At 42.3% G+C, this 144,179-nt stretch overlaps 4 protein-coding genes and 1 pseudogene across 8 annotated transcripts in view; 2 read left to right on the forward strand and 3 right to left on the reverse strand.

Annotated features, from left to right (window-relative positions):
* The window catches only part of LOC139545427 (ubiquitin-like protein 4A-B), a 3,377-nt gene extending 2,790 nt beyond the window's left edge, over positions 1-587 (reverse strand). The window contains exon 1 of one of the 2 annotated variants that reach the window (XR_011669072.1): positions 341-566. Coding sequence is in view for 1 of the 2 variants with exons in the window: in XM_071353177.1 (XP_071209278.1) it covers positions 341-388 (48 nt within the window). In the remaining variant the exon portion in view is untranslated. Of the gene's footprint in view, positions 1-340 lie in introns of both variants that reach the window. The other variant, XM_071353177.1, reaches the window with a different exon arrangement.
* Positions 588-6,056: 5,469 nt separating this feature from the next.
* LOC139545852 (cGMP-dependent protein kinase 1-like) lies at positions 6,057-35,259 on the forward strand (annotated as a pseudogene).
* A 208-nt stretch (positions 35,260-35,467) lies between these two features.
* Positions 35,468-63,784, forward strand: acsl2 (acyl-CoA synthetase long chain family member 2). 4 transcript variants are annotated; one of them, XM_071353179.1, is made up of 22 exons: positions 35,469-35,592; positions 49,060-49,161; positions 53,973-54,226; positions 54,894-55,020; positions 55,125-55,189; positions 55,306-55,407; positions 55,605-55,704; positions 55,825-56,003; positions 56,191-56,223; positions 56,324-56,375; positions 56,600-56,673; positions 56,954-57,031; positions 57,131-57,265; positions 57,365-57,499; positions 57,601-57,696; positions 57,810-57,882; positions 57,997-58,085; positions 61,545-61,661; positions 61,767-61,910; positions 62,007-62,108; positions 62,222-62,293; positions 62,829-63,784. In XM_071353179.1, the coding sequence occupies exons 3-22, from the start codon at positions 53,975-53,977 to the stop codon at positions 62,967-62,969; spliced, it is 2,166 nt and encodes a 721-aa protein (XP_071209280.1). In that variant the 5' UTR covers positions 35,469-35,592; positions 49,060-49,161; positions 53,973-53,974; the 3' UTR covers positions 62,970-63,784. The 4 variants fall into 4 exon arrangements, with proteins under 4 accessions (XP_071209279.1, XP_071209282.1, XP_071209280.1 ...); XM_071353178.1 differs by lacking the exon at positions 49,060-49,161 and having other exon boundaries at positions 35,468-35,592; XM_071353181.1 differs by lacking the exon at positions 49,060-49,161 and having other exon boundaries at positions 35,468-35,592; positions 54,906-55,020.
* On the reverse strand, positions 63,779-100,226 carry bin3 (bridging integrator 3). The gene is made up of 9 exons (XM_071353182.1): positions 100,070-100,226; positions 94,626-94,674; positions 92,074-92,114; positions 86,663-86,724; positions 83,981-84,117; positions 80,171-80,211; positions 74,126-74,267; positions 70,028-70,162; positions 63,779-66,893 (listed from the first exon to the last, which is right to left on the reverse strand). Exons 1-9 carry the CDS (start codon positions 100,075-100,077, stop codon positions 66,747-66,749), a joined length of 762 nt encoding a protein of 253 aa, XP_071209283.1. The 5' UTR covers positions 100,078-100,226; the 3' UTR covers positions 63,779-66,746.
* A 522-nt stretch (positions 100,227-100,748) lies between these two features.
* egr3 (early growth response 3) lies at positions 100,749-110,559 on the reverse strand. Its single transcript, XM_071353184.1, has 2 exons — positions 110,087-110,559; positions 100,749-106,830 (listed from the first exon to the last, which is right to left on the reverse strand). Exons 1-2 carry the CDS (start codon positions 110,238-110,240, stop codon positions 105,722-105,724), a joined length of 1,263 nt encoding a protein of 420 aa, XP_071209285.1. The 5' UTR covers positions 110,241-110,559; the 3' UTR covers positions 100,749-105,721.
* Between the last annotated feature and the right edge of the window lie 33,620 nt (positions 110,560-144,179).

The following is a 144,179-nucleotide window of genomic DNA, read 5'->3' on the forward strand; positions in this document are numbered from 1 at the left end:
TTATCTTCCCTGGCCTAGGTCTGGTCTACTGAGAGGACTAACGCCCTGAACCGCAGAGCTTTATCTTCAAGCTACGAACATGAAAACTAGAAGAAGAAAAAAAGCAGAACTACAACTCTGCTTGTTGCCAGCTTCATTTCCTGTAGCTAAATCATCAAGTTACAGACCTGCTGTGAACACCCTCTGCATCAAGATACTCAATAGCTAGCTACAACAAATAGACATTTCCTTTCAAATGCTAGGCCGTGATGCTGGAAATCAGCAATAGCAGCTAGCTGACCTAGCTAACTACGTTGGCTAGCTACCGGCTCCAGTCTGCCGTTTGCTCATAAATGCTTACCTGTACATTGCACTCCTTCCCTTGAAGTGGTTTTATAGTTAAAATCATTGTATTGACTGTGTAATTGAAAACAATTCAACGTTATGATAACAGGTTTGTTGTTTCTCCAAACAGCCCAAACCTTATCAGCAATCATGTTCTAGTTACTTCCCCACTGCTTTAAATACTCAATATGCGCGTGCTGCCCCCTGCTGTGTGGAATATGGATTGGCCAGTCAGGTCAGTCGATGCAGTAATCTGCATCCCCGCTATTTATGGCCTGGATAAATGTAGCTAAACGATCTCAAATTCGTGGAATTGTGCATGATTATATTACAATTGTTTTAAACGTTTTTATCATGCTGTTTTGATATGGAGAGCATATTACACAAATTAACATATTATTTGTTTATAACATTAGGTAACAACATTAGAAATGTTTGAACTTGCTCATCAAATTCTTCAGAAAAATTCCTTAGAGAGGAAGTTCCACAATAGCTTATTGTAATATGATGACATGACATCCACGATTTTACCTACAAGTTCTAATTTCTGTGGTCACCTGTCTGTTTTAGAAACTTTTGGAGAACAACCCTTAATATTAAGCTGTCATGATAGAGTATATCTAATTACACTGGACGTTTTAGAGCAGTTTAACCACGGACACATAGTAATCCGCCCAAACAAGTTAATGGGAAAAGATCTCTAATGACATAGTTCTGCTACTTTAAGAGAATCATAGCTACTCCCAGCTTGTACTTGTTTATTTTGGGGAGCGTTTACATGCGTTTCGGAGAGAGGGGCCGATGCCCAGAGAGGGGGACCGACCCGCGGCCGGGGACACCATGTGATGCCACTAAATCCAGAGAGCGCCGAAAGGGCATAGCCGTAGGAAGTAGGGGTGCTGAGGGTGCTGCAGAACCACCCCCTGAAAATATATATTTTAAAAAATGAAAAAGAAGACCCCCGTTAAAGACAATAATCGCAGTACTCTCACCCCCAAACTACTTCCTGCGGCTATGCGTAAGGGGCTGGTGCCGACCCAGAGAGGGGTCCAACCCTCGCCCACAGCCTAAGGGGGCGCAAATACATCCAGGGGGAGAGGTGGGGGGAGAGGGCTGGAACGACCCAGTGTGTGTCGTTCCGACACCTATGCTGCGCTCGGTCAGCGCTCATCTATGTATTTATATGTACATATTCTTATTCAATCCCTTTAGATTTGTGTGTATTAGGTAGTTGTTGTGTAATTGTTAGATATTACTGCACTGTCGGAACTAGAAGCACAAGCATTTCGCTACACTCACAAAAACATCTGCTAATCATGTGTATGTGACCAATAAAATTTTATTTGGTTTGTCACGGCCGGTTGTGATACAGTCTGGATTAGATATTAGATAAAGGGAACCAGAGTGAACAAATAAAACAAAAATGTGATACCTATCTAATTGACTTAATAAATAAAGTTATGCAACATCCAATGTCCCTGTGTGAAAAAGTAATTGCCCCCTTACACTTGATAACTGGTTGTGCCACCTTTAGCTGCAATGACTGCAACCAAATGCTTTCTGTAGTTGGTGATCAGTCTCTCACATCACTGTGGAGGAATTTTGTCCTACTCTTCCATGCATAACAGCTTTAACTCAGAAACATTTGTGGGTTTTAGAGCATAAACTGGTCATTCTGAGGTAGACTGGCTTGTGTGTTCTGGATCATGGCCTTGCTGCATGACCCAGCTGTGCTTCAACTTAAGCTCATGGACGGATGGCCTGACATTCTCCTTTAGAATTCTCTGATACAGAGCAGAATTCATGGTTCCTTCGATGACGGCAAGTCGTCTAGGTCCTGAGGCAGCAATGCATCCATAAACCATGACACTACCACCACAATGCTTGACCGTTGGTATGAGGTTCCTACTGTGGAATGCAGTGTTTCGTTTTTGCAGACATTACGGGACCCATGTGTTTTTGGGAATACGCTCACATTCATTTATAACACTTCTTTAACACAGTGTATTACAGCTGGTGGCACATGGGCACAACGACCAGGAGATGGCACCATGTGAGTAGTAGGTTCCCACCCCTCCCCCCAAAAGTACATTTGTCGAAAGGGGCCGTAAGATTGTCAACAGGGCTTCCCCCAAGCAACAACATCTGATCATCAACACGGATGCCCCTCAGGGCTGTGTGCTTAGTCCCCTCCTGTACTTCCTGTTCACTCACGACTGTGTAGCCGCACACGACTCCAACACCATTATCAAGTTTGCTGACATGACAGTGGTAGGACTGATCACCGACGACAGTGAGGCAGCCTATAGGGAGGAGGTCAGAGACCTGGCAGTGTGGTGCCAGGACAACAACCTCTCCTTCAACGTCAGCAAGACATAGGAGCTGATCATGAACTAAACGGAGGTTGCGAGCATGCTCCCATCCACATCGATGGGGCTGTATTGGAGCGGGTCGAGTCCTTCAAGTTCCTCGGTGTCGACATCACAAAGGAATTAAATGGTCCACACACCCACACAGTTGTGAAGAGGACACAACAGCGCCTCTACCCCCTCAGGAGGCTGGGCCCTCAGAGCCTCAAACAGTTCTACAGCTGCACCATTGAGAGCCTTTTGATTGGCTGCATCACCGCTTGGTACGGCAACTGCTTGGCACTACAGGGTGGTGAGTATGGCCCAGTACATCACTGGGGCCGAGCACCCTGCCATCCAGGACCTCTATATCAGGCAGTGTCAGAGGAAGTCCCCCATAATTGTCAAAGACTCCAGCCACCCAAGCCATAGACTATTCTCTCTGCTACCACATGGCAAACGGTACCAGTGCACCAAGTCTGGAACCAACAGGATCCTGAACAGCTTCTACCCCCAAGCCATAAGACTGCTAAACAAGACTGTTAAATAGCTAATCAAATGGCTACCTGGACTACCTGCATTGACACTTTTTTGCACTAACTCTATGCACACACACTGGACTCCACACAATCACACATACTTACACTGACACACCAAAACAAAGCCTAACATAAGGACAACTCAGAGAATGGTATTATTTTCTTCTGAAATTTTATTCATATTATGTTTCTTTAGACCTGTCGAAAATAAATTATAGATTTATTGTGAAGGTGTAGGCTACATTACATGGATTTATTAGACTTTTTAAAATGGCTAGTAGGCTATGTGTGGAAGTCAGGAGATGCTAAATGTGTTTATGTTAATTAACAGTGAATTATCATGAGACCGACAGTTAATTGCTTGACAATCACCGGCTGATGAAATTTCGTGACCGCCACAGCCCTAGGTACTGTATATATATATTTTTTTACCTTTAACTCTGCATTGTTGTTTACAACAATTACAGTGTGCTTTGTTGTTTACAAAGCACACTGTAAATTGCACCCTATAGGTCGTTAAACATCACAATAAGGAGCAGAGCATTTGATTTGCTTTCTGGTGGGCAAGGAGACCCCGAGCTCTGTTAAAGCCATTGACAACTGCTTGTCGTTTTCAAGGGATTGTTAAATACGTGTGAACTATCTGGTTGTGATATACTGTTGTCCACCTCTTGAAGAGCATAGTCAGAACTAAACATTTCCGATTATTCCATGTGAAACAATTGCGTATATTTAGCTCTATCATCAGAGTTATTCCGCAAGTAATTAACTGCATGCTAATGATTAGAAAACATAATTTAATCATATAATTTCAGATACGTGAGGGTAGCCTCATGATATCTCTCAATATTGGCCTCCATTAATTGGATATTTAAGTGATATAAAATAAAAGTGAACTATAACTGACAAGAATGAGTGGTTTAGGTTAATTTCCCATCCTTTGTGGGCTCTACCTATCCAGCCTGGTCTGATAGACTAGACTTAACATAGCAAAAGTAAATCTGGGATCCCCAAATTAGTATATGTTACGATTGGTATGGTTACATAAGACAGATGGTTACTTAGGCAAAAATGAAAGTAGAGTGTTTGGTCGGGCGAGCGAGTAACGTGAATGTCTAGGAACATCTTGCGAGTCCAAATCTCATCACGGACAACTTTAGTATTTTAGCCAATTAGCAACTTTTCAACTACTTACTACTTTTTAGCTACTTTGCAACTACTTAGCATGTTAGCTTCCCCTTCCCCTAACCCTAACCCTAACCTTAACCCTTTTAGCTAACCCGTCCTCTAACCCTAACCTTAACCCTTTAACCTAACTCCTAAACTTAACCATAACTCCTAAACACTAACCCCTAGCATAGCAAGAATTCATAACATATCATATGTTTTGCAAATTCATAATATATAGTCTGTTTAACAAATTCGTAACATATAGTACATTTTGCAAATTCGTAACATATTTTACGAAATGGGTGATGGACATTCACAAATGAATATATACCATACAATACATTACATGTCATACTAAATGGAGTGTCTCAGATTTATCTACAGAATAATACAACATGTTCTCAGACCAGGCAGCAGGGTAAAGCAGCAGAACCATGCATTTGGTGATGTAGGCTACTGTTAGCTAATGTTTACTTTGCAAGCTACCAGTAGAAACTTTGTACAGTTGGCTAAACATAGTGGTAAGTAAACGTAATGTACTTTTTCTCCAGTGTAGGCCAACCTAGTGAAGTTAGCGAACATTATCCCCTTTTCAAAATTTTTAACAGTGTTTAATCCCGATTGCTCTGTGATTTATAATTTTGTGCAATGTGCAATTAAAGTTGCATAGCTGAATGCATGCATAATCTATAAATTTTACATATTTTGTTGCATGCTATGCAATTATTTAATCAACTGCATCCTCAGTGGGAATGGAGTTTCTGAGCTGTCTTTTCAATCAAAGATAATTTAATTAGAATGTTCTAAGACATTTTCAACGCGTGTATAGTGAGATATCAGGCGACCACACCGTTTGTACACCAATACACTTGCTTAGGACGGCATTATAGTAAAACGAGTCGTCAGGGTGAGACTATTTGAACCTTTTGGCTTTCCATAGATCTGAGAGCAAAGCTTATTGGTAAGAGGCTTCATGAATCATCCACCTGAGTCTTTCTGTAGCGACAAACCATTCACTCTTTACTGACAGTATTGCGAGGCGTACCTGTGCTGCACCTGTCCATGCTTTTACACCGAGCAAAAACAGAGAAGTCGTCTCACACAAATTCAAATATCAGTCAGAGACAGATGTGATACAACTGTTTAAAAATAAAAGCATTTCAGTTCTAAACAGTCAGGCATTTAAATTCTCTGAACTTTCTTGCTGATGTTCTTCTGCTTAGACAGGTAGGCTACTGTAAGTGATTTTACTTTGTGATTTATAATTTTGTGCAATGTGTAATTAAAGTTGTATAACTGAATGCATGCATAATCTAACAAATTGCCATATTTTGTTGCATGCTATGCCTATTATTTAATCAACTGCAGCCTCGGTGGGAATGGAGTTTCTAAGCTGTCTTTTCAATCAAAGATAATTTAATTAGAATGTTCAGAATGCAATACGTAACAATGTAATTAACACACACACACACACACACACACACACACACACACACACACACACACACACACACACACACACACACACACACACACACACACACACACACACACACACACACACACACACACACACACACACACACACACACACACAACACACACACAGTCTCTCATTCTCATTCTCCCTCGCTCTCATAATTCCCTGGCTTATCACTTCTGCTCCCCAAGGGCAATGGGTACACTTCGAGACCTGCAGTTTGCCCTACAGCTGAAGATTGAGGAGCGTCGCCAGAGGGAAACACTCATTGATGAGCTAGAGCTGGAGTTGGATGCCAAGGATGACTTGATTCATGAACTGGACCCCTACATGGCCATCATCACATTCCCAGGGTCTTCTGGGGACAGCAGGAGCGGTAGAGATACTCTCAATGATTGGCTATGAAAAGCCAACTGACATTTACTCCTGTGGTGCTGACCTGTTGCACCCTCGACAACCACTGTGATTATTATTATTTGACCATGCTGGTCAGTTATGAACATTTGAACATCTTGGCCATGTTCTGTTATAATCTCCACCCGGCACAGCCAGAAGAGGACTGGCCACCCCTCATAGCCTGGTTCCTCTCTAGGTTTCTTCCTAGGTTTTGGCCTTTCTAGGGAGTTTTTCCTAGCCACCGTGCTTCTACACCTGCATTGCTTGCTGTTTGGGGTTTTAGGCTGGGTTTCTGTACAGCACTTTGAGATATTAGCTGATGTAAGAAGGGCTATATAAATCAATTTGATTTGATTTCTGGAGCAAGTGCAGGTAAGATTTTCTGCAGAAAGTACAACCAAATTTCAAGCAATGTTTTTCTTTTATGCTATTATACATATTATTTATAACATGTAGGCTACATTGTATCATGCGGTTCAAAGAAAGAGCATATTGTCAGAGCCCGTGACCCTGAATCCAAGGCAACTTGCTCTGGTCAGCCTGAAAAGCTACAACATAAACCAACAGTGACAGAACACACCAAGGACATGTTCCCTTTGACCTGTTTTGCTTGAGAAATGTCAGCCTGGTCTCATAGAATAGACGTAACTTACTAAACGTAAGTCCGGGACACTCAAATTAGTATGATATGTTACCTTTGGTATGGTTACATACTGTAAGACAGAAGGTTATTGAGGCAAAAACTAAAGTAGGGTGGTTGGTTGTGGTGAATGGGTAGGCGTATAATGCAAACGTTTAGCAACCCAAAAGTTGCGTGTTCGAAACACATTATGGACAACTTTAGACAAATTAGCAACTACTTACTTCTTTTGAGCTACTTTGCAACTACTTAGTATGTTAGTTAATTGCAAATCACCTAGCAACCACACCAGGCACCATGTTGGAAGACCAGAGTCAGTCTGGTGGTAGTCCTCCAATCGTCCAAATGGCTGGCTGTGTTTTGCTACCACCGGAAACTTTGGGGAGATTGCCCATTATTTCATTTTTCGAAGGAACCAAAAAATAGAGGCAGTGAGAGAACCTATTCAAGTAAGTAAATATATTTAGAAAATGATAAAAACAATAGCTATTATTAGCTAGCTAGCTAGTTTCTCCAGGAACTTTGTGTGCAGGCTAACTGAAATGAACAGCTAACTAATGTTAGCTAGTTAGCTAACTTTACATACTGTATAGCTAGCCAAGTGAATTAAATATCACCAGCTAGGTATCTTCATATTAGCTAGTTAGCTAGCTATCTTGATGTATTCATCATTGCAACACTAAATACATTTGTATCTAGGTAGCTAGATAGCTAAATAGCTAATAGCCATGGAAGAGGGTGAAAGGATTAGCTAGCAGTTCCAGCTCTTAGAGAAGGGATAGGGCAGTTACCTTTGTGGGAGGATATTATTTAAAGATTCTCCAATTCCTGTCCCTAGCGAGAAAAACTATGACGACAGAGAGATATAGCAACATAATATTCAGTGCTGTCTAATTTGAGTATAATACAGCCTATTTCTTTGTGATGTTTTCTGTTGTCAGATACAGAGAGCCGTGAAACCCTGTCTGCAGATGAAGAGAAACCCTGTCTGCAGCTGAAGAGGTCCCAATGAATGTCCCAAGAGAATAAGGGTGCATCCTTGTATACCATGAATTATATGTGTACCTAAAGTATGTTAGCACATTTTGTGAACAAAAATACAGTTTAAAAGTCACACATAACCTTTAAATACCTATTACAACTGGAGCAGGCCAACCCTTTTGGATGTGCAGGCATCTGTATTCCCTTTAAAGTTTAACTAAGTCATTGGCCCGCCCCCGTGAGCACAGACATGATCTAGCGTCATGGAACAGCCCTTTTCTACTGTTACGAATAAAAAACCCTCCTGAAGAAATCCTCTTCAGACCACACGTATGTAACAGTTGAGCTTCCGTCCCTCTCCTCGCCCCTACCTGGGCTCAAACCAGGGACCCTCTGCACACATCAACAACTGCCTCCCACAAAGCATCTTTACCCATCGCTCCACAAAAGCCACGGCCCTTGCAGAGCAAGGGAACAACAACTTCAAGGTCTCAGAGCGAGGGACTTCACCGATTGAAACGCTATTAGCGCACACCCCGCTAACTAGTTAGCCATTTCACATCGGTTACACGTACCTCGACGGACACCGAGGGGACAGAGGTTGAGTTCAGACCACAAAAACCTCAGTATAAGCTAAAGTTGTAATGGTTGTTGAATTCCTAACCATACCACAGGAAATGGTTCAACTCTGAGACTGTCGATCCCGACAGAATAAGAGCCAATCTTAGATACTAATTACTAGTCTGCAGCTAGAAATTATGTCAACCTGGGATGTGAAGACCGACAACCGCCGAAACATCTATTTCCTTAAGAACATTTCTTAATGGTACTCTGAAGTATCCATTCTAACCACGAAAGACTTCAGGGAAGCAGAGAGAGAGACGCTCGGATGAACTTTCCAACAGAAGGACTGACGATTCCAACCAAGATCACGACGACACACTGGGCGTAAATATATATTGATTGCAATTACTCCTGAATGAGTGAGCGTTCATGTGCAAAGGATTAGCATTTCAATTAATATAATTATCAACTGTGTAGTGACTATTTTTGTCTTTCCCTCCCTTCTCAGTCCACACCCACTTCCCTTTGTCCGCCAAGCCGTCATATCGGTTTAGCTCATTAGGGAACCTCCCCTATCATTTCCTTGTAACCATATCTACTGTTTGTGTGTTTATGCATTTCTGTGATTATTTAGTTAGTTAGTAAATAAATGATTTAGACAATTGATGTATGGATGATTCATAGTAAAGGCTGGGTTCGTGCGGATAACCAACAATTTACGACGTTTGGAATGAGACTAACGTGAGGTAAAGAATAATTCATTCATTAGAAGACTAATTGATCAGATATTAAAATATCTGAAGAGTTATATCAGGAAAATTATAACTTTGTAATCTGAAAATTTTCCTTGGTGCCCCGACTTCCTAGTTAATGACATTTACATGATTAGTTTAATCACGTAATAATAATTACAGAGAATTGATTTGATAAAATAACAGTCTTCACTTTAATGATGCCAGAGACACGACATTATAAAGGTTCATGTTTATGGTGAACAAAATTACTTACCCATAACTTGAAACTCACGCAACACATGCTAATAGCTAGACTACAAACTATCTAGCTAGCTAATGTTGGCTAACTTAGTCTTGTTGTTAACACCTGGTTAGCATAACAGCTAAACTAAACTTGAAACCGATCAGACTTACCAGTGATGAACTGATTGGAGTAGACTGTCTGGGTTCAGGTCTTGACGTTCAAAAAGTTTATTTTTATTTTTCTGACAGCTCTTGTCTTATCTCTTTGGTGTTTCATGATTGCGGGTAATCTGTTTTTTTTATCCAGTTGTCTTTCCTGCCTTGTTAGAGCAGCCAAATACTGCACAGAAATTGACCATGGTAAGGAATCAACTAGTGTTATGCACTGTTATCATACAGCTTGGGGTAGCCACTCAGCTGTTGTTGTCGAAAGAATTGATGCGGTGGTCTTCCAACATGGCCGCTAAAAGCCATCATACAGTGCCTTGCAAAAGTATTCACACCCCTTGTCATTTTCCCTATTTTGTTAACTTACAACCTGGAATTAAAATAGATTATTGGGGAGTTTGTATCATTTGATTTACACCACATGCCTACCACTTTGAAGATGTAAAATATTTTTTATTGTGAAACAAACAAAAAATTACACAAAAAACTGAAAACTTGAGCATGCATAACTATTGACCCCCCCCCCCCCCCCCAAAGTCAATACTTTGTAGAGCTACCTTTTGCAGAAATTACAGCTGCAAGTCTCTTGGGATCTGTCTCTATAAGCTTGGCACATCTAGCCACTGGGATTTTTGTCCATTCTTCAAGGCAAAGCTGCTCCAGCTCTTTCAAGTTGGATGGGTTCCTGCTGGTGTACAGCAATCTTTATGTCATACCACAGATTCTCAGTTGGATTGAGGTCTGGGCTTTGACTAGGCCATTCCAAGACATTTAAAAGTTTCCCCTTAAAACCTCTACGGACCCCCCATCCCGGAACCGGGATCATCCTCATCAAAAAAGCTGACTAGCATAGCCTAGCCTAGCGCCACAGGGATATCATATAATATAATTTCATGAAATCACAAGTCCAATACAGCAAATGAAAGATAAACATCTTGTGAATCCAGCCAACATTTACGATTTTTAAAATGTTTTACAGCGAAAACACAATATATATTTATGTTAGCTCACCACAATAGCCAAACACACAACGCCATGTTTCCACCGCAAAGGTAGCTTTCACAAAACCCACAAATAGAGATAAAATTCATCACTAACCTTTGAACAACTTCATCAGATGACAGTCTTATAACATCATGTTATACAATACATTTATGTTTTGTTCGAAAATTTGCATATTTATAGGTATAAATCGTAGTTTTACATTGCAGCCACCGTCACAAATAGCACCAAAACAGCCAGAATAATTACAGAGAGCAACGTGAAATACATAAATACTCATCATAAAACATTTATGAAAAATACATGTTGTACAGCAAATGATAGATAAACATCTTGTGAATCCAGCCAATATTTCCGATTTTTTAAGTGTTTTACAGCGAAAACACAACATATATTTATGTTAGCTCACCACAATATCCAAAAACACAACGCCATTTTTCCACCGCAAAGGTAGCTTTCACAAAACCCACAAATAGAGATAAACTTAATCACTAACCTTTGAACAACTTCATCAGATGACAGTCTTATAACATCATGTTATACAATACATTTATGTTTTGTTCGAAAATGTGCATATTTATAGGTACAAATCCTGGTTTTACATTGTGAATACGGCGCCATAATGCACCAAATTGTCCGGAGAAATTTTGGACAGTCACGTAATCTAACCAAAGAACTCATCATAAACTTTACTAAAAAATACATGTTGTACAGCAAATGAAAGATACACTGGTTCTTAATGCAACCGCTGTGTTAGATTTAAAAAAATAACTTTAGTACAAAGTACAGCATGCAATATTGTGATACAGCGCCCAGCAATTCTCCGCCTTGTTGGAGCCAACATATACCACAAAAATACGAAATAACATCATAAATATTCTCTTACCTTTGATGATCTACCATCAGAATGTAGTGCAAGGAGTCCTATTTCCACAATAAATCGTTGTTTTGTTTTAGAATGTCAATTTCTTCTGTCGAATTAGCAACTTTGGCTAGCATTGTGGCGCACACGTGTCCATCATCTCCTGGCGCATGGAACGAAAAATTCCAAAAGTCACAATAAACGTCGAATAAACTGGTCAAACTCGGTTGAAAATCCATCTTTATGATGTTTTTCTCATATGTATCCAATAAAGTCCGAGACGGAGCATTTCGTCGTGTATACCTAACGCATTTCAGAAGACAATGTCGTGTTCCCTGGTGCGCAGTTGAATACTGCCAATAGGGCGGACCTTTCATTCGGTCTCAAATCAAGCTAGACACCCCATTCAACATTCTACTGCCTGTTGACATCTAGTGGAAGGCGTATGAAGTGCATACAGATCCATAAATATAAGGCAATTGAATAGGCAAGCCCTGACACAGAGCCCCATTTTCAGAATTTTCACTTCCTGTTTGGAAGTTTGCTGCCAAATGAGTTCTGTTTTACTCACAGATATAATTTAAACAGTTTTAGAAACTTCAGAGTGTTTTCTACCCAATAGTAATAATAATATGCATATTGTATGATCTAGAACAGAGTACGAGGCCGTTTAATTTGGGCACGATTTTTTCCCAAAGTGAAAACAGCGCCCCCTATTTCCAAGAGGTTTTAAACCACTCAAGTGTTGCTTTAGCAGTATGCTTAGGGTCATTGTCCTGCTGGAGGGTGAACCTCCGTCCCAGTCTCAAATCTCTGGAAGACTGAAACAGGTTTCCCTCAAGAATTTCCCTGTATTTAGCGCCATCCATCCTTCCTTCAATTCTGACCAGTTTCCCAGTCCCTGCCGATGAAAAAACATTCCCACAGCATGATGCTGCCACCACCATGCTTCACTGTGGAGATTGTGTTCTCGGGGTGATGAGAGGTGTTGAGTTTGTGCCAGACATAGCGTTTTCCTTGATGGCCAAAAAGCTGAAGTTTAGGCTCACCTTACCAGAGTACCTTGGGGAGTCTCCCACATGCCTTTTGGCAAACACCAAACGCGTTTGCTTATTTTTTTCTTTAAGCAATGGCTTTTTTCTGGCCACTCTTCAGTAAAGCCCAGCTCTGTTGAGTGTACGGCTTAAAGTGGTCCTATAGACAGATACAATCAATCTCCGCTGTGGAGCTTTGCAGCTCCTTCAGGGTTATCTTTGGTCTCTTTGTTGCCTCTCTGATTAATGCCCTCCTTGCCTGGTCTGTGAGTTTTGGTGGGCAGCCCTCTCTTGGCAGGTTTGTTGTGGTGCCATATTCTTTCCATTTTTTAATAATGGATTTAATGGTGCTCCGTGGGATGTTCAAAGTTTCTGATATTTTTTATAACCCAACCCTGATCTGTACTTCTCCACAACTTTGTCCCTGACCTGTTTGGAGAACTTCTTGGTCTTCATGGTGCCGCTTGCTTGGTGGTGCCCCTTGCTTAGTGGTGTTGCAGATTCTGGGGCCTTTCAGAACAGGTGAATATATACTGAGATAATGGGACAGATCATGTGACACTTCGATTGCACACCGGTAGACTTTTTAAAATTCATTATGTGACTTCTGAAGGTAATTTGTTGCACCAGATCTTATTTAGGGACTTCATACCAAAGGTGGTGAATACATACGCAAGCACCCCTTTTCCGTTTTTTCTTTTTTTACATTTGTATTTGTATTTTTTTCATTTTTTCATTTCATTTCACCAATTTGGACTATTTTGTGTATGTCCACATGAAATCCAAATAAAAATCTATTTAAAAATTTGAAAAACGTCGATGGGGGTGAATACTTTTGCAAGGCACTGGCAACCCTCTATAATCAAGTGCTGCTAAGGACCTTGTTAAACTACAGCTGGCCAAGAACAGAGCGGCATGTTTTGCTCTTCATTGTAATCAAAGGGCTAATATCAATACTATGCATGCCAGTTTCTCTTGGCTAAGAGTTGAGGAAAGACTGAAAGCATCACTTTTTGTTTTTATAAGAAACATTAATGAGTTGAAAATTCCAAATTGTTTGCATCATCAACTTACACACAGGACTGACACACACACTTACCAGACATGCCACCAGGGGTCTTTTCAAAGTCCGCAGGTCCAGAAAAATTAAAGGAAACGTACAGTATTATACAGAACCATGATTGCATGCAACTCCCTTCCATCTCATATAGCGCAAGTGAACATCAAACCTGGTTTCAAAAACCAAATAAAGCAACACCTCACAGTACAATGGCTCTCCCCTATGTAACCTAATTTTATGTGTACAGTATGTACTGACATGTATAGTATGTGTAACTGATAAATGCACACACATAACATGTTAACGTTTTTAAATGTATGTAAATTGTAAAGTATTATGTCTGTAATGTCTTTTTCGTTACGTGTCGGACCCCAGTAAGACTAGCTGTTGCCATTTTCGTCGGCTAATGGGGATTCTAATAAAATAAAATAAACCTTAACCCCTAGCCTAGCTAATGTTAGCCACCGAGTGGCATAGCGGTCTAAGGCACTGCATCTCGGTGCAAGAGGCATTACTACAGTCCCTGGTTCGAATCCAGGATGAATCACATCCGGCTGTGATTTGGAGTTCCATAGGGCGGCGCACAATTGGCCCAGCATTGTCTGGGGTAGGCTGTAATGGTAAATAAAAAATGGTTCATAACTGGCTTGCCTAGTTAAAACCTTTTCTCAATAGGGGGGCGCCATTTCGACTTTGTAAAAAAAAAATCCCAAATTAAACTGCCTCGTACTCAATTCTTGCTCGTACAATATGCATATTATTATTACTATTGGATAGAAAACACTCTCTAGTTTCTAAAACCGTTTGAATTATATCTGTGAGTAAAACAGAACTCATTTTGCAGCAAACTTCCTGTCAGGAACTGAAAAATCTCAAATCGGGGGCTCTGTTCCAGGGTCAGTTTATAACTTTCCATGTAATCTATGGGTCGACATGCACTGCATACGCCTTCCCCTAGATGTCAGTAAGCAGTGAGAATTGGAATGGTGTGTCTAGGTAGATCTGAGGCCGTATAAAAGCTCTTGGAACCGGGTGTGCACTCTTTTCAACGTTCATCATGACGCAAGACAGACCTCAGGATTGCATTCTGAAAAGCTCTCGTTATAGGCTTTAGATATATCCGGCTCTGATTTTATTCGATATAGGTGTTAAAAACATCATAATGTAGTTATTTTAAACCGAGTTATATCAGTTTATATCATTATATTGCGATTTTCGGTATTTCATTTGTGCTGCGTTATAGTGAGTTGGGCACGTCTTCGCCACATGGCTAATGTTTACTGCTAATTCCAAAGTTGAAGACGACAATCTACAACCGAGCAACGATTCTTCTGGACAAAGGACAACTTGCACAAGATTCTGATGGAAGCTCATCAAATAGTAAGAACTATTTATGATGTTAATTCGTTGTTCTGTTGAAAAATGTTAAACTACTATTCCGGCATTAATTTCGGTGCGGTCTCACTTTAACGCACGCTGTATGTCGTAGTAACGTTAATTTTAAAAATGTAACACAGCGGTTGCATTAAGAACTAATGTATCTTTCATTTGCTGTCCAACCTGTATTTTTTAGTCAAGTTTATGATTAGTTAATGATTAGATTAGGTGCCTCTCCCAAGATTTCTCCCGACATTTTGTTTGCAGCTTGGCTGCTATTCTCATTGTATAACCACGATTTGTGCCGCTAAATATGCACATTTTTGAACAAACAATATATGTATTGTGTAATATGATGTTATAGGACTGTCATCTGATGAAGTTTTGAGAAGGTTAGTGAAATTTTTTATATCTTTTGCTGGTTTATTCGCTATCGCTAACGTGCATGAATCAATGCTGCTGTGTGGTTGGCTATTGTAGTAAGCTAATATAATGCTAAATTGTGTTTTCGCTGTAAAACACTTAAGAAATCTGAAATATTGGCTGGATTCACAAGATCTTTGTCTTTCATTTGCTGTACGCTGTGTATTTTTCATAAATGTTTTATGATGAGTATTTAGGTAATTCACGTTGCTCTCTGTAGTTATTCTAGTTGCTTTGGTGAGAGTGGTGATGGTGGCTGCAATGTAAAACTATGATTTATACCTGAAATATGCACATTTTTCGAACAAAACATATGCTATACAATAAATATGTTATCAGACTGTCATCTGATGAAGTTGTTTCTTGGTTAGTGACTATTTATATCTTTATTTGGTCGAATTTGTGATAGCTACCTATGCAGTGAAAAAATGGTGGAGAAAAAAAAGTTGGGTCTTTTGCTATCGTGGTTAGCTAATAGAAATACATATTGTGTCTTCCCTGTAAAACATTTTAAAAATCAGAAATGATGGCTGGATTCACAAGATGTGTATCTTTCATCTGGTGTCTTGGACTTGTGATTTCATGATATTTAGATGCTAGTATTTACTTGTGGCGCTATGCTAGGCTATGCTAGTCAGCTTTTTTACTGATGAGGGTGCTCCCGGATCCGGGATTGGGACCAATTAGAAGTTAAATATAGGTTCAATAAGATTATTATTTTTTTTTTTAAACCTAGCTAACATTAGTGTTAGCCACCTAGCTGATGTTAGCACAACAAATTGGAGTTCATAACATATCATACGTATTGCAGATTCGTGACCTATCGAACGAATTGCAATTCTTAACATATTGTACGAATTGCAATTTGTAACATACCATGTGAATTGTAAAATCGTTACATATCATACGATTTAACTTTACTATGTTACGTCTACCCCTGAGTCCGGGTTGGAAATGTTCTCTTAAGGCTGATAAAGTGTTTCCTGCACAGACAATAATCAATAATGATTGATTTATACACACTGTATGACAATTGGCTCAAGGCTGTAGTGCCTTTGTTGTCAAACTCTAACCACAATGACATTACTATTAGATATCCCTCTAGTGGTGTGGGGGCTGTGCTTTGGCAAAGTGGGTGGGGTTATATTCTTCCTGTTTGGCCCTGTCCGAGGGTATCATCGGATGGGGCCACAGTGTCTCCTGACCCCTCCTGTCTCAGCCTCCAGTATTTATGCTGCAGTAGTTTGTGTCGGGGGGCTAGGGTCAGTTGGTTATATCTGGAGTACTTCTCCTGTCTTATCCGGTGTCCTGTGTGAATTTAAGTATGCTCTCTCTAATTCTCTCCTTCTCTCTTTCTTTCTCTCTCTCGGAGGACCTGAGCCCTAGGACCATGCGTCAGGACTACCGGGCATGATGACTCCTTGCTGTCCCCAGTCCACCTGGCCTTGCTGCTGTTCCAGTTTCAACTGTTCTGCCTGCGGCTATGGAACCCTGACCTGTCCACCGGACGTGCTACCTGTCCCAGACCTGATGTTTTCAACTCTCTAGAGACCGCAGGAGCGGTAGAGATACTCTTGATGATCGGCTATGAAAAGCCAACTGACATTTACTCCTGAGGTACACCCTCGATAACTACTGTGATTATTATTATTTGACCATGCTGGTCATTTATGAACATTTGAACATCTTGGCCATGTTCTGTTATAATCTCCACCCGGCACAGCCAGAAGAGGACTGGCCACCCCTCGTAGCCTGGTTCCTCTCTAGGTTTCTTCCTAGGTTTTGGCCTTTCTAGGGAGTTTTTCCTAGCCACCGTGCTTCTACACCTGCATTGCTTGCTGTTTGGGGTTTTAGGCTGGGTTTCTGTACAGCACTTCGAGATATTAGCTGATGTACGAAGGGCTATATAAAATAAACTTGATTTGAATCTTGATTTGATTTGATTACTTATTGATTGCCTCCCACACGGTTTACTACTTCAGGTCACATGAGCTGATTAAGACCTCCTTTTTAGAGAATTACTTTCTAAAGAACCTGGAAAGTGGGCAAATCCTGGCTATAATGGACTGTGTGTACCCCACCACGGTCAACCAAGGCTGCTGCGTCATTCAAGAGGGAGACAGTGGAACTCTTGCCTATATTCTAAAAGGTAAGAAGTTAAATCAACAGTTGTTTATAGGTGGGGATTGGGAATACAGCCACTTCAAGGTCCTTCAAGGTCCCAACCACTGTTTTCTTGAATTTTCATGCATAGCCCTACTCTCAAAAACCAAAGTCCCCAATGTAGAGTAATTGCTTGAGACATTTTGGTGAATTATTCATCAAGCACTTGGTCTCCACAATCGAAGCGCAGTCAGCTCATGGTCTTTAATGAATGCTGCTTATTTGTCTTTTATGTTTGCTCAGAGATGGCCCGGTGAATGTTACTCAACAGTTGCCCCTCCTCATTTCCTCCTCCCTCTGGCTCATGTACGAATTGCAATTTGTACGAATTGCAATTCGGGGCGTCAGGTGGCCTAGTGGTTAGAGCATTGGACTAGTAACTGAAATGGTTGCAAGCTCAAATCCCCAAGCTGACAAGGTAAAAATCTGCCCCTGAACAAGGCACTTAACCTACTGTTCCTAGGCCATCATTGAAAATAAGAATTTGTTTTTAACTGACCTGCCTAGTTAAATAAAGGTTTAAAAAAAAGTTGAGTTGGTATTCTCCTCTGTTAGTGCCAGCACTGCTTTATAGCGCAATGAGGGGAAATGTTAGAATGATCTGTTTCTGGAAGGAGAGAGTGAGAGATGGTGGTGGTATGCATGACAATAAGCGGCATACATAATGTTTTGTGATTAAATGTCAGGCAGGGACAGGGCAAGAGGTCCAACTCAGCCCTGGTATGCAATGCTCATTGATAATGGCGCTCAGGCATTTCTCAGACTACCCTCATATCTGATATGACAGGTAATGGGCCACGGCTGTCCAATTTGCTTTTCTTGTTACCTGAGGCCTAGACTTTGTCTGTTTCTGCTGTGGTGTTGTAGATTAGAGTGTCTCTACCTGTCACATGGCATATCTCAGACAGCTGCGTTTATCTGATGGTGTGTCAGACACACTCCCTGTCAATCACCTGCAGCTGGGAGCTGAGTAAGGAGGGCTGAGCTAATGTGTGGTCACACCTCTTCAGCTGCCACCCTGCTGTCGTGGGGGACGCCACAGACTGCCATCATCATCCTTTATCATCCTCCTCTGAAGGAGCTCAAACAGAAGCTGCACTGTCACACACACACACACACACACACACACACACACACACACACACACACACACACACACACACACACACACACACACACACACACACACACACACACACACACACACACACACACACACACACACACACACACACACACACAGTCTACGCCCATGCCAACATCATACAGTTTTTTTTCAATCACTTTCGCAAATGTTTCATATGTAAGTGGTATAAACTCTAAGCTGATAACAATGCCCCCTATCTTGTGTTCAGAACCTTTGATTGTGCATTAATTGGGATTTCACATTTTTCACCCCTGAGTCATTCATGATCAATCAAAGTTTTCCGTGAAATACCATGATAACATTTTGTTTAGTCACCAATACATCAGATAATGATAGGCTCACCATTTAATCCAATAGCAAAAAACACAAGATACACCTTTCAAAACAGCTGTTTTTGAAGTGCTAAATAAAAATAATAGTAGATGGTACATTTTCCATCCAGTATTTGACTATAACTTGACATGCACCATTTAAAAATAATAATTAGCATCCAATGGCAGGTTGTGAACATGTTGAGAAACATGTCAGTCTTACAGTTTCATTATCGTTATACAGTACATGCGTAGGATAAATCATCAGAAATTGAGGTATTGTAAAGTAGTTGGACAATGTAAAAATGTAGCACAGTATGCCAATTCTGCCCAATGCAACCCTGTACAAGATCACCTTCTTTTTTTATGTGACAGTATCGCCTATCTCTCTGCTTCAAATCCATCAGTTTACAGTGTATCAATGAAATTCAGATAATGAGTGGAATATATTGTTAAATACAACTCAGGTATTTCAGTAGTGCATTGTACAATACTCTATAATTCCAAATGGTAGCACATAGTGACTCTTTCCACTTTTTCCTATTGAAGCACACTGGCTGATGTAGAATGATGATGTACAGTGCCTTTAGAAAGTATTCATTTTTCCACATTTTGTTGTGTTACAAAGTGGGATTGAAATTGATTTAATTGTCATTTTGTGTCAACGATCCACATAAAATACTCTAATGTCAAAGTGGAAGAAAAATTAGAACATTTGGAAAACATTTATTGCCGAAAAAACACTAATATATCTTTATTAGATAAGTATTCAACCCCCTAAGTCAATACATTTAGAATCACCTTTGGCAGCGATTACATCTGTGAGTCTTTCTGGAAGGAACGTGAGGAAGGCTCCACACCCCTCTCTCATTTGAGTATCTTACCTAGTTATTTTCAGATGAAGAACGGCGAGTTCAGCTAAGCCCATACTGCCCTTCAGTCCCTTGACTTTTTGGCCCTGACGGAGACATAAATCACCCCAGAGAACAATGCTTCTCCAGCTGCTCTCTCTTCATCTGATTAAGTTTTTTCTCATTGTCCGAGAGCATCTGGTCGTCGCGGTGGTGGCACAGGGATACTCATTTCTCCTCAGTACAGATTTTCTCTTTTCTCTTTCTTTCTCTCTCTCTCTCTCTCTCTCTCTCTCTCTCTCTCTCTCTCTCTCTCTCTCTCTCTCTCTCTCTCTCTCTCTCTCTCTCTCTCTCTCTCTCTCTCTCTCTCTCTCTCTCTCTCTCTCTCTCTCTCTCACCTGTCCATCTCCTCATTTGAATTCCATACTGTCACTGTCACTTGTCCACTCAAGCTTAACATTGTTGTCATCTTTCACCCACCAGGTGCCCTTAGAGCGTTCCTCAATGGGCTTGACACCTTGATAAGCTAATTTCCTGACGATGGCTCACCGCTCTTCGTACTTAGCTACTTCAACCCCCGACATCTGCCTTCGATTCATTTATTTCCAATGCGCTCTTTCTCCTCCTTGCCTCTTTTGACCTCACCCTTTTCCAGTCCCCTTACACTCACAAGGCAGGCATCTTTACTAGAGGATGTTCGCATACTAATCTCTCACTGCAAACCCCCTCCAGGTCTCTGATCACTACTTTGTTTCCTTTTCTGTCTCCCTTTCCTCCAACCCTAGTCACTCAGCCCGTACCCAGATGGTCATGCGCCATTGCAATCTTCGCCCCCCCCCCCCCCCCCCACTACTCTCTCATCTTCTATCCTATCATCTCTCCCTTCTGCTAAATCCTTCTCCATCCTGTCTTCTAATTCTGCCTCTTCGACCCTACTCTCCACACTTTCCACATCCTATGACTCGATTTGTCCCCTTTCCTCCGGGGCCGTCTCAGCCCTCCCCTCCTGCTCCATGTCTGAGTGACATTGCGACCTTACAGAACAGGGCTGCGGGCAGCTGATCGAAAATGGAGGAAAACTAAACTTCTGGAGGACCTATCATCCTTTCACTACCTCCTCTCTACCTTCTCTTCCTCTGTATCCACTGCTAAAGCCACTTTCTATCACTCAAAATGTCAAGTTTCTGCTTCTAACCTTAGGAAACTCTTTTCCACCTTCTCCTCCCCCTAACTCTCCACCCCCTCTCCCTCCGTCTCTGCGGATGACTTTGTGAATCACTTTGAAAAGACGGTTGCCTATTTATTCCACTGTTTCCACACACACAGAACTACCCTACACCTTGACCTCTTTCTCCCCTCTCTCTCCAGATGAAATCCTGCTACTAGTGAGGTCCAGCTGCCGAACAACCTGCCCACTCGACCCCATCCCCTCCTCCCCTCTCCAGACCATCTCTGGAGACCTTCCCCCATTCCTCACTTCCCTCATCAACTCATCCCTGACCACTGGCTGCATCCCAAAAATGTCCAGAGACCCTCCCCTCCTCAAGAAACCAACACTCAACTCCTCCCTTGTCAAAAACCTCCTTAACTTCTTGACGCTAGGAGGCAGAATTTTTATGTTTGGAAAAATAACGTTCCCAATGTAAACGGCCTATTTCTCAGGCCCAGATGCTAGAATATGCATATAATTGACATATTAGGATAGAAAACACTCTAAAGTTTCCAAAACTGTCAAAATATTGTCTGTGAGTATAACAGAACTGATTTTGCAGGCGAAAACCTGAGGAAAACCTGAGTGTCTCTTATTTTGAAAAATCCCTGTTCCATTGCCTGCCTATCCTCCATTTAAAGGGATATCAACCAGATTCCTTTTCCAATGGCTTCCACAGGTTGTGAACAGGCTTTAGACATAGTTTCAAGCTTTTATTCTGAAAAATGAGCGAGATTTATCAAATCGTGTCAGTGGATAGCCAGATGTCCTTTGATTAGTTCTTGCGCGCAAAAGTGGTAGTTCAACATTTTCTTTCTCTATTATATTGAATAGTTTACCGTCCGGTTGAAATATTATCGATTATTTATGTTAAAAACAACCTGAGGATTGATTATAAAAACGTTTGACATGTTTCTACGAACTTTACGGATACTATTTGGAATTTTCGTCTGCCCTTCATGACCTGCCTGGGCCTGTGGATTTCTGAACATAATGCGCCAAACAAATTGAGTTTTTTTTATATAAAAATAATCTTTATCGAACAAAAGGAAAATGTATTGTGTAACTGGGAGTCTCGTGAGTGCAAACATCCGAAGATCATCAAAGGTAAGCGATTAATTGTATTTATTTTCTGACTTTCGTGACCAATCTACATTGCTGCTAGGTGTTTGTAATGTTTTGTCTAGTGATCGATAAACTCACACAAACGCTTGGATTGCTTTCGCTGTAAAGCATATTTTCAAAATCTGACACGACAGGTGGATTAACAACAAGCTAAGCTGTGTTTTGCTATATTGCACTTGTGATTTCATGAAATTAAATATTTTAGTAATTTTTTAAAAATTTGGCGCTCTGCAATTCAGCGGTTGTTGATGAAAATGATCCCGCTAAAGGGATCCGTGCGCCAAGAGGTTTTAAGCGTGCTGTCTCTGACCAACTCGCTCAGATTGATATTCTTGACCCTAACCAATCAGGCTTCAAGATGGGTGTCACTGCGACTCTCCACACTGCCAAAGCTGACGCTTTCTCCTCTGTTCTCATCCTCCTAGATCTATCTGCTGCCTTCAACACTGAGAACCATCAGATCCTCCTCTCCACCCTCTCAGGGCTGGGCGTCTCAGGCTCTGCACACTCTTGGATTGCATCTTACCTGGCAGGCCGCTCCTACCAGGTGAAGTGGAGAGGATCTCTGTCTGCACCACGTACTCTCACTACTGGTGTCCCCCAGGGCTCGTTTCTAGGCTCTCTCCTCTTCTCTCTATACACCAAGTCACTCGGCTCCATCATATCCTCACATCATATCCTCTCTCCTATCATTGCTATGCAGATGACACTCAATTACTTTTCTCCTTCCTTCTTCTGACACCCAGGTGGCGACACGAATCTCTGCGTGCCTGGCAGATATCTCAGCTTGGATGTCGGCCCACTACCTCAAGCTCAACCTCGAAAAGATGGAGCTGCTCTTTCTCCTGTGGAAGGGAGAAATAAAGAAGTAGTCCTATTCATTGTAAGTGTCACTCCAGGTGGACTCTACTGTTTTGGTGCGCGTGAACTGGAGCGCGCTTCACGTTGTTTTTATCCGGTATTAGAAACAGTTTATTCCGTCTTAAATTTGATAGATTATTTACATTTTAGGGTACCTGAGTTTGGATTAGGAACGTTGTTTGAAATGTTTGGACCAAGTTTACAGGTAACTTATTAGATACTTTGTAGGCATGTTGGGCGAGTTGAAACCGGTGTATTTCTGAATCAAACGCGCCAAATAAATTGACATTTTTGGGACATAAAGAAGGACATTATCGAACAAAAGGACCATTTGTGATGTTTCTGGGACATTTCGGAGTGCCAACAGAAGAAGATCTTCAAAGGTAAGGCATTAATTATATAGCTATTTCTGACTTTTGTGGCGCACCTGACTGGTTGAAATATGATTTTCATGTGTTTGTATGCGGGGCGCTGTCCTCAGATAATCGCATGGTTTGCTTTTGCCGTAAAGCCCTTTTGAAATCTGACACAGTGGCTGGATTAACAAGAAGTTAAGCTTTATTTTGATGTATAACACATACTGTATATCTTCAATAATGTTAAATATTTGAATTTGGTATTTTTGAATTTCGCGCTCTGCAATTTCACCGGATATTAAGAAGTTTTAACTAGGCAAGTCAGTTAAGAACAAAATGTTATTTACAATGACGGCCTACCCTGGCCAAACCCGGACGACGCTGGGCCAATTGTGCGCCGCCCTATGGGACACCCAATCACGGCCGGATGTGATGTAGCCTGGTGTCCCCCTCCCAGAGTGCAAAGAACCTTGCCGTGACCCTGGACAATACCCTGTCATTCTCTGAAAACATCAAAGCAGTAACTCGCTCCTGCAGGTTCATGCTCTACTACGTCCATAGAGTACGATCCTACCTCACACAGGAAGCGGCACAGGTCTTAATCCAGGCACTTGTCATCTCCCGTCTGGACAACTGCAAGTTTCTGTTGGCTGGGCTCCCTATTTGTGCCATCAAACCCATGCAGTGCAACCGCCTGGTGTTCAACCTTCCCAAGGTCTCCCATGTCACCCCGCTCCTCTGCACACTCCACTGGCTTCCAGTCGAAGCTCCCATCCATTACAAGACCATCGTATTTGTCTAAGGAGCAGCAAAAGGAAATGCCCCTCCCTACCATCACGCTGTGCTCAAACCCTCTGTTCTCTGTTCTGCACTCTGTTCTTCCACCTCTGGTCTCTTTGCCCTCACTCTTCTCTGTTCTGGCACAAATAATCCCACAGCACTCCCCCCCCACACACTTTTTTCTACATTGTAGAATAATAGTGAAGACATCGCAACTATGAAATAACACACATGGAATCATGTAGCAACCAAAAAAGTGTTAAACAAATCAAATTATATTTTATATTTGATATTCTTCAAAGTAGCCACCCTTTGCCTTGATGACAGGTTTGCGCACTCTTGGTATTCTCTCAACCATCTGCATTAGGTAGTCACCTGGAATGCATTTCAATTAACAGGTGTGCCTGGTTACAAGTTAATTTGTGTAATTTCTTTCCTTCTTAATGTATTTGAGCCAATCAGTTGTGTTGTGACAAGGTACCTATTTGGTAAAAGACCAAGTCCATATTATGGCAAGAACAGCTAAAATAAGCAAAGAGAAACAACAGTCCATCATTACTTTAAGACATGAAGGTCAGTCAATCCAGAACTTTTCAAGAACTTTGAAAGTTTCAGTGCAGTCCCAAAAACCATCAAGCGTTATGATGAAACTAGCTGTCATGAGGACCACCACAGGAAAGGAAGACCCAGAGTTACCTCTGCTGCAGAGGATAAGTTCATTACAGTTACCAGCCTCAGAAAGTGCAGCCCAAATAAATGCTTCACAGAGTTCAAGTAACAGACACATCTCAACATCAACTGTTCAGAGGAGACTGCATTAGTCAGGCCTTCGTGGTCGAATTGCTGCAAAGAAACCACTACTAAAGGACACGAATAAGAACAAGAGACTTGCTTGGGCCAAGAAACACGAGCAATGGACATTAGACCAGTGGAAATCTGTCCTTTGGTCTGATGAGTCCAAATGTGATATTTTTGGTTCCAACTGCTGTGTCTTTGTGAGATGTAGAGTAGGTGAACGGATGATCTCTGCATGTGTGGTTCCCATAGTGAAGCATGGAGGAGGAGGTGATGGTGTGGGGGTGCTTTGCCTGTGACACTTTCTGTGATTTATTTATAATTGAAGGCCCACTTAACCAGCACGGCTACCACTGCATTCTGCAGTGATACGTCATCCCATCTGGTTTGCGCTTAGTGGGACTATCATTTGTTTTCAACAGGACAATGACCCAAAACATACCTCCAGGCTGTGTAAGGCTACTTGATCAAGGAGAGTGATGGAGTGCTGCATCAGATGACTTGGCCTTCACAATCACCTGACCTCAACCCAATTGAGATGGTTTGGGATGAGTTGGATCGCAGAATGAAGGAGAAGCAGCCAACAAGTGCTCAGCATATGTGGGAACTCCTTCAAGACTGTTGGAAAAGCATACCTCATGAAACTGGTTGAGAGAATGCCAAGAGTGTTCAAAGCTGTCATCAAGGTAAAGGGTGGCTACTTTGAAGAGTCTAACATATGAAACATATTTTGATTTGTTTAACACTTTTTTGGTTACTACATGATTCCTTATGTGTTATTTCATAGTTTTGATGTCTTCACTATTATTATACAATGTAGAACATAGTAAAAATTAAGAAAAACCCTTGAATGAGTAGGTGTGTCCAAACATTTGACTGGTACTGTACTTGTGAAAATTGCACCAGAGTGATTGAAAAAAAGAACTGTAAACACGCACATTCAAAATGTAAACATGCACAAAGGTAAAGACACACATGTGTACACACACGCCACATAATGCTGCAACATCCCTACCTTCTGCCACACTATGATTATTATTCAGTTGACAATGATATATTCAGTATTTGCTGCATTGTGTATGTATGTTTAAATGTGTGTTTAACAGAAGGGAAGATGGAGGTGACGAAGGATGCCAAGAAGCTACTCACAATTGAACCAGGAAAAGTGTTTGGGGAATTGGCACTCCTGTTCAACTGCACACACACCTACAAGTACTGGAGCGTTGTGCATGGAGTGCTGTGTAGCGTGGTTGTTCTATTCTATTGTAATAACAGCTGAAGTGAATATAAAATGTCATCCAGAAATCCTTTCTTTTGCTGTGTTTGGATGGATTTTTCATAATAATTATTATTCAAGAGAGCAGAACAATCACAGACCAGCCTATTCACAGCTGAGTAGATCTGGTGCAGAGGGAAGTACTCTAGAATTTCTCATCAAAATATATTTTTCAAATAACATCACAGCTTTACATGCTCCTCTCTGAGATGTGGGGAATACAAAACACGTCTTGCTTTGGCTCATAAAAACTCATCTCCTGTCTCAGGGCTCCCACTATTTATACCCGGTCCTTGGAAATGGAAATTACTGTATGCTAATATGTAAAATGGTATATCAACACATTTTATTTGATTATACATTATTTGATCAATTTCACAAAATTTTTCCTCATGACCAACCAAATATCCCCTCAATGAGAGCTATTATTTCTCAGTGGCTTTAACTTGATTTTCTCAATGGAAAATGAAATGTGTGCTATAGCTACACTGTCTGTGCTCAGCCTCTGCTGCTCACATCTGACTTGCTTTCACAAAGAAATAGGTTGACGAAATGGAAAGAATCAGTGCAAATTTTAAAATATTTTTTTCCCTTCACAGTGTTTCCTATACACTTTTCCTCTGTGCATTTTCTCTTTCAGTGCAATGATGCTTTCCTGATTAATTGTATAGCACCTTTATCTTTCAGTCAATCCCTCTCCAATTCCCTCTCTCTGTATATCCGTTCTCACAGCAACAGTTCAGCAGTTCTTTCTTCCATATCCACTCCACCCATTCCTTTCCCTGGCTTGGCACTGACCTTGTTCTCCTGGCTGACTTGAAATGACTTTCCCTTTGTTGCCATCAGAGAACATCAATAAAGCTTCCTCTCCTGTGGTCTGACTCACTGTGACTGCAAGAGGTTCTAGTGAAAAAAGGAGTTCATGGTTGCACAGGATGTTCTTCCCAGAAAATGGCAGAGAGTATGACATAAAAGGGTTAGACAAATATCTTAGAATGCTCTATTAGGTGTCAGTTGACATTCAGGTTTTAAACTCAAATATACTGTAGCGATCCTCACTATATGAGCCACGTTACAACACCCACCAAGAGGGTTAATCCTATTTGCGTGATACATAGGGTGTTTGCCTTTCAAGCCAGCAACCCTGGTTCACTTCTCTGCCCTGCTGTTCGCTACAATTACGTACCATATAAAGATAACAATGTCATTGATTTCACACAGCAAGTTAATTTAGGGACTTAAATAATGACATGATTGGTAAGAATTCAGAGGAGCATTTCTCAAGGTTAATTAACCCCATTTTGGAATGGAATCTTCATAGTTGACACAGTATGCACCTATTTACACCTCTTTCCTGTATGTGACCTATTCCTTACTGTTATTTCATTGTCACTATTAAATTCATTAGTGTGATGTTTGCAATGTAATCTAAGCGTGTAGTGTCTATTGTACAGTAGAGAGGAAGTACTAGAAGGATTGGAGTTGTACGGTTAGTACAAGACAGAGGCTCCTGTTTGACGAAGCCCTGCTGAATCAATTCTTCTGTTTCATTATAATTTAGAACATCTCTGTCAGAGTTCCATTCCTGTCTGGCCAAATAACCAACAATGAAAGAGAGGAAGGCTGCATGGAGTAATATGATCTAGAATCTGTCCTCCTTATTCCCTTATCCACAACACCTTCAGAGAAAGGAACACAAACACTCAGATATTCCTTAAGAGTAGAGGGAACATTTCTAGTACTGTTATCTGACTGTGTTTCTAAGAGGGAAATGGTTGGAGAGCATCATTTGCAAACACAGCCTTGACAGGTGCTGCATCTATTTACAGAGTTAAACATGTGAAACAGAAGACATTTGCTAAGTCCCCTGGATCCTTTCACAGCATTATAAGACTGCGTTTAAAAATATATATTTGTATTTTACCTTTATTTAACTAGGCAAGTCAGTTAAAAACACATTTTTATTTTCAATGATGACTTAGGAACAGTGGGTTAACTGCCTTGATCTTGCAACCTTTCGGTTACTAGTCCAACACTCTTACCACTAGGCTACCTGCCACCTTTGAGACAATGACTTATCATTGACCCAAGCCCAGCTCAGTTAATCCTTACCATTGTGTCGCTGAGTTGTCATGATGCTTCAGAAAATGTACATTATCCCAGGGGCATTGGAAGACACAATGTAAGTAACCTAATTAATGTCCTTCTAACTGCCCTGAATGCCTCCGCTGATCCTACAGCTATTGTATGTTGTAATCATGTGCCTATGAACCAGAGTTATATTGTTAGCATTGAGGCTGTGTGCCTTAGTAGGAAGTCTACTTTGTGCAGCTCACCCTGCTCTAAGATAAATAACATGAGCATGTCTACTTCTGCTAAGCTTCCCAGCAAAGCAATGAAAACAATCAAGTATCCCAGAAAAGTGCTAAAAATAGCCCATGTTAACATATGTAGCTTAAATAAAGGTTCATTTAAAAAAAATATTGGTTCACACACTTCACCACAGTGTTTTCCAGTCTATATAATATATGATTATAGATGTGTTGTTGTTTATTTTATGTATTGCCAAAATAAAGGTTCAATAAAATAAGTAATACACTTGAGTTCTTACTGGTGGCAAAGACTGACTACAAAGACACCACATTCAAGTCCTCCATCCCCCACTTAGTCTGACTGCTGCTCTCTCTGGCTCCACAACAAACCCCCGCCCGGCCATCTAGAGGTGTGAATACCCAGCCAGCCTACAAGTAGAGGATGTGCTTTAAGTGCTAAGTGCTTTACAGCAGAAAGAGACTTGGGATTTGGGACCAGCAGCACAATGATGTGTAGAGGGTGTTCTAAATTCTGTAATTGTAAATACTGTTTTTTTTTATTTTTACTTTGGGTGGTTTGTGATGTGTTTTCTTATGACATTAGATCAGTGTTGGCTGCTAACTTGGCCCTTTTCTTAAATATTTCAATTCTGTGTTTGGAGACATTGGATCAGCATTCTTGTTGCATCTCTTGTTAGTACATTTTATGGAGGCAAGCTAATGATCCATAATATATGACATTCCTGGGAGTGTGTAAACTAGTTTTTTTATTAGCATAGCATTTTGTATGTTTTCTATAGTTATATTCTTGAAATGGATCAATTAACCAATTCGCCCACTTGGAGGCCACTTGGGTACATTTGGGCAAATCGTGAAGGACACCTAGGTGACTTCATACTAAATGTCATGTAGCTTGCTCATTCTTGAATTTATCAGTCTGAAACTTTGCACATACACTGTTGCCCTCTTGTGGACACCATCTAAATTACCTGTGTGACCTTTCTCTTGCATTTCAAAGATGATGGTACAAAAAAAATACAAAAAACCTGTTGTTTCTTTCTTAGTATTTTCTTTTACCAGATCTAATGTGTTATATTCTCCTACATTCATTTCACATTTCCACAAACTTCAAAGTGTTCCCTTTCAAATGCTATCAAAAATATGCATATCCTCGCATCAATGCCTGAGCTACAGGCAGTTAGATTTGGGTATGTCCCTCTAGGCAAAGATTGAAAAAAAGGGGCTGTGCCTTAAGAGGTTTTAAGGAACCTTTTGGTCCTAGACTTGGCGCTCTGGTACCGCTTGCCGTGCGGTAGCAGAGAGAACAGTCTGACTTGGACGACTGGAGTCTTTGACAATTTTTTGGACTTTCCTTTGACACCGCCCAGTATATACAGTAGGTGATGGATGGCAGGAAGCTTGGCCCCAGTGATGTATTGGGCCGTACGCACTACCCTCTGTAGCGCCTTACGGTCAGATGCCGAGCAGTTGCCATACCAGGCGGTGATGTAACCGGTCAGGATGCTCTTGATGGTGCATCTGTATAACTTTTTGAGGATCTGAGGGCCCAAGTCAAATATTTTCAGCCTCTCGAGGGGAAAAAGGAGTTGTCGTGCCCTCTTCACGACTGTCTTGGTGTATTTGGACCATGATAGTTCGTTAGCGATGTGGACACCAAGGAACTTGAAACTCTCGACCCACTCCACTACAGCCCCGTCATGTTAATGGGGGCCTGTTCGGCCCGCCTATTCCTGTAGTCCACGATCAGCACCTTTGTCTTGCTCACATTGAGGGAGAGGTTGTTGTCCTGGCACCACACTGCCAGTTCTCTGACCTCCTCCATACAGGCTGTCTCATCGTTGTCAGTGATCAGGCCTACCACTGTTGTGTCGTCAGCAAACTTAATGATGGTGTTGGAGTCGTGTTTGGACACGCACTCATGGGTGACCAGGGAGTACAGGAGGGGACTAAGCATGCACCCCTGAGGGGCCCCAGTGTTGAGGATCAGCATGGCAGACGTGTTGTTGCCTACACTTACCACCTGGGGGCGGCCCGTCAGGAAGTCCTGGATCCAGTTGCAGAGGATGGTGTTTAGTCCCAGGGTCCTTAGCTTAGTGATGAGCTTTGTGGGCACTATGGTGTTGAACGCTGAGCTGTAGTCAATGAACAGCATTCTCACATAGGTGTTCCTTTTGTCCAGGTGGGAAAGTGCAGTATGGAGTGCGATTGAGATTACGTAATCTGTGGATCTGTTGGGGCGGTATGCAAATTGGAGTGGGTCTAGGGTTTCTGGCATGATGGTGTTGATATGAGCGATGACCAGCCTTTCAAAGCATATCATGGCTACTGACGTGAGTGCTACGGGGCGTTTACTCAGTACTTTGTTGAAGCACCTTTGGCAGTGATTACAGTCTTAAGTCTTCTTGGGTATGACACTCCCATTCTTCTCTGCAGATCCTCTCAAGCTTTGTCAGGTTGGATGGGGAGGGTCACTGCATAGCTATTTTCAGGTCTCTCCAGAGATGTTAGATTGGGTTCAAGTCCGTGCTCTGGCTGGGTCACTCAAGGACATTCAGAGACGTGTCCTGAAGCCACTCCTGCGTTGTCTTGGCTGTGTGCTTAGGGTCATTGTAGTGTTGGAAGGTGAACCTTCGCCCCAGTCTGAGGAGGTTGTCATCAAGGATCTCTCTGTATCTTTCTTTCGATCCTGACTAGTCTCCCTGTCCCTGACGCTGAAAAACATCCCCAAAGCATGATGCTGCCACCACCATGCTTCACTGTAGGGGTGGTGCCAGGTTTCCTCCAGGCGTGATGCTTGGCTTATAGGTAAGCCAAAGAGTTCAATCTTGGTTTCATCAGACCAGAGAATCTTGTTTATCATGGTCTGAGAATCTTTAGGTGTCCTTTGGCAAACTCCAGGTGGGATGTGATGTGCCTTTTACTAAGGAGTGGCTTCTGTCTGTCTCCCTTCTCCACAGAGGAACTATGAAGCTTTGTCAGAGTCACCATCGGGTTCTTGGTCACCTCCCTGACCAATGCCTTTCTCCCCCGATTGCTCAGTTTGGCCAGGCGGGCCAGCTCTAGGAAGAGTCTTGGTGGTTCCAAACTTCTTCCATTTAAGATTGATGGAGATCGCTGTGTTCTTGGGGACCTTCATTGCTGCAGAAATGTTTACCTTTCCCCAAATGGTACCCTTCCCCAGATCTGTGCCTAGACACAATCCTGTCTCGGTGCTCTGCGGACAATTCCTTTGATCTCATGGCTTAGTTTTTGCTCTGACATGCACTGTCAACTGTGGGACCTTATATAGACAGGTGTATGTCTTTTCCAAATCATGTCCAATCAATTTAACCACAGGTGGACTCCAAGTTGTAGGACATCTCAAGGATGATCAATGGAAACAGGATGCACCTGAGCTCAATTTCGAGTCGAGTTTCATAGCAAAGGGTCTGTATACTTATGTAAATAAGGTATTTCATTTCATTTTATTTTTAAGGTGCAAAATTCGCTAAATAACCTGTTTTCATTTTGTCATTATGGGGTATTGTGTGTAGATTGATGAGGAAAACAATTAGTTTAATCATTTTTAGAATAAGGCTGTAACATAACATAATGTGGAAAAGGTGAAAGGGTCTGAATACTAGCCGAATCCACTGTATATTGTGTTAGTGCTTGTTATAAGCATGTATGAACCTTTATTATGTCTTATCATAAGGCTTATAATATGTTTTGTTTCTCTATCTCTCTGTTTTGTATTTTAATGAGCCATGATCCAAATGAATCATTACGATGTATTTAATTTGTAATTTGTAAGTCGCTCTGGATAAGAGCGTCTGCTAAATGACTTAAATGTAAATGTAAATGTATTTAACCTTTATTTAGAACCAGTAAAGCAACATGGGTAACTCTTCTTTTCCGTGTGAGCTGGTCAGAGGAAGATGCAGCTCTCCTCTTCAACGTGTCTCTTCGGGATTTCCAGGTCATATGCAATCTAGTAGAGGGGGAAATCGGTCATTCTGAGCTGATGAGTTGGGAGGAAGTAGTGGGTCAGGCTTGAAAATGTGTCAGTAAATCCCATTGCATTGTTATTGTCTAGTTTCCAACATTTATTTTAATGGATAGGCCCACATGTTGACGTTGTAGTTGATGTTTTTATACTTTTCTCAGGTACAGCTTGAGACCAATATTAACTGCCTTTTCACCATGAGGGTGTTGAGGAAGCATCAGATTCTTATGGTTGGTCAACAGGAGCGCATCCTCAGGGAAAGACACATCCTCATGGCAGCACATAGTCCATTCATCGTGAGGTATGCTCCCACCCACCAGCCTAACATACCTCAATATGATCGCGGGTTATAGGCATTGTACCTTAGGCAATGTTCCCGCGTTCGCAAAGATCCCATTTACGGGAAATGCTGCATATATCAGATCAATCGGAAATTGACTTTAAAAACCGCAATGCCTTTAGCCTACGATTGGATTGAAGCCCTGCCCTTATTTTAGACTGGTGAACTCACTATATGGTTATCAACTGGACAATACCTGTGTCTTCTTTGCCACCGCTAGGCTACACCGTACCTTCGGAGATGCGAAGTGCTTGTACATGCTGGCCGAAGCTTGTCTAGGTGGTGAGCTTTGGAGTCTACTGAATAACAGGTACTGCTAACGGCAGTACTGTCTACATATTATGTTTGTATATTTTACAGTATGGATTTTATAACGGAATTTATAGGATTTGAATACTTCTCCTAGGGAACAACATCGGAATATCCCATGAAACTTTCTGATCACTATTGTGCTCTTGCTTCTACATTTCAGAGGCTCGTTTGATGACAGCAGCACATGTTTTTACACTGCCTGTGTTGTTGAGGCCCTCATCTTCTTGCACCACAACGATATCATCTACAGGGACTTGAAGCCTGAAAATGTAGTTCTGGACCAGTGCGGATATGCCAAAGTGGTAACTTAGAGACTACAATTCCATTTGATGCATTTTTAATCCACCCAAGATGAAGAAAGGGGGCATCCTTATAATAATATAGTAATTGTCAATTTCGTACATAGTTACACAAACAAATACAGTACGTCCAAAGGTTACAGTTATATTATCATACATAGAACTGTTTCACTTTGGAAAATCTATGTTATAGATCCATTGAGATACCGAAAATCCATATTTATCACGTTTCAGGTAAGTCCCAGATGCAGACAACTTTGAATGAATAACAGTTTATTAATCCAACAGGGGCAGGAAAAAGACAGGTCAAGGGCAGGCAGGGGTCAGTAATCCAGAAAGGTGGGGCAAAGGTACAGGACGGCAGGCAGGCTCAGGGTCAGGGTTGGCAGAGGTCAGTAATCCAGAAAGGTGGGGCAAAGGTACAGGACGGCAGGCAGGCTCAGGGTTGGCAGAGGTCAGTAATCCAGATAGGTGGGGCAAAGGTACAGGACGGCAGGCAGGCTCAGGGTTGGCAGAGGTCAGTAATCCAGATAGGTGGGGCAAAGGTACAGGACAGCAGGCAGGCTCAGGGTCAGGGCAGGCAGAAAAAGTCAAAACCGGGAAAAACTAGAAAACAGAAACAATCAAGAGACAGGAACAGAGGGAAAAACGTTGGTAGGTTTGACAAAACAAAACGAACTGGCAACAGACAAACAGAGAACACAGGTATAAATACACAGGGGATAATGGGGAAGATGGATGACACCTGGAGGGGGGTGGAGACAATCACAAAGACAGGTGAAACAGATCAGGGTGTGACAATATTCATAACTTGACTGTGCTTTGCCTTTCCTAGGTGGGGTATGGTTCTGCTAAGAAAGTGGGCTTGGGAAAGAAAATGTGGACGTTCTATGGCACGCCTGGCTATGTTGCCCCTGAGATAATCCTAAACAAGGGCCACAGTGTATCTGTAGATCTCTGGTCTCTGGGCGTCTTCGTGTTTGAGCTGCTGAGTGGAAGGTAATATTATTAAATAGTCTATTTCTCTCCAGAGTGTTTTGTCCCATTTTTGTTCTCTGTCATCTCTAAGTCCTTCTACTTGATGTCCCTTCTCAATCTTTACCTTTCCAGTCTCCCATTCTGTGGCCCTGATCCTATGAATACGTTCACAGCTACCATCCGTGGGATTGATCTGGTTGAATTCCCTAAAACCATCAGTAAGAGTGCCTCAAATCTGATCAAGAAGCTCTGCAGGTGTGACACAGCTAAGCCATACAACAATGACTGCATACAGACATTCATTGTATCATACTACCTCAGCAATTAGTTGTGTGTCATGATGTCTCTCTGTCCTGGTCTCTCAGGAACAACCCCACAGAGACTTGGGAATCATAGAAATGACTCCAAGGACATCAAGAAGCACAAGTAAGATGGCTGAAATGGGTTCCTGGGTGGTGCAGCGGTCTAAGGCACTACATCTCAGTGCAAGAGACGTCACTGCAGTCCCTGGTTCAAATCGAGGCTGCATCACATCTGGCTGTGATTGGGAGTCCCATAGGGCGGAGCACAATTGGCCCAGCGTCGTCTGGGTTTGGCTGTGGTAGGTCATCATTGTAAATATGAGTTTGTTCTCGACTGACTTGCCTAGTTAAATAAAAAAGATGGAAACATCAGACTGTGGCACTGTCATCTATATAGCAGCAGGTTTGTTATCTTGTTCTTTCTTTCAGGTGATTTGAAGGTTTCAACTGGGAAGGACTTCACAAAGGCACAATATCTGATTATATGTAAATAGACAAATACATAATTTGAGCTTCATCATGTGAATACATTCAACATTTGGTTGTTAAATCATAGGATGTTTTAGAGCAGTTTAATTAATAGAACAATGTAATCACCTCCAGCATGTTTTTAGTTGAGATACAGTGTGACGCGCTTTACTCGTTCAATAGCTTTTTCTCTCACGATACTTTTTTCAAGCTGACGTCAGTCAAAGAAGAGGGGTGGTTAGGGTGTAGCATGGGGTAACACTTTGGCATGTGGTGGCGGGTGAGTATTTCGCTTCTCATGCTGAAGTAGGGGAACACAATTTGAAGAACATTGGGTAATCTACATTTTACTCAGGTAAGAGGCGGTAACTCGAGACTTGTAAAACTATTTCTTTAAAGGTATTGGGAAAGTTCTGTACTCGCTACAAATCAGCTACAGTATGTAATTGTAACGCACTAGTAGTGACACTATTATTGGATACAAAGTACCCATCGTGGCTTTGTTATAACACTGTTATAACCTGTTCATCATTTCCATTCGATACAAGCTTTGAAACGTTTTGACGATTTTGAATTGTCCTGCTGCATTTTATGTCAATGGAGATAGAGGTGTCGGTTCTGAAGATGATGCATGTTGATTTATATATTTGGCATGGATGGGACAGAAATACGATTTTCGACCTCACCTCACCGACCTCACCAAAATGGTTTTAGTTTTAACATTGTGGCCTTTTGTTTTGTAAGCTACAGCATTGGGCAAAACTCCAATATCTGCACAGTAACTAAAAAACACTCTATTCTAAACTTTGCAATGCATGGTCAAAAAAAAGTCAGTTTCAAGGAAGGATATATATGTACTTCAGCACGTCTCTGTACTTTTAACTGTAGTTTATGGTGTGAAAAAAACTGCACAACTATGTGGTCGTTCTTTTCCCCAAAACACACGTAATTTCTATACGGCTTGAGACCCATGACATTTGGCCAGCTGGACCAAACCCATGTATAGCTTGAGTTCTTTGGAATTCCTAATTTTGCAGTTCATGCTGTACAGTCACTATAAATAATGTCTGGCTGCATGTCCCTATGTGTCTGCTTTGAGTTTGTTTTTGCAAGGGCTTTGTGCCTTTGCCGTAATCTTGAAGGCTATGTCTGTCTATGGAAACCACGGGCAACGTGTTGAAAGTTGTTCCATGTTGTTGGAATGCACAGCCTGGGTAGGGCTGAGTTGGCACACTGGTAGTGATGGGTCGTTCGCGAACGAACTGCTGTTTTCGAACGGATCTTTTTGGTGAACGTCGGGAACGGAATTGTATCTGTGACAGAGCCGTTCATTTAGCTCCCTGATTTGCAAACTGCTACTGCTGCTTTCTGTGCTCCAGACAGCTATTATTTTTAGATAAGTTACAAAAAACATTATCTGAAGATGGTAATTCCTCACTGCAGGAACACGTAGTGAGGAGAGTAGTGCTGAGCGATTAGTGCTTTTTGAGGTCGGTTCGATTTCGGTTCAATTATTAATAAATAAAGATTTTCGGTTTCGATTATTATTTTTTTAACATTAAATGCACTATGCATTATGTGGGATGAATGCTGTAGCAACACAGAATAAAACAATTAATTAAAGTCCCATGATGGTAGTGACTGTCCATGACTGCTTCCCTTATTAACCATCAGTTATTGTCATTACTATGCAACAGGGTTGGTTATAGTTCCATTTGCCAATGCATACATGTGCATTCGATGTTTATGTATTCCTATTGCTTGGTTGAATTTACATATCTATTAGATGTTATGCCATTGGCCATGTTTGCAGTCTGATCATGACATGCACTACAGTATTCTATTTTCATATTTACAATGTGTACGAGTTCACTATACATGGCCTGATATATACAGTGCAATCGGAATGTATTCGGGGGCCCTTCCCTTTTTCCACATTTTGTCACATTACAGCCTTATTCTAAAATGCATTAAAAAAAAAAATCCTCATCAATCTACACACAATACCCCATAACGACAAAGCGAAACAGGTTTTTAGAAATGTTTGCAAAAAATAAATACAATTACCTTATTTACATAATTATTCAGACCCTTTGCTATGAGACTCGAAATTGAACTCAGGTACATCCTGTTTCCATTGATCATCCTTGAGATGTTTCTACAACTTGATTGTAGTCCACCTGTGGTAAATTCAATTGATTGGACAAGATTTGGAAAGGCACCCACCTGTCTCTATAAGGTCCCACAGTTGACAGTGCATGTCAGAGCAAAAACCAAGCCATGAGGTCGATGGAATTGTCTGTAGAGCTCCGAGACAGGATTGTGTCGAGGCACTAAAATACTTATTTTAGGGCACTAAAAGAATTCTGCAGCATTGAAAGTCTCCAAGAACACAGTGGCCACCATCATTCTTAAATGGAAGAAGTTTGGAACCACCAAGACTCTTCCTAGAGCTGGCTGCTCAGCCAAACTGAGAAATCGGAGGAGAAGTGCCTTGGTTAGGGAGGTGACCAAGAACCCGATGGTCACTCTGACAGAGTTCCAGAGTTCCTCTGTGGAGATGGGAGAACCTTCCAGAAGGACAACCATCTCTGCAGCACTCCACCAATCGGGCCTTTATGGTAGAGTGGCCAGACAGAAGCCACTCCTCAGTAAAAGGCACATGACAGCCCGCTTGGAGTTTGCCAAAAGGCACCTAAAGGACTCTGAGACAATGAGAAACAAGATTCTCTGGTCTGATGAAATCAAGATTGAACTCTTTGGCCTGAATGCCAAGTGTCACGTCTGGAGGAAACCTGGCACCATCCCTACGGTGAAGCATGGTGGTGGTAGCATCATGCTGTGGGGATGTTTTTCCACGGCAGGGACTGGGAGACTAGTTAGTGTCGAGGGCAAGATGAACGGAGCAATGTACAGAGAGTTCCTTGATGAAAACATGTTCCAGAGCGCTCAGGACCTCAGACTGGGGCCAAGGTTCACCTTCCAACAGGGAAACGACCCTAAGCACACAGCCAAGACAACGCAGGAGTGGCTTCAGGATAAGTCTCTGAATGTCCTTGAATGACCCAGCCAAAGCCCGGACTTGAACCCAGTCGAACATCTCTGGAGAGACCTGGAAATAGCTGTGCAGCGATGCTCCCCATCCAACCTGACAGAGTTTGAGAGGATCTGCAGAGAAGAATGGGAGAAACTCCCCAAATACAGGGGTGCCAAGCTTGTAGCGTCATACCCAAGCAGACTTGAGGCTGTAGTCGCTGCCAAAGGTGCTTCAACAAAGTACTGAGTAAAGGATCTGAATGCTTATGTAAATGTGATATTTCAGTTTTCCATTTTAGAATAAGGTTGTAAAGTAACAAAATGTGAACAAAAAGGTCTGAAAACTTTCTGAATGCACTTTATATATATATATATATACAGTACCAGTAAAGAGTTTGGACACACCTACTCATTCCAGGGTTTTTCTTTATTTTAACTATTTTCTACATTGTAGAATAATAGTGAAAACATCAAAACCATGAAATAATACATATGGAATCATTCAGTAACCAAAAAAGTGTTAAACAAATCAAATTATATTATATATTTGAGATTCTTCAAAGTAGCCACCCTTTGCCTTGATGACAGCTTTGCACACTCTTGGCATTCTCTCAACAAGCTTCATGAGGTAGTCACCTGGAATGCATTTCAATTAACAGATATGCCTTGTTAAAGTTAATTTGTGGAATTTCTTTCCTTCTTAATGTATTTGAGTCAATCAGTGTTGTGACAAGGTAGGGGTATATACAGAAGATAGCCCTATTTGGTAAAAGACAAAGTCCATAGTATGGCAAGAACAGCTCAAATAAGCAAAGAGAAACAACAGTCTATCATTATTTAAGACATGAAGGTCAGTCAATGCGGAAAATTGTAAGAACTTTGAAAGTTTCTTCAAGTGCAGTTGCAAAAACCATCAAGGGCTATGATGAAACTGGCTCTCATGAGGACCACCACAGGAAAGGAAGACCCAGAGTTACCTCTGCTACAGAGGATACGTTTAATTAGAGTTAACTACACCTCAGATTGCAGCCCAAATAAATGCTTCACAGAGTTCAAGTAACAGATACATCTCAACATCAACTGTTCAGAGACTGCGTGAATCAGGCCTTCATGGTCGAATTGCTGCAAAGAAACCACTACTAAAGGACATCAATAAGAAGAAGAGACTTGTTTGGAAGAAGAGACATTAGACCGGTGGAAATCTGTCCTTCAGTCTGATGAGTCCAAATTTGAGATTTTTGCTTCCATCCACCGTGTCTTTGTGAGACGCAGAGTAGTTGAACGGATGATCTCCTTATGTGTGGTTCCTACCGGGAAGCATGGAGGAGGAGGTGTGATGGTGCGGGGGTGCTTTGCTGGTGACACCATCTGTGATTTATTTAGAATTCAAGGCACACTTAACCAGCATGGCTACCACTGCATTCTGCAGCCATACACCATCCCATGTGGTTTGCGCTTAGTGGGACTATTATTTCTTTTTGAAAAGGGACAATGACTCAACACACCTCCAGGCTGTGTAAGTGCTATTTGACCAAGAAGGAGAGTGATGGGAGTGCTGCATCAGATGACCTGGCCTCCACAATCACCCGACCTCAACCCAATTGAGATGGTTTGGGATGAGTTGGACCGCAGAGTGAAGGAAAAGTAGCCAACAAGTGCTCAGCATATGTGGGAACTCCTTGAAGACTGTTGGAAAAGCATTCTAGGTGAAGCTGGTTGAGAGAATGCCAAGAGCTAACCCTAACCCTAACCACCCTTTAACCTAAGTCCTAACCTTAACCCTAACCCCTAGTTTAGCTAACATTAGTGAGCTAGCTAACGTTAGCCACCTAGCTAGAATTCATAAGATATCATACGTATTACAAATTCGTACCATATGGTACATTTAGCAAATTCGTACCATATTGTACTTTTTGAACATTCGTAACATATTGTACGTTTTGCAAATTTGTCCCATACAATATGAATTGTAATCCGTTACACATCATTCAAAATGGGTGATGGACATCCACAAATGAATACAAACCATACGAAAAATAACATATCATACTAAATATAGAGTTTTGGTTTTACGTATAGAATAATCCAAAATGCTCTGAGACCAGGTTGCTAGAGGAGAAATCCTCATTCTGGTCTACGCAATTTTTTTCAATGTGTTAAAAATACTTCACTTTTTTTGGAAGTGGTTTAATTTCATGTAAAAAATGTATTTGAACTCACATTTCACGGTCTGGCCTAATAGTAGCCAACTTTTTAGCCTTTACATTAGATATGTTCTATTTTTCATGTTTTTTCATAATTTTTTTAAATTAAGCACTACTAAACAAAGAGCCGTTTGCGAGGGAAATGAATGGCTCTTTTAGGTGAATGGAGCCAAAATATCTGGCTAACCGATAAGACTCGAAATGCCCATCACATACTGTCCTGTCTCTCTCTCTGGTACAGTACAGTTAGACAGGGAAGCTACAGCTGTAGGATCTTAATTTGAGTCAGTTTGCTACAGCAGGATAATAATCCTGCAGCAATGCAGGACATGTGAATTATAATGTTGATTATAATTCATTATTATAACATTTTTGTTGAGGTTGCTACATTTTTCATAAGGGATAATATAGTCAGAAATGTCTAATTACAAACTTCAGAAGCCTTTTTAAACCTCAAATATACAAACATTTTTAAATTTCCTGTTTCAGAGAACAGGTTACTTTGGAGGAAGACTCTTGGACACTTGTCAGATGAAAACACAGGTGATTTGAAATGGTCACTGACTTGTCATGTTATGTTTGTTTTATTTACTGACCAGAGGAAAAACATGAAGTCAACAGGAGTCAAATCTAATTAAAGATTAGAGCTGTGACGATAAACCAAAAATGTGCCTGTCAATCATGTCAGACAGCCACAGCCCTCACAGCTGAACCTGTGAGTCTTGTGTGCTTCTGATTGTTTGTTTGCAAGTGTTTCTTGTTAATATCATTCCAAATACTGCAGTAATGTTTTGATATAGTCAACAAGTTACTTGGCTATATAAAATATCCTTATTAGGGAAAGCAAAAATATATTAATCACTGAAAAGCTCCATTGCTGAAAGCTCCTCCACCACGCACTTGTCTGGTTGAAAGCCTCCTCTCCCACCCTGCCTCCCGACACAAGCCTCTCCCAACTGCCTGGACCCCACCTTTCAGTCTGCTCCCGACTACCCAGGCCTGCTCCCCCTGTCTGGTACAGGTACCCCTGCCACTTGCCCCCTTCTCCCCCGAGCTTCGCTCACCACTCCAGCACCCACTTACATGCACACACTGTGGTCTCTGATTCAAATTGTATTCTTAGCCTGTGGACTTGTGTGGACTTTTACTCTGGAACTTGTATGCATTTAGATTTTTATTTGATATTATATTATATTGTTATTTTATTGTAGCTTATTTCTTGTAGCTTAGGCCTATTTGTGATTAGTGTGCAACTACCTAGTCCTATAGACCGGAGTCTTAGAAAACGTATGGTTATTTCTCACGTTGATCGATAGGCTACAAACAAACATGTTGCTGTTTCTGTTGTTCTGACTCTTACACTGAGGATGATGCATTTAGGGCCCGATACTAGGCCTGTGGCGGTCACAACATTTTGTCAGCCGGTGATTGTCAAAATCAGCAAATAATTGTCGGCCTCACGGTAATTGACTGCAAATTAACAAACACATTTAGCATCTCCTGGCTCTTGGAACATTTACATTTTTAAAAGTCTAATAATTTCATGTAATATAGCCTACACCTTCACAATAAATCCATTCCATTCTTTATTTTAGACAGGTCTAAAGAAACATGATGTGAAGAAAATGGAGTCTATTTCAGAAGAACAGAATAGCATACTCTGAGTTGTCCTTATGTTAGGTCCTGATCTGGCTATGCCATATGGTTGTGGGCTACACTAGTTAATTTAGCAGGCAAGATTCGCTTAGAATTGTGTGTAATGATTTTATATTATTTTATAGTATGAATAATACATATGAACAAAGCTGAATAAAATAAAAATATATTCTATATTTTCTCCAAACGATGAGGGAGTGCGCACATCCGGCTATTCTGTGTTGAGCGGTGAACAAAGAAATAGGTGTCTCCTATATGCTTAATGAGTTATTACTGTAACTTTAGTTGTTTCACAAACGTTGGGCTATATGTTTTGATTTTTAATACATTGCAAGGCTGCATGATGCAACTCTAAATGATGGTTTGAAAAAAGTTGCTTGAAAGGCATGAGCTCTGCTTTGTTTTTTTGCGCAGGCTGTACACACTCCAATAGTCTCTCATTCACAATTTGACAAGCACTTGATAATACCTCGAATTTCCCGGTGGCATCCCCTTTGTGTGGCCATAATGCACCCTAAAAAAATCCATCCCTTTTGCTGCCCTTCTCCCTGAGTGCTGCCTGCTTCGAAGCACCACGTGATCTGGTCTTTCTCACAGGCTACAAATGAAGACAGACACATGCAGGATGAAACTGCGCGCGTCCTTATCCAATTCCAAGGTGCATATTGAAGATATTAAAATAAATTTGCACATTTACTTAGTAGGCCTAACGAATAGCAAAAGCTCTAGCCTATGTCAATCTACTATCCCCCATAGAACAAAAGTTGACCTATTATATTCTGTGTGAGAAATAAATATTCCAAACATAGTCTGGAACAGTTGTGGGATGCGATTGTTCCCAAATGAATACGACCACTAGCATCAAAAAAATGTTTTTACGTAATGAGTCTGAACCAACAGATGAGAACGTTTAGCTTAAAATGTTGATAAAATATTAGGCTATTTCTTCACATATAAGCGCAGCAATGCGCACACGGCAGTAGGCTATAAGTGTGAATGTTCCACTAGTGGGAAAACACAATTATCAAAAATGCCCACAAATGTGATTATGCATGTAATGCTTTAATTATAAAGGTGCATTTTTATGGTGAAAATTATCTTCCCCAAACTTGAAACTCACTCGCTGCTTATTTATTGCAGTTAGGCTCTACACCCCTTGTAAAGCGGATTAATGTGCTTAATTTTAAGAAGTTATTTGGACACTGTAGTTGTCATACAAACCTTTTCAAAACATATAGGCCTATGGGCTGGGCTACATGAGGTGTGCGGCTATTATATATATATATTTTTAAATATGGCATTGTTTCTTGCCTTAAGCGGGCATCATACACAAGTGATAATACAGTTGAAGTCGGAAGTTTACATACACCTTAGCCAACTACATTTAAACTCAGTTTTTCACAATTCTTGACATTTAATCCTAGTAAATATCCACTGTTTTAGGTCAGTTAGGATCAGCACTTTATTTTAAGAATGTGAAATGTCAGAATAAAAGTAGAGAGAATTATTTATTTCGGCTTTTATTTATTTTGCCACAACTTTGGAAGTATGCTTTGGGGTCATTGTCCATATGGAAGACCCATTTGCGACCAAGCTTTAACTTCCTGACTGATGTCTTGAGATGTTGCTTTGATATATCCACATCATTTCCCTTCCTCATTATGCCATGTATTTTGTGAAGTGCACCAGTCCCTCCTGCAGCAAAGCACCCCCACAACATGATGCTGCCACCCTCGTGCTTCACGGTTGGGATGGTGTTCTTCGGCTTGCAAGCCTCCCCCTTTTTCCTCCAAACATAACAATGGTCATTAGGGCCAAACAGTTCTATTTTTGTTTCATCAGACCAGAGGACATTTCTCCAAAAAGTACAATCTTTGTCCCCATGTGCAGCTGCAAACCGTAGTCTGTCTTTTTTATGGCGGTTTTGGAGCAGTGGCTTCTTCCTTGCTGAGCAGCCTTTCAGGTTATGTCGATATAGGACCCGTTTTACTGTGGATATAGATACTTTTGTACATGTTACCTCCAGCATCTTCACAAGGTCCTTTGCTGTTGTTCTGGGATTGATTTGCACTTTTCGCACCAAAGTATGTTCGTCTCTAGGAGACAGAATGCGTGTCCTTTCTGAGCGTTATGATGGCTGCGTGGTCCCATGGTGTTCATACTTGCGTACTATTGTTTGTACAGATGAACGTGGTACCTTCAGACATTTGGAACTTGCTCCCAAGGATGAGCCAGACTTGTGGAGGTCTACAAATTTTTTTCTGAGGTCTTGGCTGATTTCCCAATGATGTCAAGCAAAGAGGCACTGAGTTTGAAGGTAGGCCTTGAAATACATCCACAGGTACACCTCCAATTGACTCAAATTATGTCAATTAGCCTATCAGAAGCTTTTAAAGCCATGACATAATTTTCTGGAATTTTCCAAGCTGTTTGAAGGCACAGCCAACTAAGTGTATGTAAACTTCTGACCCACTGGAATTGTGATACAGTGAATTATAAGTGAAATAATCTGTCTGTAAACAATTGTTGGAAAAATTACTTGTGTCATGCACAAAGTAGATGTCCTAACCGACTTGCCAAAACTATAGTTTGTTAACAAGAAATTTGTGGAGTGGTTGAAAAATGAGTTTTAATGACTCCAACCTAAGTGTATGTAAACTTCCGACTTCAACTGTATGTAATTCACAAGTGATAAGCTTATTGTCACCCATCAGACTATTCTTGATTTAATCTTGTCTTTACATATACTAAATAATATATGTGTGAAATTCGTTTTGATTTAGAATGGACCATTACCATGCACCTGTCTCGAAAACAGGGGCACGGAAAAAAGACATATCATCTCTGCACTTAAATAGCGAATGGAGGACACTTTTCCTGTGGTTCATTTTCATGCCAGCCAGGTAGGCTATACTCTTGTTGTAAAGACAAGCAATGTGCTTAATATTAGGAAAGTTGATAAGTAAATATAGTAGGCCTAGCCTATAGAAAACTGATGGCATCCTCCTCTTTTTAATAGAGGCCATCCCTCTGTTTTCTCACGCAATTTCATAGCCTATAGAAATGTAGTGCAACATGAGCTCATGGGCTCTCATGAAGTGTTTGATTAGATTTTCGATTATATTTGCATTGATGTCAGAGTGATTAGAGGGACAATAGAGTGCTGAGTACCAGGCAGTTAGCAAGTTTGGTAGGCTACTAATGACCATCAGCAGCATCAGAGCTTATACAGTCACTGCAACAGCTCTACCCGATACCCCTTAAAAGCAGAGAACTTTAAGTGTTTATTCCATGTTGCGTTCTGGGAGAAATCATGCACTTGCCCCACTATCAATGACAAAGACTTTGGCATTGATGGCTACAATGTTTTTGGGTCAGATTGCAAATCTAAGGGTGGTGGTGTTGCTGTATACATAAAATACATGTTTTTGGCGACCATTCTGGCTTACCAAACCCAAGCAATTTGAACATCTGTCTTTAAAAAAAAATCTTTGCACATCCTTGATTCTTTTTGGCTCCTGTTGTTATAAACTCCCATCTGCTATTGCTGGCTCTCTGGATTGTATTTTTGAATTACAAGTCAGAATTTTGAACAAATTTAATTTCAAATTACTTTACCTGTTGTCCGCCAATTACGCCCCGATGTCGGAGGTAATCTGATACAAAATATCCACAGGGAAGTGTTATCAACCCGACCTTCAGTACGCTGGTCTGCATATCGTTTGTATTTAGTATTTTTTATTTTCAATACTGATGCAATTCGCACGTGACAAACACTTTTACAATGTGGCCGAGCCTAACCAAACACTTCCAGCTGATTGCGAGGAAACGTGCTTCGGTCGACTACATTCGGTTACAGTTTACATATTGCGCATCACGTGCAATGCGTCAACAGATAAAAAATACAACAGACAGAACTTACTGGCGCTGCAAAATGTCGGGTAAACAACACTTTCCTGTGGATACATTATCTCCACCTCCTACCGCCAAAAGTACCAACATGTACAACCGGTAAAGTAAGTGTAAATATAATTTTATTCAACATTCTGCCTTGTAGAGACTATTACATATTTTTTACAGTGACTTGTTTCTGACTGATATTCATGGTATTTGGTATTTTATTAAGATTGCCATTAGCTGTTGCAAAATCAGTGGGTCCACACAAAACATGAAACATAATACAGAATGACATAATACAGAACAACATTAGACAAGAACAGCTCAAGGACAGAACAACATAAATTTTTTAAAAGGCACACATAGCCTACATATCAATGCATAAACACAAACTATCTAGGTCAAATAGGGGAGAGGCGTTGTGTTGTGAGGTATTGCTTTATCTGTTTTTTGAAACCAGGTTTGCTGTTTATTTGAGCAATATGAGATGGAAGGAAGTTCCATGCAATAAAGGCTCTATATAATACTGTACATTTTCTTAAATTTGTTCTGGATTTGGGGAAAAGACCACAATGTCTTTTGTGGCATGTCTGGTGGGATAAGTGTGTGTGTCAGAGCTGTGGTGTAACATGATAACAGTCTGATGTTTAAGCATGGGTGTCCTGAACCTACACTGGTTGACATCCAACTCTGATCAACTCAAGTATCTGCGTAACAATGTAACAAGGTTGAATGTAAAGTGTCCTCTAAAATCCTCTTTGATTGATCATATTTTAACCAACACTCCACATCGTTTTAATGATTCTGGTGTTTTTACAAATTGTATAAGTGATCACTGGGCAGTTGCCTTTGTAAGGGATGGTAAAATTCCTAAACTACCTCCACGTATCATGAAAATGAACTGGAAGAAGTTTGATACTCAGGGTTTTCAACATAGCCTGGAATAGAGTTGAATTCAGCCCTGATGAATTAGCCTTTTCTTACTTCCATAAAGCATTCCAGGATATATACAACAAGCATGCCCCTTTCAAACGATACAGAATTAAGGGCAGAGATAACCCTTGGTTCTCAGATGAACTATCTGAAATCATAAGGAAACGGAATGCTATTTGGGCTAAAGCAAGATGGTCTGATTCAGCTGATGATTGGATGGTTTTTAAATGCCTTCGGAATTAGGGTGGGTATGACAAAAACTGAAAGCAGACCTCTACCTCAAATCTACTGCTGATAATATGAATAATCCTTCCAAATTTTGGCAAGTAGTGAAAGGTTTAGAATGCAAAAAATATATTCAGCTCACTTAACAACTGCTGGTTGACCTCTATTCTGAACTCTTTTAAATCAAAATGTTCTTGATGCAGGTAGATTATTTGATAGGGTTAAAGGTAAACATGAGTACCCTGTGTAATTACCTAACACTCCCAAGCACTCCTTCTCGGCCTTCTCTTGTCTGAGGTGCGTAGAGCCCTGAAAGCAATTCATGTCAAAAAATCCCCTGGCCCTGATGATCTACAACAATAAACTGCAGACATCATTGCGCCCCCTTTTGGATTTTATGTCCATATTGCCCAGCTCTATTATATATGTTTAACCTTATTTCAGATAGGTCCTTTTAATCAATACACCATGGACGTCTAATGATGGTGGTAGGAGTGCTGCAAAGGCCTCCTGTGTTCTTTGAGTGTGTGTTGACTAGAAGGAGGGTCTCTGCTCTGCTCTGTCTGCTCCTGGACAGTTCATCATCCCAGCAGCCCTAAATCGTGATGCATAGCTTGCCTCCTTTCTTCCTCTCCATCGCCTTCCCCTTCCCAAAACCTTCATTGTGACTGTGTTTTTCACGCTTAATTTGGGAATCACAGCCAGAAAACACCAGTGCATTTCACTCTCTCTCTCCCCTTACTCTCTCATTCACTAATCTCACGTTAGTATTGTTTTGTGGTGGCTTTTGATCACTGGAAATCTGGAAAACACTGCTTAATTTCTCTGCTTGATGAGGAAGTCCCTTACCAACCACATTCCCCCGTGCACCTCTCTCCTGTGGAACGGAGCCCCAGGTGTGTAGATAAATAAGCCCCTATGTTATTTTAGTGCAAAGACAATGAGGATACCGATAGTGGATGCAATACTTTCCACAGACAAGTATTGCATCATCAAATATTCTTATTTACAAATTGTGTGGTTTCTGTTTTTGTCTTAGTGTTGCAATTTTTTTTATCTATCTCTGCCTGCCAGCAAGAGTGAATATGCACAGACATGCCCTTGGGTGTCTGCCCTTGGGTGCCCTTGGGTGTCTGTTAAGTATTTGTTACTTCCTTTTGAAACTCTAAGCTGGTGCCTTACGGCAGTTTTTAATGCGTACCTTACTGAGCAGTATAGGTGATTCATTCCAGATTGTAGTGTTATATCTATACGTTACAACACAGCAAATATACATGTTAGAGGCCTTTAATCCCTCTTAGATATATAATTTGCTTAGTAACTGTTTGACATGTCTCCATTATTCCCTTTCTCTCATTTCTGTTTGGGAGTAAGTGCCAGGGAAGCACAATAGTCTCTGTCTGGCTCTGACAATAGCCATTATAAATGGGACTGCAGGAGGAAAGGAGAGAATACTAAAGTCTAGATAAAGAGAGAAAGACGGGAACATGGGGGGTATACTCTTCTCAACAAACTATTTTTCTTCATGTGTCATATGAAAGCCCATTTATTTTCTCTTTGTATACGTCAAAAGAGACATGGGGACCTTCCAAACTCCATCTGCAACTTTTCAGCAGGTATTGGCTTCTATTGTAGTGCAACACTTGGGCCAATTGTTGTCATATTTTTTTATTTTATCAGCTAACAGCATTCAAATTATTTATTATTGTGGATGCTGGGCACAGTATGAATTATGCGACAGAGCAATCTAAGCATTTTATTTGAGTATTTTATATGTTCTGGCTTGATATTGTGCATTTGGAGAGGTCCTAGAACCTTTAAGAACTTTATGAAAAATTAATGAGAAAAATAATGGTCATTTTATTCTCCAGGGGCGTGTGCTGGGACATGGTCGGCTTGGTTTAAAGACTGAAGGAGAGGGGGTGACATCACTCTTTATCCCCTTTACTTTTGGAAGAAGAGGGAGGAAGTAGGTGAGAGGTTGAGGGGTATGGAGGAGGGGGTTTTATTTGGTGAAGTGAATTCCATGTGCAGATGGAGAGGAAGTGGAACGGTGGGCAAACTCATATTTTGGAGGGACGTAAGATATTTTAGAAGACAGGAGGGTGTGAAAATGAAATGTTTTAGTAGATGTAAGTTGGTTTCACATTTCTTTGGGTTAACGTATTGTGGCCAGGATTTTTTCTCTCACACTGGTTTGGTTGTGAGCAATTACAGACTGGCAGGGAAACATGAGGGTGGACCTACGGGCCACCACACTGTCCCTCCCCCTCACCCCATCTCGCCACCAAACTCTGTTACTGTATGCATCTATTCTCTCGCTCACTCTCTCTCTCTCTCTTTTCTCCTCTCTCTAGCTCCATTTCTGTCAGTGGACACAGCATGACAGAGTAACCTCAATAGTGCCTCTTTCTGTTTAGCCAATCATGATTACATCTGAGTCCCTCTCCCCTATACACCCCAGCCATTCATTCTCTCCTCAGTCCCCCTGTCTGTCTGCTGAGCCTGAGAGCCAGTGTGCTTCAGCTGGGCTTTTTTTAAATATCAAAACGGGATGTTGTAGTATTTAGTTTTGTTGTAGTATTTAGTGGCCAAGTTTGTTTGTTGTAATTTTGTTGTATTCATTATGTATTGTATAGGATTTCAGTCACATTAATTCTTATTTGTACCATAAAGATTGACCTCTCTCAGCCCCTCTTGTCCCAGAAACTGACATGTTGAATGCTATTGTATAGGGGAGTTTAGCTACTCTTTCCTGCATACAGCAGATGCTTTATGTTCTGTTTCTAAAGTAGAATAGCACCTATGTGGACATCTTTTTACAAGTTTGTTGAGAATTCCTGGATGTAATTTCTTCCCCTTCACGGATCCCCCCGGTACTGCTGCTCATTCCGTTCACCAGCTCCGGAGGTCTACGTCACCGGCCTTCTAGGCGTCACTGAACTGGATTCATTACTACCAACCCCGGACTGTCTTGTCTCATTACGCACATCTGGTTCCCATTCTCCCTGATTAGTATGTTATATATGTACCCTCTGTTACAATGTCCGTTGGTCCTGGAGTACCTGTAACTGTTGTATCGGCTTCCATGCTACGTGTATTTGTACACTTGTTTTACGGGTCTCGTCCCGTGTATTATTTGGAGGTTTACTACACGTCGCTCTATTGTTTGGGTGGAGAAAAAAAAACTATTACGTATTCCTGCGCCTGTCTCCAATCATTAGACAACGTGACAGAATAACCAACCAAATAAATGGAGACAGCAGGGAAGACCGAGCTATCGACCATCGTAGAGACAGTCCAGCATCACGAAGACTGTCTCTCCAGAGACGTGCTGGCAACCATCCTGTGCTTGGAGGGGAATGTGCAGTCCCTCCAGTCTCTAGCACCGGTTCTGGCACCAGCCCCCACACCACGACCTGACTCTGTCCCATCTGAGCCGGGCTGCAAAATACCCCTGTCCCTCCCGGGGCGCTTTGACGGCATGCCAGCGAGATGCAAGGGATTCTTTCTGCAATGCGACCTGTACCTCGCTCGCTACGCCGAGGCTGTCTCTGGGAGAGACAGGGTTGCCACCGTCATCTCAGCACTGACCGGACGGGCCCCGGATGGGGGGGGGGGGGGGCACTGTCTGGGAAATGGGTGGATCCGAGGTCGAGTCCTACGAGCGCTTCACCCTCCTCTTCCACTCTGTGTTTGATCATCCTGTGGAGGGCCAAGAGGGGGTTGAGCGCCTACTCCGACTAAGCTAGGGATCTAGGACCCCTCGGAGGTCACCCTGGAGTTCTGGACCATCGCGGTCTCCACCGGATGGAACGAGTCGGCTCTGGTCACCGTGTTCCGCCGCAGACTGCGGGAGGAGGTATAGATGGAGTTAGCCTGCCGTGATGACAACCTGTCACTCGACCAGCTCATCAGCATGGCGATTCATTTGGACAACCTCCTGTGGTCCTGACAAAGACCTGCACAGAATCCGGAGCCCATGGCTACACCTGCTCCGTGGCCAGAGCTGATGGAGGTGGACTCTGCACGTTTGTCCGAGGCAGAGCGTAGGACGAGGAGGAATCTGGGCCTCTGCTCCTATTGTGGGGAAAGGGGTTTCCCATTTCTCCTAGACCTGCCTTCTATCCATAAATAGGCGAGGAGGTGACAAGCCAGGGAATTCTCCTGCTCCAACCCAGGTAGGATGCAAGATCTCCCCACCTTTTCTGTCAACTCAACCAGTGTGTTTTCCCATTACATTCCCTGAATACCCTAGCCCCTCACTTCCGTTAGCTCTGATTGATTCCGGAGCTGCCAGGAATCTTTTAGATAGCGCACTGGCCACTGCATTTGGTTCCCCTACAGTCACCTATTCCCGTTCGAGCCCTGGATAATCATCCAATAGAGACAGGGCTCGTACATCACTGTTCCCGTTTATCTGCTGACCCATGACACTCATTTAGAACAGATCACCTTTTTGATTATATACACGCCACGCACCCAGTTGTTTTAGGTCTCCCTTGGTTGAGTTGGTATAACTGTTATTTCCTGGTCTGAGAGGAGACTGCTGGGTTGGTCGCAGGAGTGTCAGGGGAGGTGTCTCGTGGTGTCTGTCAACACCACTACGGTGGAAAGTCCGGACCACGCCCCTCAAGTGGAGTTACCAGAGGAATACCAGGATCTGCACCGGTGTTTCTCTAAGACCCAGGCTACACGCCTGCCTCCTCATCGCCCCTGGGACTGTGCCATTGACCTGCTGTCTGACGCAGCCCTCCTGAGAGGACATGTCTATCCCCTCTCCTATGCGGAGACCGAGGCCATGGAGACCTATGTACAGGAGAGCCTCCAGCATGGTTTTACCCACCCCTCTATGTCACCAGCCTCCTCAAGCTTCTTTTTTGTTAAAAAGAAAGATGCGGGACTACGCCCCTGCATTGATTATCGAACTCTGAATAAAGCCACGGTAAAGTTCAGCTATCCTTTACCCATCATCCCAACCATCATCAAACAAATGCACGGGGTACAGTACTGCATGAAACTGGACTTGAGGAGCGCCTACAATCTGGTGCGCATTCGTGCAGGCAACGAATGGAAAACTGCCTTTTCCACGACCACGGGCCATTACGAGTATCTCGTAATGCCCTTTGGCCCGCCTAATGCTCCTTCAGTCTTCCAGGCCTTTATTAACGAAGTGTTTTGGGACATGCTGGGAAAGGGCGTAGTGGTTTATATAGATTACATTTTGGTCTATTCTGCTGACCACGTCCAGCATCTCTCGCTAGTCAGGTCTGTGCTGGGGAGACTGTTGGAGCATAATCTTTATGTTAAACAAGATAAGTATTTGTTTTTCCAGCGGTCCGTGTCCTTTTTGGGCTACCTCATATCCACAGAGGGAGTGGAGATGGAGGAGCAACGCGTCAGCGAAGTCAGGTCATGGCCCATCCCCAACAATGTGAAAGCAGTCCAGCGATTCCTGGGGTTCGCCAACTATTTCCGGAGGTTCATCCAGGGCTTCAGCACGGTGGTCGCGCCTCTTACCTCCCTGCTGAGAGTTCGGTCACCAGTGGCTTCGTTGGACGGCGGAGGCAGAGAGGGCGTTCGAGACACTGAAGGCACGCCTCACCACTGCTCCCGTGCTGGCACATCCCAACCCCTCACTTCCCTTCATCATCAAGGTGGATGCCTCTGAAGTAGGAGTCGGGGCAGTGCTGTCCCAGTGCACCGGAACCCCTCCCTGCGCCTTCTACTCCAAGCAGCTGAGCCCCGCCCAGAGGAACTACGACGTCGTGGACCGGCAACTCTTGGCGGTCAAGAAGGCTCTGAAGGCGTGGAGGCACTGGCTGGAGAGGTCCAAACACCCTTTCCTGGTGTGGACGGACCACCACTACAACCTGGAGTACATCAGGGCAGCGAAGAGGCTAAACCCGAGACAGGCCGTTTAAAGTCCTGAGGAGGGTTAATGAGGTAACGTACTGTTTGAAACTCCCAGCTGATTACCGCATTAACCCAACTTTTCATGTCTCTCAGGCCAGTGGTGCCTGGTCCCCTCGCTGAGGCTGGACCCAGTGACACCCCGCCTCCTCCTCTGGACATCGAGGGAGGTCCGGCGTACTCGCCCCGTGAAGTCCTGGACTCGAGGCATCGGGCGGGGTGTCTCCAGTACCTCATCGACTGGGAAGGGTATGGCCCAGAGGAGCGATGCTGTGTTCCTGCAGTGGACATCCTGGACGCTTCGCTGACCAGGGATTTTCACCGTCGCACCGCGCCTCTGTGGTCGAGGCCGGCGCGCCGGGGGGGGGGGGGGGGGGGGGGGGGAGGGCTGGGGTACTGCCACGGATCCCCCCGGTACTGTTGCTCATTTCATTCACCAGCTCCGGAGGTCTACGCCACCGGTCTTCTAGTCGTCACGGAACTGGATTCATCACCACCAACCCCGGACTGTCTTGTCTCATTACCCACACCTGGTTCCCATTCCCGCTGATTAGTATGTTATATATGTGCCCTCTGTTACAATGTCCGTTGGTCCTGTGAGTACCTGCGCTGTTGTATCGGCTTCCATGCTACGTGTATTTGTACACTTGTTTTACGGGTCTCGTCCCGTGTATTATTTGGAGGTTTACACATCGCTCTTTTGTTTGGGTGGAGAAATTAAACACCCTATTACGTCTTCCTGCTCCGGTCTCCAATCATTAGACAATGTGACACCCTTTCAGTGTTACACTCATTACATTTCTCTCATTCATTCAGGCAAATACACTCATTCTTTCTCTCTCATTTGTCTTTCTCTCTTTTTCTCTCACAGCTATGCATTTTCAGGAGTGGTTACAGTCCCTTCACTCCAGTGGGGGGGTTCGGGGACCTGTGAGGGAGGACTTCTGGAGCCTTCTCCCCTCTCTCCCTTCGTCATCCTCTTTCTCCCTCTCCTCCCTCTCTCGGTCCCCCTCCTCTCTGCTGGGTATAGGGGCTCTGGCCTCCCTCACTGCATACTGGCTGGTGACCCGCCGTCGGCCCATGCAGCCCCCCTGTGATCTCAATGCCCAGTCTATCGCTGTACAGGTGAGAGCATTATGTTCTGTAAGCTTTAAGTAGCAGCTGAGTGAGATTAGTACGGGTTATATTTATTCAGAACAGTCAAGTGCTCGTTTGTGTTATGGATAGTAGTTGTATTCATCATAGTGTTTTGGATTTCAGTTATAACTAATTAACATTGATTACATCCCAAGCCCTGTTTATACCTGGTTCTAACATGTGTCCTTTGTCCACATTCTGATTGTGCCAACATTTTTAAACAGGTGTAGATGATTAAGACGCATTGATCGGATTGTGATCAAATCTTCCTGACCACCCTCGGAGGTAGTCCTACACCATTGTGTCTGGATACCTTGCAAGTGTAGACGGATCTGGACAGTGAAATCATTTAAATCATCTTTATCCCGCCCTCTAAAATCATTGACAAGTGACGCCATTGACTTATGGCATCAATATGTGTTAAAATATTATTTAGAAAGCATATTGTCAATTAATTTGCATACAGGGAGGGACCAGGATACGCGGTCACATTGCGGACACAGTGGATGGATAAGAGACACATTTTACTGCCATGTGTAGGTCCCACGGCTACAATGTGGGCACAATCAGAATATAAATAAGATCAGGACAAAGGACACGTTAGCCCTCGGTATAAACAAGGCTAAAGAGCTGAATAGGGAGAGTTTTTATGCAGTCTGTGTTGCAGGGAGAGCCCAATTGGAGGCGTTCAGCTTTGCTCAAGGACGATGCCCTGTTGGAGTTCTACTATGATGACACCAGGACAGCCTATGACATGTTCCAGAGAGGACTGAGGGTGGCAGGTGAGCTAGCCGGACACAGTGGACTAACAGGCTCGTTAGGAGCAGACATGGACTATTTACCAGACATGCCAGAGTGTACCTGATGAGACTGTGTTGATGCACAGGGGACGGCCCATGCCTTGGCTTCAGGAAACCTGGGGAGCCTTACCAGTGGATCTCCTACACTGAGGTCTGTGGATCTTTGGTCATTATTACTATTTACAAGGAGAATACAAGCATACAAATATGCTCAAGCTCTATTCAAGGATTGTATTATTGTTTCTGTCTGATTGTTCTCTGTTTTAGGTGGCTGAACAGGCACAGGTGCTGGGCTCTGGGCTTTTGGGCAAAGGCTGCCAACCAAACCCTGAGCAGTTTGTTGGAATATTTGCCCAGAACAGACCAGAGGTGCAAAAGGCTACACATTCCTTCCCTATTATTTTTATGTAGTGAAATGCCATGATGTTTAATGCTAAGGCTTCCCTGTCTGTTAGAGCACTGTCCTTGTAGAGACTCCAGCAATGTAGTGACCAAGCATCAGTTAGGAAGGAGTCTGGGATCTGTCGTTCTAATAGTGTTGCTCTGTCTCCCTCTGTTGGTGGCAGTGGATAATTTCAGAGCTGGCCTGCTACACTTTCTCTATGGCAGTGGTGCCCCTGTATGACACACTTGGAGAGGAGGCCATGGTGCATATCCTCAACCTGGGTAAGGCTGGAATACTCTGCTACAAAAGACTGATGTATGGGGAAATGTATATATAAATCAGTACACTCCCATACCACTGGCCTATAACTATTCATGTTGATTGTCGCTGTTTCCTCCTAGCGGAGATCTCACTGGTGATCTGTGACAAGGAGGAGAAGGCAGAGTCCCTTCTGGGGAATAAGGAGAAAGGTGCAACACCCACTCTCTCCTGTCTGGTGCTCTTTAATGACTGCAGTGATGCCATAGTGGAGAGGGGCAAGAACTGTGGAGTGGAGATCCTAGAACTCACACAGCTCATGGTGAGAAGAGGGTAGCTGCAGACAATGTAAAGATGATGAATTGCTAGAATAGATGCCGGCTTCTTTAGTTGTGACATTGGATCAACATGACAAACACAAGAGAGAAGTCCCTTTCCATGGGGTTAGATTAGAAGACATCTTGATTACCACAGACTATCACAGTGTGACATGACCCTGCATATTGCAGGTACTTGGACGACAGAACCTCAAAGATCCTATGGTGAGTTTTCCTCTGAATGTTGATAAGGTCTCTTTGACAGTTTTTGTTGCTTCACTGCTGTTTTTGATCCTGTTGTCATTCATCTGTCTTTTTGTTGCAGCCACCGAAACCCCAGGACCTAGCAGTCGTGTGCTTCACCAGTGGAACCACAGGTACCATTTGTTTTTATAGATCTCTGTGTGAGTCCTCATGTAGCCTACCCCCACTACTCTGCATGTTAATCATATACTAAAGCATTTACCCACGCTACTAGAGATGTGCCCATGGGGGCCCACTGACAACCTCTCATTATGTTATGAGATGAATTCTTGTGCTGCACAGAGCCGTGCAGTAATGCCCTCCTCCAAACTAAACTGTGTTCTGTTTATTTGGCCAGGAAAGCCGAAGGGAGCCATGATCACCCACGGCAACATCGCCTCCAACTCCTCCTCTGTTATTAAGATCCTGGAGGTCTGTTCTGGCTCCCTCTGTCTGAAATTCAGAAGGAGTTTCATGGCTAGCTCCATTTTCTCTCTATTTCTCTCACTACATCTCTCGTTCCATCTCAATCTGTTCCTGTGATAAATGGGATGTTTAATAGAAATAGTTGACCCATTATTTTCCTTCTAAAAGATACACTCCACATCTAATTGCTGTTGTAAAATCTAGATTGCATATTCAATTGGTATGCCACCTCTATTATCCACTGTGTAACCGTTTTATTTATCAATTCTTTCTCTCCATTTCACAGGGGTCATTTTTTATTCGGCAAGAAGACGTGTCAATCTCTTACTTGCCTCTTGCCCACATGTTTGAGAGGATGATTCAGGTAGCTCACCCTCTTTTGATTACAATAATAAATGTATGTGTCTGTCTTGGACTCAGGGCATGTCAGACAGTTCTTTAAATGCTCCTACGTCTGTCTCAGGTGTCCATGTTCTGTCATGGGGCCAGGGTAGGATTCTACCAGGGGGATATCTCCCTGCTCATGGACGATATTAAGACTCTGAAACCCACTTTCTTCCCAGTGGTGCCTCGCCTACTCAACCGCATCTACGACAAGGTCAGTCCAAATCCTATGATACCAAACATACTATATAAAAATTAAAAAAGTATTTTATTTTCTATGCTCTCTTGTGTGTGAATGCGTGTCTGTGTGTAGATCTTAGGCTCTGTGACGTCCCCATTGCGCCGGGCAGTGCTGCACTATGCAGTGAGAAGGAAGCAGGCTGAGCTCAGCAGTGGGGTTGTACGTAACAACAGTCTGTGGGACAGGCTGGTATTCAACAGGATTCAGGTCAGTCACTGAACACACTGAACGTGGCCCAACATCTCCCCTTTTAGAAAACTCGACTTGTTAGACGTAATGGGATTCTATTTGTTTTCCATGCGTTTCAGGATCATTTAGGAGGTAATCTGAGGTTCATCCTGACTGCCTCAGCCCCCATCTCCCCCACCGTGCTCTCCTTCCTCAGGGCCACCCTCGGCTGTCTGGTGAGAATGCCTGCCTGGAGCTCAGACTAAGTGTGTGTGTTTGTGTTTATTTCTGATGGGAGTGTGGGTATGTGAGGTTTGATGATGTGGAATGTTCCTGCTGCTCTATGCAGATCTTCGAGGGTTACGGGCAGACTGAATGCACAGCAGGCTGCACCTTCTCCATGCCAGGAGACTGGAGTGCAGGTAAGGGGTTGACTCTCTGACAATGGGGAAACTATCCAAGTATATCTGGAGACGACTAGTCCGTGATAGCCATGTCTGCGTGTTGGTTATACTCTGAAACTCTGTGTGTCTCAGGCCATGTTGGCGCTCCCCTGCCCTGTGCAATGGTGAAGTTGGTTGACATCCCTGATATGAACTATTATGCCAAGAATGGAGAAGGAGAGGTGAGGTGGTTAAAAAACATAATGGTATTACGGTGCTATTCTACAACATAGTGAGTCAGAGATAGTTACCCAGAAAAAGTTTATCCCCCTGGCTGTTGAGTATCGTATGTTATATTAAAACCCATTTAGTCACAATAGTGAGATTTTTGGGGGGGTAATTTACAGGCTCTAGAGAAGTTAAAATTGTATTTAACAACAAATAAGTCATATTATGCATTATAAAGGTGTGTAGTATGATTCAGAGAAGTTTCGGATGATTTCTCAAAATGGTCACAAGACCACAAGCATCTAGAAGGCGTACTTTTACAGATGAATTTGACACCAGAATTATGTATTCAACAGTTTGAAAAAACAAATTGGTGAAATGTTTTAATATGGTCTTTGTAAATGTAATGTTTAAAGGGTTGAGTTTACATTTATGCCTTCATTTTCAATAGAGTGAATCCATGATGCTCATGGCATATGAAAATATCTTAGCCCAGTGGGAAAATACAGTGGCTCTAACTTTATATACAGGGCATTCGCAAATGCAATTTTTCCACATTGTTACGTTACAGCCTTCTAAATGTAAAAAATAAATAAAATGAATCCCCCTTATCAATCTACACACAATACCCCATAATGACAAAGCAAAAAAGGGTTTTCTACATTGTAGAATAATAGTGAAGACATCAAAACTATGAAATAACACATATGGAATCATGTAGTAACCAATTTCTTTTTAGTATATTTTAGATTCTTCAAAGTAACCACCCGTTGCCTTGATGACAGCTTTGCACACTCTTGGCATTCTGTCAACCAGCTTCACCTGGAATGCTTTTCCAAGTCTTCAAGGAGTTCCCACATATGCTGAGCACTTGTTGGCTGCTTTCTTTCACTCTGCGGTCCAACTCATCCCAAACCATTTCAATTGGGTTGAGGTTTGGTAATTGTGGAGGACAGGTAATCTGATGCAGCACTCCATCACTCTCCTTCTTGGTCAAATTGCCCTTACACAGCCTGGAGGTGTGTTGGGTCATTGTCCTGTTGAAAAACAAAATGATAGTCCAACTAAGCGCAAACCAGATGGGATGGTGTATCACAGCAGAATGCTGTGGTAGCCATGCTGATTAAGTGGGCCTTTAATTATAAATAAATCACAGTGTCACCAACAAAGCACCATCACACCACCTCCTCCATGATGGGAACCACACATGCGTAGATCATCCTTTCACCTATTCTGCGTCTCACAAAGACACGTCAGTTGGAACCAAAAATTGCAAATTTGGACTCATCAGACCAAAGGACAGACTTCCACAGGTCTAATGTCCATTGCTCGTGTTTCTTGGCCCAAGAAAGTCTCTTCTTCTTAGTGTCCTTTAGTAGTGGTTTCTTTTCAGCAATTCGACCATGAAGGTCTGACTCAAACAATCCCCTCTGAACAGTTGATGTTGTGATGTTGAACTTTGTGAAGCATTTATTTGGGCTGCAATCTGAGGTGCAGGTAACTCTAATAAACGTATCCCCTGCGGCAGATGTAACTTTGGGTCTTCCTTTCCTGTGGTAGTCCTCGTAAAGCTGGTTGAGAGAATGACAAGAGTGTGCAAAGCTGTCATCAAGGCAAAGGGTGGCTACTTTGAAGAATCTAGTGTACTTTTTTTTTTTAAGTAACACTTGAATGAGTAGGTGTGTCCAAACTTTTGACTGATACTATATGTATATATGTGTGTATGTATGTACAGTTGAAGTCGGAAGTTTACATGCACTTAGGCTGGAGTCATTCAAACTCATTTTTCAACCACTCTTGTTAACAAACTATAGTTTTGGCAAGTCGGTTAGGACATCTACTTTGTGCATGACAAGTAATTTTTCCAACAATTGTTTACAGACAGATTATTTCACTCATAACTCACTGTGTCACAAATCCAGTGGGTCAGAAGTTTACATACACTAAGTTTACTGTGCCTTTAAACAGCTTGGAAAATTCCAGAAAATGATGTCATGGCTTTAGAAGCTTCTGATAGGCTAATTGACATCATTTTGAGTCAATTGAAGGCCTACCTTCAAACTCAGTGCCTTTCCCATGACATCATGGGTAAATCAAAAGAAATCAGCCAAGACCTCAGATTTTTTTTTTTTGTAGACCTCCACAATTCTGGTTCATCCTTGGAAGCAATTTCCAAATGCCTGAAGGTACCACGTTCATCTGTACAAACAATAGTACACAAGTATAAACACCATGGGACCACGCAGCCGTCATACCGCTCAGGAAGGAAACACGTTCTGTCTGCTAGAGATGAACGTACTTTGGTTCGAAAAGTGCAAATCAATCCAAGAACAACAGCAAAGGACCTTGTGAAGATGCTGGAGGAAACGGGTACAAAAGTATCTATATCCACAGTAAAACAAGTCCTATATTGACATAATCTGAAAGGCCGCTCAGCAAGGAAGAAGCCACTGCTCCAAAACCGCCATAAAAAAGCCAGACTACGCTTTGCAACTGCACATGGGGACAAAGATCATACTTTTTGGAGAAATGTCCTCTGGTCTGATGAAACAAAAATGGAACTGTTTGGCCATAATGACCATCGTTATGTTTGGAGGAAAAAGGGGGAGGCTTGCAAGCAAAGAACGCCATCCCAACCGTGAAGCACGGTGGTGGCAGCATCATGTTGTGGGGGTGCTTTGCTGCAGGAGGGACTGGTGCACTAGACAAAATAGATGGCATCATGAGGGAGGACAATTATGTGGATACATTGAAGCAACATCAGTCAGGAAGTTAAAGCTTGGTTGCAAATGGGTCTTCCAAATGGACAAGCATACTTCCAAAGTTGTGGCAAAATGGCTTAAGGACAACAAAGTCAAGGTATTGGAGTGGCCATCACATCACCTCAATGCTATGGAAAGTTTGTGGGCAGAACTGAAAAAGCGTGTGCGAGCAAGGAGGCCTACAAACCTGACTCAGTTACACCAGCTCTGTCAGGAGGAATGGGCCAAAAATCACCAAACTTATTGTGGGAAGCTTGTGGAAGGCTACCCGAAACGTTTGACCCAAGTAAAACAAATGAAAGGCAATGCTACCAAATACTAATTGAGTGTATGTAAACTTCTGACCCACTGGGAATGTGATGAAAGAAATAAAAGCTGAAATAAATAATTATATTATTCTGACATTTCAAATTCTTAAAATAAAGTGGTGATCCAAACTGACCTAAGACAGGGAATTTTTACGAGGATTAAATGTCAGGAATTGTGAAACTGAGTTTAAATGTATTTGGTTAAGGTGTATGTAAACTACCGACTTCAACTGTGTATAATAAAATATGGTTTACATGTTATTGTTACTAATGGCATAAGATTTGCATAGTGACATTTGGGAACAAATGGGTTAATTTGGGAACAAATTGTGACATTTGGGAACAAATGGGTTAATTTGGGAACAAATTGGTTAACACTGTTCCTACCTTTATGCTTTGTTAGATCTGTATCCGTGGCCACAGTGTGTTCCGGGGTTACCTGAAGGATGAGGAGAAAACAGCAGAGGCCCTGGATAGTGATGGCTGGCTGCACAGTGGAGATGTGGGCCAGTGGTTACTGGTGAGCTGGGTTACAATATAGGACAAAATATGATCACTAGATACTCCAGTCAGTCAAGTCATATACATTTGCATGTGAATGTGTGTTCGTGTGTTTTCCTGTTAGAACGGGACACTTCGCATCATCGACAGGAAGAAGCACATCTTCAAGCTGTCCCAGGGAGAGTACATTGCCCCTGAAAGGATTGAGAACATCTACATGCGTTGTGTCCCTGTGCTACAGGTCTTTGTGCACGGTGACAGCTTAAAGGTATGAGATACCGGTACTCTTATATTCACTATCAGAAGATAGTCCTTTTTTTGGGACATACCAGCATTCTCACACTGTTTTATGTTTTGTTTCCAGTCTCACCTGATTGGTATTGTTGTGCCAGACCCAGAAGTGTTTATTGATTGGGTTAAGGAGAGGGGAATCATTGGATCCTACAAGGAGATCTGCCAGCATCCAGTATGTGACGTCACCGTAGCTCACACAATAGGCCATCTGCAACTTTACAATGTGTGCCGTTGTTGGATTGTATCAACTCAACAGGTACAAATTGAAATCTTGTCTCACTACAGGATGTGAAGAAAGCAGTGTTAGAAGACATGACAGCCGTGGGGAAGGAAGCTGGGCTGAAGTCTTTTGAGCAGGTGAGGAATCAAATCAAACTATTTGTCACATGCACCCGAATACAACATGTATATGGTTAATTACAAGCCCTTAACCAAAAGTACAGTTCAAGAAAGAGTTAATAAAATATTTACCAAATAAACTAAAGTAAAAAGTAACACTATAAAATAACGAGGCTATATACAGGGGGTACCAGTACCGAGTCAATGTGCGGGGGTACAGGTTAGTATAAGTAATTTGTACATGTAGGTAGGGGTGAAGTGACTATGCATAGGCAATAAACAGTGAGTAGCTGCAGTGTAAAAAAAACAAATGGGTGGGGGGGGGGGGGGGGCTGTCTATGAAAATAATCCAGTGGCTGTTTGGTTAATTGTTCAGCAGTCTTATGGCTTGGGGGTAGAAGCTGAACCTTGAAGCTGAATACTTTCATACATTGACTTCGTACTTGTAACAAATGGTGCCATGGTATATGAAGACATAAAACATGGTGTAACAGGAAACTGAATACAACAAAGACAACACTGATCGTTTTGCCATCTCTTTCCTCACTGTCAGCTGAAGGACCTGCACCTGCATCCAGAGATGTTCAGTGTTAGCAACGGCCTTCTCACCCCCACTCTGAAGAGCAGACGAGTGGACATCCGCAGGGTCTTCCAGGAACAGATCACAAACATGTACAGCACAACAGCCATCTAGTAGACCTCAAATCAATGTAATACACTCACTCCACTGACATTTACATGAACTGTATGTTTCCTGTCACTAGACAAAGATATGCAGTTTGCTGGATCTCACTGTCTATAGTACTAAAAACTGAGCATGTAGCCAAGACAACAGACATTCCTACAGTACTTAGCTCAAATACTATCAAACACGTTTGGTACGGTTTTGGGGAATTTCAGTTTGACTCCACTTTCAGTTCGACACCATGCTGCTTCTTGTACATCAGTATGTTAAATGTATTTTCATTGTTTACATATCATAGACAGGAACAACATTGAATGGGACCAAACCATTTTTGCTCCAATGTTGTCCACGCAGAAAACCTAGCCATAGAAATAGCTACAGCTCCACTGTAGAGAGCAGTGGGCAAGTAGACACTACCTGGGCCTGTTAATGGCCTCCTGGATCACACTTCCATCCTTCTGATTAATATAGAGAATCTAAACCTCTGGAAGGCTGCTTTTGAAGTGTACATTACTTACTCTGATTCTAGATATGACAGTTTAGTGTTCTCAGTGAAACAGTGAATGAGTTACAGTAGCTCATTCCAAATCAGACCACCGTCATTTATCCAAGGTTATATGAGGGATTAAAGTGAAATGTTACCCTTGATATCATTTATGTAGTTACCATTAAATAGTCCATTTGTAAATGGTAAGTATATTTTTAGCGGTAAACATTAAGAATGCTGATGAAATAGGCTCACTGGCCACTATTTTAACTAACAATTCCCAACAATGTAGAAATATTCTTGTACGTTTCCCTGAATAAAGAAATGATGATTGTCATTACTCAGTTTTATTTAGTTGAAGAACAATGAAGGAAACCCTTCTTCCAATCCATGTATTGCATGATTGTTCATAGAAAAAGTTGAAAACAACATCTAAACAGATGGTAACATAGCTCAACAAAAATGATAATAAAACCCACTCTTAACAGATTACATGTCAAGTTTCTCACTCAATAATAATAATGTTAAATTAACTAGAACCAGGCCTGTCAGAAAAGTTTAAAAAATCTACGCTAATTTAGTCAAATGCATTTTGTGCATAGCTGTCCACAAAGAAAAGGCAAGAGGTTTCCCTTAACATGAGAAATTGACAAAGAACGTAGAGATGGTCAAATGAACAATGAACTGTAAGTGCCACTAGAGGGAGCAACAGCATTGGTTTTGGAAAACAAGTCCTCCAAACCTATGCGAAGAAGAACAAGAAGGGTAAAAGGACCATCTCAGTCTAAGACAATGTCAGATTATTCCTTAGCCTTTCAGAAGCAGGGGACGATTAGGCAAAAGCCAAAGAAAAATGTTGACACTCCTTTATACAGGCACCATCACAGATCTGAAAAATAATGACATTGACTTATGATATCCATAGTCAGGAAGCTGGAGTGGCTAGTGTTAAATACTACAGGTAACTTTCAATATCATTTTTACCTCAACAAATAAGTTCCTGGTCCACAATACACAGGCTAGATCAGTGTGCATAATATAGTGAATAACACAGAAATGGAGCGATTCAAATTAATGTAGCTTTTTGACCCACCACCCCGAGTCACATTTCATCCTCTAGTCCGCTTACAGTACTATCCAATTTGCTTCAATAAATTAATTTCCTGTTATACATAGACTTGATGAAATGCATGTTTTGGTACATACCTTGATTTGGAAATGACTAGAAAACGGATTCAAACTGAGTATGCAGCTTTGAGAAGAAAGGTGTGACCCACAGATACAGTGGGGCAAAAAAGTATTTAGTCAGCCACCAATTGTGCAAGTTCTCCCACTTAAAAAGATGAGAGAGGCCTGTAATTTTCATCATAGGTACACTTCAACTATGACAGACAAAATGAGAAAAAGAAATCCAGAAAATCACATTGTAGGATTTTTAATGAATTTATTTGCAAATTATGGTGGAAAATAAGTATTTGGTCACCTACAAACAAGCAAGATTTCTGGCTCTCACAGACCTGTAACTTCTTCTTTAAGAGGCTCCTCTGTCCTCCACTCGTTACCTGTATTAATAGCACCTGTTTGAACTTGTTATCAGTATAAAAGACACCTGTCCACAACCTCAAACAGTCACACTCCAAACTCCACTATGGCCAAGACCAAAGAGCTGTCAAAGGACACAAGAAACAAAATTGTAGACCTGCACCAGGCTGGGAAGACTGAATCTGCAATAGGTAAGCAGCTTGGTTTGAAGAAATCAACTGTGGGAGCAATTATTAGGAAATGGAAGACATACAAGACCCCTGATAATCTCCCTCGATCTGGGGCTCCACGCAAGATCTCACCCCGTGGGGTCAAAATGATCACAAGAACAGTGAGAAAAAATCCCAGAACCACACGGGGGGACCTAGTGAATGACCTGCAGAGAGCTGGGACCAAAGTAACAAAGCCTACCATCAGTAACACACTACGCCGCCAGGGACTCAAATCCTGCAGTTCCAGACGTGTCCCCCTGCTTAAGCCAGTACATGTCCAGGCCCATCTGAAGTTTGCTAGAGAGCATTTGGATGATCCAGAAGAAGATTGGGAGAATGTCATATGGTCAGATGAAACCAAAATATAACTTCTTGGTAAAAACTCAACTCGTCGTGTTTGGAGGACAAAGAATGCTGAGTTGCATCCAAAGAACACCATACCTACTGTGAAGCATGGGGTGGAAACATCATGCTTTGGGGCTGTTTTTCTGCAAAGGGACCAGGACGACTGATCCGTGTAAAGGAAAGAATGAATGGGGCCATGTATCGTGAGATTTTGAGTGAAAACCTCCTTCCATCAGCAAGGGCCTTGAAGATGAAACGTGGCTGGGTCTTTCAGCATGACAATGATCCCAAACACACTGCCCGGGCAACGAAGGAGTGGCTTCGTAAGAAGCATTTCAAGGTCCTGGAGTGGCCTAGCCAGTCTCCAGATCTCAACCCCATAGAAAATCTTTGGAGGGAGTTGAAAGTCCGTGTTGCCCAGCAACAGCCCCAAAACATCACTGCTCTAGAGGAGATCTGCATGGAGGAATGGGCCAAAATACCAGCAACAGTGTGTGAAAACCTTGTGAAGACTTACAGAAAACGTTTGACCTCTGTCATTGCCAACAAAGGGTATATAACAAAGTATTGAGATAAACTTTTGTTATTGACCAAATACTTATTTTCCACCATAATTTGCTAATAAATTCATAAAAAATCCTACAATGTGATTTTCTGGAATTTTTTTTCTCATTTTGTCTGTCATAGTTGAATTGTACCTATGATGACAATTACAGGCCTCTCTCATCTTTTTAAGTGGGAGAACTTGCACAATTGGTGGCTGACTAAATACTTTTTTGCCCCACTGTATCTTATAAATCTATTAGTAGTACTATTTGTAATTCTATGGTGTGAATCACAAATGAGTTCTTAGAAGAACGGTTTCATTACACGATTTAACAAATATATACATATTGGCTTATGATAATAGCATTTAGCTGATGGCTTGGTAAATGTGGCAGTTAAAATGCTTTGAGTTGCTCTCAGTGTTTTTTTAGATGTTAGGAAAGGGTCAGGTGAGTGAATTGAGAGAAGAGTGAAGGAGAGAGAGAGAGGAGATTAGTGCAAGAAAGCTATTAATGATTAGGCTATGACCAAAGCGGTCCATTTTCACAGTGAGAAGGATCCTGAAAAAGATAAATCCATTCACTGAGGTGTGAAAGGAGGCAAGGCCAGAGGTTTAGAGGGAGCCCTTCCCCTTCTTGGTGTTCTCTCACTCTCTCAGTCATCAGCGACAATGGACAGAGCACGCAGCTCATTCAGCTTGGCCTCGTTCTCCCTCTCCCTCTGCTCATCAGTCAGCCCTGCCTGGTCGATCTGATCCGTCAACTCACTGAAGATATTGTGCATCTCTGTGAAGTACACCACCTGAAAGAGATAAGGAAAGAGTGGAATGGTTAGGGAAAGGGTCTTACGTTAACTGTTTACAGTTTACTTACAACATGCAGAGGCTGGTCCTGGTCCTACAGCCCTTCACCTCCACTAATGAAAAGCCATTCAGAAGTAAAGGAGTGAGCCCGGAGAACAAAAACAAACCCCAGAACATCAGTGGGTAGTGACCCTGCCTTTTCTCTTCCAATCTGAACATGAGATAGAGTGTTCGCTGAAAGCTTTCCTGACACATCCCACCCCTGCTTCTTCCCCCAGTTCATGAGTCAGAATCCCAGGAGAGATACTTTGATGATTAATAGACTTTAATCACATTACAATACTCCATAAGAGTGGGCCGAGAATGAAAGTACTGGGAAATACAACCCCTTGAAACCCACACACATTTCGATATTTATTCATGCAGCGATGCATATGCTACAGTGCACTTAAGGGGGCATTTCTGATTTATTTGCAAATGTGCACGTTTGTTCTGTTCTATATAGAGGTTGGAATAAAATAATAGCTGCTGCTGGCCAATTATGGGCGTTGATGGGCTGTAGGCCATAACAGAAAATAAATAGAGGCCATTTCAGATAGGAAAATGAAGATCTTTCCTGGGTAGACTAGGGAGAAGACTGTTAACCACATGCTACTATAAGAGCTTTGTCACAGGATGCATGCTGCTAGAGAAATGACAATATGTAGCCATTTTCAACTAATTACATCTGAACTGTGATCAAAGGACATTTAATTCAGTCCAAATGTCTTATCCACATGATGTGTGTGCCAGTGGCAGCAAAAGTTATATTAACAGAAGCTCTTTAGTTGGCTAACCGGAAGAGGAACCCGGTTTGAAAGGCCTCTGTGTGTTTATAGCGAACTCTGCCACCTAGACCACATCAGTGGGCCATGAGTATTAAGTTACCGGTGTATGTGGGGGTAAAGTGGATATTTTTCATTTGAAAAGTGGCTTGGTGAAAAAGCTATGGAATACATGTCAGTAATAATGCACACACAATCACTGTGTTCGTTCCGGCGTGAACATCCTTCTTGTCATCCAGTCTCTACAATTATCCCAGTAAGTCTACATGGACCACATATGAAAAGAAGCCAAATTCAGACTATTATTTGTAAGACCTCCGTGACGTATTTTTTGAACAAACGTCCAAATACACACCCTTGTCCTCACCCTAGCCCTGATTGACTAAATATTGATTTAGACAGAGAGCTACGCCGGCTCATCAGACCTCAACTCTGATTATTTCACTAACAATATTTCAATAACATACAGTACGTTGGAGAAAAAGTAATAGAAATTTGGCATCCAATATGATCCCATCTCTATCAATCTAGTCTATCAATGGGCTCAGGTGCAAAATAACTCAATCATTATGACAGTAGCGTGTGTCAAAATAACATAATTTCTTTCAGTTTGTACAAGTAGTACAGAACACCGTAACCAAGAACAACCACCGGGAATCCACACTCAGACAATGGCTCAATTATCCAGCATCTGTACAGGTGGACAGGCACATCCGATCACAGCAGAGCCGAGCAGAGCATTGCTTCCCATTCACAGCCGTTTCATGGAACTAGTGGTGTTCGAGCCTCAGAACAAAGAGAGGCATTGTGAGGGTGCTCTGGGAGCCATGCAGCATGTCCGGGGGAGAGAGAGGGGGAGTGGGAGTCCAGACTGCGCTTGCAGGGCCAGCTGAGGGGGTCTGGCCCGGACCCGAGGTCCACTGGGCTGCTGTGCTGTGCTGACTGACCACCCAGTAGCGGCTGTACTGGAGGAGTGGCTGTGTACGCCAGCCCAGCTCTGGAGTCTGTCCCTCTGACCCAACTCCACACAACCCCCCTAATTCACACTGCTAGGGTTAGAGATGAGCTATCTGAGCAAGTTTGAGTCATCAGCGCTCTGCCTCCATCAGAGGGCCCTCATTACTGTTTGAAGCTGCTTCAGCAGTGAGTCAGTCTGTTTGCAAATGACTGAGTAGTACAGGCTTGCTCCAGTGTCCATAGAGGACAGTGCACTGAAACAGGGACAATGTAACAGTGGGAAGGCCCAAAATCTGTACCCATTAATTTTCATCCACAACCAGTCTCTATTAAATCCAAATCTTATAGGGAATGATTATGCTTGTATAATCATCATTCTAGGAAGAGATAATGACACAGGGCTACTATGAAGGAGATAATCCTGATCAGCTAACAAGATTACCAGAGACCTAATGGCAGCTATCAAGTCCATAGAGACTACTTCCAGTGACACCATCTCCTGAGCAGTGAAGATTAGGCTCCGCTGCTGTTACACCCAGGAGGGCTCCATTCACTTAGTCTACTAGTAACAGTCATCACATACAAGCCTACCCACCTGCTCTGCTATCATAGGAACGCACAGAACTTGGATTGATCAAAGGGCACACATATCCTTTGAACCCCCTCTGGGCTTGCCTGGCAGTATCATTGACATGTGGGCTGAGTCTGATAGGCAGCCGTCTGTCTGCCAGTGTTTTTGGGGGCGGGGCGCCAGCCTGGCCTAGTGACGTGGCCACTTCTCAATCTGATTAGGCGTGTGTCAGTCTTTAACCATAAGAGGAAATGACACGGCGGGGGGTGGGGGTAGGGTACGGAGCGTGGGCGACAGTGGCGGGCACTCGGCTCAGCTGCTGGGCTGGTTATAGCGAGGCGGGCTGACCGGGCTCCTAGGTTAGAAAGAGGCTGGAGCAAGACGGACAGACAGACAGACCTGGGCTTCCTGGGCTAATTAGGAAGGCGTGGGGCCGTCACTGGGGTTAATCACATTAAGACTGGGTGGAGGGAGACAGGGAGGATTACACTCACTCTCTTCTACACTACCACTCTCTCTTGCTCTGATGCTGGTCAACAGACGGCTAGGGGCAACACTACACCCACATAAACAATCTATTAAAACGACTCAAATAAAACCCATTGGAAACTATTTGAACTGGGATTGGCAAGTTGTGAACAGGTTTTGTGTGTCAACTGAATGCTTATACCTAGGCCTTATAATTCATAACTGAGCATGCATGCATTATAAAGATGGCTCACCAGAGTTAAACTGGGTCGGTCACGAGTGTGCACCCAATCATACACTATCTATAGCTCACCTGTGCACGGATGAGTGCCTCAAAACTGGGCTGAAAGTAGTCGATGCGGCTGTGGTAAAACTTGGGCATCTCATCCAACAGCTGCTTGTTCTTGGATTCAAAGTCCTCCCTGACTGGTCTCAGCTCCTCCTTGGCCTGGACAGATTAGGGCAAACAGAAGACCGGTTGACACTTTAGCATACATACCTAGGGCTGTGGCGGTCATGTCAGCCGGTGATTGTCAAGCAAATAACTGCCGGTCTCACAGTAATTGACAAACATATTTAGCACACATGGCCTACAAGCCACTGGTGTAGATCTTTGGAACATCTAAACTCAGCAAAAAAAGAAACGCCCCTTTTTCAGAACCCTGTCTTTCAAAAATAATTTGTAAAAATCCAAATAACTTCCCAGATATTCATTGTAAAGGGTTTAAACACTGTTTCCCATGCTTGTTCAATGAACCATGAACAATTAATGAACATGCACCTGTGGAACGGTCGTTAAGACACTAACAGCTTAAAGACGGTAGGCAATTAAGGTCACAGTTATGAAAACTTAGGACACTATAAAGGCCTTTCTACTGACTCTGAAAAACAACAAAAGAAAGATGCCCAGGGTCCCTGCTCATCTGCGTGAACGTGCCTTAGGCATGCTGCAAGAAGGCATGAGGACTGCAGATGTGGCCAGGGCAATAAATTGCAATGTCTGTACTGTGAGACGCCTAAGACAGCGCTACAGGGAGACAGGACGGACAGCTTATCGTCCTCGCAGTGGCAGACCACATGTAACAACACCTGCACAGGATCGGTACATCTGAACATCACACCTATGGGACAGGTACAGGATGGCAACAACAACTGCCCGAGTTACACCAGGAACGCACAATTCCTCCATCAGTGCTCAGACTCTCAGCCTATTGCGGACAGAGGCTGGACTGAGGGCTTGTAGGCCTGTTGTAAGGCAGGTCCTCACCAGACATCACCGGCAACAATGTCGCCTATGGGCACAAACCCACTGTCGCTGGACCAGACAGGACTGGCAAAAAGTGCTCTTCACTGACGAGTCGCAGTTTTGTCTCACCAGGGGTGATGGTCGGATTCGCGTTTATCGTCGAAAGAATGAGGGTTACACCGAGGCCTGTACTCTGGAGCGGGACCGACTTGGAGGTGGAGGGTCCGTCATGGTCTGGGGCGGTGTGTCACAGCATCATTGGACTGAGCTTGTTGTCATTGCAGGCAATCTCAACACTGTGCGTTACAGGGAAGACATCCTCCTCCCTTATGTGGTACCCTTCCTGCAGGCTCATCCTGACATGACCCTCCAGCATGACAATGCCACCAGCCATACTGCTTGTTCTGTGCGTGATTTCCTGCAAGACAGAAATGTCAGTGTTCTGCCATGGCCAGCGAAGAGCCCGGATCTCAATCCCATTGAGCACGTCTGGGACTTGTTGGATCGGAGGGTGAGGGCTAGGGCCATTCCCCCCAGAAATGTCCGGGAACCTGCAGGTGCCTTGGGTAACATCTCACAGCAAGAACTGGCAAATCTGGTGCAGTCCACGAGGAGGAGATGCACTGCAGTACTTAATGCAGCTGGTGGCCACACCAGATACTGACTGTTACTTTTGACCCCCCCTTTGTTCAGGGACACATTATTCCATTTCTGTTAGTCACATGTCTGTGGAAATTTTTCAGTTTGTCTCTCAGTTGTTGAGTCTTATGTTCATACAAATAGTTATATATGTTAAGTTTGCTGAAAATAAACGCAGTTGACAGTGAGGACGTTTTTTCATTTTAGAAAGTCTAATAAATCTATCCATGTTATATAGCCTACACCATCACAATAAATCCATTATTTGTTTTAGACTGGTCTAAAGAAATATGATATATAGAAAAAAATGTATTTCAGAAGAACAGAATAGCATACTCTTGAGTTGTCCTTATGTTAGGCCCTGATCTGGTTATGCAATATGGCTGTTGGCTACACTAGTTCATTTAGCAGACAAGATTTGCTTACAATTCCGTGGCATTATTTTATATTATTTTGTTGTATGAAGAATACTGAACTGAAGAAGAATTGAACATGGCTGAAAAAAATAGAAAGGATATTTTCTCCAAATTATTTGAGGTAGTGCGCACATGCGGGCGGCTATTCTGTTTTTGGCGGTTAACAAAGAAACAGGTACTCCTATATGCTTAATTTAGAGTTATTTATGCATCTTTAGTTGTGATACAAACATTGGGCTATATGTTGCAATTTTTTGGGGACATTCTAAGGCTATATGATGAGACTCTAATGATGATTTGAAAAAAGTTGCATTAGCTCTGCTTTGTTTCTTGCACAGGCTGTACACACTTCATCAGTCTTTCATTCACAATTTGACAAGCACTTGATAATGCCTTGAATTTCCCGGCGCCATCCCCTTTGCGTGGCCATAATGCACCCGAAAAAAATACATGCCTTTTGCGGCCAGTGACGGATAAGGACGTGCACAGTTCCGTCCCCGATGTGTCTGTCTTCACTTGTAGCCTGTGAGAGAGACTCAATCATGTGACGGGCATTGGCTAATAAGAATTTAGCTATCTGACAGAACCGTGGAGGTGAGAGGTGCTTTGGAGCACACAGCCAGGAGAAGGGAATTATAATTATTATTTTGCGTCCCCGATGTGCCCTTGGGCTGAAAATAATAATTATAATTCCCTTCTCCTGGCTGTGTGCTCCAAAGCACCTCTCACCTCCACGGTTCTGTCAGATAGCTAAATTCTTATTAGCCAATGCCCGTCACATGATTGAGTCTCTCTCACAGGCTACAAGTGAAGACAGACACATCGGGGACGCAACTGTGCACGTCCTTATCCGAGGTGCATGTTTAAGGTATTAGAAGAACTGTCCACATTTACTTTTTCATCTGCCAACAAGATGAGTAGGCCTAACAAACAGCAAAAGCACAGAGCATATAGAAATGTTGCGCAATATGAGCTCATGGACTATCATGAAGTGTTTGATTAGATTTTCGATCACATTTGCATTGATGTCAGAGTGATTAGAGGGACAATAGAGTGCTGAGTACCAGGCAGTTAGCAAGTTTGGTAGGCTACTAATGACCATCAGCAGCATCAGAGTTTGTAGAAGTCAAATTAACATGACTAAACATGACTTTAACTGCCGTCATGACTCGTGACCGCCGGTGTGGAGGTAATACGGTCACCGTAACAGCCCTATGCATACCTCATAATCACTACTGGGGCTCAACCATAACATATCAGCTACGTTCTCAGAAATGTAATCCGTCAACAACAGTGAAAAACAACAGGAGAATGAAAATGTCTTCCCACAGAGAAGAATAGAGAAAAAAGAAAACGCCTAATCACGATCACAAGTGAGGAGGAGTGGGTTATGTGGGAAGAGTTGGCTGTGTGCAGACCACGCCACCGCTGATCAGGAACGTGTGTGATGTATTAGTGGGTAGTCTGGTGGGCATTAAGAGATGATATCTCAATGAATAGGCAATGATATCGTGTGTACTCGAGAGGGGATATAACATATGTAGAACAGAATCACCTGTGTGAAGTAATATTTATCTTAAGTAACTCCCCTGTGTGTCTGTCCTTTGTTTGTCTTTAAATGGCATGTTAGTGTTTGGTCAGAATCATTTCTCTAAGAGCTGTGAGATTCAAAGGCCAGGGACATAGGGGGCCTCTTGACTCTTTGTGCCACTGACAATGCTTTTCTCGATATGTGTGGGTGGCCACCCATGTGAGGGTGTGTGAGCCCAGGCAGCGCTGCATTGATATCTGTGAATGCTGCCCTAGAGGTCTCAGCGAATGTGTCTACAATACTAAATGACGTGCCCGTTTACGTGCAGCAGTGCCTTTTCAAAAGGCAATACTTGACAGCCTGGTCGCTTGTGTGGGTGAAAAGAGTGCACATGTACAGTTTGTTCATATCCAGTCAGCATTTGTACCTTGTTCATTTATTGATTGTATTCAAAACACTGACACCATGCAAGGCAAGAGCTTAAAGCCTGACTTCTGTTGCTCAACAGACAGATTTCAAGTGGACAACACACGTGACAGCAGCCGCTTTTAGCACAGTTCTGTTACATATATAGTGTACCTGGTGTAGTTTGACCATGATGGGACCTGTCTTCTCCTTCTCTTCATACTTCTCTACCTTGGACTGTAACCTCTTGTAGTCCTGTAGAGCTTGCTCCCTTCGTTTCACGGCCATGTTGAGGCTGGGGAACACACTGCTGTACCTGAGACACACAGAGAATGAGATCTAGGCGCAGAGACTGACAGAGATACTGCTGGACCACATCATGGAGACAAAGTGACACTGCTTTGTACCGGAGATATACGTGGACATAGGCCTAACAAGAAACGATACTGCTCTGTGAACATAGACAGGCAAGAGCCCTGTCAGAGGAACAACTGCCTATTAACAGACAATCTGAATGATTCTTCCTACTTAATGCAATGTGCTCTCAATTCAGACCAATACATCTAAACCAATCATGCCAACTGAACCCTAGATGTTGTCTTGAAATAATAAAAATGTGCATAGAAAACTGCACTTTAAGAAAAAATATTTTTAAAAATCTATGCTTTTTCTGAACCATTGAGAACTTTTTGAATTGGGGTTTACAAATATCTTTCAGAGGTGCTTGTGTGAGGTCACCTGGATCGATACGCATGTAACACAGAAAAGCGCCCTCAAGTAGGAGACCTCAGTGTAGACTAGATACACTGTCCTTGGTTGTTAATATTGAATTACTCTAGTGCAAATGGCATGAAACAATTCATTCGGTTTCAATTATGTTATTCAAAATGAAAATACATTCTTTCAGAGAGAATCCTTGTCTTAGGTACTAAAAATAGGAAACACTCATCTGTAACTTAGCAACAGGAGTCCATGCCTCATCCTGGGACTTACTTTGCTCCAACACACTGGTTCTGTGCGTTCTGCTTTTATTGGGAAATACAGTGCAGAAAAGCAGCTACGCCACTTCATTTGCAAGAGATTAACATTTTCCAAACTACAAAACAAATGGTTGCCAACCTGTTTAGTCAGAAAATCTAACCAAGTGTCACATTTGAGAGCACTTTAATATATTTTGTGTGATTATATATAGGCACAGTAAGACAGGTGTCATATTCACCATGCATGTTTAATTACACAGGTCTAATGCAAGTTTCATAACCTGATGACATTGCTTTGTTTTTCTATTAATCATCTGAGATGATTTCATACAGGCTGCAGATAGCTATAGCGTAGTTCCTTGGTATGCTACTCTCACTAGCGTAAAGTGTGCCAGTGATTCACTTTTTACTCAAACAATGAGCCAATCTTCCTTTCCCTCTACTTACTATGCAACAGGTGAAGGGAATTGACAATGGACCTGACAAGAGGTTGTGAAATCCAGTCTTCCTCAACACAGAGTAGAGTAAGCCCTGTGAAGGGGTGGGCCGGTGGGAGGAGGGCAGTGTGACGTGACCTGGGCCTCAGACAAGGTGTGGATTGTTTCCCCACAGGAAGTTGAGAAGGGAGCGGCCCTGTATCATTTTGGCGACGTCACAGAGCCCAGCCCCACAGCCCACGCTCTCCCTCCATTTATAAAACATCACTTTGGCTCAGTTTACGGCAGGCAGGCAGCGCAGAGTGGATGCCTTCCTCTAGTAGTTTACTATCTGCCTCTTGCTCCAGTGTAGTGTTCACATACTTCGAGTGCCAGGGGATTATGCAACCACCCTCTAGGCACGAGTGCACTCTGAAACAATTCCATTGGTCCATGACATTACACACCACACTGGCTCACTAAATAGGCACAAAAGCTGACCACATTCTCCTCCACCAGAGCACACCACCTCTGCACGGTGTCATGAGGTGCCATGATGTCTGATGACTACAGCAAAGCAATAGAGTAGTAATGACAGCATTTAGGTCACTTAGTCACCCTCACACATGATCACATTGTAGGTAGGCGGTATCTGGTAGTGGCGACAGTCAGTCCTTCCTCTTAATGATGTGACTGAGAGAACACCTGTGTGAGCCGATACAAGGAGTTGATCCCATCCTTCCACACTAATGATCTCCTCACTGTCCCAATGCTTGTATACCTAGAGGTAGAGCTCCAAGAGGATGCCAATGTGTCCGTGTTGTGCTCAGACTGTCTCAAGAGGAGCTCTGTGGGAGCCTGTCTGACTCAACTGTAACTCAGACATGTAGTGGCGTGATAGTGGCTGTGTTTGAAGGTCACTGTACACGCTGCGTAATGATAGTTTGGGCTGGATCGCTGGCTGGGTTGGACATTTCCCTAGATGTCTCTGGACTGACGTCCACATACTGACCGGTCAGCTCCAGACCAGCCTATATTTACTCCAGCCTTGTCTAGCCCAGGCTCTGCTGGACCAAGGGCGCACTACCACCGTCTGTGTGACTGGTCATTTAGGGTGTGGTGGCTGGCTGAAAATAGCAGGTGGACGAAAATAGCAACTGGTCGAGAGAGCTTGTTTATGACAAGCTGATCCATAGCTGGACCGACACAACCCGACAGTCAGCCAAGCCCCAGTCTGGACCAACCAGCCCAGCTGGAGCTGACCAGAGACCTGGGAGGAACCTTAGTCTGGCAGGCTCACTGACCGCTCCACTTAACACCGTCAATTTCACATTACTAAAATAACAAAAAGGTATCTCTAAGAATATGTTGACCTCCCATATCTCACTATGAAATGAGGGACTAACAGTGAAAGCCAAGATTACTCATAAATGATGCATATTTTGTGATTGAGTAATGAAAATATAAAGTATACGTAACAAAAATATCAACGCAACATGTAAAGTGTTGGCTCCATGTTTCCTGAGCTGAAATAATAGCTTATTTCTCTAAAGTGTTGTGCACAAATTTGTTTATATTCCTGTTAGTGAGCATTTCTCCTTTGCCAAGATAATACATCCACCTGACTGGTGTGGCATATCAAGAAGCTGATTAAACAGCATGATCATTACACAGGCGCACCTTGTGCTGGGGACAATAAAAGACAATGCAACAGATGTCTCAAGTTCTGAGGGTGGCATGGAAGTGGCATGCTGACTCCAGGAATGTCCACCAGAGTTGTTGCCAGAGAATTGAATGTTAATTTCTCTACCATAAGCCGCCTCCAACGTTGTTTTAGGGGATTTGGCAGTACGTCCAACCGGCCTCACAGCCGCAGACCACGTATAACCACGCATGCCCAGGACCTCCACATCCAGCTTATTCCCCTGCAGGATCGTCTGAGACCAGTCACCTGGACTGCTGATGAAACTGTAGGTTTGCACAACTGAAGAATTTCTGCACAAACTGCCAGAAACCGTCTCAGGGAAACCCATCTGCATGCTCGTCATCCTCACCAAGGTCTTGACTTGACTGCAGTTCGGCGATGTAACCGACTTCAGTGGACAAATGCTCACAATGTTGCAAGGATCTGTACACAATTCCTGGAAGCTGAAAATGTCCAAGCTCTTCCATGGCCTGCACTCACCAGACATGTCACCCATTGAGCACGTTTGGGATGCTCTGTATTAACGTTTATGACAGCGTATTCCAGTTCTTGCCAATATCCAGCAACTTTACACAGCCATTGAAGATGAGTGGGACAACATTCCACAGGCCACAATCAACAGCCACATCAACTCTATGCAAAGGAGATGTGTCTGCATGAGGCTGCATGAGGCTGCTACCCAAGAGAAGTTACTGGAAGTTACTGGAATTCGAAATTGCTTCAGTTTTACGTCTTTTGTAAGGAACAATATTTTCCAGTTTTCACGCCAGATACTGACTGGTTTTCTGATCCTAGCCCCTACCTATTTATGTAAGGTATCTGTGACCAACAGATGCATATCTGTATTCCCAGTCATGTGAAATCCATAGATTAGGGCCTAATGAATTTATTTCAATTGACTGATGTCCTTATATAAACTATAACTCAGTAAAATCTTTGAAATTGTTGCATGTTGCGTTTATGTTTTTGCCGTTTGTTGGGTCTTGTGTAGGCTAGGCTAAGTGTAAAAAGGGTAAAGACAGAGTATGTTAAATATGTGCCAGCAGAACCTCCGTTTTTATAGGGTAGGTTTTCTCTACCGCAACATGCCTTATGCTTTGACTCTGTTAATGGAAAGTGAGAGGACTAACGCAAGCTAGATAACTGATCCACCCACCAGATATAAAGAGGCAAGCGCAGAAACCCCCCCAGATAAGGCGGGGGGGGGGGTGTTGGCATGAGTCTAGACTGAACATAAAAACATACAAATAAAAAACATTTCTGTGATTAAAACGTAGGCTAGTTTATAGGCTACGTCATTTTGAGTCACCCCCTTAAACACATCTAATTGCTACTATTTCACAACAACAGAAATCCAACAGCACCTTGAGTAACTCCCAAAGCAGGCTAAATTAACCAGAGTGTCGGGGAAGTCCATTTCCCAGCCTTGCTAGCTTAAAGGAGCAGTGCTGGTTTGCCCTGCCACTGCTTGGACCAGAGCAAGCCTTTACGACAGAGCTGCCTTCAGTCTTACCCAAAAGAGCAATGGAGCAGAAAGGGTTCGGCTAGGAGGCCCAGATAACAGCAACGACTCATGCCCACACACTCCCCCTCCCTCCACATAAACAGACTGATGTCATTCACTGATTCCGCTGAATGGATGGAGAGCGAGACAGAGAGAGGGACGGAGAGAGAAAAGGGGGGAGAGAGAAAGAGTTAGAGGTATGGAGACAGGGAGAGAGACAGATAAAGGGAGAGACTGAGGGAGAGGGAGACAGATAAAGAGAGAGAGAGAGAGAGGTGAGAAGAAAGACTGACCTTTTTGAGCTCATTATTTCCTGGATGTGTTAATACAGTGAGTGTTAATGACCCAACTAAGTGTGGCCTAAATGTGAATACACACCGGCCGGCACGTACACACACAGCCCATTGAAGGGACAAATAAAACCCCCCATTAAGAGACTTTCCAGGCTCGGACCATTCTCTGCTCCATTTAAGATTCCACACGTTCTTACAGATCGACACAAAAACAACAAAAGAGTACTGAGACTTCAGAAACAATGGTCAACATTCAGTTACTGGTGGACTAATGGAAGCTTAATGTATGGTGGCTTAATAGATCAGTCCTCTATACTTCGATGATTAATTACATTACGCTGTGCTTCAACGCCATATACAGCAAAAGGGCTGACGGCTTGTATTCCCCATCTTAAAACATTGTTTATGCATGCAGGACTAAACCTACTACTTCCTGACCTATTTCAATCTCATATAAGTGAGAGGCTAACTTCATCTGGCCTCAGAGCCCATCCTGTTAGTTCAGTGACTCCCCACAATGTGTTTGTCCAATGCGGTATGTGTGTACTGTCCTGAGACAAGTCCTGCTCTCCAGCCAATCTCCTGCCCTTGGCCCAGGAAGCTGGGCCCTCTGCCATATTCAGGGCCTGCCCACACGTCCGCCTGCCGCCCACCAGGAAGAGGAAATTAGAACCATTCCATCCTGTCACAGCTCCGGCACCAGAACACAAGATGAAGAGGCCAATAGCACACGCACACATACACTAACTCATAGCATTCTTATGTTCCATCAAAGTTCAATTTCAGACCGATTTGTGGTTATAAACAAAAGTTACACACACAAATTCACCAGACAGACACTGGCAAGCGCATTAAGTCTCTCTTTTTCAAACACACACACACACACCCCACTCCAAAAAACAGCCTCCGGGGAGGGGTCAGCGGGAGGAAGTAGGACCTTAACAAGCACTACGGAAGACGGGTGGGATCCTTGCTCCCGGCCTGGCCACTCCCTCTACCGCCTCTGCACTGTGTGTGTGTGTGTGTGTGTGTGTAGTGTGGTGCTTGGAAGGACGGGGGCGAGAGTAGGGAAGGGGAACCAAGTAAACTTTCTTCCAGACACACCACCACAGCAGCCCCATTCTCTCCCCAGTCCAGTCCAGTTTTACTATCGACTATGCTTTATTACAGAGCCTTCTGGACCTAGTGCTAAGCTCAACTTAAGTGTGTGCTCCTTCCCACTCTACAGACAGAGCAGCTTTTAAGACACAGCAGCTGCTGCTTGTGATGTATTAAAAATATGCAGACAATAGGAGAGGTGCAGGTCCAGATAGACACTTACTTTTTCAGAGGATCGATCACCGTCTTTGAGATCTGGTTCACCTATGGACGAACAAACACGGGTCAAACGTTCATTTAAAAAGTGCAGTACTTCTCTTAAACTGAAAGGGAATGTCTTTATTACTTGAAATTTGTTGTCAAAGTGAATTATTTTAAGTTGAACAAAATACAAAATAGCTCCAAGTCCCACTCATTAACAGCATGATAAAAAAAATCAACAATTGTGTATTTTCAAACAGAGCACTCAAGACAATAGAGGGGAGGGAGGTGAGGCGGGTTGCAAGAAACTTTTGTGACGTTGACTCTTTATTGTACACAAGCCCCGAGGAGAAACACCTGAATATTCATAGAGCTGAACAATACAAAAGGATGCAACTGTCAGGGGACGGACATGAAAGCTAAGCCCCACTGATTTCAAATCCTGCGGAGGGTGGGCTGCCTTACAAGATGAAAGTTCTTTGCAAACAAACATTTTAACAATAACAGTTTATATTTTCCTGCATTCTCCTTCTCGGAGCCGACAGGGGAAGGGGGGGGGGGGGCTTTGTTAAGTGGAAGTAAATGAACATCTCATCTAGAGGCCTCCAGCCTGGGTGCCAAAGTCTCATCGACAGAAGTTGGCACACATTTAATAAAGTTTACAAAGTCATTTACATTGCAGATTCAATATGACTCGTAGATCCACGTCTCTGACAGAACGCTAAGTTAACCCGGCAAACAACTCCAGTGAAGAGCATCGTTCAAAACATTTCAATGAGGAATAAAAGTGTCAAGACAACTCCATGAGAACAATGAGCCTAGTACAACTAATCAATCATTCACTAGTTATTGGAAGGATAGTCAATCACAGAACATAAGAAGCAAATACTGTACAACAGCAAAGCATTGTGAATGCCCTGACAGTCTCTGAGAATATACACCCACACACACTCACAAGGCATCTTTCCAAATACATAACGCGAATGAATGTAGTTTGAGAGAACCAATAACAAATAAGTACATGGGAATTCACATTTTCCTCCGTTTTACATATTCACACCATCCCCCCCTCCCTGGGAGAGTGAAAATGCTGGAGCTGCGCTGCTGCCGAGGTGAGTGCATGCAGTAAGCAGGGAGAACAACACCAGCACATTTGCTTAAGCATGCTGGTGCCCTCTACCCTCTGCCCTTTCCCACAGAGAGGGGGGCAGGACTATTCAGCTGAGGCCCAGCAGTGCCTGAGGCCGGAGCTCTAGCAGCAGTCTCTGTGAGTGAGTCACGGGGCAGAGGCCATCCCGGCACACAGGCCTCCCAAAAATACACGCAAATCGCGGAGGAAATCAATACCCCTCCAAACGGAGCATCCGCTACTGCTCAGCCGCCATTTTCACTAGGGCTTGACTTCAGCAGCAGTGTGCCGGGGGGGCTCCGCGCCCTCCTCAGCCCTAGAAATAAACACACAGGCCTGGGCCACTGCTGCCTTCATTATCCATGCACGTTTTATCCGCTCGCTCAATCGCAGCCCCCGCGGCAAATCATCTCGTCTCAACACCAAGGCGAGCAAAGAATGTTTGCTTCTGTGTCTGTTTTGCTTGAGCAGTTGAGTCGTTGGTGGTGCCGTCAGAAGGAAGAACAGCCAGCTTGGAGGGAGAGCTGGTGGAGTATGATTCTGGTGAGCTGCGCTGGGCTTTAACATCTCTGGACTCCTGAGGTGATATTCCAAATATTGAACCAACTGACCAACCAAAGGCCTAGAAAAGCTTTGCCGTCAGGTTTCAACCAGTTTAACGAATGCCAAGCTAAGCGGCACAGAGAGACATACTGTAGCAGAACACAGTCATGTTAAACATCTTGTTGACTGAGACTGGCTGAAAAAGGAGGCCTCTAAACTCAAGTACCATTTTGTGATAACAGAAGGGTTGCATGTCAAAACTGTCTCTGAAGGCCACTTAAAAATCATGAAGAAAAAAAAACAAGCAGGCTGGATATGATTGAGAATAATGTATTTTGTATTATTTTCTAACTGCTTCGCCTCCAGAAGTGAGAAGGTGTATTTGGCTCCATGCTGCCTGGCTGGAGCCCTGTCCAGCAGACCATGGCCATGAAGCCAAGCAAGGAAATTACACCCTATGGAGCCAGCCAACGCCTCCACACTGTAGAGCAAACCTGCACCTTTTGTTATTGACCTGCAAAACACCAGGGATGTAAAAAAAAAAAAAATACAATACCGCATTGACATCTAGCTGTTCCTGACCGTATGACTCAAAGCAGCTCAAAACCAATTGGAGATGATTTGGAAAGCTCAAGTAGTCCAACAAGATGAATGCTGTGTAGTGCAAAGCTGGCCTCCCAGGTTGTGCAAAGGTGAAGGCGATGAAGGTTATTAGCGTAGTCAAAGGGAAGAGGGCTCAGAGGAAAACAGTAAGAGATGTTAACTACCCTTTAGGGTCTTGACACTGTTTAACTAAGAGGGAAGTGGAGAAGGAAAGAGAAAAGCAGACTGAAAATGGATACTCTTAATTGCCTACATTTCATAACAGTTCGGTAGAAAATATTGGCAATGCTTCTGCTTTTGTAAAGATTCCAGAATTTGAGCTGAAAGGATTTTGATGTTAAAATGTATGAAAATGTTACTCATTTCCAATCTTCAGAAGACATTCCATATTAAAGACAGTCAAAATTGAAGGACTGTTCTTCTTGGCAGACCACTAAGAACCAACCCACCATAGATCATCAGCTGTGAACCACAAACAGTCACCACACTTAACTTTGTCCAGTCATTTCAAATGACTACATTATATCTTGATTACATCTGAGCACAGTTTACGTGGTGTATGTCTAGTCTTTGCTTGAAGAATGCCTTGTTGTTGAGCGCTTGAAAGGAATTCACAGAGATCTTCAGAATATGTACAGAGATGGACATTGGTCACTCAAGGTAAAGCCATCTGCAAATAAAAGGATGCTGGGAAAACTAGTCAAAGGCACACTAATGGAAAAAGCACTCTGAAGTTATAGTAGAATCAGGTCTTGTACAATTTTTTTTCTTCTGCATTCTTGATGATCAGTGTGATTCCCTGTGTGACTGACTTCTCTACCTTAACAGAGTTGCCTCTCACAGTGCAATGCCCTGTAGAAACACACATGCAATGCCAACCCTATGATTTCCTTAGCAATTACCTGCAGCGATGATTTTAATCAAATATGTGAAGCACACATGGCAAATAACATAAAGGAGCTAAGAGCAGAAGTAGAATTGCTCACAGAGAGGGACTGGGGAAGATCATGCAGAGAACAGATCCCATTAAAACAGCCTGTGACATTCCCAAGTGAAGCTATTCCATAGTATGAGTTATTTTAAAAACACTAGTGAGTCACAAATGCATCCGATCTACAGCTCTCTGATATTCGACAAAGATGAGCAGCTAATAGACCAGTGTGTTGCTGGAGACGCTTTCAACAGACGAGAAGAGATCTTGAGTGAGATAATTTTTTTCTCGTTCACACAGTGATGCAATATTGACAATGATGAAAATACACTTAGGCCAATCAAACCCTTTTGGTTTCTGCCCTTTGAGTGTTTGAAGAGAGGGGAGCGTATGAGGCATACCTGTCAAGATACTGAATACAATGCCCATAGGTAGAGCTGTGAAAGCTAGGCTGGAGGAGGGTTTCTTCTACCACTGTATAGGCCTCCCTGCCTAAAAGAGTATATAGTATATTTTGGTTTCAATAGACAATTTCGATGCACCCCACTTGGAATACAATCTAGGAGAATGACTCGGCTGTGGTGTGAGGCAGAGGGAGAGAAGCACGGACAGGTCCTGACACTGACCTTCTCCTGGTTAAAGGAGTCCATCCTCTTCATGGCTGTGTCCAGAGCCGTCATGGACTCCAGGAAGGCCTGGTCCTGTTCACACAGCGGGTTACTGAGCAGGTCACCTGAGATCTTCACTGCTGCCTTGGACATCGCTGAAAGACATAAAACAGGTAGGGAATATTAGTATTCAAATGGTAAACTGGTCCTGAAAAGAGGGAAATGGGAAGGAGAGATATAGAGAGAAAGAAAAAAAGCGATAACCGAATAGAGAACGGAGGAATGGAGAAACATACAGGTAACTGCCAAAATAAAGGAAACACCTAAATAAAGTGTCTTAATAGGGTGTTGGGTCACCACAAGCCAGAACAGCTTCAATGCACCTTGACATAGATTCTACAAGTGTCTGAAACTATTAAAGGGATGCAACACCATTCTTCTATGAGAAATTCCATAATTTGGTGTTTTGTTGATGGTGGTGGTAGAAGCGGTCTCATGCGTCGCTCCAGAATCTCCCATAAGTGTTCCATTGGGTTGAGATCTAGTGACTGATATGGCCATGTTATTTGGTTTACAAAATGTTCATGCTCATCAAACCATTCAGAGACCACTCATGCCCTGTGGATGGGGGCATTGTAATCCTATAGCCATGGTAGCCAAAATAATGGCCTGCCCAGAATTTTTATACATGAGCCTTCCCCTGAGCATGATGGGATGGAACCACACCTGTGTGAAAGCACCTGCTTTCAATATACTTTGTAAATATATAACTTACTCAAGTGTTTCCATTATTTTGGCAGTTACATGTACAATCAGTATTATTAATGTTTGACCTGGTTTGACTATTTGGCCCAGACATGCTTGATGGGCATGGCTAGCAGCAGAGGTGAGCACCCATGCCAGGACTGACACTGTGTGCATTTGATAGACACAGAAGTTAAATAAGGGAAAAAGGAAAAGTAGGATAGAGAAGCAGCAGCATCAGTTGGAGAGTCGAGGGGGTGGTGGGCTCGGCTGCTGTGATGAATATTCACAAAAGCACTGGGAATGTGTGCAAATGTTTCTATAGTGCCAACGCCAATTACAGTTAATCTGCACTCCTGCCACTTTATCTTAGACACAGAGCACATATCGGATCACCGCATCACTGTCAAAATAAATTAGCTGCACTGGGGACATACAGAGAAGTTGATAAGACGTAAAGTAAAATAAAAAAAACCACATCAAACTCAACTGAGGCCTCTGAGCTCTGAGGATCGGGTAAAAACACATTACAATTTTTTTAAATTAAGTATGTTTAAAAAAGCAGCTTTTCTGTGTTGGAATAGTGTAGGCGTACCTCAACAACAAAATGGTGTGGCCGCATACCAATCATTACAAATATTAATGCGAGTAGACTGCTGATTGGCAAACTCAGCCAATGAGCCAACATGACATCATGTTCTATAAGGAATTATAAACTGGGTGGTTCGGCTGACATCTGTGGTGTATCAGACCGTTTACCATTACTTTGGTAACCAGTTTATAATAGCAATATGGCATCTCGGGGGTTTGTGGTATATGGCCAATATACCACGGCTAAGTGCTGTATCCAGGCACTCTGCATTGCGTCGCGCTTAAGAACAGCCCTTAGCCATGGTATATTGGCCATTTACAACACCCCATGTGCCTTATTGCTTAAATAGCAAGCATTTTTTTTTTTATTGTCTGTTTGAGATACAAGTTTGAGGTGGTTTTTTTTAAAGTGGTTTTTCTCCAATGTATACTTTGGCCACAAATACGAGTACAGAATGAGTCAACAACATTATTTAGGTATGAGAATATGAACTTTTAAAAGTGTGATTTTCACTGGACAGTTCAATTTTAATTCCATAGTGTGTTCTATTTTTAGTTAGGTAATAAAGATTTGTGTTGCCAATGGTATAAATGGCTTGTGGTCAGTGATATCCTGACTCTATAAAGATTAATCTCTAATGACTTGTGGACTTGCCCCAGAAGAGCCCACAATTTCATCGTCTTACTTTAAATAGACTAGACAAATGATTGCCATTATGAAACGCTGTGTGGAGCACACTGTGCTGTGCAGGCAGGTCCACTCTTTGTTGTTTGGTGGCAGTTGGTGGAGAAAGGACCTGTGCAACAGATGGAATCCATTAATTATAACAAGATGTTGACAGCTCTGATACTTTGATGAGGCATCATCCCATATTCCAGAGCACAAAGCAGAGGAAATGAAGAAGCCCCTCACTCCCCCATCCTTCCCCTCTCCACCCTCAGAGTAGATCGCTACCAGGGGAAATTTCTGCTACTGCTCCTCCCAAAGATACCCATTTCCATTTCCAAAAGCTCCAACAAAAAATAAATATCTTTCTTAGCAGCAGAAATGTAAAACAGAATGTAAGCTAAAAGCTATGAGTAGGAAGAGTGTAAGTATGTTTGCTTATTGCTTATTTTTAAGGGCTACTGAAATTAGGCTAACCTCATTTTTAAAAATTGCACAAGAGACATTGTCCCTGAAAAACCTGACAGGCAACAACAATTAAGGTGTCAGTGAATGTATGCCGAGCGTGTGAAAGAGATGAATTGAATGAGAGAAAGCTAATGATTTAAAGAAGATTTGTACATGATAGCAAAGATGATCAGTGGGAATGTTTTTTCCAGAGACTGATCAAAATATGAAACACTGTGTCAAAAACACACCTATATCAGCCTCTGTGCTTTTCTTCATGTCTTTGTGGAGCTTCTTTGTCTGATCTTCCAACCTGTAAAATAAGGGAAACGTAGTTTTTTCAGTTCAGGTTCTTGGATATCACAATAATACAGCATTTAACATTTGGTAAGTATCGGTCCAAGTATAGTTAAGCATCTACAGAGCAAACTGACAGTGGGATCATGTGTTTGCATTCAGCAGCTAGGGTAGGCAGAGGGCAGTACAGAAAAAGGGTCCACTGTGTGCACCCTGAACAAATCACTAATGCCTATACAGAGCTCACTGACAGTCTTACTGGGATCTCAGTCCAACAAGAATGCTACAAATAACATCTACAAAATAACCTACAGTACATTCGGAAATTATTCAGACCCCTTGACTTCTTACAAATTATGTTACGTTATAGCCTTATTCTAAAACTGATTGAATTGCTTTTTTCTCTCATCAATCTACACAGAATACCCCATAATGAGAAAGCAAAAACAGGTTTTTAGAATCTTTTGCAAATGTATAAAAAAAATAATAAACTGAAATATCACATTTACACAAGGATTCAGACCCTTTATTCAATAGTTTATTGAAGCGCCTTTGGAAGCGAATATAGCCTTGAGTCTACTTGGGTATGAAGCTACAAGCTCAGCACACCTGTTTTGGGGAGTTTCTCCAATTTTTCTCTGCAGATCCTCTCAAGCTCTGTTGGGTTGGATGGGGAGCGTCGCTGCACAGCTATTTTCAGGTCACTCCAGAGATGTCGATTGGGTTCAAGTCCGGGCTCTGGTTGGGCCACTCAAGGACAATCAGAGTCTTGTCCCGAAGCCACTGCTGAGTTGTCTTAGCTGTTGCTTAGGGGTCATTGTTCTATTGGAAGGTGACCCTTCGCACCAGTCTGAGGTCTTGAGCAGTTTTTCATCAAGGATCTCTATGTACTTTGCTCCGGCATCTTTCCCTCGATCCTGACCAGTCTCCCAGTCCCTGCCGCTGAAAAACATCCCCACAGCCTGATGCTGCCACCACCTTACTTCACCGTAGGGCTGGTATCAGGTTTTCTCCAGACGTGACGCTTGGCATTCAGGCCAAAGATTTCAATCTTGGTTTCATCAGACCTGAGAATCTTGTTTCTCATTGTCTCAGAGTCCCTTAGGTGGCTTTTGGCAAACTCCAAGCGGGCTGTCATGCCCCTTTTTACTGAGGAGTGGCTTCCATCTGGCCACTCTACCATAAAGGCCTGATTGGTGGAGTGCTGCAGAGGTGGTTATCCCATCTCCACAGAGGAACTCTGGAGCTCTGTCAGAGTGACCATCGGGTTCTTGGTCACCTCCCTGACCAAGGCCCTTCTCCCCGATTGCTCAGTTTGGCCGGGCGGCCAGCTCTAGGAAGAGTCTTGGTGGTTTCAAACTTCTTCCATTTAAGAATGATGAAGGCCACTGAGTTCTTGGGGACCTTCAATACTACAGAAATGTTTTGGTATCCTTCCCCAAATCTGTGCCTCAACACAATCCTGTCTCTGAGCTCAATTCCTTCGACCTCATGGCTTGGTTTTTGCTCTGACATGAACTGTCAACTATGGGACCTTATATAGACAGGTGTGTGCCTTTCCAAATCATGTCCAACAATTGAATTTATCTTCAATCAAGTTGAAGAAACATCTCAAGGATGATCAATGAAAACAGGATGCACATGAGCTCAAATAAGGTATTTCTAAAAACGTGTTTTCACTTTGTCATTATGGGGTAGTTTGTGTAGATTGATTAGGAAAAAATTGTATTTCATAAATTTTAGAATAAGGCTGTAACTAGGGATGCATGATATATCGGTGAACTAGATGTCTAGTTTAACGCCAATGTTGAAGCTGACGTGCATACCTATATAGTGTAGTTTGCGCTACACGTGCAACACAGCATTCATAACCTAGCTCACAATATCTGCTGTGTGGATCGAACAGTCAACAAGTCGAGCAGTCATTTGAAAGAGTAAGAAAATTTCAGCGAGAGAACTCAAAAGGCGAAATCCATTAAAGCCAAGATAATGGAATTCATTGCCCTTGACAATCAACCGTTCTCTGTCGTGAGTGATGTTGGCCTTCGCCAACTGGTCGAGCACCGGTACACACTACCAAGTGCGCTATTTGTCAGAAGTTGCCCTAGCGGAGTTACACAGTAATAGCGTCACTGCTGTTAGCTTCAAGACATACATACTATGGAACGCCGTTTGGGTCTTTGCATGTCAAAAAAGATACAGTAGCACTGTCAAAGCTGTATAGAAAAAGTCTGCAAACAAGCAAACACCGGCCACGAACGATGTGTTTCCAATACCACGTTGGTAATAAAGCATCATTTGTTCGACCGCAACTTCTGGGGTAGCTAGCTTTAGCTTGGTACCTAGCTAGCACCAATACAACCAGCCTGAAAACAATGACCAGTAGAAACTGCAGTCATTTTCATTATTCTTAGCAATGATTTAGGAATCCTTGTGAGCAAGTATTAGCTAGGTTGCCACTTGTTGTTCGCCTATTGAAATTGAACTTCAGTTCATGAAAATAAATAGCTAGCCAGCTACTTAACCGTGTTGCCCAAAGCTAAGTGTGGCCCATAAGCTGCCAGCTAGCTTCATCTGGCTAGTGAGTCTCGACCGGACTTGGTTATCAGTTGTGAAACTAGCCACAATAAGGATTAGGCACAATAGTGGACTTTGAGATTAGCCTTCAAAATCATTGACAGTGATGCAAATGAATACAAATAGTAGAGGTATGCCATACTTTTATTTTGAAGGCTAACCGCAAAGTCCACTATTGCGGCTGATCCTTATTGTGGCTAGCTTCACATAGATGGGTCCGACCACCATAAATCAAATAAAAACTGGTCTTATAAATTAGGGTTATTTTAGATGATGACAACTAGCTATATAGTTAGCTAGCTAACTATAGCTACTGAAACAGATTGTTGCTTTGCTATGTTTTTGGGGAAGAACATTGTTTGCATCCATGAGCTAGCTAGCTTTTTTTTTTTAAATGACCAGCACTGTAGGTGCGCGAGACAACTTTACCAGTATCGTAGCATACGTATTGATGAATCGTTGTGGCATGAAATACAAGTGATAGTGTAATCAATGTGTAATAACTATGTAAAAAATGTATGAACACGTCAAATTATTATGTGACGTGCAGTCATATTCAGGTCCTGATTGGTCAACAAGCTTATTTGACACGTCAAAGAGTGTTATCTACTGGTCATTATTTTCTTTTTTGACACACAAAGACCCAAACTGCGTTCCATAGCAAAGACCCAAACTGCGTTCCATAGCAAAGACCCAAACTGCGTTCCATAGCAAAGACCCAAACTGCGTTCCATAGCAAAGACCCAAACTGCGTTCCATAGCAAAGACCCAAACTGCGTTCCATAGCAAAGACCCAAACTGCGTTCCATAGCAAAGACCCAAACTGCGTTCCATAGCAAAGACCCAAACAGCGTTCCATAGAAATCCTGGTTGAGATTGAAACGACTGAACAATGAAACCACACAGCAAGTAAGTGAAAAAAATAGGTTTGATGATGTTTTACTGGTAATGGGGACGTATGTAACTGTCAACAAAATAACTTTTTGGTCAGTGTGGTGTGTGTGTGTGTGTAACCTTTATTTAACTAGGCAAGTCAGTTAAGAACAAATTCTTATTTACAATGATGGACTGTCCTGGCCAAACCCGGACGACGCTGGGCCAATTGTGCCCCGCCCTATGGGACTCACAATCACGGTCGGATGTGATACAGCCTGGATTCGAACCAGGGACTGTAGTGATGCCTCTTGCACTGAGCCTTAGACCGCTGCGTCCATGTGTGTGTTAACTATTTAACTGTATTAGAATGCAAACATTTTTAATATCGATTATCTTTACCGTTTTGGGTTTTTTGGCAAGGAAAATATTGGATATCGGTATCGGCCAAAAATGTCATATCGGTGCATCACTAGCTGTAACGTAACAAAATTCAGAAAAAGTAAAGTGGTCTGAATACTTTCAGAAGGCACTGTATGAACTGGGACATTCAATAGGATTACAAATTGCATTGATTTTATATAAAACACATTATTATGACATCCCTTTAGCTAATTAAAAATACTAGGATTGCTTCATGTTTCGGTCAACTAAATTCTGGCATATAAGCATTTATGTCTTCAATCATCCCTCCACATTCATTCAAATGATGGGTGTTAAAATAGCAATTATGAGAGTACGGAGGCTGTATCGTGTGTCGTTCATTATATCAATTAAGGGAAACGAGGGACTGTTTAGCAACTCCCAGGAGACTGCTGTCACATTAGTTTTCAGGGATTCATTAAGGGAGGGGGACTGAAAAAACAACAACGCTTTTCCCATTTCCTTGTCCAATCTGTGTTATCTGACAGGGGCAGGAGAGTGTGAAGGCTGAGGAGGGCTCTTCTGGATGTCGGCCAGGTGTGCCAGAGGTCTGTTCCTACAAGGTGTTAATGGATGCCTGCTGAAGCAGCTGCTGCTACTCACTGCTGGGTGCCCCAACAGTTTGCCCTCTACTGCCGCCAACAGCCAGCCTCTCTACACTCCCTGCTGCTATGGTATAATGCCATAGAAGTATGGAATTAGCAGCTGATCTCAGGTATAAAAAAATGAAAAATACTGCTTTGGGATTAGAGATGCAAGACTTAACGTGGAAGGCATTGGATGATAAAATAATTTGCCAAATTGGAGCCCGAGAGGTCTTTAAAATGACACTGGTTATATTTCCAATCAAATGAATAGAAATATTGAATTCAACAACAGTTCAAAGAGCTAGATGACAGACTACGTTCACTAAGAGTTCCTGATATGGATCTGAAGGGAGTGCCAAGACGTCTGTATATGCCTGCTCCTCTTACTCATCATGTGTAAGGTATATTGTGGTGCCATGTCTCCTACTCAACGAAACCTTGAAGCGCTCCCACTCAGTCTGCAGGCCCATCGGGGAGTCTCTTTAACCTAAGACACACAGCAGGGGAGGGCCTCCTATGTGCTAGCTCATGGAAGGTCTTGGGCAACAGAATGCTTTGAACACTTCTCTACTTGGTTTCACACAAACAATCTATATTGTGTAACCCAACTCAGTTCTGCATGGGTCTGAAAAGAGAGATGTGAAAGATTGGGTCTAACATTGTCTTTCCCATTGAAAACAATTATTTAAATGTTGATGTGGAAGCCTAAAAGCCCTTAGATAACACGCATGTGTGTTCACCTCCACAAATCAATGGAATATGTGCACTTAAAATAGCAGTCATAATGCTTTGTAGTCTGTGTCAGTTCAGTGTTCGTCTGCAATGTTGTTGTTTTTGCTGTAATATTGATGCACAGTCAATACATATGGGAAACAGAGCACAAATTAAATCTTTAACAAACTTACTTTTGGAGCTTGTCATATTCTCGTTCAAAGTCTCTTTCAACCTGTAAAAACACATTGAAACTCATTGTTAAATACAACATTATCATCTTTCTGTTCAAGTCTGTTCAGTCAATGTTGTTCCATTATAGTCCTAACACGCGCTTACCAAATACTAAATATCCCTGCTATTGGAGAGACAGGTCAATTACACAGTAACAGAATTACGCTTTGACTCAGAATCTTAAATATAAAATATATTTTGATTTGTTTAACACTTTTTTGGTTACTACATGATTCCATGTGTGTTATTTCATAGTTTCATGTCTTCACTATTATTCTACAATGTAGAAAATAGTCAAAATAAAGAGAAACCCTTGAATGAGTAGGTGTGTCAAACATTTGACTGGTAATGTATATGAAAGTCATTCTCATGTTCCACAAGTTTGGAAATCACAGAGCATACTATGCCTTAATTTCCCCAAAAATATAGGCTCTTAGCTATGGTTGCAAAGCTACTGGTAATTTACTAAAGTTACCGGAATCTTCAGTAATTTTGGTAAATAACAGAAAGGCAATCTACTGTAACTTTGGTAATTTATACTTGAATAACTTTTTTAAAATTATTAATATATACAGTAGCATTAATTTTTTATATCTGTGTTCATATTGTCTATGAGTTTCTAGTAGATAAACCATATGGTTCAAGAGAAAATAGCCATATTAATGAAAAAAGCACCAAATCAACAATGGCATTATTTTCTATTAACTCTGCAACTCTTCCAAATATTTACTTTTTTCACAACTGCCACCAGATTGACGCCAAAACATTGACAACAAATACATAGACATAGTAAAATAAATACGTTGGTGGTATTCATTAAGTTGATGGTTTATATTTAGGATAATATTTTACAGCTTTGTCATTCAATTTTTTTGAATTATTTCAGACATTTTACATGTGATAAGGCCACACAGAGGGCCAGAGATATTTACAGACACCTGTGATAATCTGAAGTACCCAAAAGGGCCACTAGATGTCTTGTGATAGATTACTTAAAATCCTTGAAAGATACCAAATTTGTGGTGGTTTACTGGTAAACTTCAAAAGTTTCCAGTAATATACCCTCCCTTTGCAACCCTAATCTTGGCTTTCATTTGACACCCAATTTGATATGGAACTTGTGCTCATGGGTCCTTTTCGATGGAAATGTCTAACAATAAACCCATAATCTGAGCACAGACTGGCTCCCCCTGGTCCTTGGACAATTAGAAGTCACTCCAGTTCCTCTAATTTGTTTCATGTTTTTAGTTCTAGAGGTCTGGTTGAAAGCCCACACCCTCCTCTGCCTCACATCAGACTAGACTGATTGAACAGGCCAGCGCTGATTATGGAGGTAGCAGGGGTTCCTTTTTTGTGGTTCTGTGGGCTTCTGGATAAACAGGCAGCTGCCAGTCTGTCACCGGAGGGAGGGCTGTCCACAGGGCTCCCTGTACTCTAGCCCACTCCCTGGGTCTGGCCTGGGATGTCACAGGAAGCTGCCCAGGAGCCTGTTCTTACTGTCTGCCGCTGCTGGGCCACAGTCAGACAAATTACTGTGGAAGTGGTTTTCCCTAAGGAGGGTGCCCACTCACTGGCAGCAACCTCTGCCCCCTCATATGGTTTGGACAAATTGACACCCCACAGACTCACTTGACCAGGTTCATTGATGAGGGTACAGTAACTTCTCTGACAATTTGCTGATGGTTACCTCTAGTACACTATGCTCATTTTGTGAACCTAGACTCATAAGCCTTATACAATATCAAGATATTTCTGAAAATCCAAGGGTAACAAGTTAAAAATGTAGTTGGTCAGGATGAGGGTCTTCCTTTAGGTTTCCTCCACATTTTTTAAAAACATTTCTGAATGTGCTGATTATAGGCTCCTTTGGAGAATCAATAATTGGAAGTAGAAGCTGGGTAACTGCTGTCCATTAAATTCGGTGGGACCTGAAACATTGTGTGAGGTTTATGGAGTCACTCCACAGGCCACAAAGACACGAATTAAGCCTAACTCCTTCACTGCCCAGTATAGTGTGTGGATAGGGGTGCTCTCCCTCAAAGCTAAATCCATTTAAAAGCTAAACCTGAATTTGTCTTCCAGAAGAAAATGTCGATCCTCTTCCAGAGCCACCACGGCATTTCAGTCTTCGTCAGAAGGACACTCATATTTAAAACACATAGCATACATTTCTAACAACAAAATGCAAATGACTATTTTTAATTGGTTGGGCCAGAGTGCCTAGCCTTAGCCCATTGAGGTACAAATATCAAGCTTGGATTGTTGCAGTCTGAAAGTCACTCACGCATCAGTAAAACAGTGAGTTGTTGTAAGATCCCAGTATGCCTCTATACAACAACAAGCTAAATAAAGCCTGGTAGAGAGTGTCTAGCGAAATTATACATGATTTCATTATCTATTGTCTGGTTTCATTGGTGTTGAAGGTGCAACACTAATGGAAGCTCTTATGTTGGTATGTTAGGTCGTTTTTGTAAATTAGGGACAGGGAGAGGAGAGAATACTGTACACTTACTGTTTTGGAAACAATCTGCTTTTTTGGTTGTCCAATCTTGAAGGGCATCCTAGAAGCAGACAAAATGATCAATTGGTGGGACAGACACATACATGTACAACCACATTCTGCACATCACAAAGACAATCTAACACATCCAAACACAGACATTTAACTGAAATGAGAGGCATTTTTAAAGGGCTGGTAGACCACAACAGGTACTCTGACTGGTAGGTAATAATGTGTTGTGAAGTGGGACCAAATGAACAAGTGTATCCTATGGCTAAGTCACAGCCAGCCAAATGCAATGCTGTTAACCCCTGGCCTTGTGGAGTGCGTTTCAGGAGCCCTGTGCCTTGACTTCCTGTCACCACATCTGGCTTCCATTGCTAGCGGATATCACTAATTAGAAGTTGCAGTTCCCTCTGCTCCTAGTGGCTTTCCTGCATCCCCCCCCACCAATCAAACACAGGCCCACATCAAACACAGGCCCACATTTGATTTGATTTGATTTGAGATAATGGCCATAGCCTGACAGATTGCTGTGAATTGAGACTGCAGAGAGGCAGCTCACAATGCATCACTCTGCACTCCTTACAGCCCCCAGTCAGTCTACAGCCTAAGCCTATGGTTTATTAAAAACTTCAACGCCAGTATGATGACAAGATCCAAGGTTAGCCTACTCATCGTTTGATAGAAGATTTCAAGATTCCCAAATTGTATTAATGGTGTAATGGTTATGTGGTTAGATTAAGCATTAGGCTACATCCATATGCAATTTTCCTCTATATTAATAAAATTCATGCCACTGCTGCCAAAAATTATGTAATAAAAAAAAAAAAGGATATATATTTAAGTCTGAGACAAGCTTTTATATGGAGTCATTGGCTCAAATGACTGGAAGTCTATGGGAACAGCTAGCATGTCATTGCGCTAACACTAGTAGCAATGCACACTAGAGGTTGACACGGGAACAGGATTCCCGCAGATCCCACGGGATACCGGCAGGAATGGGAGTGAAGTTCTAGAGTCAAGTTCGGGACAGGATCGACAGTCCACAGGAACGAACAGCACATAAATAGTTCTTATTCTTACAAGCATTTCACTACACCCGCAATAACATCTGCTTAATATGTGTCTGTGACCAATACAATTTGATGAAAAAAATAATGTAGCCCTAATATAGTTTACTTAATAAAAATCTATAAAATGGTCATTTCCCCCATCCCCCCTATCATCAGCACACTCTCACGCATCACTGCACAGTCACTACTTTACCTCAGATGCCAACATAGGTCAGTGAATGACGAAGCTTGCAAGAGAGGAATTGCGTTCATCCGACTCTGGGTAAGTATAAGGTCTGCCTTCATTGCCAAAATCTCGTAATGTGGTTGTTATCAGCTCTGTGTGTAGGGCAGGCACTGTCTCGTGAGCGTTGAGCAGCTGCCAAATGGAGCAGTTGCTATGGCTACTCACACACAGAGCGCGGGACAGACAGACGAGCGGCTAACGGAGGAAGTTATTTCTGATTTCTGTGCGTAAAAATTAGCACAAATGATTTTTATCAGGATGGGACCCGAAAGTTCTGGGGTTATATAACTTTGAACAAAGTAAGGGAAACATTTTGACAGGATAAGATATTAATTATCACTCCCCCGTGGTAACCTCTAATGCATCCCCCTACCCTTGCCACCACTGCTGAAAAAAATCCAAGGGGAAACGCTGATACGTAAAATAGACCTACACTGTGACATCTGATGCTAGTTTTGATAGGTAATGGCATCTTTTCTTAATGTCATCAGTTTTTTATCCACCTGAAACCAACTTTCTAAACCATGTCTCGCTACATAAGTTGTTACTTAAATCACCAGAATGATGGAGAATCCATGAGGAAGAAAACTTTGTCTTTATATAGCCACTGCACATGGCTGTAGGATGTCATTGATGTGAAACTAACAACATCCAAGGCACATGATGGACGGTTGCCGTTGACAGGCTCAGTGAGGCAGCAGCTGCGTCAAAAGAAAGGTGTGTAGACTAATGAGATAGAAAGGAGAGGGTGTGAGGTAGGGCAGCGTTGTGCAACCAGGAAACGCCACTGATGTGTGTGTGGCAGTTCCCTTAGATGACGGCTCAATCAGAAATCCCAATACAGCCAAGGGAGGCAACAGTAAAATTGGCTTAATCCAAATTACAACAGAAAGGCTGTTTTCACTGACAGGAGGGAGTATTAAGTCCCTGTCAAACTAACCCTGGTAAAGCTCTAGGAGAAATATGATTTTTGATTCCCTTTCTGACTCCTAGAGTAAAGCAATGTTAAGAAAAAAAAGAATGTATCCCATTCATAAACCACTGTGTCATATCAGATCAAGTCCAAGTTCTAAGGTTGAAATGGCTGCTTTCAGGAGGAAAACATACTTTCACCTATGTCATACTTCTGATGAGCCAACACCATCATGGAAAACTACATTTTGTCACCCACTGAAATTCCTGTGGTCCACAGGGTGACTCATCTTACTACATGCAACGCATCACCAGACCACTATGGCAGTAACTAGGCCTAACTATCTGAGCAACAATCTGGAGACTTCGCAAGGACTATTATGATATGTCAACTGTTTGTTAAACATGCAGTAACTTTCCAATAAAGAAGGGAAGATCATTAAGGCAACAAGGCCTGCTAGAGCTCTTGCAAAACACCCTGACTAGCCTAGGTTGTATCTTTAATCCTTCAATACAAAAGATCTTGGCCAAGTAGAACATGCAATCTAGCCCACTGTAAGACAATAGGTCATAGACTGCTGTTGTTAATAAGTATACTTAGCCTATGTGGACACTGCCTTATTTGCTCAAATTCCCAAAGCGATCCAGAGAATGGTAGGCTATATAGAGGGGTAGAGGAAGGAGGATGGTGTATGCTGTGGGAATCGTTTGTTATGTTTCTTCACACACTGTGCCATTTTAGTAGAGGCCTGTACATTTAGAAACGTTGGTTAGCAATAAGCCCTGATCCCATGACTTACTCAAAGAAGGGCAGGAAAGACACGGCTTGCACAGAGCTACATTAGGTAGGCTAACTAGAGAGCACAACCTTCTCTCCTATGGACAGACTTGCAGCTTATTAGTCCAAGTGAACACTGCAGAGTGATTACAGCACGCCAAGCACAACAACAGCACAACATTGTGCTCAAACTACAATAGGTTAGGTCTAGATTTCAGGTTCAACAACTGAGAAATAAGATGGCATGTTTTGGGGGATTATTCTATAGAATAAATATCAGGTCAAAAATGATCATGTTTAGCATCTTTGGACATGTTCCAATACTTGAATTCAAAACAGCAATACAGTGCTTAGCCTATAGGTCAATAAACTTATAGGCATAAGGCATATTTTCACTTCATTAATCAAAGAGTAGGCAAAGCCCAATTTAAAGACAAAGTCTTAGCCCTTCATTTTTTAATATTTAGCCTAAATATCCTTACACAATTATAGCCCTAACTTTTTTCTTTTAAAATTAAGCACAATAGTCCCAATTTTCCCAGAGTTCTACGGTGGTCCACACAACAATATGGCTGATGGTGTAGTAGGGATGTCAAATATTCAGCCTGCTGCACAGACCCTATGAACCGTCTAGTCTAGGGTGCCTGGTTATATTTTGCTTAGGAGCATTTTTTTTAAAACTCTCTCCATGTTAAAGTAGGAAGAAATACACTTAGTGTAGCATTATTATGTATTTGGACATATAAAACCAGTGTTTTACATCAAAAAGCCATGACAACAGGAAGCAGCAACCGTATAAATCTCAATGTATGTTTTGGGAATATAAATGGTACTTAACATTTTCCAACAGGATTCTACTTTATCAGGTTAGTAAAATCGTGACAATACGTTTGTCCTGGCTAGGTGTAGGCCTATTGCTTAAAGGGGCAAACTGCAGGTGAAACAATAAAGCAGGCACCCCACCACTGTTTTGGTAAAAAGCTGAGGGATAGGGCTGGAGAAACGTAACAACTCAAATTCAGGCCGAGCTACGGATGCAAGGACTGACCAACCATGATATCAGAATTATAGTTATGACTGTGTGTTTCTATACAGTGTTTACATTGTTTACAAACATTGGATTAAAGCAAGCTTATATTTTGGATTCTGATGTGGTAGGACAGTTGAACTCAGCTATGAGGCATTTATAAATTATATTCTTCAAGAATCAAGGACTAAGCTGTTTCCTTACAGACGTCACTCTAGTCTAGTCTAGACGTATGCATGCCCAGAGAAACAACAGTCTTATTTACCATCACAGCTATTGGCTCTGCATGATACAAATACAGAAATTATGCTGCTACAGCTAGAACAAATTAATACGTTGGAACTACAAATGTGTACGCCATCGGCAAGGGGATACAATTAACTGGGGCTATTGCATGGAGTACAGACGGCTGGTTGAGGACATTAGGAGTGTGATTGTTCTGATGACCCCTGAGTCAAATCACTCACGTCATCGAAGCTAGAGTGAGGGCCTGACTGGAATGCATCGGTCAGCAAAGTCCATAAAGGGCTCTTTCACTGGACTGGACCTTATGCTCAGCTGTGCCTTCTGATGGAAGCGTGGCCTGCCAGCTATTGATCCTCAGCCTCAGCTGTGTGACGCTATCTTGATTATTTCATCACTGGCACATTATAGCCATGCAAATGGGGGGCAGTCACAGAAGCACAAGAAACGACCAAAGATCTCCACCCAATAAGTCCCCTACATATATCAAAGACAGGTCTGAAGGAGTGGGGGCTAGCTAATGTGTATGGAAAATGTACTGTTCTGTATAGCCTGTAAGGGTATCTACACATTTAGGCTACGGTGAAATGGTGGGTGTCAAGCAAGTTCCTCCTGCCTAGCTGGTAACGTTTCTTACCTAGCTAGCTAGCGAACGTTAGCTAAGAATGTAACTCCAAAGTTGACCATGTAAACATCGGATTTAAATTCCTTAGCTAGTTAACGTTTCTTAGTACTGGCACGAAACGATATCTGCTAACTAGATGGTAGGTTAGCTAAATTAGTTAATAGTTAGTTAGCTGCTTACTTACTCTAACAAGCTGAAGTAAGCAAGCCAACAGATAGCTTGCTAAGGTAGCTAGATTGCTAATGTAAATAGATAGCTAACGTTAGGTCGCTAGCTAGGTGCGCTTATGCTAGCGTTTGAAAATGAGTTGACGATTTTGCAAGGCAACTGGACCCATACTATTGGCTATATCTATTACGACATTAGCCACATAGCTAATTTGTATAATATATTTGTAAAAAGTTGATCAGTTCTAGATTACTTTACTGAAAACTAAACCACACAGCCTAAATTCGCTCGTTAACAATTGAGCTGTCGCTAACCCCCACAACGTCACTTGTCTAGGCAAACTGTTAGCTTGAAGGTGAATTCGTCTTTCGTTAAGCTAGCTGTTTTATCAAAATACATACCAGCTCATTTTGTCTGAATTTCTAATCCAGTTTCAATGGGCAGCTTTTCTCTCAGCAAACCTCATCCCCTTTCACACAAAATAATAGATTAAGTAATCAGGAAGTGGCTACGGTAGTTTGTGTTCACGTGGGGGTCAAGGGATTTTAACTACGGAAAGCAGAAAGGCCTGCACTGGGTAACATGGATATAAGATATCGATCGAGATAAAACTATTTCTGTGGGATTCTCTCTTCAGAATGTCATTTTTTCAGTTTTAAATGTTATATTATAGTTTAGAAAATACATTTGACGAAATTATGCTTCTGATAGATTAGCTCAAATCAAGGAAAGATCAGAAATAAAAGAGATCCTAGACCTTGAGGATTTCGTCCTGGTCTCTGTTGATTTCAGCTCAAATGTGGAAGCATGGAGATAGTATATCTATATGGATGGAAGTATGATGCCATACCAGTGGGTCTAGGCAGATCCCATTTTTCTAAGTTCTTTAAAACCTGTGTGCCTAACAAAATGGTAATTCCATAGTAGTCTACATCTGTTGATAGGCATATAACAGAATGTTTCAGGCCTATTCCTCCACCAAATCAAAGATAATTTGAGTCTGTGTACATTCTGAAATGTTTTAAATAAGAATGTTATCTTTTAAAATGTATATATATAATACTGAAAATGGTACGCACACAGTTTCATTTTCTTTATTCAAGTACTTTACATAGAAATAACAAAAACAATTGCGTTACAACAAACTGAAGTGCCAAGTTAACAATGAGGGGAGTACATCTCCCCACCACAAAAGGATAATACATGTCATTACAATATTCAGAATTTATATTAAGACCTTATTATAAGGTAATAGAAAAACATGAAGTAAAAACATCCACAACTTTTTCAACAAGGCCTCTTGTTTTCTTTGAAAAGAAGCCAACAAAAAACAGTTCTCAAATCCTAGTGTGATTTTCCAAAATGTCCATATTTGTATTTCCGCAGTTTGCCCCATTTTACTAACGTTTAATGTTTTTATTGTAATAATTATTTCCATGCATAATAAAATAAAAATAATTGAGCACCACCTTTAGAACCTTAGGGTCGCTCTAAACATGTTTGGAACCTTTTCGTGCACATGCAAACATGAAGATATAATGAAAAGGAAACAGGAGATAACAAATACAATTTTCCCCAAAACATTTGAGTGCCATCTGCCAAAGGTTAACTTACTCTACTTAATATGGACCACATTGACAATTTGTGGAACCATCCTCAAAATAAGCGTTTAGGATAGCAATCTATCATCAATTTCAACAGTTGCAGCATTTTTGGGTCATTAAGATGAGAAGAGCTGCAGGATTTTATCCTAGTACAAGAGTGGCCATGGAGGTTTTGTTTGGAATGTTTACTTTCAGTCTTTAATATTCTTGCACAAAGGCAGCTTTGCAGTAAATTAAAAGAGTAAACGCAGACATCAGCACAGGGCTGTCTTGAGCCGTAAGCTGACTGAGGTCACATTTACGTTTGTTGCTTCTGTGGAGTTCTCATTGCATATTGTTCCTAATCACCCAACCATGCAACCTAATTTGGCACAAACATGACTGTTAAGGTTGGCTTGGGTCCAAGACTGAGCCCAGAACCATCAGGATGATGAGGAGAAGATATGAAGGGAGCTCTCTTATTTTAATCTCTTACACACTTAACGTATCCTCTCAAATCATACCAGAGCAAGACAAAAACAAAATGGAAATCAGTCTAGAAATAGTTCAGCTCTAATTGACATGGTAATGTCGACTACTGAAAGTACTGTGTTCAGATCATGTGGGACAAACAAAGCAGTATTGAATCATGATTCATGAGGACAGTTTTTACTTTCAGATCTTTTGACAGTGGTTTGATATTTAACAGTAATGTGAAATAAAAAATTTAAATTGTTATATGTAATATAGACCATGCTTTTACACTGTGCAATTTGCATTAATCAGAAATGTGACAGATGACATCCAGTTTACAATGTTGTAATTACATGTCTTTGGGTGACAGATAGAAATATGTTGGCGTATTCTCCTCTCTTCCGAGCACAACTTCCACTCTTCTCACCGAGATCTAGATAAACACAGTATTCTTTAAAACCAAATCTCATCCAATACCAGAAACTCAACATTTGAACTTTCAGATACGAGCATCAAATCCACAGGGCTGCTATATGATCTCTGAAAACTGTCTTTGTTATTCTACTCTTACTGAAAGGCTTTTCTTGCTGAACCATGTTGGCTGAATGAAAAAGTACAGAATAATTCAGAAGGTATTTTGCTCATTTTCTATGGTTTTACACACCATGTACCCTTAAAAGAATGAAGGCATCATTCTAATGCACAAGATGCTTAAACAACATTCCAAACCAGCAAATTATGTCTACACCAAATCCTTGGAGACGTTCGGTGTTCACTGATATAGATTATGTTTACCCTTTCCACCTGAGAGCCAACCCTGTCTCAGCTGTTGAGAATTATATCCCCTCAATCACCCAGAAAAGTTAAGATGGGTTCACTTGCTTGTGTACACACTTTCAACATTAAAGGCCAGAACTGAATGAAGAAATTCAAGGGTTCCAATCCATATGGTTTTTTAGACTTCACTTAGCTTATGGCAAATCACACTTCAATTGATACAGTTTTGATTCAATAGAGACCAGTGTTATTTGAGTGTCATTATAGATAGACTGTAATCATCTACATTCCACTTCTATATCCTTTATTTTTCCACTTTATTCATGAACAGTTATCAATTCTTTTAAAATTCCTTCCATACATCGAACTAGCTCAAGCAAAGTCCAGGAAATAATAATAATTGTCACCAAGAATACAAGTGTCCTAAAATGCACTTCAATAAAGCCATTGATTTACATAATAAGTGATATGATACTGTTTGTGTGAACTCGCCAACACTTTCAGACAATGCAAAGGGTCTGCTAATTTACCCATTTACAGTAGATGAACTGGAGAAAGACTCTCTGGGGCCAAATTAATTGGAAAATAAGTGGACACTCGCCAGGAAGCCCAGGAATGAAAACCGGTTTGTACAGGAAAGAGGGAATATGGCCTTGGAAGCACATTGGAGAATTCTGTGTTCTCAGAGAGCAATGCATTTGTAAATTCTTATTGTTGACATTTTCAATCAAGATTTCTGAAAGTTTTTACTATCAGGCACATCTGCTATGACAATAAGTAATCCATATCAAACACACAGAGAACACATTCGACTGTGGTGCAGAAATTATTTCACACAGGGCCTGATGGGACAGGAGGGGAAAATAACTGTCCTTTCAGGGGAAAGACATCCTAGAAAAACATCAAGACCACAGCTGACAAGAGCATTGAGCACAGTGAAGACAACAATCTAATGTAGTGGATCAATTTCCAAACAGTTTGGATTCACATCCCTGCAATGACTGGTATTATCCATTATTAGCTATACCTATACAGTGTTATAATTAGTGAAACTGCTTGTTTAATGGTTTTATAGATTTGACGCATTTGAGTGCATTTTTTAATCAGTATGACCTAAGAAATTAATTTTCTGAATCTAGAGCCAATCAAGTAGTGTATAGCCTTCAGTCAATGCCAGACCTGGCATTTGTAAAATTGTATATTGCTTTACTGATCAAATAAAAATGATGATTTGTTTTGCATACTGTGTACTAGGCTTATCCTTTTTCATATATTTGACTGAACTTTGGAATCCAATACATTACAGGTTTGTTTGCAATTGAAATACACACGATTTTTGTTCAAAAATGTTTTTTGTTTATTTTTCTTATTAAGAACACATTAGTGTTTCCTCAAACCACTTCCCACTTACAACCCTACAGTAGGTACAAATAATATTAGATCATTTTGAAATGGAAGATAAGGCACCCAATTTGGCACTGTCTCAATGCTCCAAAGTCTTTTGCAATGACTTGTTTTCACAGAACATCCTGCAGTATCATTACTTTAGAGTAAGCATTTTAAGACACCTTCTGCACAAGCATTCAGTCAGTTAGAAATGTGTGCATTTTTATATAGTGTACATCTAAATACACTTGCACACAAATGCACAATTTAATACTGAAGTTTCCACAATCTGAGTACACAAGTTTAAGTAATATACCTGTATACATCTCTCACTGTAGAAAAAATAATAATCCCTAATTTCTAAATTCAGAATCTCTCAAAACAGTAGGAGGTGTAAAAATGGAAATATCATGTAGATTCTATGGTAGTTCTTACAGGTGTTGCTCATCATAACAATATGCAAAATATTTGCGTCCCTTTCATTTGACAATATCTCTAATTACATGCATGTAGCTGGCAGGTCTCTATCAGTGAAAGCGCAGATAAAAGGCCCTCTAATTCATCTCTGCTTTTATCCAGATTTGTTGTCGGCTTGCAATAGCTTACAGAGGCAGGCATTTCAATGTTTCAGTCTTTTTCTCTACGCTCTCAACATTTAATTTCAAGATTGGTGGAATGTGTCTTAAATGCACTTATAAATATGACCAAGAGGAGTCTTCGGAAGATAGATGAAAGCTACATAAAACACTCTTACTTAAAATATATATATTAACTTAAAAAAAACTAATATATATATATATTTATTTATCTTGGACATCTTAGTAGGCTATCTTTCATGGATGTGTGTAATTTGTAGTGAACATGTTGAAAATGTGTCATTGGTTCATGATTATTTACCATTAATGTTGCAATCCATTTCACTGAGTGTGCATCAGACCACAATAGTTTACCACCAAATACTGGTCCATTGACCACAGCATCATGTTTGGATGGACAAAGCCAATGATCCCTGGGCTTTTTAATGCTCATGTTTTGAGCTTATAGCAAAATACTTTTGAACCATTGAACTGTAACTGTGATGCAAATAATTGCAAAAATGCTACTAAAATCAAAACTATTTTCGAGTATTTTGAGGCTACCAATCTGCCTAAAATCAATGTCGGAAACATAGTTTATGTCTTTGTAATGTTTGGTTAATCACAGGCACAATTAAGAAAACAAACATAGTCATTATTATCCCCATATGTTTGGCACATTATGTTGAGAAACAATAAAAAAAAACAATATAATTAAATACTTTTTCAACAAAAGACAGGCAATCGAAAGTGCAGTAAATAAGGTATCAACAACAGTACACAAATACAACCAATTGCACTTTTAACAACCAGATGAAATAAATGCATACATCCCAAACATAGCTCACCTTATTCTATGCCTAGTTGTAATTCAGTCTCAACCCAATTGTACAAAAATGTTTGAATCCCTCCTCAGTCAAGATTCTTGGTGAATTTCTCAGAAAACACAAGACATGATATGACTTCAGAAACTTGAATTGAATTCTCAATGATATGCCATGTCCTCTTGGACAGCCGGTGCCATGATGCCCATCTGCTTGCTGGCATTCACACAGTTGTTGGCCCTCCCGTCTATGTCCTCTCCTTACCCTACTCTTACAACAAAACAAGCCCATCTCCAAATAGAGGAGGGAAATATTACCTGGAATTAAAAATGAGGAGAATGTAAGAGAAAAAGTGAGAGAAAAAGTCATCTATTTGTCTCATTGTGGATAGGACCTTTCCTCAGTCTTATGTTAGAGCATGGTGATGATCCATCCTAAGCACAGGTAGTGACAGTCATGATGTTGCCACCGCTGGGCCCTCCACTGCCACCACAGGAACTGGGGGGTGAGCTGTGGCTGCCAGCTGCCCCACTCCCCTTGTCAGCCGGCTTCTTGTCCTTCTGCTTGAGGTGAACTTTGGCATGTCTCTTGCGCTCGTCACTCCGGGCAAACTTGCGTCCACAGAACTCACAGGAGAAGGGCTTCTCGCCCGTGTGCGTGCGGATGTGGGTGGTCAGGTGGTCACTTCGGCTGAAGGAGCGCATGCATATGCGGCACTGGAAGGGTTTGTGACCCGTGTGGATGCGGAGGTGGCGTGTCAGTTCATCTGAACGGGAGAAGCGTCTGTCACAGTTTTCTGCTGGGCAGGCATGAGGCCGCTCATGCACAGGGGTTTTGCTGGGTCGATTTGGGTACTTCCGTGGTCGGATGGGTTTGAGTGTTAGCGTCTGTGGTGGCTGGTGGTGTTGAGGAGCAAGCTGCTGCCCGCCAATGAAACCTGGATGAATCTGCTGCTTGTCTTTGAATGCTCGAATGGTCTCAAGTGGTGTGATAGGTGGGGGGTTGACTCTAATTGGGTCCATGGACTGGAAGGGCTTGTGCTCCATCACGCCAACCTCACCCTGATGATGGAAGAGGTTGTAATCTGGGATCATGGAGAAAAGGCTCCCGTCCATGGAGGGCTTGGAGGTGGTGTGATAGTCATTGCCGGGGTAGCCGAGGGCAGTGCTGGTGGCAGGGCTGTGGTGGAAGGAGACCTGGTCCTGGTACAGCTCGCTGCAGGTGGAATAGGCGGGCAGTGGTGGACCGTACACTTGCTCCATGTCTGAGGACTGGCCGCCCATGCTGGCCCCAGAGGACGACGTCTGTGTGGTGATATTGCCAGGCGACGGGGAAACACCCAGGATGCCAGCACTTACTAAACTAATGATATTGTTGTCTGAACACCAGCCGGAGCCCCCGATTCCACCCGACGGAGGAGTGTCGAAGGCAAACTTCCCCAGATAGGTGACGGTCTGCCCACTGCGGTTTGACTGGAAGCTGGAGCCGTACTGGATCTCTGCGGTTCCCTTATCACTTCCCATCCCCAGATCCATGATATTATCTGGATGACAGGGAAACAAATGAAATACATTTTAATGAATAGTTCACCCAGCTGTTATAACATGAAAATGAAATATAACTAAAAGCAGAACCTGTTTGAAAAAACACACATGAAAGGGTGCAGTACAACTAGTGCAGAAAAGTGTTATAAAGTCTAGAAGCTACTACGCTAGACTACGCTAAATATGAACTTGCTTGATTTCAGTCAGAGTCCTCGATTAGTCCGAAATTCAGCTTCTCTGCATATCTCTGCATATAGTCTGCCAAGAAAAAATCATAAAACAAAGCAGCCCAATACAGTTCATAGGAAAAAGTGAGCGGTGCTGTCAGACCTGCAAGTTTATCCACTGACTTGTGCATCTGAGACAGTGTTCTCTCTCTCAGATCCCACAAGCTCTCATAAATCAAGACCTAAACACCCCCTTTGATCCAGTCATTATATGTCTCACAGGAGGACAGCCACACTGAATGGCAAGATCTGATTTCCACACAATAGGGTGCAAGCCAGACACCACTGCTAGCATTTTCACAGATACATGCATGTCCAATGTAGCTGCGTGGGTTTTAGCAGAACGAGATATCTACTCAAAATGAGGAAATTCAACTGTAAAGTATACATCCTACTCAGATCATTGGGTCAGCTATGCACATCTGGTCATAGCAATGCACATTTGGCCATCTAGCTAAATGTTATGTCCACACTAACTTTCTTGCTCTTTTGTCAGTGTGTTTTTCACTAGTACTGTAGTAGTCTATCTTAGGTATTATATAATATCATATCAGACACCTGCAATGAAAACATCCAAATGAATGCAGTTTTGGCACAGTTTTGTGCAGAACATTTTACAGAATTCATACATCAACAGAGATAAATCAGCCAATCATTCACGTCACAATAAATTATACACAGGGGTACTTATATATTCAGTCCCAGTAATTACTGTCTGTTTACCAGAATTTGGCTAAGGGCAAAGCATGATGAAGCAAACAAAACCAAAATTACATACATTTCGCACAACTATTCAACACATGAGGTTATATTTGAATTCTTGTGGAGGTGAAGTTGAAGAAAACAAGCCTAAAAAAATTGCCAAAGCTTAGGAGTGTGTTTCATCATGTAGGCTATTGGAATACAAGGCAGACACTATCTTGCTGTAATCTTCCTCAATATTTTGATTTGTTTGAGTTCAAATAAAATGTAAGCAGTGTCACAGATGTTGCTCTAAATTGAGCTGGTATTATAACTTTGGGGTAAATATTGTGAGAGAACACCACTTGCACAAGGGACTTAACACCTGGCTCTAGGTATTTCAAAAGGTTGCTCATCATAGGGAATAGCTATCACAATGTGTGTGATTTGAATGAAAATATCCAGTCGGATATGATATGACATGAACATGTTAGATTATCATACATTGATGGCTACCTGGCAAACACTTGGCTAATCTAAGGTGTGAGGCATGTCAAAGGGTTTTCATCGCCATGACGTATTTCAAAAATCGTATTTATTTCCGATTAGTTATAAGAACAATGCTGTTTCTCTGAGTATCGAGAGGTGATAGGCCTACTTATATCAGAGCAAATGTCATTTTGCTACTGTACTAGGGCACCGGGACGGGTAATGATAGAACATATATCAATATTAGAATTAGACGTGGTTGGTGCTGTGTCTTCAGTCATATATTTGTAAAGGTTATCTACAATTTAGCCTACATTTACTTTGCAAAGTAATAGGTCTAACATATTGACAAATAACAAATATCCATAGATATTTGATAATCAATATCGATTATATTTGGACAATTGTAAGTATACATTGATGAACTTATAAACAATACTGACACTACAGATGGCTATATAATTACGCATTATATTTAATTAAGTTATTAAAGACTGTATAGGCCTTTATCTTTAGCTTGCGGCTAACCACAACTCTAACAACAAGTAGGCCTATTTATTGTCAAATGCATTCATTTTTGAGTGACACACTTTCAATAGGGTACCATAAAATTGTAATTCCTCGTGTGTTGATATACAGTTCCCGAGGTCCAATTGAAATGTGTATAATATGGTACTGCTGGATCTAAATTTGAATAAAATATGTTGGTGTGTCTGAAGCATATTTGATCTGAAAACATGTATGTGCTGCTATCAAGGTTCGTTTCAATTATCATATTAAAGTTGGCCAACATGTTCATCTAAACTTCACTTTAGAATTGACAAACACTTGCATTCAATTTTAACAGAAGACATTATCATTTTATTTCACACATCTCTGAAAATGAAAGTTGCTGTCCTCTGGAGACTTGCATTCCAGTGAGAACCAAGACATACATTTGTATATGTAGCCTAATCATTATGGTCGTACAGAATGCTATAAGGCTTATAGCCTAGCATACTCGTGAGACTAGGCATGGGAAAGCTTGAAATGCAGCGCCGGTCGAACGCCCACTATATAGGGGATGGCCATGCCACCTTAGCCCAATCCAAAAACAATATCTAAATTGTCGACAAATATACAAAAAATTATTAATGAATTGATTAATTTAATGTTGACTAGACATAATGAATGTATGCAACTGTCGTTTTGGTTACAGTGGCACATGTATTTATGGACGATCAATCAACAAAACGATGGCTTTATCATGCTTCAGTTTAATTTAACAAAAAATATATAGGCCTTTCATACCAGGTCAATTTATGTTTTTGTTTTGGTGAATAGGCCTAGATGTATGATTTTTTTATCTATGAATCTTACGCCAATTCGTACGTTTGTATACTTACTTTCACTTTAAAGGCATGCCAATCATTTTGTGTAAGTTTTCACCAGAGCAGATAAGTTCATGATACTATTAATTACTGTTTGACCTTGCATTTAAATTGCAGGTTGTAAAATCGTGACCTTATCTCATAGGCTTGGACATCGTTAAACTACGCATCATATTTCTGGCATAAATGCTTGCCTCTCATATGGTTAACACTAACAGCACTTGTTTTACATGTCATCAAAATAGTAGTATCTAACCTTTGTGAAATATGTTATCAAAAACAAGATCAGACTCGATTCAAATGAGATCGAGTCAGTGCGTAACAGCCAGAAGCGCAAACAGGTGCCTAGAAGATGTTCGCGGCGCGCGAGCACCAAGACAACTGTTGCGGTGCCTGCATGCGCTCCACAGCTGAGACGCGCTGTAGATAAAACAGAGCCTTGATAGAACAGACCCAATCACATCACAAACAAAGTAAACTATTCTTACCTGTATTCATTTGCGAGTAGTGGTTTATAGAATCCGTATTGGTGAAAATGTTCATAGACGTCGGAATGTCCTCTTCTGGGTAAAGACTGTCAGGAATCGTGTTAATTAAACTGCTCATGGTAAGAGGGAGCTTGTCCGCTAGTTTCCCTGTCATAGCAGTTATTTAGTCTGACATAAATGGCAACGTGCAGGTGTCCGAATAGATCACGAACAGTGTTTTCAAATCGAAAACACAGTAGATGATGATCTATAAGGGTTAGAGAGTGGAGGGGGAAAAAATCCTAGATGTTGTAGGCTATCCAAGTTCCCTTCAGAGACAGCGTTGATATCTCTCCGTTGAGATACAGTCGAACTGAATTGTCACAGGCAATTGTTATTAATCTAATCTACAATGATTCCTGTTTTTTGCTTGTTGGGAGTTTAAAGTCTGTGAATCAATGAAACCGTGGTGGTTGCACAAGTGTAGCGCTGATCTCTATTGCTCGTATAGGGAACTCCAGCGCTTGCTGGTATTAAATAGGGGGACGGAACATTTATGTGACGTAGATGACCATTTATGGATACACAAAGCCAGGCCGTACATAACACGTCACCAATGGAAGCACCTCATAGTGGAAACATTAGAGTCTGTTGCAGTAAGACAGTCTCAAGCGGCGGATGAGTTCCGTGGAGCGAAGCCTGTGTTGGTCTACTGTGCTACCTGTAGACGAACTCACATTTTATAAAGTTTTCAACCAATTGGCATAGCTTTGTAATGAAGCATGTTGTTTGATACGAGCTATTCGTGTTGTCCTTGAGAACACATTACACTTTTATCCTTTGTCATATTGGAACACTGACAACTGAACCACAAATCATAATCCTTCTGGTCAAAATGCCATTAGAATCATCATATCCATTAATGTGTAAAGCTGCTTTTGCAAAATCATCGCAATTATTCGTTGTGATATAAAAATGAAAATATACAAATTTGGCTAGACAACGGGTTATTGCACATTTGCATGGGTGACAGTTTTCAGCTTTCAACATATAGGCTAGTGAACATTGTAAAGGTAAGCTATGCTATAGCCTACCTACTGAACCAGTTGAATCCATACACAATATGCCCGCCGGAGACAACTGTGCGTAAAATTCTGAAGAGGGCATGTCAACTCTTCTCTTGAAAATGTTTTAGCGTGATTTAAGTCATGAATACTATATTCACATCTTAAATGTATGTACATGTACAGTATTATACACATGTATTGCATCATTACACATTATAGTTAAATAATGGCTTTATAGCCTACAAAATCCATACGAGGCAAATACAGTTTTATGGATGCGTACTCCAATTAAGACTTTTGATTACAGTGGGCTCAATGACCCCAACTTGTGTGTCTCTTGTCATAATGTTGCACCACACTGGCTTCATGACGTTGAGCTGTAGCCTATACAGTAGAGTAGTCCTGCTTGAACTCGTTCTCACTTTATGTGCAAAAAATAAATAATCATCCCCACACAGTGCATCATGAAACAACTAACTTGCACAACATAACGCATGGGGTTTAATTGTCCTTCTACACTCTAAAAGCCTTTTCATGCACCAACATTGGTTTACAAAGACAGTAATTGTCAGAGTTAATCGCTTGTAAATATTGCAAGCGCTCTGTGAAGCCACAGGCTTGCTTTGACTGAAGTGGAAACTCCAAATAAGGCATTGATCCGGCACCGCCCCTCGAAGTCTATATTTGGTTAGTAAAGTTCCGGTGAAGCCACTGGTAAGTGGAAAAGAGATCTGAACCACAGATGACACAACGTCATGGGTCATAATTCAACAATATGAGGAACCTGAGAGACAAAATGTTAAGTGTTTCTTACCCAATTAATAGACCCTCCCTTGTTTGTGAGGTGCTTCCTTTGACGACTGTTGTGTATGGCCTACTGCAGGGGCGAAAATCTGATATCAACCTTGGAGGGGACAATTACATGACATTTTCTCAGGAGCAATTCCTGAGGGGGACACCAAAAGTAGTGCTGTAACACAGCCTACGTTGTAATATGTTAAATGTATATTGAGGGACCATAATCACTACTACTGGATAATTGTTAGGTACAGTAGTTAACTGAAGGGTTGTCCCAACTTGTTTAAATCATTATAATACTACTACTAATAATAGTTATAGCAGTGTTCCTTATCAGTCCAGTATGTATGCAGGTATTCATACTTACAACCAGCAATATCAAGAAAGGCCAGTAGGAAAACCCAAATAAATCAAACAAAATATCCTTCAGTCAGTGTCTCAACTCTTCAAACAGCAGCTATGGACAAGTATGTCACACAAAGTATGCAATTTTAAATAAAATAACATTAAATAAATCATTTGTAAGTGTACTGTCATGTACTAAAAACTGAAAACTACTAAACAAAAGAACAAATATCAATTACACCAGGGGTTCTCCAACAGGGGTCCATGGACTAATTGCAAGGTGTCCGTGAAATAAAAAAGTGTAATGAATGTAGTCAGTACCACAAGGTTTCCAGTAAGTTTACATATAATATAGAGTGGAGGTCCCTGAGGACCGCTCAAAACCTTGCCTGCCTTGCCTCAAAATATGCAGGGGATCCAGTACCCCAAAAAGGTTGAGAACCACTGCTATACACACTACTGAACAAAATAAACAAACACATGTTTGTAGGTTTCAAAGGATCCAACAAATTGCTGGCAGATATTTTCCCGCAAGACTATCCAGCCTGTCTTTATGTACATTACAGACAACTACGCCGTTCAGTCTCTCTTGGACCATGCTGGCCCGTAGCCAAGTCTTTAACCTGCGGAGTGCACTGAAACTCCTCTCAGCCTCACATGAAGACACTGGCACCACAAACAAAATTCTGATCAGCACCTCAACTTGGTCAAACAACCCCCGCACCTCCACTGGAAGCCTCCTGAGGACCTCTGCTGCCTCTCCACTGCTGCTACAGGGGTATTTGTTGTGAAAGAGAGGGATCTGCACTGAAAGAGAATCTATGTTCAGCTCAGGGTACTGATCTAGAGACTCATCCAACTCCCCCGTGAGAAGCGCTCTTTCCAACTTTTGCAGGACGTTTAGACTGTCCTGGTCAAAACGGTCGCCAAACTGAACCTCCACACCATCCAACACTTAAAAAAATTCTGCCCTATAGTGATCCACTGCTTTGCCAGCAAATCGTCTTGAGTGCGTCTCAATGGATTCAATAGAGTCAATCAAAGTTGTTGCTTTCTCATACAGTGCAAGGTAGCTTTCGTCATTTCTCTTGCCCCTAAGAGATGACCGCACACACTCGACTGCAGCCTGCATACCAGAGAAAGTCTGAGTTTTCTTCTGCAGTGAAATATTTAGACATTCAAGCTCTCCAAGAACAGCAGAGGCAAGTGTGACATCTCCTCTAGGCTGCTGAGTACCCGCTCATACTGCCCTAGCACAGCTCTAATAGCAGTATTCCGCACAGTCCACCTTGTTGGACATAGGGGTTTCAGGGTGGTCAGATTTGTATCTTTGGACGTGGCAATTGATTCAAGCATGCTCTTAAACATTCCTGACTGACCATAGAGGACACCTAACTGATGGACCCAAGAAAGGGAATCCCGGATCAGTGGGGAGGCTGAGCAGCCAGCCTGTGTAATCAGATTTACACAGTGTGCTCCACAATGGACATAGAGGGCTAATGGCTGCTGCCTCCTCACAATTGCCTGTGCACCTGTGTATTTTCCTGCCATGTTTGAGGCACCATCGTAACTCTGCCCACGTAAGCCAGACATGGGCAAATTGAGCCTCAACAACACATCAGTTGCCACTTTCGCAATGCCCTCGCCTGTTGTCTCCGACACCCTGTATAGCCCAATAAACTCCTCGTGAGGGACAAGGTCATGGTCAACATAACACAGACAGACACTCTCCTGTTCAGCACCAGAGACATCTTGAGTACCATCAACAATTAATGAAAATTGTACAATCGGAAGAGACCTAATCTCAGCTGCAATGCCTCGAATGACTGTATTGGCCATGATGTTCAGAATTTCATTCTGTGCTTTGGGGCCTGTGTACATTGTGGTACGCTCTGTTAACCACTTCAGTAAAATGGGATCATCCTCTTCTGCCCTGAGTTTCAAAAGCTGGTATAAATTCCCACTGTCATCCGTGTGGCCTCTAAAGGCTTGTCCCTGTCTTACTACATGCCGCACCAAACTAACAATTTTCATCAAGCAATGCCTTGCGTCCTCCTGCTGTTTACCCCACGCGCTGGATAACTGGACACTGATTGGATTTAGCTGGTGTGCTGTTACAGTTACAAAGTGGCGGTGGGTTTGGCAGTTTTGATGTGCTGTGAATTTTTCAATGGCTTTTCTTCAGTTCCTAAATCCTGCACTAATGAAGGCAGCATCTACTCTTTGGCCAAAAGATGGCTGGCTTGAAAACCCTTGGCTCCAGTGAAAACACAACACTCCTTTTATTGATGGATTATAATGTAGCCAGGGGAAATCGCGAAACCATCTCTCTTGAAACGTCAACACTCTGTTTGCAAGAGTTTGCGGTTCTATAAATTGTGGGTGTGGCTGATATGGTTTTGTGCCATCACTGTGGTAACTGGACGATGCTGTGCCACTGTCCCCTATACTGGTGCTGCTGGCAACAAGGGTGACACCTGGTCCTGCCGTGGCTGTGACACTGTCCTCTGAAGTCTCTCTCCTTGGCTCTTTCCCTTTCACCACCCTCACTGACTCACAGTCTGTCTCCTAGAAAATAAATAAGGTGTTTGCTGTACTCCTAACTACCGGTACCCAAAACTACACAATTAATCACAACAGCAATACCATTGCCTTAAACAAATCTTAGTTTAGTCACCAGTTTAAGTTGAGTGGGGGTATCCATGGCATTTTCCAATTATGTCCCTATTTTACAAATCCCAAAAATTGAGAACCTTTCATAATGTTGCCAAACAAAGACTCAACAAACTTACCTGAGACTCCCTGTCTCTGCCAATCTGTCCCTGCATATCTGTCCCCAGCTCTGCTGTCTGTGTGCCATCTGTTGCCTGCTCTGCTAATGACATCATTGTGAAACATTTCCATTAGCATTTCACTTCTTTCTTATGAACATTTTATCAACTCGTCTTTGAGATATTAGGCTACTAGAGTTCTTACTTTGCGTTTTGGTGTACTGAAAAATACTCTGTCTTTTTACTTTTTCTGACACGTTTCTACCTGGCTGGCTGGCCGGTCTAGCTGCACACACACACATGCTGCAACGTTTTGAAATTTTAACATAGTTTGTTTCATATTGGCAGGCTTCCAACAATAGCTGAATTTGCAAAGCTAGCGAGCACCAATTCCGTTTCTGTGGTGTTTGCTATAATCTTTGCTACCTGGTTAAATAAAGGTGGGAAGAAAAAAAAAATCACTAGCGACAATTTAGCTTTTGCAACGAGACCATTAAATATATTTAAGACAATGGTATAAGAGAGTGTAGTTCTGTTCAGTTTGGACTTCAGTTTATCGCTAACCTTATCACAGGGACTTTGAAGCACTACAGCTGCATGCTAATCTTGGAATAAACTGACGATAGCAAATATTCCATCTTTGACGACGCCACATAAATGGAATAGGTACTAGCTAGCTTGATAGTTAATGTTTGCTTTAGTTTGCGCGCTAGCTCTGCAAATTCAGCTAGTGTGTGAACCCTGCAACATTAAAAAAATATATACATTGCTATGGCGCGATTGACTGGATTACCTCACGTCAGTTACGTACATTGAGTGCCTTTCGGACAGTAGATACGAACCCTCTATTACCTTGCAAGCTAAAGAACTGGCAGTGGATCAAATCATTGTGAGGCAAAGGGCGGGGGGGTCGCAATCTTGTGAAACTTAAAAACGCGCTATTAAGTGTCTATAATCAGCACAAGTGCTTTCATTGCGTATTATTAATATTATTGAAATTACATAGTTATGTTTACAGTGATATATTGGGGGGGACAAATCATATTTTTCCCAGGATGGGGGGGTCGTGTCCCCCCCGTCCCCCCTGGGATTTCCGCCTATGGCCTACTGTAAAGAACTGTCCAGATTCTTAGGAAGTGTCCATATGGCAGTGTGGGCTTAGCAGGCTTGTGAACTCACCACTATAAGACACTGACTGCTAGGTTATTACTAAGCTACTACAAGCTATTACCGCTATACTATCACTCACTATTCACTAATGATAATAACAATATGGTCACACAAACATAACTGGCCATATGTGGCAATATGGGGCTCATATTAAAATAATTCTAAACTTTCAAACAATTCTGAGTGGTAGAAATAATCACATTTGTTTGAAAAAATGTAATGTAGTATGACATTTCTGGCCTTGAATATTTAAGAATGAGAGATTTAACAGTCTAGTATTAGCTCACAGACTCCCTTAATAAACGGAAAATAGGATGTGTGGGAGAAAGTCTGAATCATACTCAGTGTTTGGGGGGCTTTTACTAACAGAACGCACAAGGAAGTCCTGTGTCTGCTCCCTCTAAGGGCTATGTGGAACAGTCAGTGTGTAGGTGAGCCATGGGGGTGATAAGTTCAAATTGCCATCTGTGGATTCAGGGCCGACTCAAGCCTTTTGGGGGTCCTAAGTTAAATTTAGTTGGGGGACCCCCCACCCTAAGGGCAAAACATTTTAGTGCCCACCCTCTAGATGGCAGAGAGATACATTTGACGTTTTAGAGTTCATTTCATGCAAGTCTACACATTTTGCCATGTGTTGTAGAGAAAATGTTGTAGTTTTATGACTCATTTCATGCAATTCTACTAATTTTGCCACGACTTATGTCATTGTAATATGACATCTGAGTGAGAGTGACTAACAAAGTCAATGTGGGTCCCCTGAATGTCAGGGCGCCTGGGCATGTGCCCTGTGTGCCCGGTCACTAATTCGACCATGATTACTACTAAGTTTAGATAGTTGTGATAACTCACCAATATACATAATTATTTTTGCTGACATGGGTTAATTGAGTGACTGACAATGACTGACATAAGCGAAAAACTGCTGATGCACAACCAAATTTTGAAATTGCACCTTCTATATTCTACTATTCTAAATCGCAACAGTAAGTTGAGACCCTGACTGATTTCCAAATTCCTTTCGCTTATGCCTGGAACCAGCCCTGTGTGCATTATTTTTAAGTAAGATCAGGGATATTATGGTAATTATCTGTGTTTGGATTTCCTTTTCTTTCAACTTAGAGAAAAAAGTCTGAGTCTGAAAATTCATGTGAAAGGAGATGAATCGGGCAAAAGTTGTTTTATAATCCAGATGTGAATGGGAATATATGATTGAATACCGTATTTACCAAAGGCACTCTCCCAGCTGATAGTTCATAGGCCTTTAGCAGAGGCCCACAAAGATGTATGTGTCTAGTAGTCAAGGTGGGAGTGTCTAGTAATAACGCAGGTGGAAAGCAGTGTCATTGCACCTCCCTCTAGTTAATGACTAACCCTTGACGGTTATTTTATGGATAAAAACCAGTGAGGGTATTCCCTTTGAACTAGAACACCAAGAGGTCCTGACTCCTTGCGCCTCCAACTCCTTTCCTCTGGGGAACCCTTTGTTTGGGGTGGAGAGAGGAAACTGGGCCGGAAATAGCCGCCTGTTGTATTTCCTAGACGTCCAGGTACATGAGGTGTCACAGTAAGGGAAGCAGTATGCATGGTGGAAGTGATTCGTTACATCACCGGATCAAAGCTCCCTGTCTGGTTTGCATATGGGGATTTCATGGAAGCACCAGCTTGTCCAAGATGGTTATCTAGCTCATTTGAATACAGTGCCACTATGGATATATAATCAAATTAGTTCACTTTTTTCCATCTTCATGGGGGCCAATTCAAATGTCTGTTCCTTGTTGTATCCAATGAACAGTCTAGCTTACTTATCCCTTACAAGAAGAAGATGATTTATACAAGTTATGAAACAACAATGAAAGTTGCCAAATACCATATCTTTATTTTATTATATGGGTTCTAATACTGACATGTATACATTGTGTTGCTGGGTATGATAGCTCATATTGCTAAAATAATACGATTTGCATACATTGGTATCATAAATCATAGGGAAAAGGCTACAGCCCTGTAAAAACAAAACAGCAAGGTTCCTAAAAAGTTGTATAACAATGTCCACTTTGGGCCTAATCTAATGTCACAGTCCATGGTGAGGATGGATGGCTAGATTTGACACAAGAAACCCTATATGATATCAGAGGATAGAGGTTTGACATCTATTGTAAACTTTCGTCACTTATAGTTAGGACCAGTAACCACAGCAAGCAGTCTGAGAGCGTTTTAAAATGCCTTGCCTTGAAATACACACACCTACAGCCCCAGGGTTTCTGTGATGAGTCAAAAATAATATTCTTCCCACATAGCAAGAAAGTATGTGTGAGTGTCACATGTTAAGTGCGTTTTTTTGACTACAGAATAATAATATTATTGACTTATCCCAGAGATGGCCAGTGACAGCATGTAGGCTACAGTATGTGTCACAGTAAATCCCTCTTCTAAATTAACATGAGTTGGAAGATGTCCAGGTTAATAGCACAAACCATCTGTCTGAGGAGAGACAGACAGACAGAAGCCTCCTCTGCTGCTCCTCTCATAGTCCAATGGGGCTGGAGGACTGGGCCAGCCTGCTAAGGTGAGATGTCAATGTGTAGAGTTGAGAAGACTTGACTCTTGACATACGTGAAACAGATGGTACAACATCTCACATTCTTACCACTCCTCCTTAGCAATAAAGTAATGAGCTGGAGTAGAATTCCAAGTGAGAAATCTTTTACAGGTCTCAAAGTTTACCAAAAGAAGAGAGAAATGGAGACTCATTCAAATCATTATGCATATTAGATCACTTGCTACGGTTAGGCAATTGAATTGATTATGCAAATTCCTTTTAATTAATGTAAGTTTGAATATATTAAGCAGTTATTAAATTATTTTCCCATATTATCAAGGGATGTGAGAGCTTTTTTTCCTGAAAATGCAATATATTGCACATCCTGATACTGAACTACAGCTGTCACTTTTTCTTAATCATAATATGTTAACCCTCCTGATAATTGGAGCTGAAAAAACATATTTGTTGGCATACAGTGAAGCTGAGTGTCAGAATACAGCTTTTAGTTGTAAGCTGATGGTGGAAGAAATGGCTGTTCCATGTAATCAGACTGCACCTTACACTGGACTAGACTAGATGTATAATGATTAGAAGTTAGAACTCTGTATGTGGAATATTTAACCTGTGAGCTGTGCGAATTATATTGTATTGCTTAATCACATACACTGAGTACATTAAGAACACCAGATGAAAGCTATGATCCATTATTGATGTCACTTGTTAAATCCACTTCAATCAGTGTAGATGAAGGGGAGCGACAGGTTAAAGAAGGATTTTTAAGCCTTGAGACAATTGAGACTTGGATTGTGTATGTGTGCCATTCAGAGGGTGAATGGGCAAGACAAAAGATTTAAGCGCCTTTGAACCAGGTATGGTAATAGGTGCCAGGCGCAAAGGTTTGTGTCAGAACTGCGATGCTGCTGGGGTTTTCCACGCTCAACAGTTTCCCGTGTGTATCAAGAATGGTCCACCACCCAAAGGACATCCAGCCAACTTGACACAACTGTGGGAAGCATTTGAGACAACATGGGCAAGCATCCCGGTGGAACGCTTTCGACCAGTGGAGGCTCCCCAGAGGAGGAAGGGGAGTACCATCCTACTCAGTGAATTTCATAAAAATGTAAATTGTAAAACATTTAAAAAGTTATATTTTTTAGATAAAACTATACTAAATATAATCATGTCACCAACAATGCCAAGCATGTTTTAATCAGTTACCAACGTAACTGATTAAAACACACTATTTTGCAAATAAGGTCTATAGTGGCCTCAACAGCACTCTGTAGGGTAGCACCATGGCGTAGCCAGAGGACAGCTAGCTTCCATCCTCTTCTGGGTACATTGACTTCAATGCAAAACCTACTAGGCTCATGATTCTCACCTCCTTCCATAGACTTACATAGTAATTATGACAACTTCCAGAGGACATCCTCCAGCCTATCAGAGCTCTTGCAGCATGAATTGATATGTTTCCCACCCAATCAAAGGATCAGAGAATGTATCTAGTACTGAAAGCATAAGCTACAGCTAGCTAGCACTGCAGTGTATAACATGTGGTGAGTAGTTGACTCAAAGAGAGAGAAAGACAATAGTTGAACAAATTATTTTCTTCCAAAATGAAGGAGATGCAAGAGAGAAATAGACACGGAGATTGTCATTTTTTTTTCACTTTCAGTTTCACTTACTTAGCTAGCAAATGCAGCTAGCTAGTTTAGCCTACTAAAACACCCTGCTCAAACAGAAGTATGTAATGTTAACTAGCTGGCTATGACTGCAACACAGCACTGGAACTCTTCCAAGTCAAGGGAAGCTTTTGGTATTACTAATTTATTGCCACCGGGGCCCGCCGGTGTTACTGCTTACTGACTGTACACTAATGTTACTGCATGATTGTAGCGGGTTTCCTAACACGTTAGTTCAATTAGCTATGCTGACTATGATGTTACTTTATCTAATATGGTGACAACGATGCAGGCTGTGTGTAGCGGTTATGATATGGTTTGGCTTGGAATGGTTTTCCGCCTGGTCACATACAGCTGATGTGTTGTGCATTGAAGTCCACAAGCAAAAGGAAGACAAGGAATACAACGTTGCCGCTATGAAAGAGAACTCTGTTTACGCGTGATCAGGGGTGTTTTCATTCCGCCAATTCTGTTGAAAAACGTTTCTTAAACAGAAGCAAACAGGGATAAACGTACAGCACATTAATTTGTCCAATAGAAACTCTTGTTTGCAACTGTTGGACTAATGATTACACCCTATATCAGCTAGATGCAGGCAAGAGTGTGCAAGGCGGTCACCTTGATTACAAATTTGTCTCTCGACCTGTGTGCACCTACATTGTAAACCTTCATTCATAGGCTAGGTTGTAGCAACCTCATGATGTGTATAGGGGGAATTGTAGTATCATGTAGTAGCCTAAACCTTTCGCTGTTACATTGAACTGGGTGAATGGAATATGAATGAGAGTCATCCAATATGCTGTAATAGAAATAAAGCCATGCTCATAAAAAAATGTGCCCTCCCCCATCTTAAACGGCACTGACCGCCACTGCTTTTGACACCTTGTAGAGTCCATGCCCCGACAAATTGAGGCTGTTCTGAGGGCAAAAGGGGGAGGGGGGGTGCAACTCAATTTTAAGAAGGTGTTCCTAATGTTTGGTACACTCAGTGAATATATCTATGAACATGAATAACACACAAAAAAGGTTGCAATTGATCAAGGTATACTGAGATCATATAGAATGAATTGTGCTGTGCTTTGTGCATTTTGCATTGTTTTGGTTGTGTTGTTTGTGGACTGGACTGCTCTGAATACTAAGTCTGAGAGATAAACAAAGCAAATACAGGACAATTGATCAATGATCTCCCAGAGTTCATTGAGAGGGCACATAGAGGTTTACCAAGGCTGGCTTAACCACCAAAGGAACAAAAACCTCTATTACCTACTTCAGCCTAGCCCACTGATGAGACACCAAAATAGGGTCAATGAAACCACCAACAAAACATTGATCATCAGAACATCAAAGTCCCTCATGTAAATCCACTCTTTTTCAGACATCTGGGGTATTAATACAACCCTATCCCTGGAGGAGAGATGCTGGTCAGATGCCAATATTCCTTACGGGGGGGTACTCTGACCCACCCTCTACAAAGACCTGTGGAAGTCTGAAAAGTGTACCTCAGTAGTCAAAGGGTTGAAAAGTTTATCCACACCGTCCTCTAAAGACATGCCAGGTGGGCCTGTCCAAAGTTCAAAATGGGTTCACAATTTTAAAGTTAAATTCAAGAACACATCAATACACCATGGCCTTTATATAGTCTTCCAGCTGATGGTAATTGCTGCATATTATCTCAGCATCTTTCACACGAGTGATAAGTGGTCAATGGAAATATGATAAACACATTCACAAACAGAATGTTCCATTCACCACAAAACAACAGAAAAAAACAGCAGCCCCTCCCCTGTCCTGTCACTCTGTCAATGTCTGCTACATGGCTAAATAGTGCTGAAGAGTATTTTGGTTCAAGTTCCACTGTGGCTTCCGGCTGTGTTGCGGTCTCGGTTTCAACTCCCACTTCCTTTTTTGGCCCTGACGTATTTCCTCCCCTGAATTAGAATCTTTCTTTCCACTGTTTTCACACTCAGTCCTGATATCAGGTTGTCTTCCCTCTCTTTTCAACCGGGTTTGGAAACTAACATGAAACCCCCCATCAGATAGTCAATTTCCTTCAATTTCCAACTTCCTTCAACCCCAAATCGGGTGACAGAAAACTCTGACTGCATCAAAATCTGCTTATATAGTGCAACACACACAAAGGGGAATTTGATATTATATTTACTGTACCTAGAAATCAATGATGCAACCTATTACATTCCAAGAATTTTAACATATTTCTATTTAAAGCAATATTAACTGTTCATTTATACCTATGGTTATTCAGTATGCCATTTTGACATTATAAAAGGGCATTTTGTCAGTGGATAAAGTACGTTCAAATTGCAATTTGAAGGTACTTAATGCATAAGCAGACAATTCATGATCAATCATTCTAGTAAAACAGTCCACTCTTCATGTGACATGCACCTTATGGATCAAGAAGATGCAAGGTGAGGAAAGTCAGGTTGTGTCTAACTCTAGTTCATGTGGTTTTGGGTGAGGAACTGTAGCCATAGGCCTTGGGGCGGCAGGTAGCCTAGTGGTGGTTAGAGCGTGTAGCCTAGAGCGTTGGATCAAATCCCCGAGCTGACAAGGTAAGCCCCTGAGCAAGGCAGTTGACCGACTGTTTCCCGGGCGCCGTGGATGTCGATTAAGGCAGCCCCCCGCGCCTCTCTGATTCAGAGGGGTTGGGTTAAATGCGGAAGACACATTTCAGTTGAAGCCATTCAGTTGTACAACTGACTAGGTATCCCCCTTTCCCTTTCTCAGACCAGATTGTTTGATGAAAGCCGGATGGTTCCATTTGCCTGGGTCAAGAGATGATAGGAGAAAAAACACTTTAATATCAGATATGTTCCACAACAAAAGATCAAATCATAGAAAAAATGTTACATGTTAATTACTGATTAGAAGGCCTACCTATCACATACTGTACTTTCAACCAAATACTGCTTTATTTAGTACACTGAGTGAGAGCGAAAGCTTGACTTGAGTAGTTTCCAAGAATGTGCATCCTTAATGGCCACTTTCTAACAGTGCAGCACTTGTCTCTGGGATGTGAGTCACTGAGAACAACACAGCTGAAAATAAAACATGTTGCTGTAATGCTGGAGGTGGGAACGCAAGGACTTTTTGGCAAGAAGATATGATTGATACGTTTTTCCCCTCCCCTTTAAAACAAACACCAGACGGCAGTCCGGCTGGTATGACAATATCACTTCATGGATTTTGACAACCACCTCATTCCCACCAGCTCCGCCTCCCTACACAAAGCAGGATTCCAAGACAACAAACTGCTCTCAGTTTCCACTTTAAGGGCATCCCACTGGGCACACACTGGTTAAATCAACGTTGTTTCAACGTCATTTGTCGTCGTATTGGGACGTAAAATACGCTGGGTTTGAAAAAAGTAATCAACCAGTACCTATTTTCATCTCATTTCAACCAGCGTTGTAAACATTGAAATTAGGGTAAAACTTAAACACATTGACTTAACCTGACTAACAAGTTACATCAATCTAATTTTAACATAATCATCAGAACTATGAAAACGTTAAAATTGAAAATTCAACATAGAAATTTTAAAAATATTTTTCATCCTATATTCAGTTGGGTGGTTGAAATTATGCTGAATTGTAGATTTGATTAGACATAATTTACACTACATGGCCAAAAGTATGTGGACAACCCTTCAAATGAGTGGATTCAACTATTTCAGTCATACCCGTTGCTGACAGGTGTATAAAATCGAGCGCACAGTCACGCTATCTCCATAGACAAACATTGTCTTTAGAATGGCCTGCACTGAAGAGCTCAGTGACTTTCAATGTGGCACCGTCATAGGATGCCACTTTTCCAACAAGTCAGTTTGTCAAATTTCTGCCCTGCTAGAGCTGCCCCGGGCAACTGTAAGCGCTGTAATTGTGAAATGGAAACTTATAGGAGCAACAATGGCTCAGCCGCGAAGTGGTAGGCCACACAAGCTCACAGAGTGAGTGCTGAAGTGCGTAGCGAGTTAAAATCGTCTGTCCTCGGTTGCAACACTCACTACTGAGTTCCAAACTGCCTCTGGAAGCAACGTCAGCACAAGAACTGTTCGTTGGGAGCTTCATGAAATGGGTTTCCATGGCCGAGCAGCCACACACAAGCCTAAGATCACCATGCGCAATGCCAAGCATCAGCTGAGTTGGTGTAAAGCTCGCCGCCATTGGAGTCTGGAGCAGTGGAAACGCGTTCTCTGGAGTGATGAATCACGCTTCACTATCTGGCAGTCCGACTGACGAATCTGGGTTTGGCAGATGCCAGGAGAACGCTTTCTGCCCGAATGCATAGTGCCAACTGTAAGGTTTGGTGGAGACGGAATAATGGTCTGTGGCTGTTTTTCATGGTTCGGGCTATGCCCCTTAGTTCCAGTGATTGAAAATCTTAACGCTAAGGCATACAATGACATTCGAGATGATTCTGTGATTCCAACGTTGTGGCAACAGTTTGGGGAAGGCCCTTTCCTGTTTCAGCATGACATTAACCCCAAGCGCAAAGTGAGGTCTATACAGAAATAGTTTGTTGAGATCGGTGTGGAAGAACTTGACTGGCCTGCACAGAGCCTTGACCTCAACCCCATCGAACACCTTTCGGATTAATTGGAACGCCAACTGCTCTTGTTGCTGAATTGAAGCAAGTCCCCCCAGCAATGTTCCAATATCTAGTGGAAAGCCTTCCCAGAAAAGTGATGGCTGTTATAGCAGCAAAAGGGGGACCAACTCCATATTAATGCCCATGATTTTGGAACGAGATGTTCGACGAGCAGGTTTTGACATACTTTTGGCCCTGTAGTGTATATGACCTTTTTTCAGTGTTGATGGTAAAATGGTTTGTTTGAACAGCATCAGTGTTTCAACGTCATGCTATCAACCTAAATAAAGAGTATAATTAAATTAAATGTGAAAACACAGTCCAATGATTTCTGCCTGAACAGTGACTCCTACTGGTATATGAGGGGTAATGCACTTCAATGAGATCAAGTCTACAATCCAGATAACTATCTCTATGTACCCTGTGTTCATTTCAGCTGAGCTATCATGCCAACACATTTAGACATTGATTAGCTTCCATACTCATTTGTGTAGACTACCTAAATAACATTGAATAGTTGAAAGTAACTCCTCTAACTTTTCTTACACAAGCTGTATGTGAAAGTAAATTCAGAGTGAGGTTGGGTTTATGTAGGCTACATTGACATCTGATTTGCCCAACAAAAGACACCATAATTTCAAAGTGTAGCAAGGTATTCTATCATTCATCCATGTTTGATTGGATCTTTGGAAGTTTAGAAGTACTGTATTTACCATTAGCCCTATAAATAGGATGCCAAAATCATGATATTAATAATACACATTTACTTGGGCGGAACTGCGTTAAAGCTGTCAAATCCACAAGCGGCACCCAGTATTATACCTAAAGCGAACATTTCCGTTGCGTTAAGAGAAATCCCACGCAGCCTTGTTTACAAGTTCGAACACTGGAATGAATGTGAGATGTAGGCTAGCCTAATCTACACCTCGATTAGGCTGATAGAAATCCTTTCAGAACTCAGGGATGGCTGTAGTTTCGTGACAAGGACCACACAAGCAGCTGCTCACCGATTTGACATCTCCGACACCGCCAAAACAGCAACTATGCGGGTGTCGGCTATGGCAGGTTAACACTTGATCTGACTGAATCTAGGCCTTAGTCTTGGGTGACCTTTTTCTTTACAAACAAAGGTTTGGGGTCTGATGAAGGGATGGGATTGTTGGCTTGTATTGACAGCTACAGTCGGAAGATTACACACACCTTAGCCAAATACATTTAAACTCAGTTTCACAATTCCTGACATTTAATCCTAGTAAAAATTCCCTGTCTTAGGTCAGTTAGGATCACCACTTTATTTTAAGAATGTGAAATGTCAGAGTAATAGTTTCATCACATTCCCAGTGGGAAATTTACATACACTCAATTAGTAATTGGTAGCATTGCCTTTAAATGGTTTAACTTGGGTCAAACGTTTTGGGTAGCCTTCCACAAGCTTCCCGCAATAAGTTGGGTGAATTTTGGCCCATTCCTCCTGACAGAGCTAGTGTAACTGAGTCAGGTTTGTAGGCCTCCTTGCTCACACATGCTTTTTCAGTTCTGCCCACACATTTTCAATAGGATTGAGGTCAGGGTTGTGTGATGGCCACTCCAATACCTTGACTTTGTTGTCCTTAAGCTATTTTGCCACAACTTTGGAAGTATGCTTGGGGTCATTGTCCATTTGGAAGACCCATTTGCAACCAAGCTTTAACTTCCTGACTGATGTCTTGAGATGTTGCTTCAATATATCCACATAATTTTCCTTCCAAATGATGCCATCTATTTTGTCTAGTGCACCAGTCCCTCCAGCAGCAAAGCATCCCCACAACATGTTGCTGCCACCACTGTGCTTCACGGTTGGGATGGTGTTCTTCGGCTTGCAAGCCTCCCCCTTTCTCCTCAAAACATAACGATGGTCATTATGGCCAAACAGTTCTATTTTTGTTTCATCAGACTAGAGGACATTTCTCCAAACAGTATGATCGTTGTCCCCATGTGCAGTTGCAAACCGTAGTCTGGCTTTTTTTATGACAGTTTTGGAGCAGTGGCTTCTTCCTGGCTGAGCTGCTGTTCAGATTATGTCGATATAGGACTCTTTTTACTGTGGTATAGATTCTTTTGTACCCGTTTCCTCCAGCATCTTCATAAGGTCCTTTGCCTTATTTCTGCGATTAATTTGCACTTTTTGCACCAAAGTACATTAATCTCTAGGAGACAGAATGTGTCTCCTTCCTGAGCATTATGACGGCTGCATGGTCCCATGGTGTATATACTTGCATACTATTGTTTGTACAGATTAACGTGGTACCTTCACGCGTTTGGAAATTGCTCCCAAGGATGAACCAGACTTGTGGAGGTCTACAATTTTTTTCTGAGTTCTTGGCTGATTTCTTTTGATTTTCCCATGATGTCAAGCAAAGAGGCACTGCGTTTGAAGGTAGGCCTTCAAATACGTCCACAGGTACACCTCCAATTCACTCAAATGATGTCAATTAACCTATCAGAAGCTTCTAAAGCCATGACATCATTTTCTGGAATTTTCCAAGCTGTTTAAAGGCACAGTAAACTTAGTGTATGTAAACTTCTCACCCACTGGAATCGTGATACAGTGAATTATAAGTGAAATAATCTGTCTGTAAACAATTGTTGGAAAAATGACTTGTGTCATGCACAAAGTAGATGTCCTAACCGACTTGCAAAAACTATAGTTTGTTAACAAGAAATTTGTGGAGTGGTTGAAAAACGAGTTTTAATGACTCCAACCTAAGTGTATGTAAACTTCCGACTTCAACTGTATTTTAATAAGAGCTCTGGGTACTAAATGTATAATAATAACTGAATAAGATAGTTTTCATGGACAGTGTATTGTAATTGAAGCCTTTACATTCACTGGTAAAGTACACACTCTATAATTGTATCATTTCTATTTCTATCATCTGTGTAGGCCTGACATATTTGATACAAAGGAAAATAATCTTGAAGAAATAAGGCCTAAGTAAATAGATAGAGATAGCTAGCTCTGCATTTTCAATTGGAGGGAAACCCTGTCAGCTTCAAAGTTGCAAAGCTCACCACATCCTGGAAAGAGCCGCTGTGTGTGTATATGTGTGTGAGAGTGTGTGTGCGTGCATGTGCGTGTATGTGTATGTATGCTTGCATCGTTGTGTGTATTGTATGTGTCTATTTGTATGTGTACTCACGTTTCTTTGTGTGTTTGAAAGACAGAGCTTGAGAACAACCACAACCTCTTCATTCTATGAAAGGTAATTAAGCTCATCGTTAAGCTGAATCATTTCCTCCTATGCTCTGGTATTTCACTGTACAGTATAGTGACTTAAACAGCTGCTATAACAGAAATAGGGAAATAACTATTTTTTGAAATTAGAGCCAAATATTCAAATTCTCCCAATCGGTTGAGAGAAAGCTTTTAGAGTTTTACCCATTGAGGGGTCTTACTGTACCTGGATGGATCAACACAACCAGGCTGAGATACAAACATCAGTCCTGCTGACCTCTCACACTGGAGCTGTACTTTCTCTCTGTCGACTGGTTCCTGCGTCAGGCCACCACACACCTCCAGTATAGAGTGTAACTGTTATTATCAATTATCAAGTCTACAAGTAAAAGTACAGAATGGTGTGAATAAATCTGATCCACCTACTGTATTGTGATGTGGTTCCTTCTGTCTCCGGACATTGAGGGAGGGAAGCCTGACACTGTGTCTGAGGCCCTGTCGGATGATGGCAGGTTCTGAGCTCAGCTGGTGGAGACGGTGAATAATAACTGGAGGCAGATTAGTCCCTGAGTCTTTCCAGGTCCACTCTGTGCATGGGAACAGGGCCTCTGTAATTGAGTGAGGGTAATAGGAGTTAAGTGACCTGCAGTTATGATGTGACATGGCACGAGCGGCCCCTAAGGCCTGAGCACCACTGGAGATAATGTGCCGCCTCTGCAGATCCCGACCCTGGTCTAGCTGACCTGTACCCAGTCGCACAGACCCACACCCCATGGAACCACACACTTAAAGTGAATATGCAATAGAAATAAACTGTTGGTTTTATAAACTATGATGGAAGTGATGGGTGAATAAAATAACTTTAACAGCAAAGTCTAGTAGTATAGTATAGCCTTTATTTGTGCACAAAGCACACTCGCTTCTGCTAAGTCAAACAGAGGATGTTCCCATGTGGTGAGGCAGTGTTTTCTTGTTTTAAGAGCATATTGAAGTGAGACTTGAGAAACACTGTATGTCAGAATGAACATCACATTTTGAAGTAGGGCTTGTGAAGCCTACCTTTTTATATGGCCAGAACCGTCTACAGCTGTGCCTCATTCTTTCATTGGGCACAGATATGAAACACAAATGACAATAGCTTGTGTTGTCATGCAGGCAGGGTTGGCTTCCTGCTAACCACCCAAATTTACACATGACCTTTAAATAGTTTGGTGTCTGTTTCTGCTCATTTCAGGGCAGCGACATCTTTCCACCTCCCCAATCTGCCTGCTCATGGAAAGGACAGATAGAACCTGTGGGCGACGCTACTCTGTTTTCCCCCTCCCTCTCCAATCTCTTTCTGGCCATCTTGTTTGTGTGATGCAGGAAGTGCAGGGCTGTGTCGGGTGGTAGAAGGTTTCAGAGAGCTAGCCACATTCTAGTTGTTTCAACTAATTATTATTAAGTACAGCCTTTTTTAGTTCACTCAAATTTTCAGTCAGTGCTACCATACTTAACATTTTTAGTTGGCCCAAACTTAGCTCCAACTTGAGAAAACTTAGGCAACAATTCAATGTTCATCTTGTCTCATATGTTCATTGAACTAGAAATTATTATTTTGGCATCTTCACAAAAAATGGCTGTGGAACTAGTTACACACACAAACAGTGCTTTGACATACAATGTTTTTAAATGAGATATTTCACATACATAATTACATTGTGCATGTGTATTTATACAGTAATTATTATTCAACATGTCCTCACCTGGGATTTGAACTCACAACCTTTAGGACAGAAGAACTCTGCCTAGAAGGCCAGCATCCTGGAGTCGCCTCTTCACTGTTGACTTTGAGACTGGTGTTTTGTGGGTACTATTTAATGAAGCTGCCAGTTGAGGACTTGTGAGGTGTCTGTTTCTCAAACTAGACACTCTAATGTACTTGTCCTCTTGCTCAGTTGTGCACCGGGGCCTCCCACTCCTCTTTCTATTCTGGTTAGAGCCAGTTTGCGCTGTTCTGTGAAGGGAGTAGTACACAGCATTGTACGAGATCTTCAGTTTCTTGGCAATTTCTCGCATGGAATAACATTAATTTCTCAGAACAAGAATAGACTGACGAGTTTCAGAAGAAAGTTATTTGTTTCCAGACATTTTGAGCCTGTAATCGAACCCACAAATGCTGATGCTCCAGATATTCAACTAGTCTAAAGAAGGCCAGTTTTATTGATTCTTTAATCAGAACAACAGTTTTCAGCTGTGCTAACATAATTAAAAAAGTTTTTTTTAATGATCAACACAATGTGCCATTGGAACACAGGAGTGATGGCTGCTGATAACGGGCCTCTGTACGCCTTTGTAGACATACCCTTAGAAATCAGCCGTTTCAAGCTACAATAGTCATTTACAACATTATCAATGTCTACACTGTATTTCTGATCAATTTGATGTTATTTTAATGGACAAAAAAAATTGCTTTTCTTTCAAAAACAAGGACATTCTAAGTGACCACCAAAACTTTTGAATGGTAGTATATATATACAGTACCAGTCAAAAGTTTGGACACCTACTCATTCAAGGGTTTTTATTTATTTAGACTATTTTCTACATTGTAGATGTCATGCCCTGATCATAGAGAGCCCTCGGTTCTCTATGGTGTTTAGGTCAGAGCGTGACTGGGGGGGTTATCTAGTTTATATATTTCCAGGTTGGTGGTTTGTGTGGTTCCCAATTAGAGGCAGCTGGTAATCGTTGCCTCTAATTGGGGATCATATTTAGGTAGGCTTTTTCCCCACCTGCATTTGTGGGATATTGTTTTGTGTTTGTGCACCACGTAGTCACGTTTAGTTGTTTGTTTATTTATTGATATATTTTGTTTTGTTTAAGTTTCTCTTTGAATGAAATATGTGTAACTAAACATCCGCTGCGCCCTGGTCCCGTTCTTACGACAGCCGTGACAGTAGAATAATAGTGAAGACATCAAAACTATGAAATAATACATATGGAATCACGTAGTAACCAAAAAAGTGTTAAACAAATCAAAATAGATTTTAGATTTTAGATTCTTCAAAGTAGCCACTTTCAGGGTGGAAATGACCGGACAAAGGTGCAGCGTAGTGTGCGTACATTTATTTTTATTATGAAAGTCGGCAAAAAAAAAAAAAAACAACAACCAAAAACGACTGTGAAGCTGACTAGGGCTATACAGGCCACTAACACGGACAACTACCCACAACTAAGGTGGAAAAACAGGCTGCCTAAGTATGATTCCCAATCACAGACAACGATAGACAGCTGTCCCTGATTGAGAACCATACCCGGCCAAAACATAGAAACAGAAAACATAGAAATAAAGAAACTAGAAAGCCCACCGTAGTCACACCCTGGCCTAACCAAAATAGAGAATAAAATCCTCTCTATGGCCAGGGCGTGACATATGTGTTATTTCATAGTTTTGATGTCATCACTATTATTCTACAATGTAGAAAAGAGTTTTAAAAAACTGGAATGAGTAGGTGTGTCAAAACCTTTGACTGGTACTGTATACAGTTGAAGTCGGAAGTTTACATACACTTAGGTTGGCGTCATTAAAACTCGTTTTTCAATCACTCCACAAATTTCTTGTTATCAAACTATAGTTTTGGCAAGTTGGTTAGGACATCTACTTTGTGCATGACACAAGTCATTTTTCCAACAATTGTTTACAGACAGATTATTTCACTTATAATTCACTTATAATTCACAGAAAACCAGTCAGTATAGGGTGTGACCACCATTTGCCTCATGCAGCGCAACACAGCTTCTTCGCATAGAGTTAATCAGGCTGTTGATTGTGGCCTGTGGAATGTTGTCCCACTCCTCTTCAATGGCTGTGCGAAGTTGCTTGATATTGGCGGGAACTGGAACACGCTGTCGTACACGTCAATCCAGAGCATCCCAAACATGCTCAGTGGGTGACGTGTCTGGTGAATATGCAGGCCATGGACAAACTGGGAAATGTTTAACTTCCAGGAATTGTGTACATGGGGCCATGCATTTTCATGCGGAAACATGAGGGGATGGCTGCGAATGAATGGCATGACAATAGAGCTCAGGATCTCATTAAGGTATCTCTATGCATTCATACTGCCATTGAAAAAATGCAATTGTGTTCGTTGTCCGTAGCTTATGCCTGCCCATACCATACCCAACCTCCACCATGGGGCACTCTGTTCACAACATTGACATCAGCAAACCACCCGCCCACATGACACCATACATGTGGTCTGCGGTTGGACGTACTGCCAAATTATCTAAAATGACGATGGTAGACAAATTAACATTCCTGCAGTCAGTTCTGGTGGACATTCCTGCAGTCAGCATGCCAAATCCACACTCCCTAAAAACTTGAGACATCTGTGGCATTGTGTTCTGTGACAAAACTGCACATTTGAGAGTGGCCTTTTATTGTTCCCAGCACAAGGTACACCTGTGTAATGATCATGCTGTTTAATCAGCTTCTTGATATGCCACACCTGTCAGGTGGATGGATTATCTTGGAAAAGGATAAATGCTCACTAACAGGGATGTAAACAAATTTGTGCACAACATTTGAGAGAAATACGCTGGGGTCTTTTATTTCAGCTCAAGAAACATGGGGCCAACACTTTACATGTTGAGTTCATATTTTTGTTCAGTGTATAAAGATAAGCATTATATTGTTAGATTACAAGAGTAACTCTGGTAGGCCTGAAACAGACTTCCTCACATCAAGTTCAACTGTCGGAGTCAGTTTGAGCGCCGGGGTGCACTACCTTCATATTATAGGCCTGCAGTAGCTAAAAATTAATAATAGCCACACCATACCAAACCTTCCCAAACATTTCTAAACTTTATTAGGGTAATATCAAAAGTTAGTCAAGCCATTGTTTACAGGGAAAATATGAGCAGAAGAGTGAACGTAAACCAGGGAAAAAACGCACAACAAAAAACCCCTGTGCTCAAGAAAAAAACACGGAACAAGCAAAAAAGAAGTTTGACAACCCCCCCTATTTTTGACCACCTCTTCCCCCAAGTAAATGTTGATCTGTCACTTACTTGAGTGTACTTTTAACAGAGATGAGATTTACTTTAGAGTGCAAAGTGTAGCAATACAAGTGAAATCAGTCATTGACACAGACATGTTGGCGTAGCAGGAAGATCGGTATGCTGAGAACCAAGAAATTGTGAGTTCAAATCCAAGGTGAGAAAATGTTGAATAATAATTACTGTACAAAATCAAATCAAATTCATTTATATAGCCCTTTGTACATCAGCTGATATCTCAAAGTGCTGTACAGAAACCCAGCCTAAAACCCCAAACAGCAAGCAATGCAGGTGTAGAAGCACGGTGGCTAGGAAAAACTCCCTAGAAAGGCCAAAACCTAGGAAGAAACCTAGAGAGGAACCAGGCTATGAGGGGTGGCCAGTCCTCTTCTGTCTGTGCCGGTTGGAGATTATAACAGAACATAGCCAACATGTTCAAATAATAATAATCACAGTAGTTGTCGAGGGTGCAGCAAGTCAGCACCTCAGGAGTAAATGTCAGTTGGCTTTTCATAGCCAATCATTAAGAGTATCTCTACCGCTCCTGCGGTCTCTAGAGAGTTGAAAACAGCAGGTCTGGGACAGGTAGCACGTCCAGTGAACAGGTCAGGGTTCCATAGCCGCAGGCAGAACATTTGAACAAAATAATAATGTGTGTCAAATTTCTGAGTTTAATACATTTTATGTCAAAAGCACTGTGTGTTCCACAGCTCTTTTTTGTGAAGATGCCCAAAAAATTACTTCTAGTTGAATGAACATCATGTAAAGTTTTCTCAAGTTGGAGGTAAGTTTGGGCAACTAAAACTGTTAAGTTCAGCTAACACTTTGATCGAAAAGTTGAGTAAACTAAAAAAGGCTGTGGAACCAGTTACTTAATAATAATAATTAGTTGAAACAAGTACAAAAATTACAAATTACAGTCCAGAGGGAGACTGAGAGAGGTAGCAGTGTGGGTGGCGCCCTTGTTAACCTCTTAAAGTAAGTGTTGAACCCTATGACCTAGCATGCACCCTGCATCAGAGAACAGGCAGCGCAGCATTTAACAGAGGAAGCTTCAAAGGGGATTTCTTGTGTGGTTAATGCGATTACTCATCAAAACATTGCCGATCCACATGCGCCTCTGACCGGCCTCGTTTCAAAACTATTCACCCACTTAGCCATCTGCATGATCTCTAAATGCTATGTTTTGTTAAGGACCTTGCTGTGGATACCGCAATGCTCAAGCTCAAGGCAGCTAAAAACGGGCTCCAGCAGCTCAGGCCTGGTGCAACTTCAGCTCCCTGGCTCTCCTGACTGCAGGGCTCTGATTAATGACAGAGGTTGTGGGTGGGTGGGAGACACAGATCTGCCCATTACTACACTACAACGTTGCAAATGGCTTCAATTACTGTGGAGTGTGCTGCGCTGGCAGTAAGAGGAGTACTAGGAGTGAGAATGAGAACCATCATGCACCATCCATCAGCTCTGTGAAGACCAGAGAACCCCTCGTTCACACAATGTGATGCTCCGCCACAACTCCTTCACTACACAACGCTGATGGAGGAGAAGACAGTGTAAGCAGAAAAAAAAGGCAATAATCAAATTTGAAGTCAAAATACCAATAAAATATGAAAAAGTGTTGGTAAAATTACAATTGTACAATGTACAAAACAAAATCAGGAAGATAAAGCACTTTTCCTGTTGAAAGTTTCTGTGGAAGTGAAAAGAGCTGTGGACAATGATTACCCCCTCAAAATCCACTCCAGTTTCCCCTACAGCATTGTTATAGTATCACCCCAAACTGACAGACTGGACTCAGCGGCATTGAACAGTAACATGTTGAGGCTTTGCCAATTGGCTGCAAAGTGACACCAGGCCCTGTCTGCCCACGCCTGCCCTCGCCCCTGGCTTGTGAAACCCCTGGCATGAGGGAACATTCAGACAGGAACAGCCAAAGAGATGGGGATTCCCCAGCATCACGCCCCCTGTGTCTAGTGCAAGGAGCAGATTCCCCCTCAGCTACTTGTGTAACAACCAGCTGTCTCAATCCATCGACTGACCCACATTTCCTAAACCTACACACAGGCGGCACAGTAGACTCCCGTGGTTCCTCACGACCAGACCTGCTTCACCTTTTACCACTCAGGCCCCTTGTTACTTTAAGTGGCAGTCATAGATTAAAACAAAATGACAACTGATTTGCAATGAAATTGAGTCAAGGATTGAGACACTGGAAATGGAAAATGATCATTAGGAGTCTCCCACCCACGGCTGAATGCTTTCCCTCCGCAAATCACATCAATTAATGTCATGGGCTATGAGAAATGCTCTCTGTGTCATACCACATGGAGTGAGGACAGACGATCGTCGGAGAACATACTTCTCGGGGGTGGAGGGGATAGATGGGATTCCCCCTGCTTCTCATGTCTGTCTGTGTGGAGTACCATCCTCATGATCCATGTTTATACTGTAGGCCTATAATACTCACCACAGGTCAGGTAGGCCTTCCTAGAGAAAAGACAGGCAGATAGTGATACCATGTCTAGTATTCAGCCAACTCTAGCCAACTGTTAGAAGATGAGACTTTTATACTCAACCTGTGTATTATGTGCTCATATCTCTGCCATGTTTTCCCTGTGCATTCAGATTACATATTTGATCATATCACAGTGGAGCATTAATTCGCTAATTTCATTTCCTTTGGAAGGAGAGCAGAGTTGCAGAGAGGAAATGTCTTGGAGGGAATCAGAATCATATGGGGATTAATGATGGGTGGATCCAGTCTCACCGCTGAATTGGATCACTGAATGTTGTATGTTCATGGAAAATGGTAGCTACTACAACTGGCTAGTAACGAAAACCTTATCCTGATCACATTGAGCCAACTCACAGACATCAATCAGAGCTTTCCATCTTCCATTGAAAGAAATACAAAAACAATAGAGAGCTCCAGCTTCATTACTTTTTAGTTATCACAATAAGGAATTATTTTACTTATGCAGTTCTCACTGTATGAGCACTTATCCTTGACCCTTTGTTAGCCATTAGTATTGACTATATTGTTACAATAATGAAGTCAATTCCACACAAAATGTAGTTATTTTCTTGAAATATTCTAAATAGTAGAGTAATGAATGAGAAATGAATGAGGAGTCAACTGCAGAGAGCGAAATGTACGGGAAAAACGCTTTAATATCCTTCGAAAAACGTAACAGGTCCAAACATGGGTGAATGCCCAAAACACTGGCGCAACACAAACCCCAAAACCTTGTTACCAACACTGGACAGCGAAACCCAAAAACAGACACGCAACATCACCACACGTAACAACTAATAAGCCAGCACAAACACTAGCGGGCAAAACAAACCTAAATAGTACCCATCCCAAAACCCCAACAAGGAACAGGTGAAAACAATTAGACAGACATAAACGAAAAGGAAAAAGGGATCGGTGGCAGCTAGTAGACCGGCGACGACGACCGCCGAGCGCCACCCGAACAGGAAGGGGAGCCACCTTCGGTAGTATTCGTGACAGTACCCCCCGCCGACACCGGCCTCGGGGACGACCCCGGGGGCGAGGCGCAGGGCGATCCGGATGGAGGCGATGGAATTCCCTTAGTATATTTGGATCCAATATATCCCCCACCGGGACCCAGCACCTCTCCTCCGGCCCGTACCCCTCCCAGTCCACGAGGTACTGCAGGCCCCTCACCCGGCATCTGGAGTCCAGAATGGACCGTATCGTGTACGCCGGGGACCCCTCTATGTCCAGAGGGGGCGGAGGGACCTCCGGAACCTCACCTTCCTGCATGGGACCAGCTACCACCGGCCTGAGGAGAGACACATGAAACGAGGGGTTAATACGATAATACGAAGGAAGTAACAATCGATAACACACCTCGTTTATTCTCCTCAGGACTCTAAATGGCCCTACACACTGCGGACCCAGCTTCCGGCAGGGCAGGCGGAGGGGCAGGTTTCGGGTCGAGAGCCAGACCCTGTCCCCCGGTGCAAACACGGGGGCCTCACTGCGGTGACGGTCAGCGCTCTTCTTCTGCCGTCCACTCGCCTGACGCAATGACTCCTGGATGGCTCTCCAGGTCTCCTTAGAGCGCTGCACCCACTCCTCCACCGCAGGAGCCTCGGTCTGGCTCTGATGCCATGGGGTACCAGCCGGTTCTGGCACCCCAACACACACTCAAATGGTGACATGTTGGTAGAGGAGTGGCTTAGTGAGTTCTGGGCCATCTCTGCCCAGGGGATGTATCTTGACCACTCCCCTGGCCGGTCCTGGCAATACGACCGCAGAAACCTACCCACCTCCTGGTTCACTCTCTCCACCTGCCCATTACTCTCCGGGTGATAACCCGAGGTCAGGCTGACCGAGACCCCCAGACGCTCCATAAACGCCTTCCATACTCTGGACGTGAACTGGGGACCCCGATCAGAAATGATATCCTCGGGCACCCCGTAGTGCCGGAAGACATGGGTGAATAGTGCCTCCGCAGTCTGCAGGGCCGTAGGGAGACCGGGCAACGGGATAAGACGGCAGGACTTAGAGAACCGATCCACAACGACCAGGATCGTCGTGTTCCCCTGAGACAGGGGAAGATCAGTAAGAAAATCCACCGATAGATGGGACCACGGCCGTTGTGGAACGGGGAGGGGTTGTAATTTCCCTCGTGGCAAATGCCTAGGAGCCTTACTCTGGGCGCAAACCGAACAGGAGGAGACATAGAATCGCACGTCTCTCACCAAGGTAGGCCACCAGTACTTCCCTCTAAGACTTCGCACTGTCCTTGAAATACCCGGGTGACCTGACGAGGGTAGACTATGAGCCCATCGAATCAATTGATCACGAACAGCGAGCGGCACATACCTACGACCCTCCGGGCACTGTGGAGGCGCAGGTTCCTCCCTTAGTGCCCGCTCGATGTCCGCGTCCACCTCCCATACTACCGGTGCTACCAGCTTGGCAGCCGGAATGATGGGAGTAGGATCGATGGACCGGTCATCAGTGTCGTATAGTCGGGACAGCGCGTCGGCCTTAGTATTGAGGGAACCTGGTCGATACGAAATCATAAAACGAAATCGGGTGAAATACATGGCCCACATTGCCTCACGAGGATTCAGTCTCCTAGCTGATCGGATATACTCCAGGTTACGGTGGTCAGTCCAGATGAGGAAAGGGTGCTTAGCCCCCTCAAGCCAGTGTCTCCACACCTTCAGAGCCTTAACCATGGCCAACAACTCCCTATCCCCCACATCATAATTCCGCTCCGCTGGCCCGAGCTTCTTCGGAAAAAAAGCACAGGGGCGGAGCTTCGGTGGCGTACCCGAGCGCTGGGAGAGCACAGCCCCAACCCCAGCCTCGGATGCGTCCACCTCAACTATGAACGCCAAAGAGGGGTCAGGATGCGCCAACACTGGCGCGTCGGTGAACAGCGCCTTCAAACGACGGAAAGCTCCGTCTGACTCTGCTGACCACTGCAAGCGCACCGGCCCCCCCTTCAGCAGTGAGGTAATAGGGGCCGCCACCTGACCAAAACCCCGGATAAACCTCCGGTAGTAATTGGCAAACCCTAAGAACCGCTGCACCTCCTTTACCGTGGTCGGAGTCGGCCAATTACGCACGGCTTTTACGCGGTCACCCTCCATTACCACCCCCGAGGTGGAAATGCGATAACCCAGGAAGGAAACGGCTCGTTTGGAAAACTCACATTTCTCTGCCTTCACATACAGGTCATGCTCCAGCAGTCGCCCAAGAACCTTGCGCACCAGAGACACATGCTCGGCGCGTGTAGCGGAGTAGATCAAGATGTCGTCAATATACACCACTACACCCTGTCCGTGCAGGTCTCTGAGAATCTCATCAACAAAGGATTGAAAGATGGCTGGAGCATTCTTTAACCCGTACGGCATGACGAGGTACTCATAATGGCCAGATGTGGTACTAAACACGGTTTTCCACTCATCTCCCTCCCGAATACGCACCAGATTATATGCGCTCCTGAGGTCCAATTTTGTGAAGAATCGCGCCCCGTGAAATGATTCCACAGCCGTAGCGATGAGAGGTAGTGGGTAACTAAAACCCACAGTGATGGAATTTAGACCTCGATAATCAATACACGGACGCAAACCACCCTCCTTTTTCTTCACAAAAAAGAAACTCGAGGAGACGGGTGACATGGAGGGTCGAATGTACCCCTGTCCCAGAGCTTCCGTGACATATGTCTCCATAGCCAACGTCTCCTCCTGGGACAACGGATACACATGACTCCTGGGGAGTGCAGCGTATACCTGGAGGTTTATCACGCAATCCCCCTGTCGATGGGGTGGTAATAGGGTCGCCTTCCTCTTACTGAAGGCGATAGCCAAATCGGCATACTCAGCAGGAATGCGCACGGTGGAAACCTGGTCTGGACTCTCCACCGTTGTCGCACCGATGGAAACTCCTAAACACCTGCCTGAACACTCATCAGACCACCCCTGGAGAGCTCCCTGTCTCCACGAAATATTAGGATTGTGAATAGCCAGCCAGGGAATCCCCAGCACCACCGGAAATGCAGGTGAATCGATAAGGAACAGACTAATCCGCTCCTTATGATTTCCCTGCATCATCATCTCCCAACGGTCCATCCTCTCCATCATCTGATCCATTGCTGATCCAATGCGATGGAGGATGGACGTATGATGAAGGACTCTCTCCTCCATCGTGGGGAGAGGGGTGGTCGCTGCTCCTGCTGACTCCATCTGGAGGTGCGGGCTTCTGTAACGACGGGTGAGTGAAATGAATGAGGAGTCAACTGCAGAGAGCGAAATGTACGGGGAAAACGCTTTAATGTCCTTCGAAAAACGTAACAGGTCCAAACATGGGTAAATGCCCAAAACACTGGCGCAACACAAACCCCAAAACCTTGTTACCAACACTGGACAGCGAAACCCAAAAACAGACACGCAACATCACCACACGTAACAACTAATAAGCCCGCACAAACACTAGCGGGCAAAACGAACCTAAATAGTACCCATCCCAAAACCCCAACAAGGAACAGGTGAAAACAATTAGACAGACATAAACGAAAAGGAAAAAGGGATCGGTGGCAGCTAGTAGACCGGCGACGACGACCGCCGAGCGCCACCCGAACAGGAAGGGGAGCCACCTTCGGTAGTATTCGTGACAATTATTCAAACCATTCATCACAATTTATCTCTTTAAACCATTTTTGACACAGTGAATACCTTGATAATATGAAAGATTTTCAACTCAACCTCCCCAAATGCAAGTTAAATAAAGAAAATGCTCAAGAGTGCATCTACTTTTAGAGTTCTTCCTGCGGTTCTACTGTACATCAAACAAGCTTCACTCTAATGTGCTGTGATTGTTTGCTGACAAAGCTGTCAAGACTTCAAACAGAGCAGAGACTGGATGCTCCGCTCATTCAGGCCGCCATCCTTGAAGTCTCAAACCACCCTGATCTCTTCTCAAATCACTCAGCGCGCCCCTGAGCAGAGCAGACAGCCCGGACACACCCCCTGTGAGATGTATCCAAGCGCAATCATTTTTTGGTAAAAAAAGAATGAAAACATACAAATAACAAAGCTCTTCTGGCAGCAGCAACTCAAGGCCTTTTTTGAAAGATACTTGAATAAATAATTAGTATTAACTGCAGTGTTTACCCCAAACAAGCCTACTGAGAGACAGCAATGGTACTAAGGAGACAGGCTACACTTGCAAAAATACTGTAGCTATTCATATTATTGAGTAGGCTAAACTATAGATTCATTACTATCAAAATGACCAGTATTACCAACATTTCAGCATGGCCTCTCTCAATAAGAGAGATGAGAGAGGAAATAGCTAGAGAGCTGGTCAGGAGGAGGACTGGGCAGAAGACAGAAGCCAATGCATGCAGGTGTGCGTGGGATCCCACAGCACTCAGCCTGACCCCCGCAGCAGCAATAGCTACAACACAATGACTCACTAACCTCATTAGCATTTTCCTTATTAAGTTCAAGCACTTTGAGAAAATAGTCTTCGGAAACTGGCTCAAAATGCTTTGATTGAGCGCTCACTTTTATTTGTGTAGCTAGTTATTATACCCTTGACAGCAGACAGCCCAGAGGAGGAAACAGCAGAGAATCATGATAAAACATTTAATGGCTAGGGAAAATGTTATTGTTGTTTTGATCAAAATGTTTAAGGTGGAATTTGGAGCTCAGAGGTGTACAGTCTCACTTGAACTAACATATTTAGGAATGTGAAGTTACTAAGTAAAAGTGAATGGAGAACTCAGAGACAGGGTCTGCAATGGCAGGGTTATGCATTTTGCACTGATAGTCTGTCCAGTAGTGTTGTTATTATACAGAATTACACTACTAAAGTGGGCAGCTGAAGTATTGAAAGATTAAAAGTGTGAACGGAGTGTTTACCTAGGGAGGACTTCTCCTCTTTGGTGAGTGGGAGGGTTATGTCTGACGGCTACTCCAACAGCAGCGATGTAGACCATAGTTTTCTGGGGGGTTGGGAGGGACGGAAAAGAAAGAATAACTTTTGATTAAAAATAAATAGACAGGGACAGATAAAATATGACGTAGAAGACAATATGACATAGAAGACACCATGCCATTTGATCACCCATTTAATATCCTTCTTAATAATTGTTAGTATGCATAAAAAGTATTTGCTCAACAAATTATTTGCCTTTTCTTTCGCTTTCATTCTTTTCCATGGGCTATAATATCATGTCTTTGAAGCTCACAATGAAACAGTCTGAAGCATTGCCTGTTGAGCTCTGTTAGGTAGCCTAGTGGTTAGTGTTGGACCAGTAACTAAAAGGTTGCTGGATTGAATCCCAGAGGTGACAAGGTAAAAATCTGTAATTCTGCCCCCTGAGCAAGGCAGTTAACCCACTGTTCCCCGGGTGCTGAAGACGTAGATGTTGATTAAGGCAGCCCCCCGCACCTCTCTGATTCAGGCATTCAGTTGTACAACTGACTAGGTAATCCCCTTTCTTTGCATTGCATGGAATGACTGGGTGAACATCTATGTGACCAGTGAGGGGAAGATGGGGGTTGAGAGGGGGGACGATAAGACAAGTGACAGCCTTGAGCAGGTTGACCAACCACATCAGCTCGCTACGTGCCCCATCGTTAAGTGATCTTATTGGACACTGAGGCCATGGTGCGCAGAGACTACTGATTAGGAGAACATCACATGGCTGAACCCCCACTGTACTGCCTATGCATTATACATCATAATACTGTAAGTGGGGTTTGATTTGAAATACAAGCAATGCATTACAACAAGTATATGGTAACCAATAGTGGCTAGCCATACTGTATGATGGCTCTACAATAAGTAGACATTAGGACTACTTGAAGTCCATCAAAATGAAATATAAAAATCTTACCAGACAATTTTCTGGCTTTAAAACCCCTCTCTTCAGTCCGTTTCCATGTGAGTTCAGGAAAAGATATGGTCAGTTTCTTGGGGGTGGTAATACTACACATTAGACTATGTGATACAAGGGGTTTGGTGAATGTAAGGTTATATTATAACAGCAGGGCCAAGGGAGTGATTGTGAGAAGCCCATAATTTGTCACCAGAGGGCTGAAAATCCCAGCTTGTAGGAAACTGGATTTAAGACTCAATTGTTCACCAGGCTCCCATCTTTACTAGATCTGGGCTTAAATGTGTCAATGCACACTACATTTGGGATCTGCAATATTTAATATCTGGATACTAAGACAATTCCCAGGCAAATTAAGTCTGTGATTGGATTTCAGGAAAGCAAATTCCCATATTATTAATTGTATATTAGCTTCTTGTTGCCTAGAAACCGGAGTCCATTCAGACTGAAATGAACTGAGCATTTATTGACATAAGCATGTATGTTCTATATTTTTCTGGTTAACCTCCCATATCCTCAAGAACCACATGTTCAGACAATTCACCGCAAATTGCACTAAACTAATGCTTGCTTAATAAACCTGGTTTCTTACTGTTGTAATGCTGCATGCTTGTGTGGGAGGTATAGTTGTAAATATGTTGTTTCTGGAAGTGACTAAAACCCACTTAAGGTGAGGATGGAAGTCCCCATCATACTCTTCAAGTTTTGCTTCAACTCTCTCTCCTGTTATGTCTTGTCTACTGTTCAATACACACAGGCTCCCCCCACAGGGTATTAAGGGTATAACACTAAAAGACAGCACACTGTTCTCACCCAATGTCAGTGGACATATAATTCATGCATGTATATTGAGAAATAACAATCCTTTTTGGTGTACAACGTGGATCCCTCCCCATTTTGATTTTCATTATGCCAGCCAAAAGAAAAGAGAAAAAATGTAATGAATGAATGTATTCAATAATCTTGGTGAAAGAAAAAATCATACTGCGAAACAAAAGGCTTAAAGTTACTATATCCAAATACATGTATTCTCTCAGATATTAAAGAATGATAGTATATCTACACCAGGAAAGCCTGAGGAGTCATGTTTTACTCATTACCTGATCTGATTCGAATTCCTATATCCATATATTTATTTAGCCATCTATTCTTTTCATCATGGGGGTAGATCTATTTAGCATTTGACGCAGTAACGTAGCTGCCAGAAGACAGCACGTAGCCACCCTGCTTCCCCACACACTGATTGCATGCTTCATTAACCAGAGGACCCAGGACAATCAGGGGAGGGCTCCACCACCCAGCTCTGAAAGGGCCAGGGCACCCCTCTGATTGCAGATCAGCAGCCTATGAAATATGCAGGTTTGCATTTTTCATCATGAATCTTGTTCTGGAGGCAGCTCTGTAGAGTGGTCACTAGCTGGAACAGCCACAAAGTCATACAATCTGATTTTAAACCTAACCCTAACCTTAACGCTAACTTTT

The sequence above is a fragment of the Salvelinus alpinus genome, chromosome 19 (assembly GCF_045679555.1).
Source record: "Salvelinus alpinus chromosome 19, SLU_Salpinus.1, whole genome shotgun sequence".
NCBI classification, from domain to species: domain Eukaryota; kingdom Metazoa; phylum Chordata; class Actinopteri; order Salmoniformes; family Salmonidae; genus Salvelinus; species Salvelinus alpinus.

Excerpts from the sequence above, each read along its gene's own strand:
- acsl2 (XM_071353178.1), top strand. The coding sequence starts at position 53,975 with ATGCATTTTCAGGAGTGGTTACAGTCCCTTCACTCCAGTGGGGGGGTT. Across the intron at positions 55,021-55,124 it reads GAGAGGACTGAGGGTGGCAG|GGGACGGCCCATGCCTTGGC; the intron begins GTGAGCTAGCCG and ends GTTGATGCACAG. Across the intron at positions 57,883-57,996 it reads GCCAGGAGACTGGAGTGCAG|GCCATGTTGGCGCTCCCCTG; the intron begins GTAAGGGGTTGA and ends TGTGTGTCTCAG.
- bin3 (XM_071353182.1), bottom strand. Across the intron at positions 80,212-83,980 it reads ACTCCTTTAACCAGGAGAAG|GTGAACCAGATCTCAAAGAC; the intron begins GTCAGTGTCAGG and ends GTTCGTCCATAG. Across the intron at positions 70,163-74,125 it reads TCATGGTCAAACTACACCAG|GCCAAGGAGGAGCTGAGACC; the intron begins GTACACTATATA and ends TAATCTGTCCAG.
- egr3 (XM_071353184.1), bottom strand. The coding sequence starts at position 110,240 with ATGACAGGGAAACTAGCGGACAAGCTCCCTCTTACCATGAGCAGTTTA. Across the intron at positions 106,831-110,086 it reads CTACTCGCAAATGAATACAG|ATAATATCATGGATCTGGGG; the intron begins GTAAGAATAGTT and ends CCTGTCATCCAG.